This window comes from Astatotilapia calliptera, chromosome 22 (genome assembly GCF_964374335.1).
Source record: "Astatotilapia calliptera chromosome 22, fAstCal68.1, whole genome shotgun sequence".
NCBI lineage: Eukaryota > Metazoa > Chordata > Actinopteri > Cichliformes > Cichlidae > Astatotilapia > Astatotilapia calliptera.
In genome coordinates, this window is record NC_137442.1 from 29,734,771 (window position 1) to 29,856,666 (window position 121,896).

The 121,896-nt window shown below is 40.2% G+C and overlaps 2 protein-coding genes and 3 long non-coding RNA genes across 8 annotated transcripts; 3 read left to right on the top strand and 2 right to left on the bottom strand.

Annotated features, from left to right (window-relative positions):
- Window positions 1–18,219: 18,219 nt before the first annotated feature.
- On the bottom strand, window positions 18,220–23,462 carry LOC113014766 (CMP-N-acetylneuraminate-beta-galactosamide-alpha-2,3-sialyltransferase 1-like). The gene is made up of 6 exons (XM_080296293.1): window positions 22,810–23,462; window positions 22,522–22,718; window positions 22,163–22,342; window positions 21,089–21,134; window positions 20,880–20,999; window positions 18,220–20,330 (listed from the first exon to the last, which is right to left on the bottom strand). Exons 1-6 carry the CDS (start codon window positions 23,062–23,064, stop codon window positions 20,151–20,153), a joined length of 978 nt encoding a protein of 325 aa, XP_080152419.1. The 5' UTR covers window positions 23,065–23,462; the 3' UTR covers window positions 18,220–20,150.
- A 45,066-nt stretch (window positions 23,463–68,528) lies between these two features.
- LOC145423421 (uncharacterized) lies at window positions 68,529–70,932 on the top strand. The gene is made up of 3 exons (XR_013904464.1): window positions 68,529–68,642; window positions 69,746–69,774; window positions 70,202–70,932. It is a non-coding gene; the product is annotated as an uncharacterized LOC145423421 (long non-coding RNA).
- Window positions 70,933–79,702: 8,770 nt separating this feature from the next.
- Window positions 79,703–80,347, top strand: LOC145423422 (uncharacterized). Its single transcript, XR_013904465.1, has 3 exons — window positions 79,703–79,843; window positions 79,960–80,063; window positions 80,168–80,347. It is a non-coding gene; the product is annotated as an uncharacterized LOC145423422 (long non-coding RNA).
- Window positions 80,348–84,303: 3,956 nt separating this feature from the next.
- Window positions 84,304–97,565, top strand: LOC145423423 (uncharacterized). Of its 4 annotated transcripts, XR_013904468.1 has the most exons (3): window positions 85,813–95,939; window positions 96,056–96,159; window positions 96,264–97,565. XR_013904468.1 is itself a non-coding variant. In XM_080295847.1 (2 exons), exon 2 carries the CDS (start codon window positions 87,039–87,041, stop codon window positions 94,551–94,553), a length of 7,515 nt encoding a protein of 2,504 aa, XP_080151973.1. In that variant the 5' UTR covers window positions 84,304–85,799; window positions 86,230–87,038; the 3' UTR covers window positions 94,554–97,565. The 4 variants fall into 4 exon arrangements, 1 of the variants encoding a protein (XP_080151973.1); XM_080295847.1 differs by adding an exon at window positions 84,304–85,799 and having other exon boundaries at window positions 86,230–97,565; XR_013904467.1 differs by having other exon boundaries at window positions 85,813–96,159.
- An 18,411-nt stretch (window positions 97,566–115,976) lies between these two features.
- Window positions 115,977–117,370, bottom strand: LOC145423627 (uncharacterized). The gene is made up of 2 exons (XR_013904685.1): window positions 117,223–117,370; window positions 115,977–117,140 (listed from the first exon to the last, which is right to left on the bottom strand). It is a non-coding gene; the product is annotated as an uncharacterized LOC145423627 (long non-coding RNA).
- Between the last annotated feature and the right edge of the window lie 4,526 nt (window positions 117,371–121,896).

Genomic DNA, 121,896 nt, shown 5'->3' on the forward strand with positions numbered 1-121,896 from the left:
GTAGTATGGTGTGTACCCTGTCGAATCATGGCGGGTGCAGTTGTAGGCGTGTGTCATTGCATCCACATATTCGTGCCACCGGGGTTTCAGGTGAGGTTCTAGCGTCCCCAGCATGTTCATGAGGGTGCGGTTAAACCGTTCAGTTGTCCCGTTGCCCTGTGGGTGATAGGGCGTGGTGTGGGTCTTAGTGATGCCGGTGCATTTACACAGCTCCTTCACCACAGCACTTTCAAAATTGCGCCCTTGGTCTGCATGCAGTTTTGCTGGGAAGCCAAACCGACAGAAAAAGTTTCTATACAGCACCCTAGCCACTGTGCTGGCTTTTTGGTCTTTAGTGGGGTATGCTTGCGCATAGCGTGAGAAATGGTCAGTGACCACGAGGACATTTTCGATACCACCTTTTGATTTCTCAAGAGTCAAAAAATCCACACAAACTAGCTCCAAGGGGGCACTGCTGTGGATACTGACCAGGGGGAGCACGGAGCTCCTGTTTGGTCATGGTGGGCAGGGATTCCATCCCCACATCCCTGTAAGGCTCAGTGGATGTAGGTGGCCCGAGTTCCAGTTCCTCCCCTGCAGGCGTGCCATGGCCAGTGAGGCTTTGAGTATCCTGGGTAGCCTGTGTCACACCATGCCCCTGTTCGTCGACACCCACCCACTGAGGGCATGTCTGTAGGATGTGCATGACCTCCTGGTTAGACATGCGAGAGAGGGCGTCAGCGTTTGTGTTGCTCTGTCCCCTCCGATACTGGACATCGAAATCGAAAGCAGCCAGCCTAGACACCCATCGCTGGCCTGTGGCATCCAGCTGCGCTGATGACATAACATACTTGAGAGGGTTGTTGTCTGTCTGGACAGAGAATCTATGCCCATAGAGGTGGTCATAGAATTTGTCGGTGACCGCCCATTTAAGAGCAAGGAACTCGAGTTTGTGTGCAGGATACCTTGTCTCTGCTGGGCTCAAACCTCTACTGGCGAAGGCTATGACCCTCTCAGCTCCACCTTGGATCTGAGCTAGAACGGCGCCCAGACCCTCCCCTGAGGCGTCCGTCTGCAGAACGAAGGGCAAGCTATAGTCAGGATATTCAATTTCATTGTTCTTGACAATGACAATAAATAAATAAATACAAATACAAATACAAAATCCCAGCACTGGAGCGCTTGTCAGCCTTTCTTTTAGGGTCTTAAATGCCTTCTCGCATTCATCTGTCCACAAAAAGGGTGGGTCGGTAGCCAGACTTTTCTTTCCCCCTCTCCTTTTCTTTCTGGGGTCACCAGCAGTTAGGCGGTACAGGGGAGCAGCTAGGGTAGAGTACCCACTTACATACCGCCTATAGTATCCAGCTAATCCCAGGAATTGCAACACTTCTTTGCGATTTGTGGGCCTCACCCAGTTTTTCACCTTGCTGATCTTCTCTGGGTCTGTCCGGATCCCCTCAGCAGACACTAAGTGACCCAAATACTGAACCTCCTTTCTCACTAGGTGGCATTTAGAAGGCTTTAACTTCAAGCCATGCTCCCGAAGCCGATCGAACACCAGCTGCAGTCTTTCCAGATGCTCATCAAAGGTTTTGGAGAATATGATGAGATCATCAAGATAGATTAGGAGGTGGGTGAAGTTCAAGTCGCCAAAGCAGCAGGTCATGAGTCTCTGAAAGGTGGAGGGAGCATTCTGCAGTCCAAAGGGCATACGATTTGCTTCAAACAGCCCCATAGGGGTGCTGAATGCCGTCTTGTGTTTGTCATGCTCCGCCACCTCCACCTGCCAATAACCAGAGGTGAGGTCAAGGGTGGAGAAGTATCTTGCCTGCCCTAGAGCCTCCAGGGCTTCCTCTATTCTGGGGAGAGGGAAAGCATCTGTCGTGCTACAGGAGTTCAGTTTCCTGTAGTCAATACACAGCCTTAGTGATCCATCTTTCTTGGTTACGATCACGACTGGTGAAGCATATGGACTTTTGCTGGGCCTGATAACTCCTGCTACCTCCATTTCTGTCAGCAACCTTCTCACATCCTGCCACTGTGATGGGGGGATCTTACGGTAAGGCAGTCGAAATGGCTTAGAGTCGACCAGAGGGATTTCATGTTGCACAGTCTTTGTATGGCCATAATCCAGGGGGTGCTGTGAGAACACACCCATGTTCCTTTCCACAAGCTCTTTAAGAAGGGAACGCTGGTGCTCGTTTTCGACATCTGCTCCACTTAAATCCACTTCCTGGCTTGCCACAACGTGGTCCATACCCAGGCATGCTTCTCTGCCTCCGCTAATGTGATGGCTGCCCCGCACCCTGTCTGAAAAGTCCACAATACTTTCCACCAGAGATGTCCTGGCCAGATGCGTGTGAGGCTTGATAGTGATAGCATGCTGGGAGAGGTTCATCATCCTTTCTTTACATCAGCAAGAACTCTGGCGACCAGGATGTCTTGGCTGAGCCGCAGGGAGGGGTGGCCTTCAATTAGGGCTGTATAAGTCTTTCTTTGTGGTCCAGCTTTTATTTTGCACATTAAATCCATCTCTTTCCCTGCTTGAATGTGCACCTTGCGACCAGTATAAACAACAGGGCCCACTGTGTCATCCATATCACACTGATCAGTGCTCTCAATCTCTAGCAGGGAGGCGGCATGCTCCGGATGAGTCTCCTTGACCTGGAGGAGGAACTGCTGGCCGTAGGTTGCCTGGAGGTGACTTCTGGAGGCACGAAGGACATTAGTTCCCACAAGCAGAGGAACAGAGGAGCGGTACTCTGTGTTAGTGACAACAAAAGCAGGCACACCCTTAAACTCTCTCCCCAACAATTTTAGGTTGATGCGTAGCACACCATGGTAGGTGACACTCTGGCCCCCTGCACCTTCTATGGGTATCTTAGAAGGCTGCAGTTTTTGTTTATGGAGGGTGGGGTGGCTGCGCCAGTACTGATGCGTAATACTGGTTATCTGGGAGCCAGAGTCGATGAGTGCCCTGCACTTCATTCCGTTGACTTCCACCTCCCCCTCATTCCTGGGACCAACTAGGGGAGTGTTCTCTCCTCCGTCACCTTTGTTCACCTGCAGTGTGGGGACTTGCTGCTCACCCATGGTTGCCCCGGGGACCATGGGCTTTATCTGTTTAAAGGCTGAGCTGAGTAAGTGTTTCCCTCCATGGGGGTCACAGGCTGAGGATCGTGTGCCCACGTCTGTTCAGGCCCCGGGAGCACTGCTCTGCAAACCCGGGCTATATGTCCTTGCTTCCCACACCGGTAGCATGTGACCACTGACATTGGGGTTGTAGCCCCAGGGGGTGGTCGGACTCTCAGTGGAGTGGCAGAGGATGGAGCATAAATTCTCGATTCAAGGTGGGTCAACTTGGCCATCTGCTCCTCCTGGCTCAATGCTAATTTCTTGACCATCTCTGCTAGCTCTGACCACTCTGAAGAATGTTTAGCCTTTTCTGCCTTCACATTCACACTACACTCTGATGCCACTTGTACCTGGGCATAAGTTTTCTTTGATTTGTTTTGAGGCTGGAATCTCTTTGTTTCTTTTGCTAAATTTCGGAGCTCAGCCTGCAGCTCACGGAAACTCAAAAGCCGGGGCTTCATTGGCGAGATCCTCGCATACACATCCTCATCATTAATCCCCCGTATGAACTGCCGGGTGAGTTTACTGTCACGGTCAGGAAAAGGCTTGCCTCCTCTTTGGTTTTCTTCCACAGCTCGCAGTGTTGCCTCCAGTGCTATAGCATATGAACAGGCAGACTCCCCAGACCTCTGAACACGCTCATAGAAGTCCGCTAGTAGATCTGAGGAGCTCTGTGTGTCGCCGTACTCTGCTCTCAGTTCTTCGAATGCCCTTTCAGGTGTTTGGTCATGGAGAGGTAGATTCAGGACCAGCTTTCGGGCTTCACCAGTTAGGTGACGCACCACCGTGGAAAAGCGGAGGTGAATGGGGAGCTCTATTGCCTCAAGAAGATACTGCATGTCACGAATCCAGTCCTCTACAAGCACCTTGCTGTCAGCACTGCCAGTGAAGACTTGGACATTTTTCACTTGATGAGTCTGTATAAAACCACCGTAGGCAGCTAATGGGGGGTTAGCGTTGGCTGCAGCCCCGCCCGGAGCGCTTAAAGATGTATGCACCTGCTGGGGGGGTATGCCAGGGTGTCCACTAACTTGGGGGTCTAAAGCAGAGGTTGGTACGTGCATTGAGGCATGGGTGCCGGGTGGGGCTATAAAACCTCCATGGGTCATATTCACGATAGGGGGCATGACAGTGTTGGGGCTTATAGCAGATGAGTGGAGGGGGGCTCGAGAGTCGTGGACAGCAGCTAGTGGCATGTGGGGCAAACGGGGCGTCAGCCCATGCTTTGAACTTTCAAGGGTCTGCTCGGCTGCAGAGGGATTATTCATTATGCCCACTCCCTGCACTGTTAGGGGGCTTGGCATGGCGGCTTGGGGGGCAGGTGTGGAATACAGATGGCTGGTGTATGCTTGGGGGCTGAATGGAACGTTCATCGTTGGGTAAGGAGTGTTAAGTGATTGGTTCAGGGTGGGATGCTGGGTACTGTGCACCGCTGGGTAGTTGGGATATGAGGCAACATGGGGTGCCGGTGTAGCAGTGGGCCCATGGACACTGGCCTGAGGGGAAAAAGCAGGGGGCATAGTTATCTGTACATCTGGCCGAAACACTGGAGAGGCTGTAGTTAGAGGGCTGTGGTTGGACTGGCTTGTCTGGTTGGTTGGCACTGACCTTGGGCAAATTTCAGATAGGTGTGAGGGCACCTGCATTTGGCCTCCATAGGGTGGCAGTGGTGGGGCATGAGCTGGAGCCACGCCAAGATCAGTCTGGGGTGAAAGCATGGTTGGTGGTGGGGTCTGTTGTGTGCCCAGCCCAGAGTCGGTGAGGTCCCTGATTGGGGTGTGATACTGTAACCGCTGGCCAGTGAAGCTGGGGAACTGGGTGACCAGCTTCGACTTCACTGATGACTGTTGGTCCACTGTACTGGCGCTAGCTGTAGCCCCTTCATTCAAAAGGTGAGGCTGTGCCCTCTTTGGAGTGTCTGCAAAGTCTCTCAACATTTTCACTGTCCTGTATCTCTAATTTAGCTGCACCAGAAAATGTGTGTGGGCTACTTGTAGTATGCTTAACTGTGAGTAAGTACAATATATTTCTAGTAAAATAGAACACAACACAGATGTGTGACAACTATCATTCTATAACGCAGAAAAAAAAAAGAATTCACAAAAAAACAGCATTAAGTTACTGTCTTTTTATGTTCTCTGAGGTCTTTACAGTTTGCTGTTTAAATTTGACTTTATTATGTGTGGGTTTTTTTGTATTTTCTGAAATTACCAGTTTTCGCTCTTTAATATCTTGTGTTTTCCTTTTGTAAAGTTCACCCATGTTTAGTACATCAGATGTGGTTATAATTCATTTCCTGTTTTGTTTTATTGGTAAGTTGTCTCCTGTGTCTTGGGTCCTGTTTACCTTCCCCTGCCTTTTGAGTTTTTGCTTTAAGCAATCAGGCTCTGAGGATGATGGTACCCTGTTTTCACCACAGAGAAAGAAATCAGTCAGATTAAGTGGCTAATTCTTTTTTCTTGTGGATTTCTGCATGATTTTCTGAAAGACTATTGAATTCACATTCTCACTGCTACTGGCCAGCCCTTTGTTCCTGCGGCACCCGGTCAGCTCCTATTAAAAATGGTTCTTTTAGATTCTTAGGGCCAAAAAGACACAAGGCTCAAAGTGGTCAAACTCAAAAAATGATCTTTATTTTACATATCTGGATATGGAGACCTTTCTCATAACACACAACCCAAGGTCTGAAGCACAAAACAGGAAGGCTAGTCATTTATATAGACGTCACACACACTTTAAGTTTCGATCAAACACTCTTCTTAGTTTCACTTTTCACCTGCAAAAGCATGCTCTGCAAAAGCATGTAATTTCCTGTCAGTCCTGTCGGAACAAACTGTACTAAGAGTTGGCCCTCTCTTATCCAGAAAACAATATAATAGCAGATAAGCTTTCAGATTATATTTTTAAATTCCAACACTCCTCACCACGACAGTAACCCGGCCCTCACAGTAGTCCTCATCTAATCGCTTGTCAAGATCCCACGTTTTCTCCACACTGCCCTAAATTTTCCGGCATCACTGCTCAGTTTACCTTAATTTGACCAAGGTTGTGGTGCCTAGCCGAGTATCCGTTAGTCCCTCCACATAAAATGAGAGTCTTCAGATCTATTCCAGCCCCTCTGCCTGAGTCCCGTAGCGGCAGACCAAATCTGTCCCTGCTCCAAGAGTAAAGGTGCCTAATTCTCAGCCTGTCCCAAGTCTGAAGAGAAAGGGTGCTAGACTCCAGCCTGTCCATGCAGCCAGGACCAGGACCCTCCAGCCCTCCACTGCTTTGCCTGAACTCATTGTGTCTCCTGTAACAGTCCCCTAAGACACTGTTGCTCTGTCTGGTTTGCCACCAGAGCAATCAGAGCCAGCTGTCCCAGTGAGTTTTCTGTTCCTGCTTTTAGCTCTCCTGGAGCCTTCAACTAACCTAAACTGGCTAGCTAATTCTGTTCAGTCCCAGCAATAAGAGCAACCAGAGAGGCACAAAAGGAGCATTTAGGTGCCAAGCAGCTAAAGCCTGAACTTGAGTCTTGGGTGCCATATTCCCTGAGCCTGATCTTGTGAGTTATTGTCTCAGCTGCTTAGTTTTCTCTCCTGTTACTGTTTGTGTATTTATCGCCTCATTCTCTCCTTAGTTATTTGTCTTGTCATACTGTTTCCTGAGTGTGCTTATACTCTGTGTTACGTCCTAGTGTATCTGGTTTCACTTAAGTTTATAACATGTGTTACTAAATATTTTTAATACTCCTTGAGTGTTTTTTGTTGTTGTTGTTTTGCTTGTTTTACTATCTTGCTTCTCTTTTGAAACTGAATTTACCTTTCAGAGTCTTGTCTTGTCTTGCTGCTCAAACAACTCATCTGTCAGGCAGGCACTGCCACACTTTCATTTATTGGAAGGTTTCTGTAGAAGAGGGAGTATTTCTCAATCACAACAAAACTATAACATCAAGTTAAATATTAATACAGACGATTTTACATATGAACCAGGGTCAGGACACTGTTCCAACTTGCCGTTTTTCACATTCAGAAACATACATTCACATAAGACGAGATAATCTGCTTCAGATGCATTCTTACTGCTCAAAATGTTCTAAGTAATTGAGGAAAGCAGGAGGAAGATTACAAGACCACTCAAAAGCTGGGAATTCAGCACTCTTACCATGAACAATTCTCACACCAGCGCATTTGTTAATGGAAGTTTAAAGATCATTTAATGCCCAATTTTACTGTGTCTGGTATTTGTAATCTCACACGCAACTCGGTTGAGTATTGTCTAAAGCTCAGAGCTACAGTGAATATGTTAAAAAGGCTTAATTAATGACCACAAAATCAAAATGAGCACATCTGAACCAGTAAACGAGACCATGAATACAGAGATGGATGCTCTACACCAAGTGTGCCAGAATGAAATATTCATAGTTGACAGTGGGGATGAATAGCAAATAGGAGATATATATACAAACACGATACAAACATATGAACAAAAATAAGAGAAAGCCACACATTAGAGGACAGCTTGCAAAGTGCTTGAAAGTAGTGCAAAAAAAAGACTTTGGTCTGAATAGAGTTCGTGTGTGAGTGGCCTAAATAAGGGGGTTACTCAGTGGGATGTGGATGGATAGTGTTTATTGACAGTCCAAATAGCCCAGAGGAAGAAGATGCTTGTGAGTCTGGAGGTGTGGGACCCGATTGACCTGAGGAGCCGACTGGAGGGCATCAAGTCATGTGGTTAGCAGGATGCGAAGGGGGTGACCCTGTGATGGCCGTGGGTTTCTTGAGACAGGAGAATTTGGCAATGGCCTGATTGAGGCCAGTTGGTGAGGAAGTCTTTGATCCAGAAGCAGGTGGCAGGGGGGATCTGAAGGTGGTCCAGTATGGTTGTGAGGATATCCGGTATTTTGGTGTTGGACAGCATCCTTACCTAGCTCTACCTGTTTTCCACATTTCGCACCGCTCTGTAATGGGCGATGGTGCTAACATCCCCCGTGGACTGATACGCTCTGTAAGCAAACTGGTGGAAGTTGAGGGAGGGGGGTAGACAGTCTCTGATGTTCTGAGAACCTAATCGCTCAAAACACTTCATGAAAAAGTCTAAGATGGCGCCGGTGAGGTCGGCTGCCGTGCTGGATGCTCTGCCCCAACTTTTCCACTTTTTTTCTTTTTTCGTCACTTTTTGCTATATCTGCCATAATCTTGCATGGGCATCATGCAAAACACACAAATTCGCTACAGTAGAGACACTCTGGTTTCTATTGGTCTACAATACACAAACATTTCACCATGTTTAACTCCGGACCCAACCTGGCCAAAGGAGATCCTGAGAGAGAACAAAGGACGCGACCCTAAGCAACGGCCTCGAGGGAAACGAGCCGGCATCAGGAACAGGCTACGGGCTCGCGCACACCGCGCACACCGCGCACCCATGCCCAGTATCCTGCTAGCCAATTTTCAATCCATCGAGAACAAGCTTGATGACCTCAGAGCCAGAACTAAGTTGCAGAGAGACATTCGGGACTGCAACCTCCTCTGCTTCACCGAGACTTGGCTGAACCCAGCGATACCAGACCACACCGTGTAGGCGGCGGGGTTCTTTTCGGTTTACCGCATGGACAGGACAATGGAGTCGGGGAAGAAAAGAGGTGGTGGAGTGTGTTTGATGGTGAACAACAGATGGTGCGACAGCACAAACATCTCCCCACTCACACGCTCTTGCTCGCCCAATCTGGAACTTTTAATCGTTAAATGTCATCCTTTCTATGTCCCTCGGGAATTCACTGCGGTCATTGCCTGCACTGTTTACATTCCGCCTCACGCGGACTCGGACACTGCCTTATGTGAGCTACATGAGGCTCTCACACATCAACAAATACTTCACCAAGATGCCGCACTCATTGTTATGGGAGATTTTAACAGAGTAAATCTCAAACTCACATTTCACAACCTTCGCTAGCACATCAACTGCCCCCACCCGGGGCACTAGGACATTAGACCACTGCTACACCCCGTTCAAGAACTGTTAACTGTTAAGAAACTGGAAAATCGGACCATGCCACCATCTTCCTCATGCCTGCTTACAAACAAAGGCTAAAGCAGCAACCACCAATTAGTAGGGAGGTTGCTCGCTGAACGGACCAATCAGTGACCGCGCTGCAGGACGCACTGGATGACGCACTGGATGATGCAGACTGGGACATGTTTCGGCGCAGCTCTGATGACATCAACATGTTTACGGAAGCGGTTGTGGGATTCATCGGGAAACTAGCGGACGACACAGCAGAAAGATCTATCAACCGAACGTTTCCCAACCAGAAACCGTGGGTGGATAAAAACATCCGCGACGCTCTGAGATCTGCTGCCTACAATGAAGGGCTCGTCTCCGGTAATATGGACCTATACAAGGCTGCGTCTTACAACGTGCGCAGTGCGTCAGAAAGGCAAAGCGGAGCTACGGGGAAAAACTAGAGTCACAGCTACAACAGTGCGACTCTAGGAGCCTGTGGAAAGGACTGCAGACAATAAAGGACTATAAACGACCAGCCTCGTCAATGATGAATGCCGACGCTTCACTGGCTGATGAGCTGAACACGTTTTATGCTCGCTTCGACGCTGCGGCAATTAAAACAACAAATGGCTGCGCGCGCTCGGAGTGCACCAGTGAAGACAATGCATTCATCATCACAGAGCATGCCTTGAGGAACACCTTCAGGAGGGTGAACACCAGGAAGGCAGCAGGACCAGATGCAACCCCTGGCCGGGTCCTGAGAGCCTGCGCTGACCAGCTAGCACCGGTGTTCACGGAGATCTTCAACCTCTCCCTGGCTCTCCCTCCAACGTGCTTCAAACAGTCCATCACTGTCTCCCCCTCCATCTCACTCAGCACTGGAGCGCCTCAGGGCTGTGTTTTAAGCCCCCTGCTGTACTCACTGTACACTTATGACTGTGTAGCCACATCAGACACCACCTCCATTGTCAAGTTTGCTGACGACACTGTTGTTGTGGGCCTGATCTCCGACAATATCGAGACGGCCTACCTGGAGGAGATTAGGAACCTGGAGACCTGGTGCCAGGAGAATAACCTCCTCCTAAACGTCAGCAAGACTAAGAAGCTGATCGTGGACTTCACTACAAAGCAGCCGAGGAATTACAAGCCCCTCATCATCAGTGGCACGCCAGTGGAGAGAGTGGACAGTTTCCGATACCTGGATGTCCACATCACTCAGGACCTGTCATGGTCCTGTCACATCAACACCCTGGTTAAGAAAGCCCATCAGCGTCTTTTCTTCCTCAGAAGACTTAGAGACTTCCATCTGCCACTGAAGGTGCTCAAGAACTTTTACTCCTGCAAAATCGAGAGCATCCTGACGGGGAACATCTGCACCTGGTTTGGGAACAGCACCAAGCAGGACAGACGAGATCTGCAAAGAGTGGTGCGCTCAGCCGAACGCATCATTCAATCAGAGCTCCCTGACCTGCTGTCCATCTACACCAAGCGGTGCAAGACCAAAGCTAGGAAGATTATGATGGACCTCTCCCATCCCAACAATGGACTCTTCTCACTGTTGAAGTCTGGGAAGCGCTTCCGCTCCCTTAAGGCCAAAACAGAGAGAATGAGGAGGAGCTTCTTCCCCCAGGCTATTCGGGCCCTGAACCAGGTGTAGGACTGGACTCTCACACACATCACATCACCACACGCACTCTGGTTTTTCTTCATGCACACTTCCTATAATTTATAATCTCTTTCTGCTATTTGCACATTTTTTTACTGTAAATTTCTAAGTTAAATCTGTAAATTTTGTATAACCTGTAAATTTGTAAATACTGTAAAACCACTGTCATTTAATGGTCGGGCACTACATTGCACAGCTACAAGCATTTCACCTCATGTCATACTGTGTATGGTTGTGTGTGTGACAAATAAAATTTGAATTTGAATTTGAATTTGACTATAGGTGTGAGGGCTATGGGTCTTTAGTCATTGAGGCTGTCTATTCCAGTCTTTTGGGGGATGGGAATAATGGTGGAGGCCTTCAGACAAGTGGGAATAGTGAAGGGAATACCATGTTTACATACATACATACATTAGGGACCAAGTGAACATTTTATCCTCCACTGATTTGTTAAAAGCAGGAAAAATGGGCAAGTGTAAGGATTTGAGTGTGTGTGATAATGGCCAATGAATATGCTGGACAAGCAAGTCAGATCCATGAAACCCCCAGCTCACACCTCACAGGACCTACTATCTATCTGTTACTAACATCTTTGTGTCAGATACTGCAGCACTCTTTCAGGGGTCTAGTGGAGTCCATGCTTTGATAAGTAAAGGCTGTTCTTGCATATCAATATCAGCAATTTGATTCCCTATTGATTATCTTTATCGATTCTCATTTGATTATCATTGGCTTATGGAATCACTGGCCATTGGAAATATTTGTTTGCTAAGTGAAGATCATCCTTTTTATATCCTTTTTACAGTCATGTGCAGTAGCGATTGCCCGGGGCGGCATCGTGGTGGGGGGCGGCATCACGGACATCGGCAAAAAAAAAAAATGCTCATACTCATGCTGCCCCGACGTCATGCCAGCGCATATTGGGAATGGCATAGGCCCCGATCGGTTTTCTATCGCCCATTTGCTGGGAGTAAGGGCTCCCTTCGTTTGCAAGGTGCGCCTGCTGCTTGCGGCGCAGAGAGGAGAGGGCGTGGCGACGGGGGATTCTCTGACCGGCTGGAGCGGCATCTAAAAACCAACTCGCAAAATAAAACAAAATAAAAACAAACCAACAAAAACGAAAACACCAGACATTATGATACAGACTTATAATTTGCACCAATGTTTTTTCGAAATTCTATACACGAAAAGTGAGCGCGAGAGCCCTCGGTGCACCTGCTCGCTGCTGAAGTCAAAGTAAACTTTATTGTCATCTCCGCTACATACAGTCCAGTATATAGAGACACGAGACGACGAGGCTCCAGTTACAGCAGTGCAAGTAAACAAACAATATATATAAGAAGAGTAAGAAAATAAATATACACTTTAGGACTAGGGGTAAAGGGATCAATAACAATTTAAAATTTACAGTTTGATGATTTAAAGCAGGGGTCGGCAACACTGGGCACCCGTGCCACAGTTGGCACGCGAAGGGTTAAGTGATGGCACGACCATAGCTGGACTGGCCATTGGGCATTATTTTGGTCGGTGGCCGATGATTTTTTTTTTTTTTTTTTTTTTTTTTTGTAATAGTATATAATGAAAGTGGTGGATTGGCCAGATGCTGGTCGGTGTGTAAAAAACGAACTCAGTTGTTTGGTGGTGGCTAAGCTTCCACAGATTCAGTAATATTAATAAGTGGTGGATGCCAGCAGGTGGATGAGAGAAAGGGGAGGCAAGAGGAGAGACCCGAGGCAGCCGCCGTTCCGAGTGTCAGGTGAACTGAACTTCAGGTAAGAAGTTATGACCTGCAGTCTATCTGGGTCAGATATAATGGATTGGATTTATATAGCGCTTTTCAAGGCAGCCAAAGCGCTTTACAATGCCACTATTCATTTACTCTCGCATTCACACACTGGTGGAGGCAAGCTACGATTGTAGCCACAGCTGCCCTGGGGCAGACTGACAGAAGTGAGGCTGCCATATCGCGCCATCGGCCCCTCTGGCCAACACCAGTAGGCGGTAGGTGAAGTGTCTTGCCCAAGGACACAAGACCAGGACAGAGAGTACGGGTATCGAACCGGCGACCTTCCGGATCGAACCATCTGTAACCTTTCGGTTACAGATGCGCTTCCCAACACCCTGCGTGTAACTGTTCATATAGAGCGTTATTAGATTTATTGCTAATGCAATCATATGGCACAGTGACTTCTGAGGAAATTTTAAATGGCACTCGTCATCAGAAAGGTTGCCTACCCCTGATTTAAAGTCTCGCACACAACCCGTCAAAAGGGGAGGGGGGGCCTGCTGCTTCCAAGTAGAGCACATTTCATTTATAATGTTGTAAATCCAATACCATTATGTATTCATGATTTGAATCCTGGGTTGTGTGAAATCTCAGAAATGCACCCTAGACAAAGTGAATCTATGAACTAAGGTGTAGATTATGGTGTTAGATCAGCGGTCCCCAACCCCCGGGCCTCGGACCGGTACCGGTCCGTGAATCGTTTGAGAAAGTTGAGGCTCAGGTGTGAAATGTATGGTTTTCAGGGTTGTTATCGGTTTTCAGCGTTATTTTGTCATCATTTTTATCGTTAACTCAGTTTTCCTGGGTCTTTTCATGTGTGTTATGAATAAATCTTATTTTTTTCGATACCGGTACTAGTTTTATTTTGTAGTATTTATCCGCGACACCTTAAAGGCCGGTCCATGAAAATATTGTCGGGCATAAACCGGTCCGTGGCGCAAAAAAGGTTGGAGACCGCTGTGTTAGATTATGTTGTGGTGATCCTCGGGTTGAGGGATGGGTACTGGAGTGCAAAATTAAAACCAATGGAAGATGGACAAGAAAAGTTCAAAGCCATCAGGTACTCAGTTTAGAAAAATACGGAGCCCCGCAAGGGACATGGGAGGGGAAAAAAATTAAGAAAAGAATTAAGAAGGACTTTTGCGAGATCTCGCAAAACAAACTCGGGATCTCGCATAACTTTTGCCACAGGGAGTGTTCGCCCAGGGCGCCAAACAGGCTAGGACCGCCACTGTTCATGTGTCTTCATTGTTTGACTCTAAGGGCGTGTTCGGAATGTTTGTCATTCCGTAATGCGTTTCTACTTGCTCTGAGTCAACTAACGAAATGATAGTTTTACTTCCTCCGAATCGTTTAACCTAAGGTTTCTCAGATCAAATTTTATTAAGGTGCAGTTTTTTCAGATCATTTAATTACAAACAATACAAATATAATGACTCAATATATTTGGTCATTTCAAAAGTAATATCAGTTTTATCTTTCCATAGCGCCTTTCACAAGTATCTGTGACAGAGTGGTGACCTGAGTGTTTTGACCTGTGACCGCTGAGATAGGCTCCAGTTCAAACGCAACAAAAGAGAATGGATGGAAGATGAAGGACGTCTGACTTCAAACAGCATTGATGATTCTGTCTAAGTGGGAAAACTGGATTATCTGTTGGCACACAGATGATTTTACTTATTTGCTCACGTGAAGAACAGATTTTTTTAAAGAGCTTTGTAAAGTGTAATATATCTTGTTATGTGGTGTGAAATATTTTCACTGTCTCTGGTGACTGTTTATGCATCTGTGTCTCAGTGAGTGCTTTTCATTAAGCTAATGCTGCTTCATCTTAGCTTCTCCTGAGTAAGGGATGAGTGAGTGTTAGGAGAAAGGATATAATTGTTTTTCACCATACACTCCTTCAACAGCCTCTTCTTTTCTTCTTGAGATCCATCAAGAGGTACGGATATAAATGTACGCCGGGCTGGATGTGGCTTGCGGGCCATGAGTTTGACACATGTGCTCTACCTAATCACATGAGCCAAGGTGTGAAGTTTCAGGTGAGCTCGTCATTGCTGGATATTCAGTGTTGAGAGTGTTATGGAAAATATTGAATAAAACTGCAAACAACAGGCATGCGTGGCTTTTGAAGTGAGGTTTATTAAAAAAAGAAAAGAAAAACACTGCAGTGGAGAAAAATGTTCAGATCACACACCTAACCCGTTATACTTCCCAAACAAAGAACGTTTCACAGCAGATCAATTATTAACAGATCCTTATCTCTTCAGTCTAGGAACAGTTCCGACCAACCGTCATCTCATCTGCAACAGGATGTCCAGAGCCCTCAAGAGGAAAATGAGTCTGCTGTGAAGGTGCAATAAAACTTGGACCCCACTTTTGATCACATTCCACATGCATACAACTGATGCCAAGAGTGAGCTTTCTATACTGAGTACAAAAGTGTTACTACTATTACTAAAGTAAATCAATTAATACATAAACTAAAGAAATTTACAGTACAAGAGTCTGCAGCCTCCAAAACAAAACCATCTTCAACCGATCCAAGGGCTGTGTGGTGCTCCAGCAAAAAAAAAAAAAAAAAAACTAACAGCAGTGATTAATCAACACTTATTCAGATGTTACAAATGCAATCACACAAAAATGTCTCAACCATTAATCAGTTAAATGACTAATTGGTTGTCTGGTTTTAAGCCTAATCCTTTTTATTTGTTCTAGATGTGAATCTCTTGAGTTTCGTGAACCTTGGTTGGATGAAGGATGAGCTCAAAAGAGGCTGTCCAGTGTTTGCCAATGTCCCATAAAAAGGGAAAAACTGTAGCCTGCTCTTTCAGGCCAGCAGTCTTTGGTCAGACATTAGTTTGCCTCTTCTGACTCAGACTTTTTACTGTTATGTATTATGTTGTTGTTATCTGGCCAAGAACTTCCATGAAAAAGCCAAATACAAGCACTTCTTCAAAAGGCAAATGGCAAGTCTAAATATTACCAGTTTACCTCACAAATGCCCTTATTGTGGTTTTTGAGTTCATACTGGGGAGACATTTGCAAAAATCATTTCACTTTATTGTTGTGAAAATATTGAATGACTGATGAATTGGTAGATACATTCATTTATTGATTCATAAATCCATTCCTTGTTTAATTTCTGAGCTCTGCTTGAAATACTGCATTTGAAAATGCCTGTCACAACAGAAAACATAATCAACTTCATGTGCTCTGTTTGGTTCTATTCTGTAACTTGATAATGATCACTTACATAATGAGCAAGTTTTAAATATAATAGGTATGGCATCGACTGGGGAGCAGGACCATGGAGTTTTTTGTTTTTGTTTCCATTTTATCTTATTTTTACATTTTATTTTCTCTGTGGAATTGGCTTGAGGAACTGTCCAGTTTCATTTGTACACAAACCTTTTTTTTATTCATTTAATTATTTATTTATTTATTTATTTATTCATATGTAGCTAACAGAAAGAAAATGTTAAAACCTTTATAGATTTTCAGAAAATTAAGAACTGTCAAGTTAGTCTAAAGAATGACTCAACAAACTATATTATATATATATATGTTAAAACACACTTTTTTTGCTTAAGAGCATTTTATTTACCCTTGTTATTCTGTTTGAGTAGATTTGAATGGGTGATCCTTTTCACACTGATAAGTGGTTAATGAGTTCTTAAGGCCACTTAAGAGATTATTTTTGTAAAAGTTGTAATATTTAAATATTTGGTGACTAAACAAATAAATGGAACATATTGGTGGGTCATTAATTTGACAAGAGGTCTACAGATCATTTAAAAAGTTGGGTAATCTTTGTTACATTGCAAACAATTATATACTTAAATGCGAGCATGCTGCTGCTCACTGTAAAGTACATTGCCAAATTCAGTGATCCCACACCAAACTGATAAAATTACCATTTGCTGTGTGTGCTTCTAGAATACAAAAAATACAAAGCCAAAAAAGTCTTAATACTTTATACAATATATATATATATATATATATATATATATATATATATATATATATATATATATATATATATATATATATATATACAGTGGGGCAAAAAAGTATTTAGTCAGCCACCGATTGTGCAAGTTCCCCCACCTAAAATGATGACAGAGGTCAGTAATTTGCACCAGAGGTACACTTCAACTGTGAGAGACAGAATGTGAAAAAAAAAATCCATGAATCCACATGGTAGGATTTGTAAAGAATTTATTCGTAAATCAGGGTGGAAAATAAGTATTTGGTCAATAACAAAAATACAACTCAATACTTTGTAACATAACCTTTGTTGGCAATAACAGAGGTCAAACGTTTACTATAGGTCTTTACCAGGTTTGCACACACAGTAGCTGGTATTTTGGCCCATTCCTCCATGCAGATCTTCTCGAGAGCAGTGATGTTTTGGGGCTGTCGCCGAGCAACACGGACTTTCAACTCCCGCCACAGATTTTCTATGGGGTTGAGGTCTGGAGACTGGCTAGGCCACTCCAGGACTTTCAAATGCTTCTTACGGAGCCACTCCTTTGTTGCCCGGGCGGTGTGTTTTGGATCATTGTCATGTTGGGAGACCCAGCCTCGTTTCATCTTCAAAGTTCTCACTGATGGAAGGAGGTTTTGGCTCAAAATCTCACGATACATGGCCCCATTCATTCTGTCCTTAACACGGATCAGTCGTCCTGTCCCCTTGGCAGAAAAACAGCCCCATAGCATGATGTTTCCACCCCCATGCTTCACAGTAGGTATGGTGTTCTTGGGATGCAACTCAGTATTCTTCTTCCTCCAAACACGACGAGTTGAGTTTATACCAAAAAGTTCTACTTTGGTTTCATCTGACCACATGACATTCTCCCAATCCTCTGCTGTATCATCCATGTGCTCTCTGGCAAACTTCAGACGGGCCTGGACATGCACTGGCTTCAGCAGCGGAACACGTCTGGCACTGCGGGATTTGATTCCCTGCCGTTGTAGTGTGTTACTGATGGTGACCTTTGTTACTTTGGTCCCAGCTCTCTGCAGGTCATTCACCAGGTCCCCCCGTGTGGTTCTGGGATCTTTGCTCACCGTTCTCATGATCATTTTGACCCCACGGGATGAGATCTTGCGTGGAGCCCCAGATGGAGGGAGATTATCAGTGGTCTTGTATGTCTTCCATTTTCTGATGATTGCTCCCACAGTTGATTTCTTCACACCAAGCTGCTTGCCTATTGTAGATTCACTCTTCCCAGTCTGGTGCAGGTCTACAATACTTTTCCTGGTGTCCTTCGAAAGCTCTTTGGTCTTGGCCATGGCGGAGTTTGGAGTCTGACTGTTTGAGGCTGTGGACAGGTGTCTTTTATACAGATGATGAGTTCAAACAGGTGCCATTCATACAGGTAACGAGTGGGGGACAGAAAAGCGTCTTACAGAAGACGTTACAGGTCTGTGAGAGCCAGAGATTTTCCTTGTTTGAGGTGACCAAATACTTATTTTCCACCCTAATTTACGAATAAATTCTTTACAAATCCTACCATGTGAATTCATGGATTTTTTTTTCACATTCTGTCTCTCACAGTTGAAGTGTACCTCTGGTGCAAATTACTGACCTCTGTCATCATTTTAAGTGGGGGAACTTGCACAATCGGTGGCTGACTAAATACTTTTTTGCCCCACTGTATATATACATACACATATATATAGCAGGAATGCACTCCAGGTGCAAGAGCAAAACACAAATTCACCAATAAGTGCTCTTTGGTTTGACAAACCATGCTTCTCTGTCTGGAAATTTGATAGATGAGTCAGATCAGATGAGCTAATACTTTTGGCAATGTAGTGCACATTTCTGCTGACCAGCTGTTTATGTCCTACATAATTTTCAAATATTTTTTTAACATAGTTACAAATATCTGATTTCTAAATGCTCAATGTTCAAATGTTAGATCATAAAAGGTAAGCATTTTTTTCAAATGCTATAATATATTATTTCTCCCATAATCATTAAAAAAAGCAATAAAGTTAAATTATTACAACCCTATATAAAATGTGGATCTGAAAGGATGCAAATGCCCATTTTTAGATATGAGAAAGAGGTGATGAATGATGAATGGAAAAAATGCATTTCAGAAATATTCAAAACATCACTTTTAAAATCAAACTCGAAACCAAAGGTGGCAACTTCAACATGAAATGAACTGTTAAGCTGCTTAGGAAAGCAAATTGTCCCTGGGTTATCTGGATACAGTTTACCTTTCTTCCTTTCTCTCTCTCTCCTCTACCAGTGTGAGTGTGTGTTTGTGTGTGTTGTACTGCCTGAGGACAGTAACCTTTGTGTTAGTAACCTGCAGCTTGCAAGCCAAGGGTTAGAATTGAGGCTTAACTGTAACCATATTAATACACATACTATATGTGTTATTTTGTCCTCTCCCAAAAATACATAAAACTACAACAACAACAACAAAAAAACACTGTTTACAATGGATAGTCAGGAATGCACTCCAGGTGTCCAGCAAAACATACATTCACTAATAAGTGCTACGTGGTGTACCCTTTTACATTTTATTTGATGTGGTGGTTATGGCAGCAGTAGTAGGAACAAAATTAGGTTGTCAGAAAAATGCTGATATATCCATACTATCCTTACTAGAAATCATGATCATGTCTAACCACAATGCTTTTGTGACAATAATTAATATTTGATTGGAACATCTGCCCACATGTGAGTGATAGATGTAGTGGTTTTGAATGACAGCAACATCAGGAAGAAGGAAAACGAGAAGCTTGAGAAATACCAAGGGCTCAGAGAAGAGCCCGAGAAGATGTGGAGAGTGAAGGTAACAGTGGTCCCAGTAGTAATTGGAGCACTCGGTGCGGTGACTCCCAGGCCAGGCGAGTGGCTCCAGCAAATCCGAGGAATAACATCGGAGATCTCTGTCCAGAAGAGCGCACTCCTAGGAACAGCTAAGATACTGCGCAGGACCCTCAAACTCCCAGGCCTCTGGTAGAGGACCCGAGCTTGAACGAAAAGACTGCCTGCCTCTGTTTGTGTTTGTGTGTTTGAGTCCTTCCTACTCTGAGAGTATGACAGCTCTCCACTTGCATAATAACAATAACACAAGTTTAAGGAGATCAACCCTGTAAAATTCTACAAATCTAAATATTTGCTGACTGTATTAGAAAATGCTGACAATATTCATTACATGAATTAAACACCCTCTATGTTATAAGTTACTTTACTGCACCATTTTCCTTTTCATGCAACCAGCTTACTTTAACTAAGAATAATAATGCTGTTGTCTGTCTTCTTGTAATTCTGCCAACTCGTAAGAAAATACTTCATTTCTTAAGAACCATAGATGTTAGAAACTACTAAAGAGTATAACCCCTGGGTACATTTTTTACATGGTTAATTTAAGCTATGGTTTAGGGGGGGAAACTACCAAAATGTCACATATCCAAAGACTTCTTTAACGTAACCCCTTTCATGATTACTAGTCCTTCCTAAAGATTCCCAATATCAGTTTCAGTTAGGAGGGTTAGGAAATTACTATAGTTGTAGATACACATCCATTTGGCTTTCAGTTCTTTCCCCACTGAGTGTATGGCATTCAATCACATTTTTTTCATTAGGCCTTCATAGAACTTAATTTTTTGTTGCTGAGCTAGTTGCTGGATGATGTTATACTCATAATTTCCAGGATGTACTCCAGTTCTTAACCTTTTGTTTGTGAGTATTTCCCAGTAGTGACTCCAGTTTCCATCACTGTCAGCGCCATAACCAAACACATTAACCTAGGAAGACAAAAAATGAACATATGAATGAATGGGAAACAAATGCATGAACAAAATGTCCCTTTTTTAACTAAAATCCAAACAATGGCTGCTGAAAAATGAAATGAACAGTTGGACAGCGACCTGAGCACTAAATGGAAACACTATGATTATACCATGAGTATACAATGACAAAACCTCTTATTGAGAGGTTTAGCTAAAAAGCTTTCCATGAAGGAATGTCTTCTAGATTGTAGTCTAGTCAATTTAAGAAGGGGACACATCAGAAATACTTGCAACAGCTTTCACTTTCATAGGGCATGTGAACTGAAATTTAACCATTCACAGATTAAACCAGAGTTTTTTAATCAAGTGGTACTGGTGGGTAAACCTGCTCTGATCTTCACCAAAGACATTTTGAACTTTTGAAATGCACATCTATTTAGGAGAGCAATATAAGAACAAAAGAACAAATTAGCAAAGACTCAAATGGACCAGCTTGTATGACAATAAAAATCATATTTTATTTTGTACGTCTGGCACTTCGGAGACTGAAAACTTTGTACTTACCTCATCACAAATGTGAAGTGCAAGAATCAAAGCCATAAAGCCAGTGGATGGATAACGTCTCTTATTTCCAAGCCAAACCTCATGTACATATTTCATAAAAGCTGGATTTACCACCATGACCTGTTAGAAATTAGAATGAGCCTTTAAACATCTTTTATTTTTAAATATTACCATTGCCACCAGGAAGCTTTGCCATTGACGCTACTCACCAAATCCTTGTTAGTTTTGATCTTTGATTTCACTGGCATATATGACCTGTTGGAAACAGCATGACATTGAAAAATATGAAGTAGGTGTTTAACAAAAACAAAGCTAAAAAAGGCATGGTCCGTCTTGAACATGGAGAAGGATCAGAGTAATGGTTTGATACAGAAATTCACCTTATATCACCTCACACTACATCCATCAGCCAAATACTTTTAATCTGCGTACATGTTGAATTCATGCAGTGGCATTCTATTTTTGCATTTGATGTAAATTCTGTGCTGCAAGACAATCTAGGGGAAATCTTTTGAGATACTTTGCTTAGTAGCAGGTGTCGGTAATTTTAGCAGCTGGGAGAGAAGAAGGTAGTGTATGCTGACTGTAACATCTAAACCTAAGAGTGTTATTTTTTCTTTTAATGGGGTGGCATTGGTGGGACCAAGAAGAAAGCTGGGCAAGCTCAGATGAAATCAGAATATTTTATCTGAAACAAAATAAAGTACAAAATGATTGAATGATTGAATGTATGATTTTCATGTGCCCAAATTAGTGGCTGCACAACTGCCTAAAAATGGTTCACATAAAATAACTTTTCAACAAGCATTAAGAGTCTTTATTTAATTTTTTTATTTTTAATTTATATATAGTCACAATCCTAAGAACAGTACAAAAGCATACTTAAATGAACTACAGTAAGATGAGTTGTTATGAGGACACTTCATCTGTCTGCATGTTGCATAAAAATGTAGTCATAGTATGATTTCAGGATAATCAGTTTGTAGTGAGCTTATTAAGAAGGTGCCATCATTTGAAGTCTGTCTTCGTGGAATACATTACAGAAAGACTTTGAGCTCTCTCGCTTAACTGATTTTGCTTGTAGATTTAAAAGACGTCCCAGTGCTGATTTTCATCACTGGGAACTTGATCTTAATGAGGCAGATTTTGCTATTTTATTTTTTCTATTTTATTATTTTCATTTAATTATGTTGTCTAAAACAGGTCTCTTGTAAATGAGACACTGAGTCTCGTTAAATAAATGTCAAATACATGTGCATGTAGCCCTGAAAAAGAGAACTCACCTTCCAGTAAACCCTGTTGTAGAGGCATTAATGAGCCACTCAAAGTCCTGTATCTTAAAGGGAAACAGTACAAAATGGGTGTTGTCATCCAAATCCACAGCACTCTCTGGATACATGACACGATGAGTTGTCTTGTTTCCAACGTCTTTTTCAAAGCCTCTGGTAATACCAGTGTTCATTCTAAACAGCACAAAGGGATATATTTCACATCAGTTTGGATCTTTTGTGTAGGAGGGGATATTTCACTGCATTTCACTGCATATCTAAGCATTTCACTGCATATCGTACTGTGTACGTGACAAATAAAATTTGAATTTGAATTTAATGGTAAAGAAAAATTGCTTTAGCTTAGAAAGTACCTTATGACAACTTCATGTAAATCTATCAGCGGTCCATAATGCGATCTCCTTAAATTACCAGAATTACCCACCACAGCACAAGTCCTGCAGTGGTCATATTTGGGTTGTATAACATCTGGATTCTGTGGGAAGATCTGAAACAAGTTGGCCACTGTTGTTTCATAAACTCTGAAGCTACGGCTTTCAGCCTGCAAATCCTGTCAGACATTTCAAATAAACTTTGTTGTTAGACCAAATGAGCTGGAGGGGTGTGTGTAAAAATGTCATCCTTTCCTGGTGACTACTTACCTTCCACCAGTTGAATTCATTCTGTGAGAGGTTTAAGTTTGCAGTCAAAAATGGTTGAACACTTCTATTCGATCGATCCAGAAGCAACTGCTTATCCTCTGATAAACATTTTATGCAAGCACACAGCTTTTGGTTCACAGCATAATGAGTCAATTGGTAGCCCGTTTTGAAATACACACCAATACCAGTGAAAAACAGCAGGAAAACAAGTACCTTAAATTTTGAAATCATTCTAGATGTGCGACCAGGAAACATTACCAATCTGCAGACAGAGTGTGTGGAGATACACACAAGTTATGCTCACAACAAGAAAAGACGTCATATAATGCTTATATAATATATATCCATATTGTGCAAAACGAACGATATAGTCCTGCAAGGATAAGTCTTAACTTAATTGCCACTTATACAAACCCATTAAAAACTAAACAAATAAATAAAGAAGTCATGTTTATTTTCAGGAAAGTAAACATTTGGCTACATACAACGTCATCTGTTTTATGTGATATTTGTATTCACTCATAAGAAAATAAAGAAAATAACATCAGCAAAAATTAAGCTTTTTTTACCGCATCATTTGTAATAATATGATACTTACCCGGTCTGCGAGGAAATCCCTTTCTGGTCTAGTTTTATGAAATACAAGTACAAAAGTCGCGTAGACTCACTATCGGTGACAACCTTTTCACCGTGTCACTCACAGGTAACTAACATGACATCAATACACGTTTGCTACCCGAGAACGCGATGCCTTCGTCTCTGACAAAGGTGTGGAGAGGTGTGGTTTGTGCGGATTTCCTCACGTTCCCATGTTCGCGTTTGGAAACCGACCTGCAGACTATCAAGTCCTCCACAAAACCTTACTTTGTTCAACTTTGTCCTAATGTGACTGTTTTCGCTTATAGAGAATCCTAACGGCTTTAAAGGTGTAAATAATCACAATATGAGCTCTGTTTATATCCAGTTTATTCACTGAGACAACACACAGCGATTAATAAACAATTATACAGTATCAATTTTCATTTTAAAAAGCCGAAGCAGACCGCGCGCGCGCATGCTCTCCATTTCACTCTTCGCTGGGGGAAAAAACAAAAACAACAACATGTTAAATATGAATCCACATGGTTAGGATCTCTGCAACTTAGCTATGCTTCTGTCACGTAATAAATGTGGACAAAGTTTGTGTTTTTTCCCAATTATGAAGCGTATTCGTATATATTACTTACCTTAACATTTGAATGAGAGTTGCTGTTGTCTCTCCTCAGAAAAAGGTAGATTAGAATAGGGCTGGGTGCCACATGAGTTGGTTGCCACATGCTTGTTACTGCCACATTAGAGCACACAGTCAAATTCTGTTGACATCACACATTTAAATATAAAGAAAACAAAATTGATTATTTTTGGCACTAGACAAATGAAAAATGTATCTAAAATCAGGGTTAATGGAATTGAAATTGAAAGAGTGAATGAAAATAAATTTCTTGGAGTGATAATTGATGATAAGCTGAGTTGGAAGTCTCATATAAACCATGTGAAAACAAAAATGTCAAAAACCATTGCTATTCTCTATAAAACAAAGCATGTCCTGAACAAAAAATCATTATACACACTTTATTGTACTCTGTTGCTTCCATATATGACTTACTGTCTGGAGATATGGGGTAATGCATATAAAACAAATACTCTTCCTATTTTCAAGTTACAAAAAAGAGCTATAAGAATTATAAATCAATCAAACTATATAGAACCAACTAACATTTTGTTTATTAATCTGAATACCCTGAAATTTTATGATTTAGTTGAATATAAAATGGCACAGATAATGTATAAAGCACAAAATAACTTGCTTTGCCACAGTACTCAGAAGCTGTTTAAAGTCAGAGAGAGTCAATAAGACTTAAGGGGAACAGATTTCTTTAAAAAAAACAAGATGAGGACAAATATAAAGCAGAGATGTGTTTCTGTTAGAGGAGTTAACCTGTGGAATAGTTATGACAGTGATTTAAAAAGGTGTAGTTCATTTTCCTTGTTTAAAAGTATGTTTAAAAATAGAGTATTAGAAAAATATATATATCAAGAATGAAAAGAGCAAAAAAAAAAAAACCCTCTTGATTCTTTTGCTTTGCTGTAGTTACTTATCTAAGGTGGAAAGTTTTTTTTTCTTGTTTGTTTGTTTGTTTGTTTTGTTTTTGCTTTGTTTTATTATTTGCTTCGAGCCCTGTGTACAGGAGCGGCATACAAAAAGATCTTTTGTTAAAAGGGTTGGCGTAATAAGCAAATGCTTCAGCCAATACCTTTTGATTAGCCTTGTCTCATGCTTTCTTGCTTTGTGGTAGATCTTTGTTCTGTATTCACTGAGATATTTGAATGCTAATCAATAAAATCAAAATCAAATCAAATCATAAATCATTTGATCTATCAATCTGTCCATTTTGCAGACACACACAAAACTTTGCGGTGAGGAAGTATTTTGCCATTCCCATGAGTCAGAGTAATTTTTTGTCCCATTGTTCTTTTTGTATTAAAATCTCACACAATATTATTCATTTAAACAAATGAATGGTGGTCCTGTGTTGTTGTTGTTGTTGTTGTTGCAGACAACAACAGCACATACATTTACATACATTTGTCATAATTTGTGACTTGTATGACTCTGAGTCAGGGTTGCTACATCAAGACTAGAGACCTTAAAATGGAGATCCCCAAAATTTTCTATATCTTGGTCATAGTCAAGACTAAAAATGTTCTGAGTCAGGCTGATATTAATGTAGTACAGTTAATGTAGTACAGTTTTTTCTGGGGTTTTTTTTGTTTTGTTTTTTTTTGTTCATTTGTTGTTCCATGTTTACACTGACTGGCTCACTATTGCTCAAGTTAAAAAAGAAACCTTACAGAGAAAAACTTAAATACGGGGGCCTTCTTGGTATATGTTGGCATTAGTAGTGATAATCCCAAATAATGACATCTGCATTGTTTTCATGGATTATTTACACTGATGTCAGCACTGGTAATATGGAAATCTATTACTTCTGTCTGTGTCACAGTGAAGTCATAGAATGTTGTATTGCAAAGAAACAATGTTTTAAAGAGCTCAAGCAAATTAAGTGCTTATGTCAATGACTAATACATAGCTTTAACATTTGTAGTCGATCCAGTAGAAACTAAAACTTTTTCATAATTCCTGTGACCCTGACCTTTGACCAATGACCATGAAGCAATACATAATAATGTGGTGTATTTTATTATGTTTACCATTATGATTGGAGCAGAAATGACTAAAATCTTTGGTTGTAAGACATTTTAAGACATATTCATGCAGTGTGTGATTTTGTGATACTTCATGTTATCATTGTGTCATGGTCCTGGGTCGTTGACCCAGCGTTTTGTGTTTATTCTGATTTTGTATTAGTTTAGGGGGTACCTGAAGTTTGGTGTATATTCAGCCCTACCTGTGTCTGTCCTTGGTGCTCTGTTCATGTCCCCGTGTTGTGTTGTAAATCAGTCTGTGTGTTTCCTGCTTTACTTTGAAGGCTCGTGTCCTAGAGTTCCTGTTTTGTTCTGAAAGTCTGTGTCTGTTGTCATTGTGTTCAGCTTGTCTCCTCCGGTCCTCATGTGTATTAGGTTCAGCTGTTCTTCCCTCCTGTGTGTGATTACCTGATTACCTTGTGTGTGTGTGTATATTTAGTGGGTGTCGGTCTGTGTTCGTTGTCGGCTCATCTGCGTTCTATGGTGTTCTGTTCCTGTCGCTGCGTCTCTCTGCCCCGCACCCCTTTTGTATGGTCTCAGGTTTGTCATTTAGTTCTCCCAGTTTAGGTTTCTTCAGTTGTTTTGTCATGCCTCACTGCCTGTTTTTGCCACTCCACCACTTGTAAATAAACACTCGAATCATCAGTCACTGCCGCATTTTGGGTCCTCCTTTTCCCCCACACCTCACGGCTCACCCCGCCAGCCGTGACACATTGTGACGTTGTAGGGCATTGTATTGGGAAAAAAATCCATCATGCCCCAGTATTTCCTGATAGGACAATATGTTTACCAATGATGTTATATATCTGGACAAGTCATTTTTACAGAAGTACACTCAGTCCGCTATGATGATCCCTATGTATTCAAAAAGAAAAAAAAAACACACTTAAGTTTTGTGTCAATGGCACCTAACTGTGTACAATACAACACAATTTTTTATTTGTCACATACACAGTACAACATATAGTGAACTGCTTGTGTTCTGAACTGTGGACAGGACACATAGCCACGCCATTCCAGGGCTGGTTTTTAGCATGTGGTGCCTAGCCAGGACCCTTACCGGATACCAGGTGGGAATCGAACGTGCAATCCCCAGATATGTGTAGTCCTACCACTACACTATCCAGCTGTGTACTGTTTCCACTGACACTTTTGTCTATCGTGTCATCTCCTTTTGGCTTTGAGACTTTGAGTCTTCCTAGATGAGAAGTCAATTTATTCAGCTACATGTGGAGTTTGTATGTTCATATGAGGTTAGAATTGTCAGTGCATAAATCCTCATATTACAGTACAAATATTGAGGCAAAGATGTGTCCATTCTTCACTGATGGCTAATTCAAACAAGACTTTAACTCAATTAAAGGTTTGACAACTTCACAAGGCTTTTCCCCTCTTATCCACAAGTGAACTGTTGGTCAATAATGGCCTTTTCTTCTTGCATCCAATTCATTTCCAGCACCATCCTGCATTTGTGTTTTTGCTCACATCATTCATGTTTTTTATTACCTGTGGTTCTGATTTTCTCTTCTAAGTCGCTCAAGTCTTAAACTCATCTCAAGTCTACATGGTGGTGGTAGCTTTACTCACATTTCTGGTCCCATTTACAAGTGTTTCATTGGGTGAGCTTCAGTAGACTCCAATCTTTGCTGTAGTTTTTCCATTTACTATCCCAACACACATCACCCTTTCTGCCTGAATGCAAGCTGTTTCTCTCTTCTCTCCCCTGACCAACTCTCAGCCTTATCACACACTCTGTGCTCTCCTGGCCATCAGCAGCCTTGAGTCTTAATGCAGGCTCTCTCTTGCCTCCTGTATTTTGCAACTCTCAGCTTCAGCGCAGGCTCTGTACTTTCTGCTGGTCATCAGCAGCATTGAGTCTTAATGCAGGCTCTCTGTTGTCTCTCTTCTCCTTCACCTCATCAACTTTTCCATGGTGTCTCTCCTGGTGTACATTGGCAATGAGCCTTTTTCACAGGCTCTCCTTCTCTCTCTTAACTTCAATCTAATCTCATTCCTTACCTCAAACATGGCACTCTCCTGGGGTCTGTTTCAGAAAGCGGGTTTAGAAAACTCAGAGTTAAAAATGATACACAGGGTTGAGTAACCCCGAACTGTCCAACTCGGAATATTCGGTTTTAGAAAGGCTGATAACAATTAGTTCAATCAACGCGGAGTTGCTTTAACCCCAAGTTAAGCGCGGATACAGATTAAGCGAGTCACCATGGAGACGGAGGGAAAGAAGGCGCGGTCAATGTATTTTACAGCACTTGAGGCCGAAATTCTGATGGCAGCATATGCCGATAACATGCAAATTTTGCGGAAAAAAACTAACACAGCCTCAGCTGCAAAACAAAGGGAGCATACATGGCAAAACATAGCCGACAGAGTCAATGCGTGAGTGTTAATTTAAACATTGATCTAGGGATTTCCACCCATTTAACACGTTATTTTATCATATGTTATTTTATTTGTTATTTTATACATTTTATTTTGTGATGTGATGTGAGCGCAGGTGCAACCCAACAGGCCCCAAACGTTCCTGGCAGCAAGTAAAAATGAAATATAAAAATATAGTCCAAACAGGTAAGGTGTAATTGTATTATGAGCCATAGTGCTTGGTCTGTTTGTCCGATGTAAATCAATTGCAGTTAGAGGCTACATTAATTTTCTTTCTGTAAGCACTTATTGAAATTATCTGAGCACATTACAAGTACATATTTGCTTACTCTGTATGCTCAAATGTGACCCGTTATAGCCAACAGAAAAAAAAGCGGAGGCCCGAAAAACAGGTGGGGGTCCTCCACCACCACCACTCACAGAGGCTGAGCAGTTGGCTTCCACATTTGTGATAATGTTGGCAGCATCACATATGATCTTCACAGTGCAGAGAACACAAATTGGCATCCATTACTATAATGAAATAATTTGTTAGTTTGAAATGCTACAGGGAACCATGTACCTGTACATTAATGCTGTGGAAAGACTTCCTGTTGGAATGTGAGTGCCATCTATACAGCCAATCACGCCTGGGAACCGTGAAAATAAATGTAAAATTTAAGTAGTAGTTCAAATATCACCACATCATGAATTAAGTTTTGTTCATCCTGATACCTGCAATTTTGTGGAATCCCTCTTTGATAAATCTTGTGGGTCTATGACCGGGGAACACCACAAACGAGTACAGGAGACGTTTCAGTGCAACTGTAACATTCCTGACTTCCCGACAGACTTGGAAACGTGCTCAGCGTCACCAATATTATACAGAAAGCTTCCGTTTGCAAAAAACCGAAGTACAATACAAATAATATGTACAGAACTGAGAGGATGTCCGCGATGTGTCACATGAGCAATATTAGGCCTGAGGATGTTATTCAAATAAATTATAGATTGTGCTGAAAAACGGTAACGTTCACACAGGAAATCATCAGGAAATGATAAAATGTCCGAACGCGCTCTAATCACTCTCTCCCGGCGGAGAGCTCTGCGGAGAATTTGGGCTTCAACATCTACTGGCTCTTCAAGGAAGGGACACGCCATGTCTGACACTTCCTACAGTCAGGTTTCCGACAAAGAGGCGGAGAAAGTCAGGGTTAGTTGAAGTAAACCTGCTAGGGGGCAGGTTAGCTTCACGGAGTGTGTTGTCATAGTAACTCGCTCAGAATTAATCTAAACTCGCTTTGTGAAACCGAAAACCCAGAGTTTTCGTTAACTCAGGGTATACTTACTCAGATTTTGCTCTAAACCGGCTTCCTGAAATAGGGCCCAGTTTTCACTTACACCTGTTAACCTTCTGCAGTCTGCATTTGGATACACGTTACTCCACATCGTCACAGCATGCTCTGACCAATAATGGACCCAGTAGCCTCTATGATGAGGAAAAGGAGACCATTATTGATATTGTGGAGAGGGTGTGTAATAAGATAAGCTGAGACAAAAATAAACCTTTATTAGTCACACATGTGGGAAATTTGTTTGGTAATGAGTGGTTGACTGAGCCCTGTAAAAAGTAAAATGAAGAGGTAGTTCTTAAACTACACAGGCTGGTTTCTAGCTTTCGTTGGCTGCTAGACTCCCTACCTGAGTTGGTAAAGAACTTTCTAGTCACCACTCTTCACCTTCTTTCACCCACTGCCATTCTCAAAACCTCCATAGCCGCAGCAACTCAGTGCCCAAGGAAGTGCCCAAGAAAATAAATAAATAAATTGACTGAGAAGACAAAGAGAGGGAAATAGAGAATGGGAGAGAGCAAAAAGAAACAGATTGGCCATGTAAAGTCAGTTAAAAGTTAATGCAACTTCTGTTTTCACTGATGATGATTTCGCATTACCAAGATTGGCAATCCACATTTGATAACATTACTGTTAAGAAATGTGGATTCCTAGCCTCCTCTTTTAAATATGATTATATTGCTGTTACTCTCTTGTTGAATAGTGCTTGTGTGTGATTATCAGAGCAACCAAGTGGTGACAAGGATGAAGAGAGGACAGTAAACGTGGCTTGCACAGGACATCTGCCACTACATTCATGTGACAGACTATAAATCTATTCTCCACTCTTAGAAGTAGGGTACATGATGTTCTGTGGTGAGTTTACACCATAAAGGAAGGATTTGTATGAATGGAAAAACTTGAAACTTTAATTCTGTATTGAATCTCACTGCTCTTGTGGTGAACTGCAGCAGGGGTTTATTGTCTTTTCTAACTTTGTTTTTCAGGGCGTTGGCAAGACGGGCTTTTGGCCATTTATTACAAGCATGTGTTGTAATAAAGGCTCATTTTATTGTTAATTGTTTTAACCATCCACTTCATAGTGAGTTTGACTTGCCTACATTTGAACAAGAAATTTACAATTGCATGCTAATAGTACACGTTCGGTGAGCTGGAACACAAATTTTCCTTTACACCTGCATGTTTGCACACTGTATCATGAAGCAATTAGGACCATATGTCTGGTTCTAAGTTAAATAACTGGCTTATCTGGATTATTTACACTACTCTGACACACATACATTTTGGTTATGCTGGGGAGCATTCAGAATAGATACAAGGACAGTAAGGGGAAGGAAAAAATAGTGATTGTAAAGTCACTATTGTTAGTGAAAAAGTATTGGCTTTTTAATCCTCTATGCGCATCACTGTGTTTCAGTGAAGTAATGCATTATGGGATCTGGGCCATTTTACTGCATGTGATCACCATTCTCTCTTGCTACTCCCCTGTCATACAGTTACCTTTTGTCAAATAAAAGTAAAAGGCCAAAATTTTAAATTTTAAAAAGTCTAGATATAATTTATGCTATTCCTGAGCATGTTTTGTAAGAGGACACATGCTTGTGATCACCATTAAACACAGTTGTGTGTCTTTGTTGTCTGACTCTAAGGGTGTGTTTGAGAGGTGTGTGATTGTCATTCTGTGTTGCAATGCTTCTGTCTCCAAAATAACAAATACATAGCTTTACTTCATACAGTCTGCTGTCATGAACTGATTTTTTTTTCTCTTTAGGCAATAGTAGAGCTTTTTCAGATCAAATTGCTTGAGGTGCAGTTTTGTGATACAGTATCACATTAAGTCAAAATCTAAATGTAATTAATCAGTATTTGTGATTTTACCATTCAATCGTTCCTAAAGTCTGGTATATGATTTTTCTATCCAGTGTATTATGTTGTAAATGGATGATATTTAAAAGATCCTTTGGATGATTTCAAAATGTAATGATTGTCAACAAATCTGCAGGAAGCAGAAAGTCGGTTTGGAATGTCAGGACAGTGGAAGCATCATGGGAAGTGTCTATAAGTGCGTGTGTGTGTGTGTGTGTGTGTGTGTGTGTGTGTGTGTGTGTGTGTGTGTGTGTGTGTGTGTGTGTGCGTGCGTGCGTGCGCCCGTGTATGGAAAGACATGTCTCCACTTTCTACTCCATATACAAACAGATCAGATGACCTGAAATATGATTTTGGTTTTTCTTTCTTCTTCACTGTTTAACTGTTTTGTGTATGTGCTTATTAAAAAAGCAGATGGTAGTGTTACACTTTCACAGCTCACATTTGTATATAGGATATCAATGTAATATATATTACATGTAAATATAATAACTAGCTAGAAAATCGTATCCAGTATATTTGTATGAATTAATGAATGTGGAAGGAAAACTTGGAAAGAGAGATATTAGTGATTAAATCACTCTATGAGGCACATAAATTTCAGACCATACATTTCTTTATTTCATTACATGAAAAATATGGTCTATCATAATGACTCAGATTTGATCTGAAATTCCTTGTTTTGATAATCGTATTTCTTGCTTTTCAACAAGATTATTTCTAAACTTCAACTCACAACTCAACCTCAGAATTTGAATAGATTTATATTAGTTTTCATTGCCTTCATAGCAACAAAAACAACTTTGAGCTGTTGTGTGTAAGAACTGGGACACCTGTATATGTTGCATTTGTTTTTAACCGTTGCCTTTATTACTCTTATGCATTGCAAGTGAATCAACATGAAAAATGTATTTCTGCAAATTGTCCTGATATTCATTAAAAAGAAAGCCTGAGGTTTTCCAAAAGACAAATTGATTTGGACTAGTGAGTATTTTATTGAGAGAATGGGAATTATTCTTTTAGCAGTTTAAAAAAAACTGTTAAAATATAAAAATATAAAATTAAAAACAGTGTTATATTCAATGCTTCCAGTGCTCCCTGGTGGTGGTTGTGGCACACAACAACAAAGCCCCCTTGTCTTAAACGCATCTCAAGCTTTGTTACGCTCACAGCATCACCTACACTTTTATAGATATTTTTAGACTAAATTGTAACCTTCTTTTCTGTGTGCTCTGAGTAGGCAATTAATTATAAAATGTTTCCAGTGATGGCATTTAGAATGTTCTTTTTTTTTCTCTCTCAGTTTAGATTTGACATCTTTAATCATCTTTCACATTTCACAAATGAGCTTGGATGGAAGATTTATGACATTTGACAGGATATTTACCTTCTAAATGTCACCCAGTCGTTGCAGTTTGTGTCTGGAGTGGGTATGTGCAATTGAGCATAGTTCAGAAAAAGAGACTCCAGGAAATGCTTCACATTTTCTCACTCCAACATAAACCACATTTATTTATCTGTTGCCAGCGCATAATCTCTGTCTCAATACATCCTAATTATACCCACAATGCTAATAAAGAATGAGTGAAATTACAAAAGAAACTAGCTCACACACACACACACACACACACACACACACACACACACACACACACACCTTTTACACTTCAGTCCCTTAATTGTTATGAAATATTGTAAACATACACGTAGATTTTTTTTTTTTCATATTTTTACTTTTTTTTAGGCAGCATCACACAAACTGGGGCTTCAAAGCATGACTGTACAGTATTTCACAGTACATGAACACTGCTTATCAAGGAGTCTTTGTTTACGTCTATTCTAAGCAGGCAGTGTTCATTTAGGATACAGAAGCATGATGTCTACATAAACTGGTGGACAGCCTTTGGCATATGAAGAGTTAAATTTCCAATTAAAATAGTTTGAGGCAGCTCTGATAGAGTTGTCTGAGAATTACAAAGCACCGGAACTCTAACTACTGCCATTTAAAGTGTTGGGTTAAACCCTGGATGTGTTTAATTAAGTAGCAGTCAGGAAGTCATCACTGTGTTTGCTTTTTTCTCTTTCCTTTTTGTAGTTAAGGTGATGACAGGCAGAAATGAAAAAAAAGAAAGACATGAAAACAATTAGAGGGGCTTCTCCTGCCTCCTCCTTCCTGTTTTATTAAGAAACAATCAAGTGAACAATCGAGGGAATTTGTGATGTATGGAGGTGTTTGTTTAATTCAACCTGTGTGTACGGCGCCGATTTTATTGTTCTGATTGAAAATGTGCCTGATTTAATTTCATTTAACTGAAAGTTCCTAGTGAGGCTAATCGCAGTCGCTTTATCTAAGCAGACATTCAAACATTCACGTTGGGCACTCATTTACTGCAGCAATAGGTATTTTATGTATGGCGGGCATTTTTCATTTATATGGGCCTCAAACTGTGTTCTAATTAAAACTGAGCTGAAAAGATTATGTTGTTGTAGATTTTGTTGTAGTTGAGGATATTTTTCTTGCTGCTACAGTTTATTACTTTATTATCAGTCAGGAAAAGCAAATGACTTTCACAAACTGCCCGGGGACTACAAAGTTTCCGGGTTCAGTAGACGGAAATTAGAATGTGGTAATTAATTTTCTATTAGTCGCATTAGTCGGGGAATATATACAACCAAGACATGATATTAGCTGAAATGATAAGACGCTAGCTTTTTTCTCCCCCTCTCCCTTTTATTTACTTACTCACTTACTTACTTATTCTACCGATACCATGCTATACCATTTTACTGTAGAGAAACTAGTGATGGTCTGCTGTCAGCTGCTTATTGTGCCAATTTGATCCAGACTTATTAACACAGCACAGCTCTAGTTCCTTTCAAATGAGCCTGGCTCATTCAAGTAGGATTTTTTTTTTTAACTTTTATTAACCTGTTCTCAGATTTTTGGGATCACGAGGCTCATAATGAATCTCATGTTAATGTATGAAATGGTTTTATGCCATGCAAATAAACAGTAGGACTTTTTAACATCAAGTTTAGACTTCTATAGATTAGTTTTGCTTTTATAACAATTGTACAGTGTGTAAAACCAGCAGGTGTAGCTTTTATCTGTCTGCTAGGCCTCACCTCTGCTAACATCAGTGAATCAAAGCATAGGATCACAAAGCAAAATTCATGTAGTAAAGACAGAAATCAAAGACTGAACAATAACAAGAGAAATCAGGTTCTTTGTAACAATAGTAAATAAACTAAAACAGGAATCCAAAACTAAAATTACCACATATACGAATCTAAACTTTTAAGCACTAGAGGAAGTGAAAAATTTAAACTGAAACGCTTTAAAACGTCACAAAAGCCACAGATCATGACTCTCCTGGCTCCAAAACACCAGCATGGCAGTGATGAAAAATGCTAACATGAAATCTTTTATTTACAGTCTGTGCTTTACAATTGTGACTAATATCCAGCACTTCAAGTTCAGCGATTTTAAACTCAGGGTGGACATGCAGGGAAATGACTCGGAGTCAACTCTGATTGCATGCTGTGCGGTCTGTACTTTATGCTCCTGTGAAGGTTGCCAAGGACGAGAAGGCAAAGAGAGCCAAGATTTAAATAACTGTAGAGCTGAGGAGTTGAGAGACACTTGGTGCAAGGTCAAAGCCGGGAGCACTGCGACTGTTACATCAGCAGCTGCACAGAAAAAGAACAAATTCAGAGTTTCAACATTTTCCAGTCAGAAGTGATTAATCTGAAGATCGCTTGGACAAAAATCAAATATGTGATATTTGCAAGCTAAAAAAATTCTCAGTTTCTGTATGAATTCTTTTCCACCTTTATGGTTATGTGTTGTTGTCATAATCAGCTGTGTGCAGGCAGGAATTGGACCCAAACACAAACTCACCAGAATGGGGACTCAACTCAAAATATAGCTTTATTTACAGAACGGGAAAGAGGCTATACAGAAACCAGTACAAAGCTAAACTGGGAAAACTAAACTCACTGGGAAAGTCACACAGCTAAGAGGGAGAACGCGACAAAGAACTGAGGGAGACGTGGACATAAATACACAGACGGATAACGAGGGACATGGGAACACACGGGGAACACAGCTGACACAGATAATCATAATGAGACAGGGCAGGTGCAAACAACATGACGTATAGTGACGAGAGACTGTCAAAGTAAAACAGGAAGTGCATAGAGGCGCAGACAGGAGGGGGAGAGAGAACACGGGGAGAGCACAGACATAACGGGCTGGGGAAAACATAGAATAAAACATGAGGAGGAGAAACGAGGCATGGGGACTCACAGATACGTGGAGGGGGACACGGGGTACAGACACAAGGGGAAATCTAGTAAACTAAACTGAACAACCTAGGAACCATGGAATGAATAAAGAACAAAATACAAAAACATAAGAAAACTAAGAACGCTGGGTCAAAATGACACCAGGACCATGACAGTTGTTCCTCTCACCTTTTAATATTCAGTCCACTTTGGATGCCAAATAAAAATTAAATTAAAAAACCGTCCTAAATCCAGTGACTGTTTCATGTTCTGTTAGGATACATTAATGAAGATTAAAGCCTTTATGTGTCTCTCTTCACTGAAAAGCACACCCACGTGCACAGCTGCAAAGATGTAACAAAGTGTAAATACCGTATTCACAGTAATAAATATTGAAAACAAAATCTTTTATACATTGATCTTTTATAATTTGATCAGACAAAGACCAACCAGGAAGACGACAAGAGGAGCAGGTGACACAGAAGCAGAGAAAAGCCCTCGACTTAAAAACAAAATTCAGCTCATGTTTCTCTGCAGGAAACATAAAGTGACAGGAAGACCTTTAGTCTTTCACAAACAGTTTTGACACACTGCTCCATGGTCCATCACAAATGATCATTTCAGTTGTGATGAGGCTGGCACAAGTCATAAATCAGTATTTATGAGTGTGCCATGTAGCTGTGAGCAGTCTGCAGCCAGACTTTATGAATGTGTTAATCATCAGGTTATTAAGAGAGCAAGTTTAATTCCAGGCTCAAGAGACTCTTAAAGCAGTCCTGTCATATTTATGACTCTGCTCTTAGAATTAGTAATTGCATTATCAGATAACATTTTAAGGGTGACTTTCCACTTTGGGGCTGGATCTTCATTTTTCATTAAGCTCACCCTGATGTGACATGGAAATATTCTCACCCAGAGGGCGAATATCTCTCACCGCAGTCAGCATTTTTGTTTCCACAGTGGTCAAAAAGGGGGAAAAAATTGCACCCACTGTATTTTGTGCACAGATGTGAACAAATAACTAGCATACACTTTAAAATGCAGCATGTTTTCTACTGCACTCACTTTCATTTTACCAAAGCTCAGCAGTACCTGAAGAAAATATCCAGCCATCTCTGTTGCAAATTATCGTCCTTATGGCAAATTCTCAAACAATAAATTATGAAATCCTCCAGACTGTGAAGTGTTTAATTGAACATTTGCTCCAGCAGAGGTAAGCAGCTAATCTTTCTCTTCAGTGAAAGCATTTGTCATGTTAGTTGGAAATTATGAAGAGTGTTACAGCTGCACAGCATGTCAGCATAAGACTATCAAACAGCTCCAGGAGCATCAAACAGCATCGTGATCACATTATAGAAAAAATATTACTAGGCTCAGTCCCAATGCTTCTTATAGGCTTTCTGAAAACCCGAATGCTCTGATGAAATGAAATGGTTCGTTTCCTCCTTTAGCCATTTAGGACTGCATTGGTTTGGCTGCATTTTTATAACCTTATATACCAGCCAAGTCCTCTATGATAGATGATAAATGATCCACTGACTTGCTTTGCCAGAATGGGGGCATCTACATAGTGACTCCATCACTTAAGACAGTGAAGGGCAAAGCCCAATAATATAGATTGCTGTATCAGTGCAACAGGATTTCTTGCCAAGTGTGCGCATGAGGATTTACTTGACATCATGAATTATGTGTATGTGGGAAAGTAGCAACATGAATCTGATAAGTCTTTAACCCTTAAAAAATAATTCAAGTTTCCACAAAAGGTCAAATGGATCTGCAGTTCTTCTCATTTTTGAGGTGTATTTCTGATGGGTTACTACCTTTTTTATCTAACTGTTTTAATTTAGAAAACACTAATTCACAAACTTCATTTCCCCCACATTATACGAAACCTTCCAGTAAAAGACATGCAGCAGAGCTTCTCTCCTAAGTTAGTTGAGACCATAGACTATATTAAACATGGAAATAACTACCGGTACTGTGGCATCACCTAATCATTCTGGACTCTACATTTTGAAAAATCAACATTAGTGTCCTCTGCAAGGTTGGTTATCAGGAGTCAAATGTGTCTAGAAATGAATGAGGAGGTGGATTACTTGGTCAGCAAGCTGCATTCATAAGTCCTCAGTCACACAGGCCTAGAGAGTGGATGGCAGTCATAAACTGCAGTTTGTGGCCTTTCCATGCTGGCTTAATTTTTCATTGTCGAATGTTGTTGCTTGTTCAGCAGTCACACAGTTTTAAGAGGTTGTGTGTATTGCTTACCAAGTACACCAGCATATTATTGTTTCCTAACTAGCACTTAATGTACCACTGAAGCACCAGTACAAGTGTACCCTTACACACACAATGAGAACTGCATAAACATGTTCTGCAGCTCCATATGGCCCGAGGTTTACTCAAACACAATAGCAGGGATTACGTTTTCCTAAGATGAATTTTGAACAGAGCAACAATAAGTCATACATACAGAAGAATGGGTATTCACTGATCCATTAAAACCAGACTCATATTACACCTGTGCCTATTTTTCATTGATTCTTCACAAGCTTTTCACATTCTGAGGAGTGCCTTAACTCCAAAATGGCTACAAAGCATATCATAAAGTATATTTCTGGGAGATTCAGCATGAAATGATATGAAATGACCTGTGTCCATAGCGTGCCTCAAAAAGTGCCGCAGTAGTTGGTTTTGTCTTCAGAAGGCATTCTCCTTACTTCATCTTTATGAATTACATGCAGCTTGTGCTGACGCTTCCTGCCACTCCATTGTATTCTCAGGTGAACGAATGAGTTATTAACTCCGGTAAACATAAAACACCTCCACCCAGACAGGGGAGATTTTAAAAGTGATGCATGACAAAGGAAACTGAAAATGAACAAACACTGATGGGGAAGAATACAGCATTTGCAGGGGGGGAACGGGGTGCGTGCTTAACAATGTTTGTTTCATTTATGGAAAGCATTTAAAGCAACCACGCAACACTAGGGGGAAAAAACGGGGTTGCCAAATGGTTGGAGAGCGTTGCTGGCAGTTACAAATTGAAACTGGTGGTAAAGATGTTGGAAGCATGCAGTTTATTTTTGTAAAGTTGAACATTGTAACCTTTTGAGCCTGTGGAGTTGAACTCGTGTTTTAGGCTAGCTTCAGGAGGATACTTGAGGAACTGCAGTTTGTGGCCTGATAGGTTTGTAGCATAAACCTATTCGCTGGAACGTTAAGACAATATAATTACACTGCAAGCAAGACGCAAGTAGGCAAACTTCTTCATGTTACTCGTGCACGGGAGAGAACCGGACAACCGCTTGACTCCAGTTGGTCTCGTCCGTTCTCCCATACACTGTCCTTTTATTGAGGTTACATGAATATGCATAGGTTCATTAACATACGACGTCTACATACAAACAAAGAGTACCTTGCCTGTGTGTGTGTGTGTGTGTGTGTGTGTGTGTGTGTGTGTGTGTGTGTGTGGGGGGGTTGCTGATCAAAGGGTCAAACATCCTTGGTCAGGAAGAGGGTAGCCTCCCCCTCACCCTAGATGGTTCATCCTAGATAACACGGTGAGGAAGTCCTGCAGTTCATCTAAACAAAGAGCACCTAGACTAGAACAGACGTAGCTACGTTAATCCTACCATAAAACAATAAGACACGGTATGACCTCTCATGCTCCCAAAGTGCTGTCTAATAGACACAAAGTTTGCAGACTATCAAGGATCAAAACCTCTACCAATCTACAACTAATTACAAAACTCTAAGCATATATAAGTAAATATTTCTAAGCATAAATGACAATCAACAATACAAATCTAACATGGCCTTTCCATGCTGGCTTAATTTTTCATTGTTGAAGGTTGTTGCTTGTTCACCAGTCACACAGTTTTAAGAGGTTGTTTGTATTGCTTACCAAGCAGACAAGCATGCTATTATCTCCTAGGTAGCACTGAATGTACCACTGAAGCACCAGTACAAGTATAGCTGTGACATTTACAGAAATGTTGTTATAAATCAACACGGATAAACTGAACTTCTGAAATTTAAGAGATAAAACATAAAAGTCAACAACCCCAAAAGGTTGATTCTGTTCATCTGGATGTAACTTTTTCAGTGGGAGAAACGTTTCGTTGTTCATTCAAGTGACTTCCTCAGTCTCAGCTGACTGCAGGATTCCCCAACAATATAAACCTTTTGGGATTTACTTACCTGGATGATTGGACATGCATCAAAACAAAAGTCAACAACCTGTGAAAAAAGCTGTGGTTCCACTGATGATCAGAATAATTTTTATTTTCTTGGGACAACACTAGTAAACAAAATTATGGTACAAGTGTTTGTGATATTAAGTGCCAAAAACGTTGGTCAGCCAAGCAACTGATATTCCCTGCCCTACAGTCACCCAGGCTAAATGCGCTGCTATTCGCTTCCTCCCAAATGAAAAAGTCTGGCTATTCACTCCATCCTGAACAAGCTCTGATTAGGCAATACCCTTGGATATTGGTGAATTCCAGTTGGTGAGTGTGAGCAGGGATTACAGCTGTTCCGTCAGTCACAGACGTTGCGTTACAGGTAGGACACTTGTCGTCTTACAGTGCAGTGAGAAGCAACATGGCACCGGCTGCTTTTGATCACGATGACTGTGAAATAAATTGTACACACACTACACATCAGTTATGCCTCTTGTCTTTCCAACCTGTTGTATTGTAGGATTTTCAAGTTAGAAAAGAAAAAACCTGTAAATAAGTTTGCAGGATGTCAGCCATGCTCGTCAGCTGTAACACAGTGCCAAGGACAGAAACACATCTGCCAGCCCCAAACTGCAAACTTCTTTCACTTGTCAACTGAAACTATTTTTCACTCCTGACATCTGTGTTGGCTTTCCATCTTGCCCGTAAATTGAATCTCAGATCCTCCTCCCTCCAAGTTTTTTCTCTCTGTAGAAAAAAAATGGAATACACACATTGAATCCACAAACAAGCCTGAACCCACAGCACCCAAGGATGAATTTCTTGTCCTGTGGTGCAGCAAATTGTATTTTTCCCCCCTCCCAGCTTGGGGATATATCCCTATAATTAATAAACATGAAGCAGAGCAATTTCTCTACGACATCTAGAAGCATCTTGTGAAAGGATTTCTTCATTAGAACTTCCAAATGCACTTGTGTGCCATAAAACGCAGATAAATATATGTCCGTGTGAGAGTATCTCATTTACAGGAAGCATGGAGTCTGCCCATCTTAATACGTAGCTGGAATTATACATTTCATTCACACCGGCAAACACTATATATCAAACTGGACATGCTGACAGTTCTCATTGTCTGGCTCACCTGTGCCTCCGGAATCGGATATGCATTTACTCCATTGCCGACACTGAATCACTGCAGACTTAAAACTCAAAGACAGTTAGTGATGCACCTTGGCACTCTCCATCTGTGAAACACATTTCAGAAGCGAGAAATGGGAAGAAAATGCAGCGAAAGCCGCAGATGAACTCGGACAGGATTAGGTTTCACATTGTTTAGCAAGTGTTTTTATGGCTAATGGGATTTTATCAGGTGGTAAGGTGAGAGAGGCCGAGGGCTCACGGTAGCCAAATGTCAGCTCTGGGTGCTGACATTTGACATTAGAGTGCTCTTTGTTGAAACTAATAACAAATGGACTTGTTTTTCAATTCAAGAAATCAGTTTTTTAGCTGCTGCACCCTTCGTTAGTACACCTTTATCATTTTAACTGAGTACATATTCATTTGTGTTTATTATTAAACTGTCCCCCTGCAACCTTGATTAGCAGCCAACAGTTTAATGTAAAACATGATTTTATATGACTTTCATAATGTGTACAAGAACATTTGAGTTATGTATTATAGTACAACTCTTTGTCCAGGGTAATTTTGGTTCCTACTTGTCACTGTTTATGTTGGGACTGTTTAGGTTGTTACATTCTCTGGGTAATACGTGCACTAGTGATGTGCGATACCACTGATTTCCTTTCCGATCCGATACCAAGTAAAATTCAGGGTGGTATCGACGATACTGATCCGATACTGATACTTTGTACAAAAACTTTTTTTAGTTTTTGTATCTCAAATTATAGCGTCATAATGATTACAGGACATCAGATTACTTGTTCTTATCACTTAATAATGCAGAGTTCATCATATAGAAATAAAAAAACTGAAGTTGTGCGCTATTTGAACACCTTGCCTGCCTGCAGCACTAAAGGACTCAGTGAGAGACGTCTGTCTCGCCCTAGCAGCACCTGTCCCTCTCCTCCTCTTCAGTTCGCCTCAACATACGCTCGTCATATTCTGTGATATGGTTTCCTCTGAGGTGTTTGACAAGGTCAGTGGTGTTGCGGCAACACCTCACTTTTTTGCCACATGTATCACAAACCACATCTCAGCTGTTTGTGGAGGTAAAATACGTCCACACATGACTCCAATTACGTTCAGCCATTGTTATGAGTGCCCACGCCAGGGGCTGCCACACATTTATACAGCCGTATTTCACACATGACTATGAAAGGCGGCAGAGGAAGTAGTTCCTTCGAATGTAGACAATCCAAATGTTATAGTTCCTTTCCACTGTGTTCCTGTTAATGATAAACTACAAATTTACCCTAAATTACTAAAATATCGATATTTTAATGTGAGAATCGATTCTAGAACATAAATGACTGGTATCGGAGGAATCGATATTTCAGGATCGATCCACACATCACTAACGTGCACTGGAGAACAGAATGAGTGCTCGCTGCCCTTCTGTGTTGGTTTTAATTAAAAAAGATAAATCTATCAGACTGTAGCCCACCTTCTACCTATGAGACCTGAAATTAAGGTAACTTTGTCAAATAAGTATATAAATAATATAAACTGGGTGATTTCAAGTTTCTGTCAGTTGCTAAGAAGTGCTACTTCACATTTTGAAGAAGCACCTAGTACAGCTCCACAACACAGGTTGTGAAGCTCACTGACTAGCCTCACAACCAGTCCCTATCCTGCAGAAAAACACAATGGTTAGCATTTAGAACATTTAACCAGCTCGTTGTTTTTCAGTGAACATGACTTTGTGTGTGTACAAATACTGAACCATGAACCCACAGATTGCATGTTATTTTTACAGACAATGGTGGTCAGCATTCAAAGTGGGTGGATCATATTAATTGTTGCCTTGCTTGCTGAAGTTTATTGTCAGAGCTTCCTGATGATGTCTTTCTATCCCTACCCAGCCCTATAAACCTTTGTTGGCATTTATGTTGGACAAAGCAAGAGATTAGCATTGTACGAGCTTCTTACTCTTTCCACAAGCCAGAATTTTTTATTTTGTTTAACAGTATAAAAGGATAATAGAAAACAATACTTGTCGGAAAATTCACCTTGCCACAGAGAAGAAGCAAGCAAGAGTGGCACTGAGCAGATTTCAAGGTTATCTCAGTTAGCTAAAGTCAGCACAGAGTAGGTTTATCGAAAAAGTGATACTAAAAATGTAAGCCAACTGTTAGGGTAGTGGCTACTACATACATTATTGTTGGAGCTAGGGGAAAATGTCATCGGTCCTAGCCATGTGTAATGTTAATAGGCAGTGTTAATTTAACTGCAGAACATATTGATTTGTGTCTAAAAAGTGTTGTTTCTCAGATTGAAGTTAACAAAAGTCTTCTAGCAACCAAACAGGCAGTCTAGCTTATCAACTCTTTTTGATCAGCAACAAACTACAGTATGGTCCAGTAGGGCTGGGTCATATCATACCGCTCATGGTAATACCAGTATAATATTGGGCAACGATAAGAAAATGAAATATCGCGATAGAATATGGGTAAAACGCGCATGCGCAGTGCCTTTTTTTCATTTGCACATGCTTTCGTCTGACAGTTACACAACAAAGCACTATTTTTAATAGCGCATGCTAGCGGGCCGTCGTTATTACCGTGTTTTTTGGAAAATACGGCACACTTAAAATCAAATCCTTTGATTTTTCTGAAAGTCGACAGCGCCCCTTATAATCCCGTGTGCCTTATGTATGAATTCTGGTTGTGTTTACTGACCTCAAAACGATTTTATGTCGTACACGGCGCTCAAAAATCTGTCAAATGTTTTAGTACGACTTTGCTAAGCTACGAAGCCGCACCGCTTGATGGATTGTTGGAGCATTACGGCTATCGTAGGCAGGAGCCTCGCGGAGTGATACATACTGTGCTTCAACATAATGTTACCGCATTGTGTGTGTATAACCTCTTTTGAAGTTTTGTGGATATTATACATGGTTATCCTCAGGATATGTTGGCCAATTTCCACTGGAAATGCCTTTTGGTTAAACTGTCAGCAAGGAATTTGCATTTGCACTGTTAAATTTTTATATAACTTTAATGCACATAAAAAACAGCTGCTTGTTTAAGTGAAAATACATTTATGGGTTTTTTTGCACTAATAAAGTTGTGGAGTTGTAAAGTATTTTGTCTAGTGTCAATTACATCGTCAGTTATATCGTTATCGCAAATTTTCAAATGTATATTGTGATAAATATTTTTGGTCATATCGCCCTGCTTTATGGTCCAGCACTACCTCAGAAAACCTAAAAATATCTGCCACCTTATACTTTGTTAGTGTATTTTTGCACTATGTCATTCAATGCAAAAGGAAAAAAAAGTGTTATTCTTTTAGTCATTCTTGCAGAGGTAAATGTACCTCATTTGGCATTGGCAATGATTGATTGTATCACTGCCAGGCACCAGAGGAGCATACCATTATGGCAGCGCTATCCACTGTGTGTAACGTAAAAATGTGTGCCACAACGAAAGCACACAGGTGAGAGAGAAACACACTTACTTGGCATTAATTTTCCACTTCCAGACATATTTTACACTTACATAATACTGACTTTAGCCAATCATTAAATGGCTGGATATCAGCTGACCAGCTATAACATTAAGTCATGACATTTGCTGGCTGAGTTTAACTTTTAAACTCAAGACCTATAGTTTAACCAACTCATCCAGTTTGTTTTTTTTCTGTGTAAAAAGTGTAAAGTGTTCAGTAAACAGAGTCCATCTGTTCCAACCTTTTTGAAATAAAGGGAAAGAGAAGACAGAAAAAAGAGAGAGGACAAGAGACACATTGTGGGAGAGAGAGTGAAGGATACAAAAAAAACAACAACAGCAATAGAATAATATTAAACACAAAGTGAACCCGTCTTCCTTCATTAAATAGGTTCTTTTAGATGTTAAGGAGGAATTGACTTAACCAGGCTGGCGGAGAATGAAGACAACCGGACACCTGCGGCAGATGGGGAATCAGTGAACTTTTATTGAGACAGAGACAACCTCTCAACACAGCTCACATCAGGAGATTCCGAAGATTTGCTGTGAGGATGGGTATATATTCTCTAAAACTTACAGGAGGGGGTTGTGAGGAAAGTGCTGCATTAGCAGAAAAACAACTCCATAAAAGGAAATCGGCCTTGGGTGTTCTAGTCTCTTCGCTTGCAGATATCTTGCACCTGCAGGATGAGGCGATCGCTTCTTATCGCTCTCAAGGCCAAAGTCGTGAGCACATTTTTATTACACAGTTGCACAGTAACTTTAAAGCTGAACAATATTTAAAGCTGAATAATGTTTGATCAGATTATATTTTCTTCAAATCCCCCTTTTGACCCATCTTAAATGGGTCAACACACAAAAATAAGTAACATTCAAAGGAACACAGAGACGTGTCGAAGCCTGGCTCGAAAAACTCCTCGGGTCTTATCATTTGTCTTTATCTGTCATTGCAGATGAGGAGAAAAGAGTCCAGGCACCACCCTGCCCAGGGGTCGGCTGCAAGCAGTCTCGGTTCCCGACGAAAGCAGTAATAGCTGTCCTGCACACAAGGATACAACGAGTCAGTGCAACCAGGGTAGTGACACAAAATTAACAGTTCCTGTAACCCAGCAACCAAAAAGCATAAGTAATGATAAAAATGTGGAGAGTACAGAGTATACTATAATAATGAGAGATATAAACGTGAAAATGTGAAAGAATAAATCAACCGTAAAATAAACCCAGAACGGTAACTGCTAAGGACATTCAAAAGTGAATATGGTAAAACGTGAGGAAGGGGTGTGGAAAAAAAACAATTTATATCCAGTGGTGGGAGTACACATTCGCTCAGGCTTAAGTCCGGAGACCCTGAGAACATCGCTTAACCCTCACAACCCGACCAGACACAGTTCAACCAGATATATCCTTCAAGAGGAAGTGGGTGAGGGAAACAATTAATAACAAGCCTAATACAAAACACCACAGAGAAACAACCATTCTAGAAGCATTTAAACAAGAGAAAGACGATAATGTTCGTCACCCTCACGATCAGAGTTTTCATCATCCGTTGGCGAGGAGGTAACCGTGTCTCGTTTCTTTCTAAATGGATCGGGCGTGGGCAAAACTGGAGAGGAAGTGGTGGGCAAGACCCTAGGGGCTACATTTGTCAGATTGGGACTGTCAGAAGGGGGCGAAGCTTTTGAACTTGAAGGTGTCAGAAGTTTCGGGGGCCCTTCACAGATCAGGATTATGCCAATGGGAATGAGACCCAGGGCCAGGAAGCAAACAAAGACGCAACATCTTTGCCTGCCTGTCATTTCAGGGGGAAAGGGCCAAGACATGTTTACTTAGCTTGGATGTCTTCTAATAGAGGATGATGGGGCACAGAAAGGTGGTCCAGTTCCCCCCACCTCGCCAAGGGCGTGTTCTAGGAGTTAAAGAGCAACAAAAAGTATCAGTGACACAACTTTAAATGAGCTTTCAGCGGTTAAAACTATTGCAATGTAAAATGTAAATCTTAAAAACTCAAGCCAATATAAAAGCAAAGTCATAAAAGATGTTAAAAATAGAAAAATAAAAATGTTTAGTTCAGTATGAAGAACACCCCCTTTTGTAACCAGCCGGCTTGTAGGTTGAGTTTTGGCTCCCTCAAGTGGTTGGTGATGCTGTTGCAGCTCCTTCTGACAGGTCCTTCTGCACCTCTCTCAAGGTTCTTCCTGGTTCGGTGGCAGCAGCGCACTGTGTGTAATGAAACCAGGTGTCACCTTTCCCTTCGAGCCTGACAGCGTGGGAGGTCCGCTCTGTTATGCGGTAAGGGCCTGTCCAGCGAGGCTCAGCCCACTTTCTCTTTGTGACTTTCAGGAGGACGTAGTCCATTCCAGGTGTAGCCGCCTCTTTCAGCTCTTGCTGGTTTCTTTCAGCGACCTGTGAGGAATACTGGGCAACAAAACTGCGGAGCATGTTATAATATGTCCTCGGATCGAGGTCTGAATCAGCTTCATCCGACATTAACAGGCGAGAGGAGGGGCCAGGAAAAGGCCTGCCATGCTCCAACTCAAATGGAGTGTAACCAGAGGTTTGATTTACTGAGCATCTTATGGACATTAATGCAAGAGGCAATGCCTTAACCCAATCTAATTTGGTCTGTGCACAGATTTTAGCCAATTTAGTTTTTAGAGTTTGATTCATCCTTTCCACTTTCCCCTGGGATTGGGGGTGGTAAACTGAGCCAAACTTATGTTTCAAACCTAATGCGGCTTCAACCCTCTGCAGATCGTGGTTCCTGAAATGTGAACCATTGTCCGACCTTATGACCTCGGGAAACCCATGCTGTGGTATATAATGATTAATCAGACACTTCACCACAGTTCCACTGTTTTCACTTGCTGTCGGCCAGGCTTCTGGCCAACCTGAAAATGCATCCACAGCCACCAGCAGGTACCTGTAACTACCTACTCTGTCCACCATGTCTGTGTAATCAATGATTATTTCTTTCCCTGGGCAAAGTGGGATGGGGAAGTACCCTGCTATTGGCTTGAAGGCGGGCTTGATTCCAAATTGGTTGCACTCCTTACAGGTTTTAACCATGTATTTTGTCATGTCTTTTAGATAAGGGTGCCACCAGGCGGCTAAGTTCCTCATCATTTGTGCAGGTCCCACATGCCCCACTCCATGTGCCTCTTCCATTGCTGTCTGTCTGACCCCTGGCGGTAGAATGGGCCTTCCATCTGGGCCACGCCAAACATCTGTGTTTGTGGCCCCTCTTGTTACCCATAATGATTTTTCCTGGGGGCTGGCTTTGTCCTGTAACTCTCTGATTGTGGCTAGGCCTAGTTGTATGGGTGGTCTTTCTGGAGGGGGTGTGGCTTCTGGGTCCATTACCATAATCAGGGAGGGTAAGTAACCAGCTGTCTGCTTAGCTACTAAGTCGGCCTGTTTGTTACCTAATGCCACTAAGTCCAATCCGGCACTGTGTCCTTTGCATTTTACCACTGCCACCTTAACAGGTAACAACAGTGCTTCCGCTAATTCCCTCATTTCTATCTCATGTTTAATAGGCTTTCCGCTGGCTGTCAAAAAACCAGCTCTTAGCCACTGCTTGAGCTCCACATGCACTGCTCCCACAGCATAAGCTGAATCACTGTATATATTCACTTTCTGTCCCTTTCCCATCCTTAAGGCTTCAATCACCGCTCTCAGTTCAGCTCTCTGTGCAGACTGTTGTCCTGTCAACTGCTCTGCTTTCACTGTTTTCCATCTCATGTCTGTCTGTTCCACTATTGCCCATGCAGCCTTCAACATTCCACTTTCAGTTCTGAAACAACATCCATCTGTGAACCAATCTTTTTCTGCATCCATTAGAGGTTCTGCCTGCAAATCTGGCCTGATTTTCTCCTGTACCTGCACAACCTCTTCACACATATGTGGTTCCCCTGATCCCATGTGATCAGCCATGTTTATGCCTTCATGTGAGTAGGAGATGTGTGGTGCTTCCAAAATGGTACTGAGGCGTCTCTGCCTGAGTGAAGTGAGTGTGAAGGCCTGTGAGGAGACGTAGGCCACCACACTGTGTGATGTCAAAATTTTTAGTGGGTGGTTCATCACTATGTGTGCTGTTTTCTGAATGATTTTTGCAAGTCCAGAAACGTGTTGTGTGCACGGTGGGTGGCGTTTTTCAGTGTTGTCAAGCATTACGCTTACATATGTCAACACTTTTCTCTCTCCCCCTTTTTTCTGGAACAGGATACCATTGATATGGGTTCCAGTTCCAGAAACATCAAGATGAAAAGGCAAAGCATAATCTGGCACAGCAAGGTCAGAGGCGACAGAAAGCTGTTGTTTTAACTTTATAAACGCCTGTTCTGTTTCTGTAGTCCATGAGAGGGGAGCAGAGAGGTTTCTCATGCCTTGTTCATTTACCAAAACGCGCAAAGGGGAAGTAAGGCCAACATAGTCTGGGACATAGGTCCTGCTGTAACCAGTCAGGCCCAAAAATGACAACATGTCTTTTACAGTTAGAGGTTTTGGATGGTGCAAAATGGAGTTCCTGTGTTCTGGGGACAAGGAAATACCGGACTGTGAGACCATGCGGCCTAGAAAAGAAACCTGTTTTCTTGCAATCTGTAGTTTGTTTTTGCTCACTTTAAAACCTGTGTTGGCCAGGTGGTGAAGTACCACTCTGGTGGCCTCCAAACAGATGTCAGCCGTGGGGGCAGACAGCAAAAGGTCATCCACATATTGTATTAACATACAGTCAGATGGTAGTGGGCTGGTTTGTAAAAGTTCTTTCAAACACTGATTAAACAGTCCTGGGGAGAGGGCAAATCCCTGTGGTAAGCGAGTGTAACGCCATTGTCGGCCTCTAAATGTAAATGAGAAAATGTCACGCAGTGACTCACGAAGTGGGAGGCAGAAAAAGGCATTAGCCAAGTCAATGCAGGTGAACCAGGCATGAGATGGTGGGAGGTTGGTCAAGGCAACATAAGGATTAGGCACAGGCAAAGTAGGAGTGCCAAGTAAGGCATTAATCCTTCTCAAATCATGTGCCATTCTGAACTTCCCCGTGCCTTTTTTCTCAACGGGTAGGATGGGCGTGTTCCACTTAGAGCAGGAGGGCTCCAAGACACCGGCAGTGACCAAACCAGAAATTGTTTCTGCAATCCCAGCCTCAGCCTCCGGTCTGTGTGGGTACTGAGGCTGCCACAAAGGGGTAGCAGATGACAGTTGAAAAGAGACTGGCTCCACATCAACTAAACCTACATCTGTGGGTCCAAGGGACCACAAACAATCAGGAAGAGAGTCGAGTAAAGGCGCAGCATCACAGTGGTCTGTGTGTTCTCTTCCATGTGACCCGCTGACCACTCCATGTTGCAGTGTTGAGGAATTAAAGCAATCATTTAAAATTTGGTATGTCTTGGTAGATGGAGAAAACAAAACCTGTGGGAGTTTTGTAGGTGTCCAGTCAGTGGCCGCAAGGGAACGTTTAACCATTCCACCCAGCTCCTTAGCCTGGTGTCCAGGATGTAAGGCCAGTGACACATGGGGAGCTGCCTCATCAGACATCATGTACCACTGTAATTGATCTGTTGTAAAAGTAACCGCTGCTGCCACTCCCTCCGGTGCCGCAAAAATGCACGACATGTTCAGAGACCAAGCCCGCCCCTCACACTGCTCTTGGAACATGTGCTGGTACCAGGTGGTGTCATGCCTGTCATAAAACAGTGTAACATGAGGTGGGTCAGGGGGAGGGACATAAGGATGTAGGAGTGAGAGCCACGGCCGCCATTGCTGAAAAGCAGTCCAAACTCCTGGTTCAGCAGGTGTTTCAACTTCCAATAATGCCCAGTAGATGTCAGCAGAGTCCGCCAAACAGGAGGAGGGTTGCAGCAGAAACTGACCACCTCCCTCTGGCCCATCAGAGCAGGGAAGTACAACCCCAGTAGGGAGAGTCACAGTTAGGCCTTGTGAAGAGCAGAGTATTGTGGCTCCTAATTTAATCAACAAGTCTCTTCCCAGTAAATTCACAGGCGCCTGTTTTGAACAAACATAGCTGTGTAACAAGGTCTGATCTCCAACCGTTGTGGGGAGGGGCACGGTGTAAGGCAGAGTTTTAGGTTCCCCAGATATGCCCACCACTGTAATCACTCTGTCAGTAAGTCTTTCACGAGCAACATCCTTAATGGTGGAGTACGTAGCTCCAGTGTCCACTAAAAAGCTGCTTCTTCTTCTATCTACAGTTATGGACAGCATAGGGTCCGCCGTTGTCCCTTCACCGTCCTGGGCAGTCTGTGGGGTGTCCTATAGCTGGGGACCACCCTCGTAGTACTCCCACCCCATCACAGGCATCTGTGGGGCCGGGGGCACTTCAACTAAAGCACCACGAGGTCCACCTCTGTGGCCAGGATGCTGATAGGGCCCACCACGGGCTCCCCTGCCTCTTCCAGCAGCCGGGTTCAAAGGGCACGCTTTAGCCCAGTGTCCAGGTTGTCCACACCGGAAACAAACATACATCTGGCCTCCCCTACCACCTCCCATCTGACCCCTTCCCCTGAAACCACCTCTGTTTCCTCCAAATGGGGAACCTCTCTGCCCATAAGGGGCCGGGGAGTGATAAGCACCATACTGGGGGGGCTGTGGATCAGTTGGCCATGGGTTCGGATACAAATCAGGGGCAACTGGACCAGGAGGGGGAGCCGCAGCGGCCACAAGCTGCTTTTTAGGCTTGTCACCTTTTCCACCCAGGTCGTTTTTAGCTTTCTGCAGCTGAACCTTCAACAGTTGCAACTGTAAATCTTCGACGCTCTCCGCTTTATCATCAGACTTAATCTGCACTTTGTTAAGATTAAAAATCAAATGTTTCTTCCAGATTGCAAAGTCACAGTCCTGCAAATCAGGATTATCCTCCATTTTCTGGCTTACTGACTCCGGAATGCCCCTCAGCACCGCCCTTCTAAACCACATGCTCTGTGAACAAGTCCTACTGGGGTGATGACCTGTATGGTTCACCCAGTCTTCAACAGCCTGATTTAGATAATGGGTGGGATTTTGCTTTCCCTCCCATTTAAATTTCTGTAAGGTGCCTTGATTTTTGGGTGGGAATTGTTTGCGCAGGGCCGGTCCAATAAACCTCAAGGCCTGCATTAGTGGCACCTCGTTCTCATGCATGGTAGTACCCGCATTTTGTTCCAGGTCCGCTGCCTGAGATCGGGATGTGCACCTAGTTATAATAGCTCTAAAATCTCCCAGTGCGAGGTCCTGTCCAGCTGTGTATTTATCCAAACCAGCCAACCAGGCATTCCCTCCCTCCGTTATGTCAGGGAGTTTGTCCACTAGGGCCTGGACATCTCCGAATGAATAAGGTTGATACACTGGTCTACGTTGCGCTTTAGTCTGGACCAGGGGAAATATGCCTGGAGGCTGAGGCACAGGGCCCTTAGATCTAGTCTGATATCCTAAACTGGGAGGGGTAGAGGGGGGTGTATTGTTAAGGTCACTGAGTTCATCATCAGTATCCTCAGTTTCTTCCCCGCCTGGTGGGGTAGCAGTGTCAGCAAAAACGTGGGCTAAACTCATCTGTGTTTCCGGATCCTGACGGCCCACCAAAGACATGGTAACTGTGACATTTGGTGAAGTGCCAGGCTCAGTTTTTGCAGTAGCGGTCAGATCTCCTTTAACAGCGACAGGAGTGCTGGCAAAGGGGTTGGACCGGGAAAGAGGGGCTGACGCAACACGATCATTCACCTGGACCACTGACCTATGTTCATTTAAGCAGCGGCGTAATGCTGCTTCTTGATCAGTTAATTGTTGTTCAGTGGGTTCCTGTCTGTTCATTCGAACCGCAAATGGTGCGCTCGCAGGGGGGTCAGTTAGGCCCTCAGATCCGGTTCCAAAACAATGGGACATAGAAGAGGGGGCTCTACTACTAGCTGAGGATGTCGCCGACAGAGAGGAGCTTCCTGGGCAAAAATGCTTGGTATCTATGGGAGTTGGAGCTACGGGCGGTTCTTCTCCAATAGTCATTATTCCACCAGAGATATTAAGTACCGGATATATGCCTGCTGAGGGAGGAGTTGAGGCAGAATAGGGAGGTGGCTGAGACCTATTTTTCTTCATGTGTGGTTTTGCAGTTTCCCATAAACACACCCAGTGATTAAATTTAGCTTTGCGGCCTGCGTGCTTATCTGCTTCCTTTCTGTGTCTCACCCCGCTCATCACACCTGCACCTGCTGCTGCTGAGTTGGCTTCTTCCTCTTTCTCTTTTGCCTGCATAGCCTTATTCTGCCAAATTATTCCCCAGTTACCACTACTCCCCTCGTCCTTTCCCTTTTCTTTCATTAACCTTTCAGCTGTTTTCCTCAATGACTCTTTCTGCTTTTTTGCTTCTTTAGGCTGGTGTGTGGAGTTGATGACTGTCTCAACACATGTTAATTGTTCTCCCAATGTGCTAAGAATAACACCGGGACCCCAACCATCATCATTAGTTTCTCGATCTAATTCTCCATCCATTTTACTGTTAATGGAGGAGTGTTCTTTTATTGATTTTAAAGGAGAATTTGGGCCAGCTGGGTTTCTGCCTCTGTTAGGCACTAACAGCTGGGGCGCTGCTTTAAAGGTGAGTCAGCACTGAAATATCCCTTCAGGTGTTACCAAGCTTCTACCAAACCGGAGTCTGGCGGGTAACCTTGCCTAGAGCTTCCTGATAGGGGTGCTAGTTGGTTGTCACCTTGTTCACACGTCTCATTCACACTTCATACATTACCTGCAGTCACTCATTACCCTCCTTATGTATGTAATAAATGTGTAAAAAAAAAAAAATTCTATGTGTGGTGTATTATTTTAACCAAAAGAGGAACCTAGTTCCTTTAATTGTGTAATCTGTGAACAACGGAGAACCAAACTGTCCTGCCCAGTGTTCCACAGCAAGCATTCAGCGTGTATTTATGTGTGTCCAATATCAAACAGAACATCAAAACATTTAAAACACTAAAATCATCGGGGTTTTAAGAAGAGATCCGTTTTCTCCTATTGATCAAAGGGACCCCTCCTTTGGACTCCAACCAGTACTTCTCCTTTTTAAGTTTTAGAGGATCTTTTCTAATAAAGTCCTCTGGGCCTTCCTAACCCTTCTGTAGTTTAGAGAATATTACTAAAAAATATTCTCAAGGCCTTTAACCTTTTAATTTGTTTAGAAAGGCGTTACTAATAAACCCTTTCAAGGTCCCAGACCTGCACTGAGGTATGTATCCGACACCGGAGAGCAACCCGTCGGCTGCAACCGTGGTCAGACCTCAGTTCACTCTTATCTTTATTCACTTATTCACTTATTTCTTATTCACTTATCTCTTATTCACTTATTTCTTATTCACTTGTCTGATTCTCAACAAGCCTTAAGTAAGCCAGACAATTTTGGTTATGAATTACTAGGAGTTTGGACACTAAGTATTTTTATAATGTTCAATATAGCAGAAATAAAAGGTCTGCTTACCTTGTTTTTTGTGTGCACACAGCTTTTGTCCAAACTCCGTTCACTCAGACCACGGCCGAAGTCCTCCCATCCGTTCCAGTTGACCTGGAGCGGATCCTGTTCTGTGACGCCAATTGAAGGATACAAAAAAAACAACAACAGCAATAGAATAATATTAAACACAAAGTGAACCCGTCTTCCTTCATTAAATAGGTTCTTTTAGATGTTAAGGAGGAATTGACTTAACCAGGCTGGCGGAGAATGAAGACAACCGGACACCTGCGGCAGATGGGGAATCAGTGAACTTTTATTGAGACAGAGACAACCTCTCAACACAGCTCACATCAGGAGATTCCGAAGATTTGCTGTGAGGATGGGTATATATTCTCTAAAACTTACAGGAGGGGGTTGTGAGGAAAGTGCTGCATTAGCAGAAAAACAACTCCATAAAAGGAAATCGGCCTTGGGTGTTCTAGTCTCTTCGCTTGCAGATATCTTGCACCTGCAGGATGAGGCGATCGCTTCTTATCGCTCTCAAGGCCAAAGTCGTGAGCACATTTTTATTACACAGTTGCACAGTAACTTTAAAGCTGAACAATATTTAAAGCTGAATAATGTTTGATCAGATTATATTTTCTTCAAGAGAGAGAGAGAGAGTTTAATAATTCGAATTTCTGAGGCACCTTCCACCTAATATGCAGCCAGCAGTGGTGAATGAGGTGATGAACGTCAGAGACAAAGAAGACCCCTTGGAGGCCAGTGTCAGCAGAGGCAATAGGGCAATTCTGGTTTGGCTGGGGGTTATTGATGACAGAGGAGGTGGAACCCTTCTGGAAGAATGACACTTGGCCAAGATGAGGCTGAGACCTTTGAACTTGATAGAAACGTACAGTCCATTGGTTCAGCCTTAGGCGGCACAAGATCCACTGCCTGGGTCTCTGCAGGTTCTGTAGGTTCCGATTTTGTCTGTCTTGAATATCCAGGACACTCAGTGGTGCAGGATATTCAGGTAGCTCTAAAAGCTGGGACTGCTCAGCAGAGCAGTCTCCTCTGATAGCTGGAGCTCTAGGAGCTCTAGCTCGAACTCAGGATGCTCAGCATTAAAAAACTCATTTTCTATACTATCAGGCTCAGAAAAAGAAAATTCAGTCTTAATGGTGCCATTTTATTACTGGCCAACTCACTATTACAATTTACCAGCACTGGAGATATTTTCAGAGCCACAGGAATTAGCAAACATGGGCAAAGAAGCTGTCTCTGGCTGGGAAAAAGAGACAAAGGCTCATCCTTTTGGATGAGAGACCAGCCAGAGCAACAGCTACAGGCTTATAGTCCTCTGCCCACAGCCTAGCCAGGGAAGCGGCTGGAAAGCTGGGCAGCACTGCAAGAAGACACTCAGACAGCAAGAAGGATGAAAGCTGAGGTAATTGTGACTCCAGGCTCACATTCATGAATCCACCGCTGTGAGCCTTGGCTTCTCTTGCTGACTCCTGGTGATGTGGCTTGAGTGCTGGGCTGCTGCTCCAAGAGAGAAGAATTAGCTAAATGTAATGGCAACAAGTGGATTGTGATGGGAATGGAGAAAAAATTTGAACAACTCCCTATACAGAAAAATGAGAGTTAACTTGAAACACCTCAGCTGCTCTTCCAAAACAAACCCAGAGTCTGCCTGGTTTATGTTGTTGTCAGAGCCTTCTATCAAGGATTGTATGAAAAAGGACCCAAATGTGGACTTATGAGGGAGAACTTGATTTTAAAAATAAATAAATAAATAAATGTCCATTGGTCCATTAAAAACAGAGACAGCAACTATTCATACACAGAAAGGTGATTAGCGCAAAGGGGAGACACCTGGGACAAACCACAGCTGAAATAAATCAGAAGACAAGAAAGGGGAAGTAAAACTAAAAGCAAGGCACAAGGAACAAATAACTGACAAAATAAAGCAGGAAGTGAAGTACAATAACTAAACAGGGACACAATTTAATATAAGGAGACCTGACAAGAGAGGATGGAAGAAAAACAAATCGGGGAAAGAACTAATACGAGTACAGACAGGGACTGAGAAAACTCCACCATTAAGCCTGCAGTCTGAGGCTACATCCACACGTACACGTGTATTTTTGTAAACAAAGATTTTCCGTTTTCGTTTATAAAAAAAATCCTGTCCACACTTAAAAGCCAAAAACGAAGGAAAACTCTGCTAGGAACATGCCAAAGCAGCAGGCGCTATATTCCTATCTGTGTAGAAATAGGAAACAAGGAAACAATGAAGTGGTTTCAATAAGCCTGGGTGGGAAAGAGTAAACAAAGATGGCGCACAGAAGCAGAACTGAGTCGTATGTGTGGAGGGACAGTAACTGTGTGTGTATATGTAAGCATTTACAGTTTTTTCTGATTGCTTAAGCACATTTTTTGTAACTATTTGCTAATTTTGCAAAACTCTTCACACAAATAAGAAAACCTGTCACCCAATCATCAAAACATTGTAGTTCTCTTGCAAAAGCAAACACAGCTACATTAACTCTTCACACCTTCGTAAAAATGGTGTTTCCATATCAAACAGTACACACAAGCCATCATCTACTAAGCACACAATGCACCAACTGCACACTGATGGTATGAATACAAAACACATCTGGCTTTTGCTTCCTCTGCGCACAAGGTAGGCTATGTCAGTTTGGGCTCATACTTCTGTCATAGATCCATAAGCATAGAGGGATCCAAACTTCAAGTACTGGTGTTTATTCAAACACATCAAAACAAACACAAGTGTTTATTTCCAAGTATAGGATTATTTGCAATCGCCATAATGACTATATGGGTTACTTGGTCTGCAGTGAACATGCTTCCTCTGCCCCCAGCATCTGGTCATCTAGCAATTCTGTAAAGTAACAATTTCAGTATTTTTACATCAATGGTATTGGTGTGTTTCTCATTGGCATACGGCAGTGCTACAAATCTTTGTGCGAAGTGACTGTACTAACCGATTCTCATTTCAAGATGTCCTTATGGTACTTGCTACAGTGTAGCGGCTCGAGTTAGGCTGGACCCGTTGGCCAGCTACCCTCAGGGTCATTCCACGGTTGATTACATGGTCCACTATTGTAGCTCTGATGTCATCAGCAATTCTATTTCTTACTCTTCCTACCCTTCCTATCCCCCCTCCTCATCTTCCTCTCCCCCCTCCTCGTCTTCCTCTTGCTCCTCCTTGTCCTTGTCGTCCTCTTCATCCTACTTCTTCACCTCCACGTCCTCTTCCTCGGCCTCCTCTACTTCTCACTCTTTCTGCTCCCTCCATTGTACTCCACATAGACAGCTTACCTGTATTATAGTGCTTAGGCTGATTACAAAGTGAACTAATTATCTAAAAAAGTTTTCACATGTGAAAGTGTGCCAGACAGTTGGCAAATTAGTGTTAATGATAGCCATACATGTGTATACTTTTGCTAGGAGTGTGTTGGAAATTTGATAATTGAGTGTTGTGCAGTGAATTGTGCCTACAGTTTTGCAAAGTGTGTGTTACAAAATTGCAAACTGAGTGCAAAGCAGTTTTTGTGCTTTTAGTTTTGCAAACTCAGTAAGTAGTTTTGCTATAAGTCTGAATAGTTTTAGGAATTGTGCTACAGGAATCACAGTTAGGGTTTAAGCATTCAGAAAAAACTGTAAACACTGCAGAGAGAAAAATTAACCGTAACAGTATTTTGTCTACGTCCGCCATTGTAGAAATTCATTTCACCGAAACAATAACGTGGCGCACAGTGTGACGTCAAAAAATGCGCACACCTTTGACGCTGCGTTTTCTCCGTTTACCTCGTCCACACGTAAACGCAAAAACTGAGTTTTTGAAAATATCCACCCTGGCAGGAGTTTTTAAAAATCTCTGTTTTCAGTGACTGAAAACGCCGTTTACGTGTGGATGAAAGGTGCAAACGCATAGAAAAATCTGCGTTTTCAAAAATACCCGGGTACGTGTGGACGTAGCCTGAGAGTGAAGTGTTCATAAGATACTATGAGGTCTTTAAGATATTGCCTCAGTATTCAAGATTTTGTATTTGAGGAGAAGGAATATCAGTAGAAGGTCCACATTTAATTGATTTATTCTCAGGTGAAGTTGAAGGTGTTATATCAGTCTTTCTTTGTTCATTTGTATACTTTTGGGGGGCTTGTCTTTTGATGATACAAGAGCAGACACAATGTCTATGGGGATGACAGGAGGACAGAAGCTGCAGAGAGTCCGCTTCCTCATCCTAACTCTGGATAGTCACATTTTGGGGGGTTTAATAAATTTGGCCAGATTTCTGGAATTGAGAGCTGTTCCATCTAAAGTGGGATGGATGCCATCTCTCCTAATAAGACCAGGTTTTCCCCAGAAGGATCCCAAATTATCTATGAGGTTTTCATCAACAAAAAGGCCTGATGGAAAAAGCAAAGGAGATGAGAGAAACCAGTGTCTCGGCAGATGCCGTCACATTAAGCCCTGACTCAAAAATCAATCAGGTAGTCAGAAATAACCTCCTGTTTTCTCTCACTTTATGATGATGTAATCATGTAGTCACTCCACACACACACACACACACACACACACACACACACACACACACACACACACACACACACACACACACACACACACATTAACTTCAGTTAAACTGTGAGCAGAAGCCCAGACATGAACTTGACTTTAAAACAGAACGATTCTTTGAAAAACCCAGATTTCCCCCAATAAACACAACCAGACATGTTTGTATGGGTTGTATATGGAAGTGTAATATGAAACTGTGACTTTGGATAAGTAATTTGTTTTGAATCTCAGCACAAAGAGAATATTAATATAACACATCAGTGGGGAAATTAGATTGCCTTGATTGGGAACCTATCATTATTAGTGTGAATGCTTGAAAAGCATTCACAGTATTGTTGTTGTAATCTTTATTATTATATTTTATTATTAGTGTGAATGCTTGAAAAGCATTCACAGTATTGTTATTCGAATCTTTATTAGTGTGAATGCTTGAAAAGCATTCACAGTATTGTTCTTCTAATCTTTATTATTAGTGTGAATGCTTGAAAAGCATTCACAGTATTGTTCTTCTAATCTTTATTATTATTTTCTATTCCGTACGTTTTTCGCCGACTATCTCCTTCAAAACCGTTCAACTTAGAAAAACCATTCAAACACCATTAGATTCCTCTTCTTTTGGAATGGTGTGCTTCTACTTTTCTCATTTTTAACATTTATATTTTTAATTTTATTCAACTTTATTCAACAAAAATTTCCCATGTATTTCAATGGGGAGACCCTTCAAATTCTCATTCAACTTACTCATTTTTAAACTCTTACTACTTCAACATACGTTCACATAGAGCCACCATTCAAACTTTAAAACGAAGACAAGACATTCAACTATTCAACTTGTATTTATCTTTTCAATATCTATTATACTTTTTCTTCAGTTCCAGTTTAAGTTTCATGATGTTTTTTCACCCGTTTCAGAGTTTATAATGGGTGTGTATGGGACGGAATGTTGGGGCTAGAGTGAGACAGCTCAACTGCTAGAGTGAGAGGAGCAAAAAAATTAATCTTAAAATCTTTTTTAAAACTGCTGCTGTGTCCGCAGCGTTTGCTCTACAGGTATGATTTTACCCTCAAAACGTAGCCATCGCTGTCCTCTTTCATCCAATGTGTTTACTATTGTACTAGGTCTTATGGTTCTTTCATAAATGTCACCAATGCACAGCCTCCTCCCTCCAACTCTTCCATAGACTCTAATGTTAAAATGGCTCAGAAGGTTCGTTTGAAAATCAGAAGAGCATGGTGTCTTTCCACTGTCACCACGTCCATATAATAAACTCCACAGGCATGAAAACTGAGAATTCAGTAGACTAGAAGCTGCTGTCGCTCACGGTGAAAGAATTTTGTCAATACGACTTTTACTTTTCATTTGGGAACGATTTGTTTCGGCCTGACTTTTCTGTTCATTTTAAGCAGCAAAAGTGAGGTGCATGTCTGTGTACGTGTGTATGGAGCCATTGGGTGCGGTCACTATAGCAACCAGGCTCACACCTGCCTGCTTAACGAGCTCTGCCTGCCACTGTCCAAGATTCATCTTAAGCACTTCTCTTTCAACTGCTGCTGTGTCCACAGTGTTACAGCCATCATTTTACCCTCAAATTGTCGCCATTATTGTTCTCTTTCCAACATCTTGTCTTTCAAAGCTCAGAGATGTAAACTTTTTAAACTGTGTGGATCCAAGCGGAGGGATCACATTTGAGTCATTCAGTGATTCAAAGAATATGACCTTTTAATATTCATTCAGATGTTTTCTGACTCTAAATGTTCTTTTCTCATTTCTTAGGGTTTTCTAATTTACATTTAAAACATTTTCAGTTTTTTTCCAACTCCTTCTTCTGTGTAACCTTCAGCTTTTAGCAGTTCAGCACTTTTGTTTTCAGGTTAAATTCGGGGTTTTTTTTGGTTTTTTTTTAATCTCATTCAATATTTTTAACTCAAAATTCAGCAATTAATTCATTTCAGTGCATACATTCAGATTCAAGCATTCACACTGCAGTTTCTTCAGAAAATGCACTTTCTAGTTATATTTTATTCTGTATTCCGTACGTTTTTTGAAAGCCTACTCCTTCAAAACCGTTCAACTTAGAAAAACCATTCAAACATCGTTAGATTCCTATTATTTTGGACAACATTGCTTCTATTTTTCTCATTTTTAACATTTATATTTTTAATTTTATTCAACTTTATTCAACAAAAATTTCCCATGTATTTCAATGGGGAGACCCTTCAAATTCTCATTCAACTTACTCATTTTTAAACTCTTACTACTTCAACATACGTTGACATAGAGCCACCATTCAAACTTTAAAACGAAGACAAGACATTCAACTATTCAACTTGTATTTATCTTTTCAATATCTATTATACTTTTTCTTCAGTTCCAGTTTAAGTTTCATGATGTTTTTTCACCCGTTTCAGAGTTTATAATGGGTGTGTATGGGACGGAATGTTGGGGCTAGAGTGAGGCAGCTCAACTGCTAGAGTGAGAGGAGCAAAAAAATTTATCTTAAAATATTTTTTAAAACTGCTGCTGTGTCCGCAGCGTTTGCTCTACAGGTATGATTTTACCCTCAAAACGTAGCCATGGCTGTCCTCTTTCATCCAATGTGTTTACTATTGTCCTAGGTGTTATGGTTCTTTCGTAAATGTCACCAATGCACAGCCTCCTCCCTCCAACTCTTCCATAGACTCTAATGTTAAAATGGCTCAGAAGGTTCGTTTGAAAATCAGAAGAGCATGGTGTCTTTCCACTGTCACCACGTCCATATAATAAACTCCACAGGCATGAAAACTGAGAATTCAGTAGACTAGAAGCTGCTGTCGCTCACGGTGAAAGAATTTTGTCAATACGACTTTTACTTTTCATTTGGGAACGATTTGTTTCGGCCTGACTTTTCTGTTCATTTTAAGCAGCAAAAGTGAGGCGCATGTCTGTGTACGTGTGTATGGAGCCATTGGGTGCGGTCACTATAGCAACCAGGCTCACACCTGCCTGCTTAACGAGCTCTGCCTGCCACTCTGCCAAGATTAATCTTAAACACTTCTCTTTCAACTGCTGCTGTGTCCACAGTGTTAAAGCCATCATTTTACTCTCAAAACGTCGCCATCGTTGTTCTCTTTCCAACATCTTGTCTTTCAAAGCTCAGACATTTAAACTTTTTAAACTGTGTGGGTCCAAGTGGAGGGATCACATTTTAGTCATTCAGTGATTCAAAGAATATGACCTTTTAATATTCTTTCAGATGTTTTCTGACTCTGAATGTTCTTTTCTCATTTCTTAGGGTTTTCTAATTTACATTTAAAACATTTTCAGTTTTTTTCCAACTCCTTCTTCTGTGTAACCTTCAGCTTTTAGCAGTTCAGGACCTTTGTTTTCAGGTTAAATTCGTTTTTTTTTTGTTTTTTTTTAATCTCATTCAATATTTTTAACTCAAAATTCAGCAATTAATTCATTTCAGTGCATACATTCAGATTCAAGCATTCACACTGCAGTTTCTTCAGAAAATGCACTTTCTAGTTATTATTATTAGTGTGAATGCTTGAAAAGCATTCACAGTATTGTTCTTCTAATCTTTATTATTATATTTTATTATTATTATCTATTCCGTACGTTTTTTGAAAGCCAACTCCTTCAAAACCGTTCAACTTAGAAAAACCATTCAAACACCGTTAGATTCCTATTCTTTTGGACAACATTGCTTCTATTTTTCTCATTTTTAACATTTATATTTTTAATTTTATTCAACTTTTTTCAACAAAAATTTATAATGTATTTCAATGGGGAGACCCTTCAAATTCTCATTCAACTTCATCCTCTTTAAACTGTATCTACTTCCACATACATTGACATAGAGCCACCATTCAAACTTTAAAACGAAGACAAGACATTCAACTATTCAACTTGTATTTATCTTTTCAATATCTATTATACTTTTTCTTCAGTTCCAGTTTAAGTTTCATGATGTTTTTTCACCCGTTTCAGAGTTTATAATGGGTGTGTATGGGACGGAATGTTGGGGCTAGAGTGAGGCAGCTCAACTGCTAGAGTGAGAGGAGCAAAAAAATTTATCTTAAAATATTTTTTAAAACTGCTGCTGTGTCCGCAGCGTTTGCTCTACAGGTATGATTTTACCCTCAAAATGTAGCCATCGCTGTCCTCTTTCATCCAATGTGTTTACTATTGTACTAGGTGTTATGGTTCTTTCATAAATGTCACCAATGCACAGCCTCCTCCCTCCAACTCTTCCATAGACTCTAATGTTAAAATCGCTCAGAAGGTTGGTTTGAAAATCAGAAGAGCATGGTGTCTTTCCACTGTCACCATGTCCATATAATAAACTCCACAGGCATGAAAACTGAGAATTCAGTAGACTAGAAGCTGCTGTCGCTCACGGTGAAAGAATTTTGTCAATACGACTTTTACTTTTCATTTGGGAACGATTTGTTTCGGCCTGACTTTTCTGTTCATTTTAAGCAGCAAAAGTGAGGCGCATGTCTGTGTACGTGTGTATGGAGCCATTGGGTGCGGTCACTATAGCAACCAGGCTCACACCTGCCTGCTTAACGAGCTCTGCCTGCCACTGTACCAAGATTCATCTTAAGCACTTCTCTTTCAACTGTTGCTGTGTCCACAGTGTTACAGCCATCATTTTACCCTCAAAACGTCGCCATTATTGTTCTCTTTCCAACACCGTGTCTTTCAAAGCTCAGGCATTTAAACTTTTTAAACCGTGTGGATCAAAGTGGAGGGATCACATTTTCTTCATTCAGTGATTCAAAGAATATGACCTTTTAATATTCATTCAGATGTTTTCTGACTCTAAATGTTCTTTTCTCATTTCTTAGGGTTTTCTAATTTACATTTAAAGCATTTTCAGCTTTTTTCCAACTTCTTCTTCTGTGTAACCTTCAGCTTTTAGCAGTTCAGCACCTTTGTTTTCAGGTTAAATTTGATTTTTTGATTTTTTTTTTAATTTCATTCAATATTTTTAACTCAAAATTCAGCAATTAATTCATTTCAGTGCATACATTCAGATTCAAGCATTCACACTGCAGTTTCTTCAGAAAATGCACTTTCTAGTTAGTGTGAATGCTTGAAAAGCATTCACAGTATTGTTCTTCTAATCTTTATTATTAGTGTGAATGCTTGAAAAGCATTCACAGTATTGTTGTTGTAATCTTTATTATTATATTTTATTTTTCCGTACGTTTTTTGAAAGCCTACTCCTTCAAAACCGTTCAACTTAGAAAAACCATTCAAACATCGTTAGATTCCTATTATTTTGGACAACATTGCTTCTATTTTTCTCATTTTTAACATTTATATTTTTAATTTTATTCAACTTTATTCAACAAAAATTTCCCATGTATTTCAATGGGGAGACCCTTCAAATTCTCATTCAACTTACTCATTTTTAAACTCTTACTACTTCAACATACGTTGACATAGAGCCACCATTCAAACTTTAAAACGAAGACAAGACATTCAACTATTCAACTTGTATTTATCTTTTCAATATCTATTATACTTTTTCTTCAGTTCCAGTTTAAGTTTCATGATGTTTTTTCACCCGTTTCAGAGTTTATAATGGGTGTGTATGGGACGGAATGTTGGGGCTAGAGTGAGGCAGCTCAACTGCTAGAGTGAGAGGAGCAAAAAAATTAATCTTAAAATATTTTTTAAAACTGCTGCTGTGTCTGCAGCGTTTGCTCTACAGGTATGATTTTACCCTCAAAACGTAGCCATGGCTGTCCTCTTTCATCCAATGTGTTTACTATTGTACTAGGTGTTATGGTTCTTTCATAAATGTCACCAATGCACAGCCTCCTCCCTCCAACTCTTCCATAGACTCTAATGTTAAAATGGCTCAGAAGGTTCGTTTGAAAATCAGAAGAGCATGGTGTCTTTCCACTGTCACCACGTCCATATAATAAACTCCACAGGCATGAAAACTGAGAATTCAGTAGACTAGAAGCTGCTGTCGCTCACGGTGAAAGAATTTTGTCAATACGACTTTTACTTTTCATTTGGGAACGATTTGTTTCGGCCTGACTTTTCTGTTCATTTTAAGCAGCAAAAGTGAGGCGCATGTCTGTGTACGTGTGTATGGAGCCATTGGGTGCGGTCACTATAGCAACCAGGCTCACACCTGCCTGCTTAACGAGCTCTGCCTGCCACTGTACCAAGATTCATCTTAAGCACTTCTCTTTCAACTGCTGCTGTGTCCACAGTGTTACAGCCATCATTTTACCCTCAAATTGTCGCCATTATTGTTCTCTTTCCAACACCGTATCTTTCAAAGCTCAGGCATTTAAACTTTTTAAACTGTGTGTATCAAAGTGGAGGGATCACATTTGAGTCATTCAGTGATTCAAAGAATATGACCTTTTAATATTCATTCAGATGTTTTCTGACTCTAAATGTTCTTTTCTCATTTCTTAGGGTTTTCTAATTTACATTTAAAACATTTTCAGTTTTTTTCCAACTCCTTCTTCTGTGTAACCTTCAGCTTTTAGCAGTTCAGCACCTTTGTTTTCAGGTTAAATTCGTTTTTTTTTTGTTTTTTTTTAATCTCATTCAATATTTTTAACTCAAAATTCAGCAATTAATTCATTTCAGTGCATACATTCAGATTCAAGCATTCACACTGCAGTTTCTTCAGAAAATGCACTTTCTAGTTCTTATATTTTATTATCTATTCCGTACGTTTTTTGAAAGCCTACTCCTTCAAAACCGTTCAACTTAGAAAAACCATTCAAACACCATTAGATTCCTATTATTTTGGACATGGTTGCTTGTATTTTTCTCATTTTTAACATTTATATTTTTAATTTTATTCAACTTTATTCAACAAAAATTTCCCATGTATTTCAATGGGGAGACCCTTCAAATTCTCATTCAACTTACTCATTTTTAAACTCTTACTACTTCAACATACGTTCACATAGAGCCACCATTCAAACTTTAAAACGAAGACAAGACATTCAACTATTCAACTTGTATTTATCTTTTCAATATCTATTATACTTTTTCTTCAGTTCCAGTTTAAGTTTCATGATGTTTTTTCACCCGTTTCAGAGTTTATAATGGGTGTGTATGGGACGGAATGTTGGGGCTAGAGTGAGGCAGCTCAACTGCTAGAGTGAGAGGAGCAAAAAAAATAATCTTAAAATCTTTTTTAAAACTGCTGCTGTGTCCGCAGCGTTTGCTCTACAGGTATGATTTTACCCTCAAAACGTAGCCATGGCTGTCCTCTTTCATCCAATGTGTTTACTATTGTACTAGGTGTTATGGTTCTTTCATAAATGTCACCAATGCACAGCCTCCTCCCTCCAACTCTTCCATAGACTCCAATGTTAAAATGTCTCAGAAGGTTCGTTTGAAAATCAGAAGAGCATGGTGTCTTTCCACTGTCACCACGTCCATATAATAAACTCCACAGACATGAAAACTGAGAATTTGGTAGACTAGACATTGCTGTCGCTCACAGTGAAAGAATTTTGTCAATACGACTTTTACTTTTCATTTGGGAACGATTTGTTTCGGCCTGACTTTTCTGTTCATTTTAAGCAGCAAAAGTGAGGTGCATGTCTGTGTGCGTGTGTATGGAGCCATTGGGTGCGGTCACTATAGCAACCAGGCTCACACCTGCCTGCTTAACGAGCTCTGCCTGCCACTGTACCAAGATTCATCTGAAACACTTCTCTTTCAACTGCTGCTGTGTCCACAGTGTTACAGCCATCATTTTACCCTCAAATTGTCGCCATTATTGTTCTCTTTCCAACACCGTATCTTTCAAAGCTCAGGCATTTAAACTTTTTAAACTGTGTGGATCAAAGTGGAGGGATCACATTTGAGTCATTCAGTGATTCAAAGAATATGACCTTTTAATATTCATTCAGATGTTTTCTGACTCTAAATGTTCTTTTCTCATTTCTTAGGGTTTTCTAATTTACATTTAAAACATTTTCAGTTTTTTTCCAACTCCTTCTTCTGTGTAACTTTCAGCTTTTAGCAGTTCAGCACCTTTGTTTTCAGGTTAAATTCGTTTTTTTTTTGTTTTTTTTTAATCTCATTCAAGATTTTTAACTCAAAATTCAGCAATTAATTCATTTCAGTGCATACATTCAGATTCAAGCATTCACACTGCAGTTTCTTCAGAAAATGCACTTTCTAGTTATTATTATATTTTATTATTTTTCCGTACGTTTTTTGAAAGCCTACTCCTTCAAAACCGTTCAACTTAGAAAAACCATTCAAACATCGTTAGATTCCTATTATTTTGGACAACATTGCTTCTATTTTTCTCATTTTTAACATTTATATTTTTAATTTTATTCAACTTTATTCAACAAAAATTTCCCATGTATTTCAATGGGGAGACCCTTCAAATTCTCATTCAACTTACTCATTTTTAAACTCTTACTACTTCCACATACATTGACATAGAGCCACCATTCAAACTTTAAAACGAAGACAAGACATTCAACTATTCAACTTGTATTTATCTTTTCAATATCTATTATACTTTTTCTTCAGTTCCAGTTTAAGTTTCATGATGTTTTTTCACCCGTTTCAAAATTTATAATGGGTGTGTATGGGACGGAATGTTGGGGCTAGAGTGAGACAGCTCAACTGCTAGAGTGAGAGGAGCAAAAAAATTAATCTTAAAATCTTTTTTAAAACTGCTGCTGTGTCCACAGCGTTTGCTCTACAGGTATGATTTTACCCTCAAAACGTAGCCATCGCTGTCCTCTTTCATCCAATGTGTTTACTATTGTACTAGGTGTTATGGTTCTTTCATAAATGTCACCAATGCACAGCCTCCTCCCTCCAACTCTTCCATAGACTCTAATGTTAAAATGGCTCAGAAGGTTCGTTTGAAAATCAGAAGAGCATGGTGTCTTTCCACTGTCACCACGTCCATATAATAAACTCCACAGGCATGAAAACTGAGAATTCAGTAGACTAGACATTGCTGTCACTCACGGTGAAAGAATTTTGTCAATACGACTTTTACTTTTCATTTGGGAGCGATTTGTTTCGGCCTGACTTTTCTGTTCATTTTAAGCAGCAAAAGTGAGGTGCATGTCTGTGTACGTGTGTATGGAGCCCTTGGGTGCAGTCACTATAGCAACCAGGCTCACACCTGCCTGCTTAACGAGCTCTGTCTCTCACTCTGCCAAGATTAAATCAAAAATGTGTGTTACATCTAAGCAGTTGTAGTAAGATTAACTTTTTCAATAGGTACAATAAGACAGGTTTGACAGGCTTTTGCCACAGATTAACAGTATGTCAGTAGTTAATATAGGCTAACTGAATAGAGACCTGAATTATTGCCCTGTTAAATTCAAGTTGATTGTGTATTGGTGGACTTGTCTTCTCCACACAGGTTTTTCATACCTCGGCAGTTTTAGTCAGTTGATGACTTTAAAATAATCTTTTCTGACTGGATAATTAAAGCTCACAGCATCTACCTGTCTGTAGTGTATTTTCCCACATTTTAAATAATCGAATCTCATTTAATGTCTCTGTTTTTAGTCTGTATAGTTTATCTCCCCACGAATACGCTCAAAGTAGTCTTAAAATAAAATCCATAAAACAGTTCAAGATGACATACTTTTTATTTGCTAATTTAATGCCAGTTGCCCTCTTTCCTGAGTATAAGCGAATGAGTGACATAAAGAGAAAAAGTACCAATTTGTATGCTGGTGAGTCTTGTGTATTTTTTTCTCTGTCTCTCTATGACAGAGAAATATATATGCTCATTATTGATGTTCAAACTGATGCTCAAATTTCCAAGCACCACCTGAACGCCTCATCAGTCTTTAACTAATCACTGCACCAACTGCCGTCATTCCGCTTTGCTCTCTGCTGTGGTAAGTACAATACACTCAGTACAGCACTGTTTTAATTTTATGATGGTAAAAATACATGTTTGACATTTAAACTCACATATCAAGTCTTTTTAAAGTTCAACAGAGTTCAAAGAATAAAGAAAGCAAAAAAAGAACCTTTGCTACCATTTATATAGGTTTATGACTTTTGCTGTTAGCAGCAGTGCTAACGCTAGCTTCAATGCTAATGCTAGCTATAGTGCTAACACTAGCCTTAGCAGTTGTTAACTGACAAAAAGAATATTCTTGTGATATTCCTGTGATATTTATTGGCGGTCAGTGAGACAAAAGTAACAAATGAGATTTATTATTGCCATTGTGGCTCAGTTTTAACAGTAAGAGTACTTCATGACTTTTGCTGTTAGTAGCAGGAATGCTAACGCTAGCTTCAATGCTAACGCTAGCTTCAATGCTAATGCTAGCTATAGTGCTAACACTAGCCTTAGCAGTTGTTAACTGACAAAAAGAATATTCCTGTGATATTCCTGTGATATTTATTGGCGGTCAGTGAGACAAAAGTAACAAATGAGATTTATTATTGCCATTGTGCCTCAGTTTTAACAGTAAGAGTACTTCATGACTTTTGCTGTTAGTAGCAGTGCTAATGCTAGCTTCGATGCTAATGCTAGCATCAATGCTAACGCTAGCTATAGTGCCAACACTAGCCTTAGCAGTTTTTAACTGACAAAAAGAATATTCCTGTGATATTCCTGTGATATTTATTGGCGGTCAGTGAGACAAAAGTAACAAATGAGCTTTATTATTGCCATTGTGCCTCAGTTTTAACAGTAAGAGTGCTAGTTCTACCAGCAGTGCTAACACTAACTGAAGTTAGTGTTAGCACTTAGCGATGCTAAGGGTAGTAACAGTCTAACAGTAGCCTTATATAAGTACTTAAATAAATACTTCAGTTAATTAGTTTGAATTATAAAATGGCTGCTGTATCAGCTGGTGTGCTATATTACTCTATAATTACCCTGCTGACTATAAGTTCAGTGTATCATGTCGTGTGGGCTTTGTTTTTTTGTTAGTCTGATAAAACTGTACAGACAACTAACATGTTATTTCTTGTCTTACACTTTCAGGAACTTGACTCACATCTGTGCTTTGCCTGGTAGGTGTGCACATACTGTTAGAGAAGTACACCAAAATTTTAAAAAAATAATCTGACTAATATAAGCTTTAAAGTGATGGGTTCAAACTTTGTGCTAGACCTTTTAAACACATTTTTATAATAAAGACACATAAGTTCAGCTTAACAATTGGGCTAAAATATTTTTTTCGTACATTTTTGCACATTACATGTGATTAGTTAACAATTCACTCAGTCATATTTGTATTTAAAAATATTATTGCTGAATTTAATTAAATATTTATTCTTTTAAAAAGTGCCAAATTGCTCAACTTTTTGCACATGGCAGCCGACAACAGTTTAGCTTGAATATTTGTTTTGTCCTTTTTCAGTAGTCACAATTAGTTCATACAATTACCATGTGATATAATTTTATTAAAAAATTTTTTTTCTTGTTTTTTGTTCACAGTGTGCAGAAGAAGAACAAGGACCAGATCTCCAGTCTTCTATCTCACATCCCAACCCCCCAACCCCTCTATCTTCTGTCCTACTCCACCTGTTGTCTCTGCCTTCTTTCCATCTGTATTTCACCCTGTGGTTTGTGAGAAATTTTGCCAAACCAAGAATCTTATTGCGGTTTGATTTAAAGCCGTGTCTCTCCTGCTCTGTCTGTTCTCTCTGCTAAATTTTCTCTCTACCTGTTTTTCACTCTTTGGCTTGCTGCTGAAAAATGCACAAGCCAATAAAACAATAAAGAGTGCATATTTTGCCTCAACCTGAGAACAAACTGAACAAACAAAGAAAACTCTGCGGTTTGATTTAAAGCCGTGTCTCTCCTGCTCTGTCTGTTCTCTCTGCTAAATTTTCTCTCTACCTGTTTTTCACTCTTGGCTTGCTGCTGAAAAACGCCAAGCCATTAAAGCAATAAAGAGTGCATATTGCCTCTACCTGAGAACAAACTGAACAAATAAAGAAAACTCTAATTCACGGTTTGATTGTGATTTCCCAGCCGTGTTTCTCCTGCTCTGTCTGTTCTCTCTTCTAAATTTTCTCTCTAGCTGTTTTTCACTTTGCGCTTGCTGCTAAGTTGTGCCAAGCCAATAAAGAGAGTGCATATTATTCTCTTGACTGACAAACTGTCAAACAAACAAAGACATCTGTTTCTGAGAAATAAAAACTGAAATATAAAGACAAAGAAAACATCTCCTGCTCTGTGCCACTCTTATTTTATAAACATATTTTCTAAAGACTAAGAGAAACACTTGTGTAAAAATGCCAAGGAAGCAGAAAAAGTCACAAGCTGCAAAACAACGCTGGAAGAAGTTCCATGAGTTTTATGAAGTACCAACATGTGAACAAGCTGAGTGTGATTTTCCTCAGAGCTCTGCAGAAGACTTTGTGTCTGCAAAGACCAATGCTGATGGTGTCAAACAGGCAGGTCAACATGTTCCTGCACATGTACAACAGGTATCCTATGCAGATGCTGTAAAGATTGGATTGCAGCATGAATTTAATGATCATCAGGTAAACCATAGAGACCAACCTGAGGTGTCAAGTGCCCCACAGGTGGGTTATGCTGATATTGTAAAAAGAGGCCGTCACAGTGATGTGGCAGGACCATCTCATGCAGAAAGAGTGAACTTTGAAAACCAGCCCTCTGTTACACATATCTGTGCATCTCACAGCCAGGCTCATCCCAAATATGGAGACTCCAGAAACAAGCAGTGCACATGTAACTCACTCACATTTCTTGCTTTCCTTCATGAGAATGATAACATGACTACAGCTGACCTTAATCTGGTCTTGGATAAAGGTGATGTGATGTACAAAGAGGCCAAGAAAAGATTTCCTAAAAATATTCATTTGGCAACCGATGAGCTGCCAGACAAAGTTGATGCTCGCTGGTCTATGTATGATGTCGACATGACACAGCCTTCCCGGTATGGGACATTTGAAGAACCTCCAGAGGAGGCAGTAGATACCTTTCTCAGCTTAGAAGCAGGACTGAGCTGCCTGTTGTCAGATGTGCAGTATGCCTTATTGATTATGAGTGGATTGTGTATCGCAGTGTTCCGATCCACATCAGGCAAATATGGTTTCTTTGATCCACACTCCAGAACACCCAGTGGTCTTCCTCTACTACTACAGTCACGTAATCGTGGTACAGCAGTGATGCTGAAATTCACTCTCCTCAGTGACATGATTAAGAGGATCCAAGATTCTTATGAAATGATGGAGATATCACCCTCTTGTAACTATGAACTGAAGCCTGTGCAGTTCTACAGTATGAGCACAGTGAACCTGAGTGATACTATCACAGACACAGTCTGCAGACCAACAGCTGCCACTGCTGTGGCATCTACTCACTCTGATACAACTGTTGATGAAGCAAACTCCTCTACTCCAAGGAGAAACACAACGACTGATCTGACTGAGAACATCTTTTGTCAAATGTCCATTTGTACGCCACCGGTGAAACAAAAAGAAGTCCACGTGACTCAGTTCACATCATATGAAGATCAGAATGAACCTCCTAATATACCAACTGAAGAACTATGCAGTGAATTAAGTTTCCTTCCATCAAGGGATGCTTTTTTATGTCAATCAAATGCTGCAATAACAAATGTTGCTTCCTGTGATCTTTCTGATATAGTTTTACAAAAACTGAAAAAAGTTAATAAACAACAAAGGCAAAAAATGAGAAGAAGATTAATGGCATCAGAGAAACCCAGAAATCAGAGAAAAGAAAACCAAAAAAGGAAAGAACGACAAAAGTATGCTTCAAACAAAGAGTACAAAGAAAAGAAAAAGTCTTGCACAAGCGAGGCATATAAAAACAATCCTGAAGTCAGACAGAAAAAACAACAGTATATTAGAAGACGTTACTGTGAAAATGATGAATTCAGACAGAAACAACAGCAATATATTAGAAGACGTTACTGTGAAAATGATGAATTCAGAAAGAAACAAAAACAATATGTTAAAAAACGTTTTTCTGAGAATGCTACAGTTAGAAAGAAACAACAACAATATATTAAAAGACGCTACTGTGAGAACGATGAATTCAGAAAGAAACAACAACAATATATTAAAAGACGCTACTGTGAGAACGATGAATTCAGAAAGAAACAACAACAATATATTAAAAGACGCTACTGTGACAATGCTGAATTTAGACAAAAACAAAAAAACTATATAACTAAAAGGTATCAAGAAAACCCTGAATTCAGAGAGAGACAGAGATCTCGAGTGACTCAGCGTTATGCACGTGACAATGCATTCAGAGTAAGACACAGACAACTAATGAAACAACTAATGCGAGACAGGTATCAAAGTAATCTTGCCTTCAGGATTATGCACAACATGAGATGTGCAATGAAAATAAAAAGGAAATACAGATGGGTGAACAGACAAACCCAAGAGAGTGACAACAGTGTGATCAACGAGGCCATATCTGTGTTCAAATCACAAATCAAAGCTGGACCATCATACCCATGTACTGTATGCTTCAAGGCTTCATTTCCAAACCAAGTGCGACCCTGCACAAGGTCAAAGTATGTCAAAAACCCACATGTAGTTGCAACATGTTTGACAGGAAAGTTTGTTCATGTTTGTGATGAAAACTGCAGAAATGAGCAGTGCAAAGTGCCTGATGAGAGAAAGAGAGAGTGGATATGTCACACCTGCCACGATCATCTTAAAAATGGATCCATGCCAGCACTTGCTGTTGCCAATAAGTTGGATCTTGCTGATATTCCAGCTGAACTTTCTGATCTCAACATACTGGAGAGACATCTCATAGCCAAGTGCATACCATTTGCCAAGATCATTCCTCTTCCCAAAGGCAGACAAAGAGCAATTAGAGGAAATGTGGTCTGTGTCCCATCAGAGGTACAGGAAACTGTTGAAACACTACCTCGATTGAGAATTAATTCTCAGGTCTTGAGAGTAAAATTGAAGAGACGCTTGTCTTACAAAGGTCATCAGCTGTTTCAGACTGTAAGCTGGTCTAAACTTGTGCAAGCACTGCATAAACTCAAGCAGATTCATCCACAGTATAAGGATGTGAGCATCAGAGATGATGCTGAGCTGTGTGATCCAACTCTTCCTGATGAAGATGATGAGGATGATGATGAAAACATGAATGAGGACGATTATGATGAGGCTGATTTAATGGAAATTGACAGCTGTGAGAAAAATGCACTGAGTGAAGCACAAAATATAAATGAACAGGACATTGACATGTTACCCTGTGATGGTGAACAATCGCATGAACAGATGAGAGATGATTCAGAGCAAGCAGATGGACTGACTAATGGTGGTTTTGCACTCGAGTCCTGTTTGCAGCCCCCTGATGTGGCTGAGGAGATATTATGTTTCAGTGAAGGAATCTACTCTGTTGCTCCTGCAGAGAGAAACAATCCAATAAGTTTTTTCAAAACACCTAAACTGGAGGCCATGGCCTTCCCTGTGCAGTTTCCTACAGGCCAAAACACACTTGATGAAAGAAGGCTGATCAAAGTATCCCCCAGTGGGTATTTCAAATCAAGACTTTTCTGCATTGATGATCGTTTTGCCAAAGACACAAACTATTTATTCTTTGCACAGTTTGTGACTGAAATACACTTGGCTACATCCAGCATGACAGTACAGTTAAGGAAGGCAAAGCCTCTGACCAGAGATGGTAGAAAAATAACCTCAGGCATGTTACAAGATAAACATGAGGTGGAGAAACTGGTGCGAAATAAAGATGCAGTGAGATTCATGCAGCCTCTGAGAGGAACCCCAGCCTATTGGGAGAAAACAACAAGAGATCTTTTTGCCATGATCAGACAGTTGGGAACTCCCACGTTCTTTTGCACATTTTCAGCTGCTGAAATGCGCTGGCCTGAAGTGATCGAGGCAATAACAAGGCAGCAAGGTGAACAAGTGAATTTTGAAGGACTCGACTGGTCAGCAAAGTGTGACATCCTGAGAAGCAATCCTGTCACAACAATGCGCATGTTTGACAAGAGAGTTGAAGCATTATTCAGAGATTTACTCTTATCTCCCGCAGAGCCACTTGGCAAAGTCATTGACTACTTTTACAGAGTTGAGTTTCAGCACAGAGGAAGCCCACACATACACTGCCTCCTGTGGGTAGAAGGTGCTCCTGTGTTTGAGGAGGATGATGAGCAAACTGTTCTTGATTTTATAAACAAATACATCACAGCTCAGCTGCCTGATCCACATAAACAACCTGAACTGTACAAAAAAGTAACAGAAGTGCAAAAACACAGTAAGAACCACACAAAGACGTGCTTTAGGAGTTTAAGCTCCGGGTGCCGTTTTGGTTTTCCCAAACCACCCTGCAATGAGACAATGATCACAAGACCCAGTGAGGATGATGCACTGGAAGTAGAAACGGCAAAGAACAAGCTCAGACCACTGAACCAGCTGCTGAATGAACCTGAAACTGCTTCCATGAGTTTAGAGCAGCTCTTGGAAAGATGCAAGTTGACACATGCAGAATATCAGAGATACCTGAATAAAATGAACATGAGGAGTACGATCATACTAAAGCGTGATCCAAAAGACTCTTGGATAAACGGCTATAATCCACATCTGCTTGAAGCCTGGAACAGTAATATCGACATAAGCTTTGTTTTAGATGCTTTTGGTGCTGCAAATTATTTAATGAAATATATATCAAAAAAAGAGGGCGGGCTATCTGAGTACCTGAAAACTGTCATTGAGAACTCCCATAAGGACAGTGTAAATGAGTGCGATGAAATGAGAGCCGTCATGCAGGCATATTCAAAGAAGCGAGAGATCAGTGCACAGGAGTGTGTTGCTCGTGCATGTGGTCTTCACATGAAGCAATGCTCACGTGCTGTAATATTCATTCCAACTGATGATAATCCTGTGAAAATGAGTCGTCCCCTGTCAGTTCTGGACAACACAACACCTGAGTCTTCCAATGTTTGGATGACATCTTTGAATGACAAATACAAAGCCAGACCTGAAACACCAGAGTATGAGGAGATGTGCATGGCAGACTTTGCTGCTACTTGCAGGATTGTCTATGGCCAACAGAAAAAAGGTAAAGATGTTTTGCCCCTTCTCAATGAGATGGGGTTTGTGCAAAGGCGCAAAAACAATAAGCCTGCTATCATCAGATTTCACCGCTGCTCACAAGAAAAACATCCAGAGCAATATTACGGAAGACTGCTTAAACTGTACCTTCCTCATCGTTCAGACCACGAACTGAAAACACCATCGTTGCCATCCTATCAGGCTTTCTATGGTGCTGGCTGTGTACAGCTACCAGGTACTGACCGTCTTGAGTACGTGCAACACATTGTCAAAAGAAACAGAGAAAAATATGAGAAAAACAGTGAGGAGATCGAGAGCGCTGTTGAGGAATATGAGCAGAACAGAGGTGTGACTGACGAATGGTGTAATCTGGCACCTGAATCAGATCTCGTAAGGTTGCCACTTGTCGAACAAGAAAGAGAGCGAGACAATGAAAATGAACAGGAAGATGTGCCCGACTACAGCCGTCAGGCTGATGCTTCAACAGAAGTCAGAGCCATCAGGGAACCCCCTGCTATTGATCCCACATTGTTACGTCAGATGTTTCAGAATCTGAACAAGAAGCAAGCCTGCATATTTTATGCAGTTAGAGACTGGTGCATTAAAAGAGTCTGTGCTCTAAATCCAGAGCAGTTTTTCTTTTATATTAATGGTGGTGCTGGAACAGGAAAATCACATCTTATCAAATGCATCTACTCAGAAGCATCTAAGATACTGAGCAAAGTGCCCAGATATGCAGACGACGTTGACATATCAAAACCCACTGTCCTGTTAACTGCTTTCACTGGGACTGCAGCTTTTAACATTTCTGGAACAACACTGCATTCTCTTCTCAAGCTGCCTAGAAGCTTAAAACCTCCCATTCAGGGACTTGGCAATCAGCTGGATGAAGTCAGATCAGAACTTTTGAATGCTGAAATAATCGTCATTGACGAAGTGTCTATGGTGTCAAGACATCTCTTTGCATATGTAGATGCAAGACTCAAACAGATCAAAGGGACTCGGAGACCCTTTGGAGGCATGTCAGTCATTGCTGTCGGAGACTTCTATCAGCTACCCCCAGTGCGACAGTCTAAACCTCTCTGTGTGCACGACCCGTCCGAGATCGACCTGTGGCGGGAGCATTTTCAGATGATCACTCTGACTGAGATTATGCGTCAGAAAGATGATGTTGTCTTTGCTGAGATGCTGAACAGAATTCGTGTAAAAGGAAAGTTGGATGAGCTTTGCGAAGCAGATAGAGATTTGTTGTTACAGGCCATAACTGAACCAGCCCATTGTCCGACTGATGCATTGCACATTTTTGCAACTAATAAAGAAGTGGATGCACACAACTCTTCAACACTGGCTCTGCTCCACACTCATATCATTGACATCCATGCAGATGATTATAGAAAAGATCCTAGAACTGGCAGAATGGCACTTCAAGACAGACCATTGAAAGGAGGTAAAAACGAGTTACCAGACACACTGAAAGTTGCAGAAGGAGCTCGTGTCATGCTCACCAGAAACATTGACATACAAAATGGTTTGGTTAATGGAGCTTTTGGAAAACTACTTAGAGTAGTTCACTCTGAAAACGACCAACACATCATCAAACTTGGACTTAAAATGGATAATGAGACATCTGGAAAGAATAACCGCACACCAGCAGACGACATGGTGTACATTGAGAGAGCAGAGGAGAATCTGAAGCAGAAAGGAGTGGTACGAAGACAGTTCCCAGTGAAGCTGGCCTTTGCATGTACAATACATAAGGTACAGGGTATGACAACTACATCAGCTGTTGTCTCTCTTAAGAGCATTTTTGAGCCCGGCATGGCCTACGTAGCTGTCAGTAGAGTGACGTCTCTCAGTGGACTGTATCTTCTTGATATGGAGGAGAAAAAAATATTCACCAACCCAGAAATCACTGCAGCACTTGAGAACATGAGACAAGCCAACCTTGATGACATGATGCCTCTTCTACACGTGAGACAAACCCTCAGCAGGTCAGAGGTTTTCACCATTGTTCATCATAATACAGAGGGACTGCCAGCTCACATTAATGACATCAAAAGTCACCATGAATTGTGTCTAGCAGATGTTTTGTGCCTAACAGAAACACACCTGCGGGGCTCTTTTGTCGCAGAGAGTCTCCACTTGGAAAATTACAATTTGTTCAAACGCAACAGACACCTGTCCTACACAAACTTTCCCCAAATGGCAAACAGAAGTGGTGGTGGAGTTGCTGTTTATGTGAAAAGTGACATTCAAGTGCATGAAAAACAGTACATCCATAATGTAACTGACCTTGAATTTCTGGCTTTAAAGGTTGAAGCACCAGTCAGTGCTCTGATTGCAGTTGTATACAGACCTCCAGACTACACTCTGAGGCAATTCCTGAAAAACCTGGTAAGCCTATTAGACTCATTGGAGATCATGGACTGTCATCCCATCATAGTTTGTGGTGATTTTAATGAGAATGTTTTATCCAGTGCAAACAAACCAATCATGGAGTTGTTTGAGTCTAGGGGATACGCACAGGTCATCACTGCCCCTACCACAGAGAAGAACACACTGCTTGACCTAATTTTCATTTCTCAGCCAGATCGATGTCTCCATTCTGGAGTCTTGAAGACCTACCATAGTTACCATGACCCAGTATACTGTGTATTGTCCTGTGATGATTCATGATCTAGATCTTTGAATACAGTAAGTAATTTCTATATTTTTGAATGACTTAAGAAAGTAGAGCGATATTTAAAAGTTGACGCTCTGCATTGCAGTATAATGGTTGAATTGTTTACATAAAATACAATTACATGAATTAAGTAATGATCAGTAAAAGATGACAATTTTATTTATCACAGAAAATCTAAAATTCACTAACAGTAACCTATAAATGTCAGAAAAATCAAATATAGCAGTTTAAAATGAATAGTGTAGGCATATCCTCTCTGCAGCCAGGCTTCAACATCCTGCCAGGCTGCCCCAGTCTCACCGTGGCTGGGAGGGAGGGAGGGTGGACCAGAGGATTGCCTACACAACACATAAATGTTCAACAGCTTCTTCATTGTTTCTGAGAGAACAATAATGACTAAAGGTTGCTTTTTAAAAAAACAAACACAAACAAACAAACAAACCTAATTACAGCAATAATGACAGTTAAGCCACTTTATGTGTGCCTCTATTTTGAAATACTATTTACAAAAATGTTATTATTTTGGTTTGTTATAAACTTTAAACTTTTTCAAAAGTATACGATTATATTTTTGGACAAATATTTCGATGAAACATACATTTTTATGAGCTTTTATCATGTTTCGGCCAGTGCAATCATCAGGGTGGGTCTGGGTTGATAACTGCACATTTCTGGCCAGAAATGTTTCAGCAGTGTTACATAAGTAGTACATATGTAACACTTGCTTTCTGTTACCAGCTGATACCCTACATTTGTATAGACATTGGATGGTGTGAGGTTGGGGAGTTGAGGGGGGGGTTTACGGTGGGAGCTGAGGGGGGGGGGGGGGTGTTAGGTTTCCCTTTTTCTTTTTTAAGAGAGACACAGTCCTCCTGTGTCTTCTCCAAGCTTCACATGTAAGATCCAACAGTGTGAAGCACATAGCAGCTAGAAACTGTAATGCCACAGATCAGAGAGGCTTCATCATCACCATCTTCATCGCCGTACGATCAGAGCGTGAGACTTCACATCTGGAGCACAGGAGACATTCTGTGATAAGTCCTCCTTCTAGCTTGTCCCACAAGCAGTCGGTGAGATTTACTCACAACAAAAAGGGTTAATGACATTATTTCCATGAAAACATGTATTCATTCTTTGTAAAGTGTTTAAATTGTGTTTTCACTTGACCTTAGGAGTGTTAGAGTGTATTGTAATGTCTGTACTCAGGTGTTTCCCTCTGTGATCCATCCCCATCAGAGCTGAGACACTCAGGACTGAACAGACTGCACAGTTTCTGTGACCGAGCCTCCAAAACACCTTCTTTGAAACCACTCATGATAGAAGGGCTTCATATTTGCAGCAGCACTACTACAGGTATTCAGTTTATTACAGGATGTGTTTGTTTCTTAGGACCAGCTCTGAGTGCACACTACCTAACATATACACCTTTCTGTTCATTACAAACCAACTACTCTGGATCATATGGCCAGTTGGCAGGAATGTTGCTGCAGGAAAACATCCCTGGAGATCACCATCATTGTCAGACTGACTGTGCCTCCTCTGTGCAGTGTCAAGATCCTCTCTAAATGAGTGTGTAAGTTAACATTTTCATTATTTTATTCCCTTTGACAAGACAAGTATCACTGATATTTACATTTACAACTACATATGTTCCCGTTTTCTGCTCTTCTTTTAAAGTCCTCAGCTATCCTGCTTCTGTGCTGCTTGCCACACATCAAACACTGGCCGGATGACAGGGAGGATCCACTCTGAAGTCACTGGACGTGATGAGGATCATATGGGACTTCATAGTTTCACAGAAACATTGTGCTCTGTGATTACAGGTTTTAAATGGACATAATGACTGCCTCTCTCTGATCAACAGGCTAAAGGATTGTTTTCATTGTTAGTGCTCTGTACAATGTATGCTTATTTAATATTTCATCACAGAGCAAACCTTTATTTATTTAACATTTTTTTATTTTGTTTTAATGTTGAATTAACTGTAGGGATTTTTTTAAGTGGGCACTTGGGATGTCATATGACCAGAAATGTGGTAACTGGAATTCAACGTTATGGAAGAAAAAATCTGCTGAGAACGAAACACACACAAAACCCCCCAAGAAAATTCAAATTCATTCCATGTAATCCAATCTAAAACATTTTAAACTGCTGAACAGCAACACAAACAGCGTTAAAAAACAGTGTTAACAGAATGATTATGATGATTTTGTACCAAAGTTTCAGGTCACATGGCACACCTAGTGTGTAGTGTGGGGTATCAGCTGGTAAGTATAGGTTTTTTCATATTTGTGTCCTTAGAGTTTAGATAGATAAAGCCTTGTGTATAATAATTAGTCATAACCACAACTCAAAGTCAGGGACTAACTAAATTTGGGACTTTGTGTCTGAGCCCAGGTTAAAACAATGTGTAAAAAAGCCTTTAGTGGCATGGCTGAACAATGCTGTATTGATACTTATTTATCCATGTTCACAAAAAGGACTAATGTGTTTATTTGATTATTTGCATGTGTTAAACTGTGTCACCACCTTAGGCTTTCATTTGAGTTTACTCACAAATCTCTATACAGTTCTCTTTTACCACTGTGTGGACTCTGTTTACATTAAAACATAAAAAAGAATGAGTAATAAAAAGATGTGTAGACAGATCAGAAGATTAAGTAGACCGATAGAAACAGCTGTTCAGCCATGTTCTAAGAAACCAACACAATTTAAAGGTTCAGGATTGTGGTTTTAAAAGTTGAATTTTCATGTATTTCATATGTTGCTCATTATTTTTTATTTAGTTATTTAATTTAGTTATTTTTCTTTATTCTACCAGTCCTTTTCAGAAAGAAGCTGTAAAATATGACTTAAGATTTTTATGTTATTTTCTATGACATACAAAACAAATTGATGTATGTAATACTATTAAACATGATATACACATGTGTATATGTCTGAAAAACATCATGCTGTATATTAAAGTTTGTATTTTCTGCAGAATGTTTGTTCATCTTTTAAGTTCATTTCAATTAGAAGAATATGAACTTTTAATATTCATTCAGAGGTTTTCTGACTCTAAATTTTCTTTTGTCATTACTCATCTTTTTATTATTTACATTTTAAACATGCTTAGCTTTTTCCAACTTCTTCTGTGTGAACATCAGCTTTCAAAAGTTCTGCACTTTTATTTTCAGGTTAAAAATTCTGTATTTTCCAGCTCATTCAGATTTTTAACTTAACATTCAGCAATTAATTCATTTCAGTGCATACATTCAGATTCAAGCATTCACACTGCAGTTTCTTCAGAAAATGCACTTTCTAGTTCTATTTTATTATTATCTATTCCGTACGTTTTTTGAAAGCCTACTCCTTCAAAACCGTTCAACTTAGAAAAACCATTCAAACACCGTTAGATTCCTATTCTTTTGGACAACATTGCTTCTATTTTTCTCATTTTTAACATTTATATTTTTAATTTTATTCAACTTTTTTCAACAAAAATTTATAATGTATTTCAATGGGGAGACCCTTCAAATTCTCATTCAACTTCCTCCTCTTTAAACTGTATCTACTTCCACATACATTGACATAGAGCCACCATTCAAACTTTAAAACGAAGACAAGACATTCAACTATTCAACTTGTATTTATCTTTTCAATATCTATTATACTTTTTCTTCAGTTCCAGTTTAAGTTTCATGATGTTTTTTCACCCGTTTCAGAGTTTATAATGGGTGTGTATGGGACGGAATGTTGGGGCTAGAGTGAGGCAGCTCAACTGCTAGAGTGAGAGGAGCAACAAAATTAATCTTAAAATCTTTTTTAAAACTGCTGCTGTGTCCGCAGCGTTTGCTCTACAGGTATGATTTTACCCTCAAAACGTAGCCATGGCTGTCCTCTTTCATCCAATGTGTTTACTATTGTACTAGGTGTTATGGTTCTTTCATAAATGTCACCAATGCACAGCCTCCTCCCTCCAACTCTTCCATAGACTCTAATGTTAAAATGGCTCAGAAGGTTCGTTTGAAAATCAGAAGAGCATGGTGTCTTTACACTGTCACCACGTCCATATAATAAGCTCCACAGGCATGAAAACTGAGAATTAGGTAGACTAGACATTGCTGTCGCTCACGGTGAAAGAATTTTGTCAATACGACTTTTACTTTTCATTTGGGAGCGATTTGTTTCGGCCTGACTTTTCTGTTCATTTTAAGCAGCAAAAGTGAGGCGCATGTCTGTGTACGTGTGTATGGAGCCATTGGGTGCGGTCACTATAGCAACCAGGCTCACACCTGCCTGCTTAACGAGCTCTGCCTGCCACTCTGCCAAAATTCATCTTAAACACTTCTCTTTCAACTGCTGCTGTGTCCACAGTGTTACAGCCATCATTTTACCCTCAAATTGTCGCCATTATTGTTCTCTTTCCAACACAGTGTCTTTCAAAGCTCAGGCATTTAAATTTTTTAAACTGTGTGGATCAAAGTGGAGGGATCACATTTTAGTCATTCAGTGATTCAAAGAATATGACCTTTTAATATTCATTCAGATGTTTTCTGACTCTAAATGTTCTTTTCTCATTTCTTAGGGTTTTCTAATTTACATTTAAAACATTTTCAGTTTTTTTCCAACTCCTTCTTCTGTGTAACCTTCAGCTTTTAGCAGTTCAGCACCTTTGTTTTCAGGTTAAATTCGTTTTTTTTTTTTGGTTTTTTTTTTATCTCATTCAATATTTTTAACTCAAAATTCAGCAATTAATTCATTTCAGTGCATACATTCAGATTCAAGCATTCACACTGCAGTTTCTTCAGAAAATGCACTTTCTAGTTATTATTAGTGTGAATGCTTGAAAAGCATTCACAGTATTGTTCTTCTAATCTTTATTATTATTATTATTATATTTTATTCTGTATTCCGTACGTTTTTTGTAATCCTACTCCTTCAAAACCGTTCAACTTAGAAAAACCATTCAAACACCGTTAGATTCCTATTCTTTTGAACAACACTGCTTCTATTTTTCATATTTTTAACATTTATATTTTTAATTTTATTCAACTTTATTCAACAAAAATTTCCCAAAATTTCCCATGTATTTCAATGGGGAGACCCTTCAAATTCTCATTCAACTTATTCATTTTTAAACTCTTACTACTTCCACATACATTGACATAGAGCGACCATTCAAACTTTAAAACGAAGACAAGACATTCAACTATTCAACTTGTATTTATCTTTTCAATATCTATTATACTTTTTCTTCAGTTCCAGTTTAAGTTTCATGATGTTTTTTCACCCGTTTCAAAATTTATAATGGGTGTGTATGGGACGGAATGTTGGGGCTAGAGTGAGACAGCTCAACTGCTAGAGTGAGAGGAGCAAAAAAATTAATCTTAAAATCTTTTTTAAAACTGCTGCTGTGTCTGCAGCGTTTGCTCTACAGGTATGATTTTACCCTCAAAACGTAGCCATCGCTGTCCTCTTTCATCCAATGTGTTTACTATTGTCCTAGGTGTTATGGTTCTTTCATAAATGTCACCAATGCGCAGCCTCCTCCCTCCAACTCTTCCATAGACTCTAATGTTAAAATGGCTCAGAAGGTTCGTTTGAAAATCAGAAGAGCATGGTGTCTTTCCACTGTCACCACGTCCATATAATAAACTCCACAGGCATGAAAACTGAGAATTCAGTAGACTAGAAGCTGCTGTCGCTCACGGTGAAAGAATTTCGTCAATACGACTTGTACTTTTCATATGGGAACGATTTGTTTCGGCCTGACTTTTCTGTTCATTTTAAGCAGCAAAAGTGAGGTGCATGTCTGTGTCGTGTGTATGGAGCCATTGTCACTATAGCAACCAGGCTCACACCTGCCTGCTTAACGAGCTCTCTCTCACTCTGCCAAGGTTAAACCTAAAAATGTTAGATTGTAGTAAGATTAACTTTTTCAAAAGTACAATAAGACAGATTTGACAGGGTTTTGCCACAGATTAATAGTTTGTCACTAGTTAGTATATGCCAACTAAGTAGAGCATTGTGATTGGCACAAAGGTTTTTCAGATCTGGGCAGTTGGAGTCAGTTGATGACTTCAAAATCATCCTTTCTGACTGGATAATTAAAGCTCTCAGCATCTATCGGTCTGTAGTTAATTTCCCCACCTTTTAACTAACGTTTAACTAACCTAATCTCATTTAATGTCTCTGTTTATAGTCTGTATAGTTTATCTCCCCACGAATACACTCAAAGTAGTCTTAAAATAAAACCCACAAAACAGTTCAAGATTTAATACTTTTTATTTGCTCATTTAATGCCAGTTGCCCTGTTTTTCTGTATGTCACTCATTCGCTTATACTTGGGCAAAAAGGACCAATTTGTACACTAGTATAGTGTATTTTTTCCCTCTATCTCTCTATGTCTGTCACACACAGAGACCAACACACAGACATGTATATGCTCATTATTGCTGTTCAAACTGATGGTCAAATTTCCAAGCACCACCTGAACGCCTCATCTGTTTTTAACCTATCACTGGACCAACTGTCGTCATTCCGCTTTGCTCTCTGCTGTGGTAAGTACAGTACACTCAGTACTGCAGTGTTTTATTTTTATGATGGAAAAAATACATGTTTGACATTTAAACTCACATATCAAGTCCAACAGAGTTAAAAACAATTCAAAGAAGAAAGAAAGAAAAAAGAATAACCTTCGCTATCATTTATATACGTTTATTACGTTTTGCTGTTAGCAGCAGTGCTAACGCTAGCTTCAATGCTAATGCTAGCAACAATGCTAACGCTAGCTATAGTGCTAACACTAGCCTTAGCAGTTGTTAACTGACAAAAATAATATTCCTGTGATATTTCTTGCCGGTCAGTGAGACAAAAGTAAGAAATTAGCTTTATTATTGCCATTGTGGCTCAGTTTTAACAGTAAGAGTGCTAGCGCTAGCAGCATTGCTAGCGCTAGCAGCATTGCTAACGCTAGCTGCAATGCTAACGCTAGCTTCAATGCTAACGCTAGCTGCAATGCTAACACTAACTGAAGTGCTAATGCTAGCCGGAATGCTAGCGCTAGCAGCAATGCTAAGGCTAGTAACAGTCTAACAGTAGCCTTACATAAGTGGCAATACTTCAGTTAACTAGTTTGAATTGTAAAATGACTGCTGTATCAGTTGGTGTGCTATATTACTCTATAATTACCCTGCTGACTAGAAGTTCAGTGTATCATGTCGTGTGGGCTTTGTATTTCTGTTAGTCTGATAACACTGTACAGACAACTAACGTATTATTTCTCGTTTCTTTCAGGAACCTGACTGACACTGTGCTTTGCCTGGTAGGTGTGCACATACTGTAAGAGAAGTAGACCAAAATAAAAAAATAATATGACTAATATAAGCTGTAAAGTGATGGGTTCAAACTTTGTGCTAGACCTTTTAAACACAATTTTATAATAAATACACATAAGTGCAGCTTAACAATTGGGCTAAAATATTTTTTTCGTACATTTTTGTAGTCACACTACATGTGATTAATTAATGATTCACTCAATCATATTTGTATTTAAAAATATTATTGCTGAATTTAATTAAATATTTATTCTTTTAAAAAGTGCCCAATTATGCAACTTTTTGCACATGGCAGCCGACAACAGTTTAGCTTGAATATTTGTTTTGTCCTTTTGCAGTAGTCACATTTAGTTCATACAATTACCATGTGATATAATTTTAATAAAATTATTTTTTTTTCTTGTTTTTTGTTCACAGTGTGTAGAAGAAGAAGAACAAGGACCAGATCTCCAGTCTTCTCTCTCACATCCCAACCCCCCAACCCCTCTATCCTCTGTCCTGCTCCACCTATTGTCTCTGCCTTCTTTCCATCTGTATTTCACTCTGTGGTTTGTGAGAAATTTTGCCAAACCAACAATCCTTTTGCGGTTTGATTTAAAGCCGTGTCTCTCCTGCTCTGTCTGTTCTCTCTGCTAAATTTTCTCTCTACCTGTTTTTCACTCTTGGCTTGCTGCTGAAAAACGCCAAGCCAACAAAGCAATAAAGAGTGCATATTTTGCCTCAACCTATGAACAAACTGAACAAACAAAGAAAAATCTGCGGTTTGATTTAAAGCCGTGTCTCTCCTGCTCTGTCTGTTCTCACTGCTAAATTTTCTCTCTACCTGTTTTTCACTCTTGGCTTGCTGCTGAAAAACGCCAAGCCATTAAAGCAATAAAGAGTGCATATATTGCCTCTACCTGAGAACAAACTGAACAAACAAAGAAAACTAATTCACGGTTTGATTGTGATTTCCCAGCCGTGTCTCTCCTTCTCTGCCTGTTCTCTCTTCTAAATTTTCTCTCTACCTGTTTTTCACTCTTGGCTTGCTGCTGAAAAATGCCAAGCCAATAAAGAGAGTGCATAATATTCTCTCAACTGAAGAACAAACTGTCAAACGAAAGACAACTGTTTAAGACAAATAAAAACTGAAATATAAAAACAAAGACAACATCTCCTGGTGTGTGCCACTCTTATCTTGTGAACATATTTTCTAAAGACTAAGAAACACTTGCAGGTGTGTGAAAATGCCAAGGAAGCAGAAAAAGTCACAAGCTGCAAAACAACGCTGGAAAAAGTTTCATGAGTTTCACAAAGTACCAACATGTGAACAAGCTGAGTTTGATTTTCCTCAGAGCTCTGCAGAAGACAGTGTGTCTACAAAGACCAATTCTGACAGTGTCAAACAGGCAGGTCAACATGTTCCTGCACATGTACAACAGGTATCTTATGCTGATGCTGTAAAGAGTGGACTGCAGCATAAAGTTAATGAACAACATGAGGTGTCAAGTGCCCCACAGGTGGGTTATGCTGACTTTTTGAAAAGAGGCTGTCACAGTGATGTGGCAGGACCATCTCATGCAGAAAGAGTGAACCTTGAAAACCAGCCCTCTATTACACTTGTCTGTGCATCTCACAGCCAGGCACATCCTAAATATGGAGACTCCAGAAACAAGCAGTGCACATGCAACTCACTCACATTTCTTGCATTCCTTCATGAGAATGAAAACATGACTACAGCTGACCTTAATCTGGTCTTGGATAAAGGTGATGTGATGTACAAAGAGGCCAAGAAAAGATTTCCTAAAAATATTCATTTGGCAACCGATGAGCTGCCAGACAAAGTTGATGCTCGCTGGTCTATGTATGATGTCGACATGACACAGCCTTCCCGGTATGGGACATTTGAAGAACCTCCAGAGGAAGCAGTAGATACCTTTCTCAGCTTAGAAGCAGGACTGAGCTGCCTGTTGTCAGATGTGCAGTATGCCTTATTGATTATGAGTGGATTGTGTATCGCAGTGTTCAGATCCACATCAGGCAAATATGGTTTCTTTGATCCACACTCCAGAACACCCAGTGGTCTTCCTCTATTACTACAGTCACGTAATCGTGGTACAGCAGTGATGCTGAAATTCACACTCCTCAGTGACATGATTAAGAGGATCCAAGATTCTTATGAAATGATGGAGATATCACCCTCTTGTAACTATGAACTGAAGCCTGTGCAGTTCTACAGTATGAGCACAGTCAACCTGAGTGATACTATCACAGACACAGTCTGCAGACCAACAGCTGCCACTGCTGTGGCATCTACTCACTCTGATACAACTGTTGATGAAGCAAACTCCTCTACTCCAAGGAGAAACACAACGACTGATCTGACTGAGAACATCTTTTGTCAAATGTCCATTTGTACACCACCGGTGAAACAAAAAGAAGTTCACGTGACTCAGTTCACATCATATGAAGATCAGAATGAACCTCCTAATATACCAACTGAAGAACTATGCAGTGAATTAAGTTTCCTTCCATCAAGGGATGCTTTTTTATGTCAATCAAATGCTGCAATAACAAATGTTGCTTCCTGTGATCTTTCTGATATAGTTTTACAAAAACTGAAAAAAGTTAATAAACAACAAAGGCACAAAATGAAAAGAAGATTAATGGTATCAGAGAAACCCAGAAATCAGAGAAAAGAAAACCAAAAAAGGAAAGAACGACAAAAGTATGCTTCAAACAAAGAGTACAAAGAAAAGAAAAAGTCTTGCACAAGCGAGGCATATAAAAACAATCCTGAAGTCAGACAGAAAAAACAACAGTATATGAAAAGACGTTATTGTGAGAATGATGAATTGAGACAGAAACAACAGAGATATATTAGAAGACGTTACTGTGAAAATGATGAATTCAGAAAGAAACAAAAACAATATGTTAAAAAACGTTTTTCTGAGAATGCTACAGTTAGAAAGAAACAACAACAATATATTAAAAGACGCTACTGTGAGAACGATGAATTCAGAAAGAAACAACAACAATATATTAAAAGACGCTACTGTGAGAACGATGAATTCAGAAAGAAACAACAACAATATATTAAAAGACGCTACTGTGAGAACGATGAATTCAGAAAGAAACAACAACAATATATTAAAAGACGCTACTGTGACAATGCTGAATTTAGACAAAAACAAAAAAACTATATAACTAAAAGGTATCAAGAAAACCCTGAATTCAGAGAGAGACAGAGATCTCGAGTGACTCAGCGTTATGCACGTGACAATGCATTCAGAGTAAGACACAGACAACTAATGAAACAACTAATGCGAGACAGGTATCAAAGTAATCTTGCATTCAGGATTATGCACAACATGAGATGTGCAATGAAAATAAAAAGGAAATACAGATGGGTGAACAGACAAACCCAAGAGAGTGACAACAGTGTGATCAACGAGGCCATATCTGTGTTCAAATCACAAATCAAAGCTGGACCATCATACCCATGTACTGTATGCTTCAAGGCTTCATTTCCAAACCAAGTGCGACCCTGCACAAGGTCAAAGTATGTCAAAAACCCACATGTGGCTGCAACATGTTTGACAGGAAAGTTTGTTCATGTTTGTGATGAAAACTGCAGAAATGAGCAGTGCAAAGTGCCTGATGAGAGAAAGAGAGAGTGGATATGTCACACCTGCCACGATCATCTTAAAAATGGATCCATGCCAGCACTTGCTGTTGCCAATAAGTTGGATCTTGCTGATATTCCAGCTGAACTTTCTGATCTCAACATACTGGAGAGACATCTCATAGCCAAGTGCATACCATTTGCCAAGATCATTCCTCTTCCCAAAGGCAGACAAAGAGCAATTAGAGGAAATGTGGTCTGTGTCCCATCAGAGGTACAGGAAACTGTTGAAACACTACCTCGATTGAGAATTAATTCTCAGGTCATGAGAGTAAAATTGAAGAGACGCTTGTCTTATAAAGGTCATCAGCTGTTTCAGACTGTAAGCTGGTCTAAACTTGTGCAAGCACTGCATAAACTCAAGCAGATTCATCCACAGTATAAGGATGTGAGCATCAGAGATGATGCTGAGCTGTGTGATCCAACACTTCCTGATGAAGATGATGAGGATGATGATGATGAAAACATGAATGAGGACGATTATGATGAGGCTGATTTAATGGAAATTGACAGCTGTGAGAAAAATGCACTGAGTGAAGCACAAAATATAAATGAACAGGACATTGACATGTTACCCTGTGATGGTGAACAATCGCATGAACAGATGAGAGATGATTCAGAGCAAGCAGATGGACTGACTAATGGTGGTTTTGCACTCGAGTCCTGTTTGCAGCCCCCTGATGTGGCTGAGGAGATATTATGTTTCAGTGAAGGAATCTACTCTGTTGCTCCTGCAGAGAGAAACAATCCAATAAGTTTTTTCAAAACACCTAAACTGGAGGCCATGGCCTTCCCTGTGCAGTTTCCTACAGGCCAAAACACACTTGATGAAAGAAGGCTGATCAAAGTATCCCCCAGTGGGTATTTCAAATCAAGACTTTTCTGCATTGATGATCGTTTTGCCAAAGACACAAACTATTTATTCTTTGCACAGTTTGTGACTGAGATACACTTGGCTACATCCAGCATGACAGTACAGTTAAGGAAGGCAAAGCCTCTGACCAGAGATGGTAGAAAAATAACCTCAGGCATGTTACAAGATAAACATGAGGTGGAGAAACTGGTGCGAAATAAAGATGCAGTGAGATTCATGCAGCCTCTGAGAGGAACCCCAGCCTATTGGGAGAAAACAACAAGAGATCTTTTTGCCATGATCAGACAGTTGGGAACTCCCACGTTCTTTTGCACATTTTCAGCTGCTGAAATGCGCTGGCCTGAAGTGATCGAGGCAATAACAAGGCAGCAAGGTGAACAAGTGAATTTTGAAGGACTCGACTGGTCAGCAAAGTGTGACATCCTGAGAAGCAATCCTGTCACAACAATGCGCATGTTTGACAAGAGAGTTGAAGCATTATTCAGAGATTTACTCTTATCTCCCGCAGAGCCACTTGGCAAAGTCATTGACTACTTTTACAGAGTTGAGTTTCAGCACAGAGGAAGCCCACACATACACTGCCTCCTGTGGGTAGAAGGTGCTCCTGTGTTTGAGGAGGATGATGAGCAAACTGTTCTTGATTTTATAAACAAATACATCACAGCTCAGCTGCCTGATCCACATAAACAACCTGAACTGTACAAAAAAGTAACAGAAGTGCAAAAACACAGTAAGAACCACACAAAGACGTGCTTTAGGAGTTTAAGCTCCGGGTGCCGTTTTGGTTTTCCCAAACCACCCTGCAATGAGACAATGATCACAAGACCCAGTGAGGATGATGCACTGGAAGTAGAAACGGCAAAGAACAAGCTCAGACCACTGAACCAGCTGCTGAATGAACCTGAAACTGCTTCCATGAGTTTAGAGCAGCTCTTGGAAAGATGCAAGTTGACACATGCAGAATATGAGAGATACCTGAATAAAATGAACATGAGGAGTACGATCATACTAAAGCGTGATCCAAAAGACTCTTGGATAAACGGCTATAATCCACATCTGCTTGAAGCCTGGAACAGTAATATCGACATAAGCTTTGTTTTAGATGCTTTTGGTGCTGCAAATTATTTAATGAAATATATATCAAAAAAAGAGGGCGGGCTATCTGAGTACCTGAAAACTGTCATTGAGAACTCCCATAAGGACAGTGTAAATGAGTGCGATGAAATGAGAGCCGTCATGCAGGCATATTCAAAGAAGCGAGAGATCAGTGCACAGGAGTGTGTTGCTCGTGCATGTGGTCTTCACATGAAGCAATGCTCACGTGCTGTAATATTCATTCCAACTGATGATAATCCTGTGAAAATGAGTCGTCCCCTGTCAGTTCTGGACAACACAACACCTGAGTCTTCCAATGTTTGGATGACATCTTTGAATGACAAATACAAAGCCAGACCTGAAACACCAGAGTATGAGGAGATGTGCATGGCAGACTTTGCTGCTACTTGCAGGATTGTCTATGGCCAACAGAAAAAAGGTAAAGATGTTTTGCCCCTTCTCAATGAGATGGGGTTTGTGCAAAGGCGCAAAAACAATAAGCCTGCTATCATCAGATTTCACCGCTGCTCACAAGAAAAACATCCAGAGCAATATTACGGAAGACTGCTTAAACTGTACCTTCCTCATCGTTCAGACCACGAACTGAAAACACCATCGTTGCCAACCTATCAGGCTTTCTATGGTGCTGGCTGTGTACAGCTACCAGGTACTGACCATCTTGAGTACGTGCAACACATTGTCAAAAGAAACAGAGAAAAATATGAGAAAAACAGTGAGGAGATCGAGAGCGCTGTTGAGGAATATGAACAGAACAGAGGTGTGACTGACGAATGGTGTAATCTGGCACCTGAATCAGATCTCGTAAGGTTGCCACTTGTTGAACAAGAAAGAGAGCGAGACAATGAAAATGAACAGGAAGATGTGCCCGACTACAGCCGTCAGGCTGATGCTTCAACAGAAGTCAGAGCCATCAGGGAACCCCCTGCTATTGATCCCACATTGTTACGTCAGATGTTTCAAAATCTGAATAAGAAGCAAGCCTGCATATTTTATGCAGTTAGAGACTGGTGCATTAAAAGAGTCTGTGCTCTAAATCCAGAGCAGTTTTTCTTTTATATTAATGGTGGTGCTGGAACAGGAAAATCACATCTAATCAAATGCATCTACTCAGAAGCATCTAAGATACTGAGCAAAGTGCCCAGATATGCAGACGACGTTGACATATCAAAACCCACCGTCCTGTTAACTGCTTTCACTGGGACTGCAGCTTTTAACATTTCTGGAACAACACTGCATTCTCTTCTCAAGCTGCCTAGAAGCTTAAAACCTCCCATTCAGGGACTTGGCAATCAGCTGGATGAAGTCAGATCAGAACTTTTGAATGCTGAAATAATCGTCATTGACGAAGTGTCTATGGTGTCAAGACATCTGTTTGCATATGTAGATGCAAGACTCAAACAGATCAAAGGGACTCGGAGACCCTTTGGAGGCATGTCAGTCATTGCTGTCGGAGACTTCTATCAGCTACCCCCAGTGCGACAGTCTAAACCTCTCTGTGTGCACGACCCGTCTGAGATCGACCTGTGGCGGGAGCATTTTCAGATGATCACTCTGACTGAGATTATGCGTCAGAAAGATGATGTTGTCTTTGCTGAGATGCTGAACAGAATTCGTGTAAAAGGAAAGTTGGATGAGCTTTGCGAAGCAGATAGAAATTTGTTGTTACAGGCCATAACTGAACCAGCCCATTGTCCGACTGATGCATTGCACATTTTTGCAACTAATAAAGAAGTGGATGCACACAACTCTTCAACACTGGCTCTGCTCCACACTCATATCATTGACATCCATGCAGATGATTATAGAAAAGATCCTAGAACTGGCAGAATGGCACTTCAAGACAGACCATTGAAAGGAGGTAAAAACGAGTTACCAGACACACTGAAAGTTGCAGAAGGAGCTCGTGTCATGCTCACCAGAAACATTGACATACAAAATGGTTTGGTTAATGGAGCTTTTGGAATACTACTTAGAGTAGTTTACTCTGAAAATGACCAACACATCATCAAGCTTGGACTTAAAATGGATAATGAGACATCTGGAAAGAATAACCGCACACCAGCAGACGATATGGTGTACATTGAGAGAGCAGAGGAGAATCTGAAGCAGAAAGGAGTGGTACGAAGACAGTTCCCAGTGAAGCTGGCCTTTGCATGTACAATACATAAGGTACAGGGTATGACAACTACATCAGCTGTTGTCTCTCTTAAGAGCATTTTTGAGCCCGGCATGGCCTACGTAGCTGTCAGTAGAGTGACGTCTCTCAGTGGACTGTATCTTCTTGATATGGAGGAGAAAAAAATATTCACCAACCCAGAAATCACTGCAGCGCTTGAGAACATGAGACAAGCCAACCTTGATGACATGATGCCTCTTCTACACGTGAGGCAAACACTGAGCAGGTCAGAGGTTTTCACCATTGTTCATCATAATACAGAGGGACTGCCAGCTCACATTAATGACATCAAAAGTCACCATGAATTGTGTCTAGCAGATGTTTTGTGCCTAACAGAAACACACCTGCGGGGCTCTTTTGTCGCAGAGAGTCTCCACTTGGAAAATTACAATTTGTTCAAACGCAACAGACACCTGTCCTACACAAACTTTCCCCAGATGGCAAACAGAAGTGGTGGTGGAGTTGCTGTTTATGTGAAAAGTGACATTCAAGTGCATGAAAAACAGTACATCCATAATGTAACTGACCTTGAATTTCTGGCTTTAAAGGTTGAAGCACCAGTCAGTGCTCTGATTGCAGTTGTATACAGACCTCCAGACTACACTCTGAGGCCATTCCTGAAAAACCTGGTAAGCCTATTAGACTCATTGGAGATCATGGACTGTCATCCCATCATAGTTTGTGGTGATTTTAATGAGAATGTTTTATCCAGTGCGAACAAACCAATCCTGGAGCTGTTTGAGTCTAGGGGATACGCACAGGTCATCACTGCCCCTACCACAGAGAAGAACACACTGCTTGACCTAATTTTCATTTCTCAGTCAGATCGATGTCTCCATTCTGGAGTCTTGAAGACCTACCATAGTTACCATGACCCAGTATACTGTGTATTGTCCTGTGATGATTCATGATCTAGATCTTTGAATACAGTAAGTAATATCTATATTTTTGAATGACTTAAGAAAGTAGAGCGATATTTAAAAGTTGACGCTCTGCATTGCAGTATAATGGTTGAATTGTTTACATAAAATACAATTACATGAATTAAGTAATGATATCAGTAAAAGATGACAATTTTATTTATCACAGAAAATCTAAAATTCACTAACAGTAACCTATAAATGTCAGAAAAATCAAATATAGCAGTTTAAAATGAATAGTGTAGGCATATCCTCTCTGCAGCCAGGCTTCAACATCCTGCCAGGCTGCCCCAGTCTCACTGTGGCTGGGAGGGAGGGAGGGTGGACCAGAGGATTGCCTACACAACACATAAATGTTCAACAGCTTCTTCATTGTTTCTGAGAGAACAATAATGACTAAAGGTTGCTTTTCAAACAAACAAACAAACAAACAAACAAACAAACAAACCTAATTACAGCAATAATGACAGTTAAGCCACTTTATGTGTGCCTCTATTTTGAAATACTATTTACAAAAATGTTATTATTTTGGTTTGTTATAAACTTTAAACTTTTTCAAAAGTATACGATTATATTTTTGGACCAATTTTACTATGAAACATAAATTTTTATGAGCTTTTATCATGTTTCTGGCCAGTGCAATCATCAGGGTGGGTCTGGGTTGATAACTGCACATTTCTGGCCAGAAATGTTTCAGCAGTGTTACATATGTAGTGCATATGTTACACTTGCTTTCTGTTACCAGCTGATACCCTACATTTGTATAGACATTGGATGGTGTGAGGTTGGGGAGTTGAGTGGGGGGGGGGGGGGGGGGGGGGTTTACGGTGGGAGCTGAGGGGGGGGGTGTTAGGTTTCCTTTTTTCTTTTTCTTTTTTAAGAGAGACACAGTCCTCCTGTGTCTTCTCCAAGCTTCACATGTAAGATCCAACAGTGTGAAGCACATAGCAGCTAGAAACTGTAATGCCACAGATCAGAGAGGCTTCATCATCACCATCTTCATCGCCGTACGATCAGAGCGTGAGACTTCACATCTGGAGCACAGGAGACATTCTGTGATAAGTCCTCCTTCTAGCTTGTCCCACAAGCAGTCGGTGAGATTTACTCACAACAAAAAGGGTTAATGACATAATTTCCATGAAAACATGTATTCATTCTTTGTAAAGTGTTTAAATTGTGTTTTCACTTGACCTTAGGAGTGTTAGAGTGTATTGTAATGTCTGTACTCAGGTGTTTCCCTCTGTGATCCATCCCCATCAGAGCTGAGACACTCAGGACTGAACAGACTGCACAGTTTCTGTGACTGAGCCTCCAAAACACCTTCTTTGAAACCACTCATGATAGAAGGGCTTCATATTTGCAGCAGCACTACTACAGGTATTCAGTTTATTACAGGATGTGTTTGTTTCTTAGGACCAGCTCTGAGTGCACACTACCTAACATATACACCTTTCTGTTCATTACAAACCAACTACTCTGGATCATATGGCCAGTTGGCAGGAATGTTGCTGCAGGAAAACATCCCTGGAGATCACCATCATTGTCAGACTGACTGTGCCTCCTCTGTGCAGTGTCAAGATCCTCTCTAAATGAGTGTGTAAGTTAACATTTTCATTATTTTATTCCCTTTGACAAGACAAGTATCACTGATATTTACATTTACAACTACATATGTTCCCGTTTTCTGCTCTTCTTTTAAAGTCCTCAGCTATCCTGCTTCTGTGCTGCTTGCCACACATCAAACACTGGCCGGATGACAGGGAGGATCCACTCTGAAGTCACTGGACGTGATGAGGATCATATGGGACTTCATAGTTTCACAGAAACATTGTGCTCTGTGATTACAGGTTTTAAATGGACATAATGACTGCCTCTCTCTGATCAACAGGCTAAAGGATTGTTTTCATTGTTAGTGCTCTGTACAATGTATGCTTATTTAATATTTCATCACAGAGCAAACCTTTATTTATTTAACATTTTTTTTATTTTGTTTTAATGTTGAATTAACTGTGGGGATTTTTTTAAGTGGGCACTTGGGATGTCATATGACCAGAAATGTGGTAACTGGAATTCAACAGTATGGAAGAAAAAATCTGCTGAGAACGAAACACATACAAAAACCCCCAAGAAAATTCAAATTCATTCCATGTAATCCAATCTAAAACATTTTAAACTGCTGAACAGCAACACAAACAGTGTTAAAAAACAGTGTTAACAGAATGATTATGATGATTTTGTACCAAAGTTTCAGGTCACATGGCACACCTAGTGTGTAGTGTGGGGTATCAGCTGGTAAGTATAGGTTTTTCATATTTGTGTCCTTAGAGTTTAGATAGATAAAGACTTGTGTATAATAATTAGTCATAACCACAACTCAAAGTCAGGGACTAACTAAATTTGGGACTTTGTGTCTGAGCCCAGGTTAAAACAATGTGTAAAAAAGCATTTAGTGGCATGGCTGAACAATGCTGTATTGATACTTATTTATCCATGTTCACAAAAAGGACTAATGTGTTTATTTGATTATTTGCATGTGTTAAACTGTGTCACCACCTTGGGCTTTCATTTGAGTTTACTCACAAATCTCTCTACAGTTCTCTTTTACCACTGTGTGGACTCTGTTTACATTAAAACATAAAAAAGAATGAGTAATAAAAAGATGTGTAGACAGATTAAGTAGACCGATAGAAACAGCTGTTCAGCCATGTTCTAAGAAACCAACACAATTTAAAGGTTCAGGATTGTGGTTTTAAAAGTTGAATTTTCATGTATTTCATATGTTGCTCATTATTTTTTATTTAGTTATTTAATTTAGTTATTTTTCTTTATTCTACCAGTCCTTTTCAGAAAGAAGCTATAAAATATGACTTAAGATTTTTATGTTATTTTCTATGACATACAAAACAAATTGATGTATGTAATACTATTAAACATGATATACACATGTGTATATGTCTGAAAAACATCATGCTGTATATTAAAGTTTGTATTTTCTGCAGAATGTTTGTTCATCTTTTAAGTTCATTTCAATTAGAAGAATATGAACTTTTAATATTCATTCAGAGGTTTTCTGACTCTAAATTTTCTTTTGTCATTACTCATCTTTTTATTATTTACATTTTAAACATGCTTAGCTTTTTCCAACTTCTTCTGTGTGAACATCAGCTTTCAAAAGTTCTGCACTTTTATTTTCAGGTTAAAAATTCTGTATTTTCCAGCTCATTCAGATTTTTAACTTAACATTCAGCAATTAATTCATTTCAGTGCATACATTCAGATTCAAGCATTCACACTGCAGTTTCTTCAGAAAATGCACTTTCTAGTTATCTATTCCGTACGTTTTTTGAAAGCCTACTCCTTCAAAACCGTTCAACTTAGAAAAACCATTCAAACACCATTAGATTCCTATTCTTTTGGACAACATTGCTTCTATTTTTCTCATTTTTAACATTTATATTTTTAATTTTATTCAACTTTTTTCAACAAAAATTTATAATGTATTTCAATGGGGAGACCCTTCAAATTCTCATTCAACTTCCTCCTCTTTAAACTGTATCTACTTCCACATACATTGACATAGAGCCACCATTCAAACTTTAAAACGAAGACAAGACATTCAACTATTCAACTTGTATTTATCTTTTCAATATCTATTATACTTTTTCTTCAGTTCCAGTTTAAGTTTCATGATGTTTTTTCACCCGTTTCAGAGTTTATAATGGGTGTGTATGGGACGGAATGTTGGGGCTAGAGTGAGGCAGCTCAACTGCTAGAGTGAGAGGAGCAAAAAAATTAATCTTAAAATCTTTTTTAAAACTGCTGCTGTGTCCACAGCGTTTGCTCTACAGGTATGATTTTACCCTCAAAACGTAGCCATGGCTGTCCTCTTTCATCCAATGTGTTTACTATTGTCCTAGGTGTTACGGTTCTTTCATAAATGTCACCAATGCACAGCCTCCTCCCTCCAACTCTTCCATAGACTCTAATGTTAAAACGGCTCAGAAGGTTGGTTTGAAAATCAGAAGAGCATGGTGTTTTTACACTGTCACCACGTCCATATAATAAACTCCACAGGCATGAAAACTGAGAATTAGGTAGACTAGACATTGCTGCCGCTCACGGTGAAAGAATTTCGTCAATACGACCTATACTTTTCATTTGGGAGCGATTTGTTTCGGCCTGACTTTTCTGTTCATTTTAAGCAGCAAAAGTGAGGCGCATGTCTGTGTACGTGTGTATGGAACCATTGGGTGCAGTCACTATAGCAACCAGGCTCACACCTGCCTGCTTAACGAGCTCTGCCTGCCACTGTACCAAGATTCATCTTAAGCACTTCTCTTTCAACTGCTGCTGTGTCCACAGTGTCACAGCCATCATTTTACCCTCAAATTGTCGCCATTATTGTTCTCTTTCCAACACCGTATCTTTCAAAGCTCAGGCATTTAAACTTTTTAAACTGTGTGGATCAAAGTGGAGGGATCACATTTGAGTCATTCAGTGATTCAAAGAATATGACCTTTTAATATTCTTTCAGATGTTTTCTGACTCTAAATGTTCTTTTCTCATTTCTTAGGTTTTTCTAATTTACAATTAAAACATTTTCAGCTTTTTTCCAACTTCTTCTTCTGTGTAACCTTCAGCTTTTAGCAGTTCAGCACTTTTGTTTTCAGGTTAAATTCGGGTTTTTTTTTTTTTTATCTCATTCAAAATTTTTAACTTAAATTCAGTAATTATTTCATTTCAATGCATACATTCAGATTCAAGCATTCACACTGCAGTTTCTTCAGAAAATGCACTTTCTAGTTAACTTTGATATTATCATCTACTGGCACAACCCTAGAGTCCACACCTCCTGACTCTAAAGTTAGCAAGCTAATTGCAAAAGCTTTTTATTTTTGGCAACACAAAAGTTAACTAGATAGTAGGTGACTTTATAGAGTAACAGATTACTTTAAAATGGCAGTAATCATTAGTTTTGGTTTCGTTATTCCAAAAAGAAAAGTAATGTATAACACATTACTCATTACTCTTCTTAAAAGTAATGCAGTGCATTGTTTAATTATTCACCAAAGAAAGTAATTTCTTACCAAACTACACCTGAAACACAATGTCATATAATTTCCAGTTAACAATATAAACCTGAGGCTACAGTTCAACACACCAACACAAATCCCCTATATGGAAAAGATATATATATAAATCTTATAAAGTTTGTATCTGTCTTGTGTGAAACTTGTATGAAAAGCATACAAGAGTGTATGCTTTAAAAGAAAATTATATAATTGAAACTTGTATGTTTTGGATACTTACTAAAGCAATATATGAAAGTAATGAGAAAGTGGCCACTTTCATGAGTAAATCATATAGGCCTTATATGATTCACTATATGAAGTAGGCCACATCTTATGCAAGTCTTTCGGAAGTTTTTACTATTTCTTTTCCATATGGGCCTATTCACAGAAAAATGATCTTTCTTTTAGTTTTTACGTATCAACAAAATGATTTTTCTTTTTTTAAAAAACACTTCAAAGAGACTTCAAAGTTATCACCACAGTGATCAAACTTTAGAAACATGAACAGGTAGAAAATAAGGCTGCAGCCTAACTGCTCATCAGTTTGTTATCTCTTGAAGATCTGGCTCTGGCTGCTGGGCTAGGGTCAGCATGCAATCAGCTTTACAATCTCTCTGGGTTCTTGGCTAGCTTAGCATTAGCATGCTGGCTGCACAGATGTTTGCAAAGAGCTGAAGTTCTATGCAGGATCCAGTTTGCACTTTACCGTTGGCTTGTCATCTTTTTGTAGAATAAAATTAAAAGTAATGCTCATATCAACACACCTGAAAAGTTGTAGACTGCTCTGCCATTTTCGTTCTCCCACACACCAACTGAAATCAACTTAATGCAAGTCTGAAAAAGCAAGGATGGCCCCTTCCTCACAGAGCGAGGAAGGGGCCAGATGTGGTCGCCGCAGGACAGACCTGGCAAATGCTTAGGCAGATCGCTGCTGCAACAGAGACAAAGGGAGAAAATAGATGCCCCTCTTCTCAGCTGTGTAAACCAGGGCAATGCAAATGACTTTATTACTCCAGAGACTGTAATTCATACAATCAGTTGACTCGTGAAGCGGTGAAGATGCCATTCATAATAAGCGAGAATGGCTGTACAGCGTAGGGTTGAGCGCTTTCTCACTGAGGTGCCTGGTGAATCTGTGCTCATACTGTGATATTATTTAAAATAACCGCTTTATTTTTCCTTGTCGTAAATTCAAAAAACTCCATAAAAATGGAATTCGATTTTCCCTTGAAGAAACAATGTGTGTCCTGCACTTTTATTGCGACACTCAAGGCTTTACATTGCTATGCAAAAAAAAGTATCTTGGAGAACAAATGCCACCCACTTCCACATCTCTTTGAGATTGTCATCCCAAACCAAAGACTATTTTCTAGCTGCCAGTCATGCAGGCATAGCACTTCAAGGTCTGCCAAGGTTGAAAGCGAAGTATGTAGCAGATGTAAGCAGCCTCTCCCGCGCTTCTTTGTTGCTCTCGAAATGTGTATAACCTTGCAATCTCCTTTATTTCACTATTATAAATGGGCAGATCAGCAACAGCACACAGAAATCGCACAGCCTTATATCTGCCAGAAAAAGGTCAACGGAGCAGACTGTGATGTGCACAGAAGTGACAATGACATCAAGCTAAATAATGAATTTTATGGAAGGAAGAGGCTGCGACGGTGGGGTAAAGGGGGGTTTGGAGAGGGTGGCAGACTGACTACTGTTTATGTCACGGTTGTGTAAAAAGTCCTGTTGTGTGTAAGTTGTGTAGGGAATTTGCAGCGAGCCCGGAAGCTCGTTTTTTCCTTCTGGCAGTGCTGCTCCTGCTGCTGCAGCTGCTGCTACAGTCTCTCAGCACATAACACCCAGGATTGATTTTAATGTAAGAACAGATTTTAGAGTATAATTATTTTTGCAGGCTTCAAATAGAAAGAAACAATCCCAGCAAGAAAAAAAAATGTAGGTCGCACAATGCATAATTAATCAGCGGCATTGAAGCTCTGGAGAAATTTTCAACTAATGAGAGACAAAGAATGTATAAGCAGTATTGAAATCAAATAGTGGGGAGGCAAAGAAGAAGGAGAGGTGAATGTCACTCTTGCGGAGTGCACTGATCCTTTTTTTGCAGAGAAATTTATTTGCAAGCCAAGGTCTTGCTTCACAGTTTTCTCCGCAGTGGGAAAGAAAGTCAGGTAGCGTGACCAGATTACATGGTTCGAGGGGTTTACTTTTCACCCTCGTGAAGCCGTAGGTACACAAAAATCCAACTCATGAGGAAGAGAGAAGAAAGAGAAAGCTAATTTTCTCTTTCATCAGGTCTGCCGCCTAAACATATGCATCAGAAAGAAAAAAAATAAAATGACAGATTTTCTTTTCCACTTTTAGCTTGTCACATTGATGTAATTCTGAGAAAAATCAATGGGCTTGTACTATGTATTCATCTGCTGCCACAAATTAAAATTTCTGGTTAGATTGGAAGGTAATCATGTCTGGTACCGTGTGCGTTGTGTCACAAGGATCAAACAGTCACATTAAAGCATGAAGTTGTCCCTCCTTTGCAGTGTGTAATGGAGGATGGATAAGCCCTTGTCTTCCCTCGTCTAGGTTCTAATATCACATGTTCAGGCTTCGTCCCCTGGAGACCGACGGGAAGGGATGAAATCCCACTGTGGAAATGCTCCCCTGGTGCTTCTCCTTTTTCCAGGCTACCCCAACCTCCCTACACTACAGATGCGGAGAATTAAGAGATAAACAGAGTAGAAATAATCCAATTACCTCTAATGGGCATGCTCACGATAGAAGTATCTGAGGAGGAAATACCTTAATTCCATTCAAAGACTGCTCTAATTAGTTTACTGTAGAGCTGTAGCTGTGTTTACAAGAAGACATTCTCAAGGTGAGTTACAAAGTAAAGCATGCAAAGTTTTGTGGAGAAAGAAAGCAGTTTTGAATGATAGCTCATCTGTGGTGCAAAAGCATAGTTTTATCTTTATAAAATACGTTGAAAAGCCCTGGCTGCTTCATTTTGCATTAATATCAGACACAGTGCTCACCATTTGAAAATATTATTTTTATATCTATGTACACATGTCTGTGTGTTGTGTCCAATTATCGGACAAAGGAAAAAAAAGTTTGATCATTTAAAAACAACGTCGCTGGAATTCATTTTTATCTTTAAGGCTATATAACTCGTAATTTGTGTTATCCTTATTGCACACAAATAAGTATTGTTTTGGATTCAGACTGTTACACTCAGCCATAACAGATATGAACAGGGAGAAGCCCCTTCTCTGAGGAATTTGAGGGGGATGGTCTGCCTAGACTGGCGATGGCACCAGAAGGTGCAAAACTTTAACCTCCTAGGACCTGGCGTCCACATATGTGGACATCACATTTTGGGTTATTTAGACCAAAATACTCAATTTTGCTCTACAAGGGCCTGATATCCACTTACGAGGACATTATACTGCTACTGTTCTATCAAAATTTTAAATATCCTCATATGTGGCTCTTATTTTTCTTAAAAACAAAAATAAGGTAAAAAAAAAAAATCTGGTAATTCTTTGTTTTTACATTCATCGGGCCCCAATATGTCCAAATATCAAAGAGAAATTAAAAATGCATGCTGTGGAAGAGTTCGGGTCCCAGGAGGTTAAGGCTGACTCTGCAAGAGAAAAACAGGGATATAAAAAATTTTGGTGTTAGGGATTCCTCTATTTGTCCCCTTCTCTACCTCTGCAGGCCGGACACCAACCTACAGATGGTTGCCATGGTGAAGAGGAAAGAGTCATCTACTACAGGAGGATGTCAAGAAGGTGCATAAGATGAAACACGAGCCAGATATCGGACCTAAGACCACCCTCAGCTGTTGCAACTAATCATGTTAACATTCTGTTTCTGTGACCTGCAATAAAAGTGTTTACTGCCTGGGCGTGGTGCTCTTTTGTTCGTTTTTAACTTGAACCTTTAACTGCTTAATAAATTTAAGAAAATGCACTTTGAGCATATTTGTCTTCTCTCTCATAACATGAACCTGACTCTAGGGCCTAACAGGTTTCTGTAACTTCATCATTTGGGCACGCCCTGGGCAGGCTGCCAGGTGAAGCATTTATTGGCAACGTCATAGCCTGTGAATAACTGCAAATGATATGCGTGCTTGTTTTGTCAGCTTCAGATGGTTTGGAAATTAGCAATGAAAGTGAAATTCAAACTGGGACATGATCTGAAATCATGGTTAAAATCTATATTCAAGTTTGCGTGTGCTACCTCCATTTAGTTTGTTACTGTTTCTCTGTCTAATTTAAAAGGTTCTGTTTTAAAATGGAACACTCCTTGGGTCATAACATGAAACCAGTAACACATTAGTTTGGAAAATGTTACACTCAAGAATGGTAATGACATGATCTAAAGTTATGTTTAAAGTTAATTTTGTGTTTAAAGTTAACTTTAAACATAACTTTAGAGTCCGGAGCGGATCCTGGTGCAGACTCGGACTTTTGAAAGAGAGTTCACAAATATATTTTCAGTCCACAGTGCAATATTTATGTAAGGTGTGTGGCAAAGGGTCCAGGGCCCCAGTGAAGGAAGAGGGGAAAACAGTCCACATTCTTGGTCCTCTCCAGCCACTCACGCTCCGTCACACTCCATGCAAACAGGTATCCAGGAAGGTTAAGGGACAGGTCCAGGGAAACTATGTACAGGAGACACTAGGTCAGAAAAATAGTAAGCAAACACAAGGAGGAGAACTAGGAATATGCCAGAAACACAAACTCAGATAGCTCAACAATCCAGGGATGAGAAGCTCTGAGCCACTGCCTTAAGTAGTGGCAGGAAAACTGGGTCAATGAGCAACAGCAGGTGGATAATCAGGCCAGGTGCGTGGGCCGATGACAGGAGTCCACAATATGCTCCACCCAGGCAGACAGGAGAATGAGGAGAGAGCGAGAAAGATAGAGAGAGGAAAACAATAACAACGTGGCCAGGAGTGAGCCGGCCAGATAGACACAGGGACCATGACATATGTTCTTTAATCCAAGAAGAAAGTAAAAACTGCAAGAGTCTACAGCACAGACTGTATATAAAAGATAAATAGCAACCATTACACATCACCACTGGTTTCTGGACTCCCTATTCCAAAGTCTCAACATGAGGGTTTTGACCATCACCATCTTGGTTTTTTGATGTCAAAAGTGTGTGAAAGGTTCAACCACAAGATGCATTTTGGCATCTTGACATGGAAGTCTCTGTGGACTGATTCACTTTTTGCGCCACTCTCAGGGTGACTCGAGTATGATGTTTTTTAGCACGTAACATGTTTAATTCAATTCAATTTTATAAATTTTATACAGCGCCAAATCACAACAACAGTCGCCTCAAGATGCTTTATATTGCAAGGTAGACCCTACAATGATGCATACAGAGAAAAACCCAACAATCATGTGACCCCCTATGAGCAAGCACTTTGGCAACACCTTCTGTGGAACCAGCTTCCAGTTTGGATTCGGGAGTCAGACGCTATCTCTACTTTTAAGATTAAGACTTTCCTTTTTGTTAAAGCATATAGTTAGGGCTGGATCAGATTCCCATGATGCACTGAGTATTTCTTCTTCAGTCACCTTTCTCACTCATTATGTGTTAATTGTCCTCTCTGCATTGAATCATACTTGTTATTAATCTCTGTCTCTCTTCCACAGCATGTCTTTTATCCTGTCTTCCTTCTCTCACCCCAACCGGTCGCAGCAGATGGCCCCGGAGGTTTCTTCCTGTTAAAAGGCAGTTTTTCCTTCCCACTGTCACCAAAGTGCTCATAAGGGGCCATATGATTGTTGGGTCTTTAACTAACAATATAAAGCACCTTGAGGTGGTTTTTGTTGTCATTTGGTGCTGTATGAATAAAATTGAATGAATTGAAATCGAATTAATATTTTGCATTGAAGGACACATCCTGGTGAAAAATGACTCCTAGGGTCATCACAGTGTTACTGGAGGCCAAGGTAATGCCATCCAGACTAAGTATCTGGTTTTAAACCATGTTTAAACGATTTTCTGCACAATAACCTCAGTTTTATCTGAATTTAGAAGCAGAAAATTCAAGGTCATCTAGGTCTCTGTGTCTTTAAGACATTCCTGCAGTTTAACTAATTGGTGTGTGTTTTCTGGCTTCATGGACAGATAGAGCTGGGTGTCATCTGCAAAGCTGTGAAATTGTGTACTATGTCTTCTGATGATACTGCATGTATAATGTAAACAGAATTGGTCCTAGCACTGAACCCTGTGGAAGTCCATAATTAACCTTAGTGTGTGAAGAGGACTCTCCATTTACATGAACAAACTGGAGTCTGTTAGATAGATATGAGACAAATCACTGCTTAGCACTAAAGCCACATACAATTTAGGCTGGTACACGTATCTGATGATGGATAAAAGCATCAGAAACAATGAAGCACTGAATTGTTAGAATAATAAAACATAGAAGTCAAGAATAAAGCAGTGAATATGAATTGCACGGATGGATGCACCAGTGGAAAATCGGTGTATTCCAAGTCTAAGGCACTGCAGGCGAAAGCGCATCAAATCTGACTTTTTTGACCCTATGCGACCCATATCCGATCATGGTATGACAGTGTGAACGGCACAAATCAGATATTTTCAAATCTGATCTGGGTCACTTTCGTATGTGGTACTGAATCCGATACATATCCGATGTTTTAGAAAGTGACTGCTGTTTGAACGGTCGCCAATTATCAGCGCCAGAGACGGAGCGAGTCAATGGACAGTCAGTGAAGCCTCTCACATCCCAATCCCACCACTCTTGGTTCCGACTCAGTGTCCATATATACCTCTGCACGGAGGTAGCAGCCACTACTCCAAACAAGGCCATTGTTAAAGCACGGGCTCTCCTTTTCACAGTGTCCTTCTTTCTCTAACTAATTTGTCAAAATTCTGTTGGTTACTGAATTGTGACTGAATCGACTGTGCAGAAATTGATAGACTGCTGCAACAACACCTACTAGCTCGGTAGCCGCCATTTATACTTCCGCAAACAGTGCGCGTCATGTGTGACGTCATCTTTTGCGAATGTGGGCCACTTTGAGGGCCTTGAACCATTCACACTAGAGCACGTTTGCTGTCACATTTTATTTGTAGTGTGAACAACCAGACGAAAAAAGAAAAAAAAATCGGATTTGATCAAAAAAACTCGGCATTGAGCATTAAGACCTGCAGTGTGAGCGTAGCCTAAGATAGTTTTGGCAGCACCAAAAAGGCTGATCAATCAATTCAGTGATATTACCTGTCATTTCTGTCAGGACGCTGTGGTATATGTAAAATAGAGGTAGGTTACAGTGTTGTGGTAGTGAAGGAACATGGTGTTATGAGTGGCTGTGTGCAGACAGGAATAGGACCCAAAGTGCAGACTCCGGAGACAGTCGGGAACTCAAAATGGCTTTAATGTGATACTCAAAATATATCATAACTGAAAAAACTCAAAATAAACTTAAACTGGAGGAATGACAGAACACACAGCAAGGTAAACGGTAGATCACGACACGGACACAGAGAAACACAGGGCTTAAATACACAGAAGGAGCAATCAGGGAATGAATAACAGGAGGAAAACACAGCTGGGACAAATCAGAACTGACGAGACCAAAGAAGCATAAACTGAACACACTGAGATAAGACAGAGACCTTCAAAGTAAAACAGGAAACACATAACACAGACTCACATGCAGGCACTACAGAGGGAACAGAGACGTGGGACCAGGGCAGACACAAACACTGACTGAACACGGGGATATAGGAACTAAGGATACACAGAGACGCGAACTAGACAAGGGGATACAGGTGATAGGGGAGACAGAGCAACTAAAGAAGACAGAGACATAAACCATAAGACAGAACTCAAAGAAACCAAAGACTAGAAAGTATACATAATATAATAAACTCAAAAACCCTGGGTCAACGACCCAGGCATCCTAACACATGGCAGTCTATTCACCGCTATGACTCACTGATGTTTTATTAATAGTTTTGTAACAACAATGGACCTCTTCAGCACAGAGGATAAAAGCAGGCTGTGGATACTGGCAATACTTCTTTTATGATCTTGTTTTTGTGGAATGGCAGAACAAAATGTGAATAAACTGCCAGCTTTCTGCTTTAAATCATTTCATTAATCCCCATAGACGCATAATGAAAATATATGTGCAATATAGAAGATTTCCTTGTGAAATCCCCACATACTAAATGGCCCTGTGCATTTCCTCCCACTGATTTCTCAAATCTTATTAGCTGAGAGGTGATCATGTTGACATACCTGTCCAAACACATTATGTCCTGCAGTCCAATCCCCTTGGTAATGCTATTAGGATAGCATGAGACACACAGGGTGTGCACATCATTAGCTGCCATGGAAATCTCATCCTGCAGAAAGGTAAGCAAAGAGCAGGCAGGCTCTCCTTACTAACCCCTGCACTTTTGACGTGGAAGATTTTCCTCACATGACCTGTTTAGCTGCAAGAAAGCTTTTCTTCTGATTCAATGTTTGCAATGAGTAATTTGCAAGGGGAATCATAAAGAACACAGAAACTGTTTTCACAACAGTTTTCACAAAGACTGAAATCCTGTAAAAGTAAAACAATGTCAGTTAAGATCAGCCATGTCAGGTGCTGCCAAATAAAAAGATGGATGTTGTCTGCTGCTATCTGCAGCAACACAACATCATCCTTTTTTTTTGTTTGTCCTCCAAAGAGAGATGAGAAAAAAGCAGCCACAGACAAGGAATGAAGAGATTCCCCCTGTTCTCAGGAACATGCTTGCAAAACAAATTAACATCATCATCGTCATCACAGTTTTTTTCATTAGTTATTTAATACGTAACACATGTAAAACAGAACATTAGTCTATTTTATAGAGACACATTAGATTGGTCTTCCACCCCTATACCCAGGTCAGATGAGAGCATGTCAGTACCACTATAAAACTCCCATTTCAGATACTGGAATATATGACACAGAGGAACTGGAACAAGTGACTGCGTCCTCAAGTTAAGATCAGCTAAAAGCAACTGACAGTCTAGACCTCAGGTTAGTGAAGGCCCACAGTGTTGGGAAGGTTACTTTTAAAATGTATTCCATTACAGAATACAGAATACATGCCCCAAAATGTATTCTGTAACGTATTCCGTTACGTTACTTAATGACAGTAACATATTCTGAATACTTTGGATTACTTAATATATTATCGTGCTTTTTACGACAACGTGAATGTACTATTGCTGTGTGATTTATTACTATTACTGAAGGTCCGTGACTCCGAACTGTAGTAAAGGGACCTCTGACTAATACGTCGGGGTCCCTGTCGGCTTGTAGCCGAAAAATAGCTTTACTTTGTTGTGTGGGTCAACTTTTCTTGCGAGAGACAGAGAGAGGTGTTGAAAGGCTGCTCCAACGGAACTTATTGTTTTCGGAGGAAAACACGAACAAAGTGTACAGTCGAGTCTTAATAGCTTACTTACAACTGGGCTCGTCAGGCACTCTTCTTGGCTGAAGTGGTTATTATTATATTTACATGCTTCCAGCTCCCGTTTTTCCTCGATGACAACAGACACATAACGTGTATGGCAGTCCATTCTCCCTGCAACACGGACTACACTGCCCATGATGCTACATTCTTTAGAGCTATGCTTGTAGCATTCTGCCTGTTAGCTTAGCACAACAACAACAACAACGAAAAGGCGCTCTCTCACCCAGGAAACACACAGTCGCAGAGAGAGAGAGAGCGTCGCCCTGTAACCATGGCAACCGTAACGCTGCCGCCTGGAACAACAGAACGTAGCTGTCAAACAAAACCCAAACAGTCCTGACCCGCGACAATATGAAACAGGAAAGTACCGCAGTGTAATCCATTTATTTCAACAAAGTAACTGTATTCTGAATACCACCTTTTTAAACGGTAACTGTAACGGAATACAGTTACTCATATTTTGTATTTTAAATACGTAACGTCGGTACATGTATTCCGTTACTCCCCAACACTGAAGGCCCAATTCAGAGCAAATCCAGAACATAGATGTGAAAGTAGTCAAAAGACACTGGCTAACCACTTTCACGTCACAGCTGTTTAGCCATTAGTGTGTCCCCAAAAACACTTCTGTAGTGTTTTGCGCTTCTTTGTGAGCTTTTGTGTTGTTTCTGTTAGTTTGTTTTTTCTATTTCTGCTGTGTTTTATTCAACTTCTATTAAAGTGTGCTTCTGAAGCAATTTTTGTTTGCTGGTGTTTGCTTGATCCTGTAACAGCAAGTGTATCATGTTGGTTCATGGGTTTTTGAGACTTCTGCAACATCCTTGTAATTATTTCCCCCCAAAGAACCTATATAAATAAATAAAGGGCATAAAAATGTTGGATGTAGAAAAGATCATACAAATTGAAACTTAAGTATGCAAAAAAATCTAAACTGGCAGAAGGGACAATAAACACTTCATTTTCAACAAATTAGAATTTTCTGGTAATTATTTCATGGTTCATCTTTTTCAGGGTCAAGCTGCAGTGTATTTGAGCTCTCACGGCCATCGTATGTTCATTATTTTTAAAACATCTGAAATGTCATTATCTACACACACAAACACACACACACACACACACATATATATACTGAACTAAAGTATATAGAAAAAATGCTATAAAGAAAGAATGCTTTCAAAAATTGAAGTTTTAATCATTTATTTTTGTCAATCAACAAAATGCAGAGAATGAACAAAAGAGAAATCTATCAAATCAGATCAGTATTTGGTGTGACCACCCTATGCCTTCGAAACAGCATCAATTCTTCTAGGTACACTTGCACACAGTTTTTGAAATAGCTCGGCTGGGTTGTTCCAAACATCTTGGAGAACTAACTACAGATCTTCTGTGGATGTAGGCTTCTTCACATCCTTCTGTCTCTTCATTTAATCCCAGACACACTTGATGATGTTGAGATCAGGGCTCTGTGGGGGCCAAACCATCACTTCCAGCACTTCTTGTTCTTCTTTATGCTGAAGATAGCTCTTAATGACTTTGGCTGTATGTTTGGGGTCATTGTCCTGCTGCAGAATACATTTGGGGCCAACAAACAGTCATTTATATTTCTGAAAGCATTCTTTGTTTACAGCATTTTCACACCTGCCTAAAACCTTTGCACAGTACTATATATAACAATTAGCCCCACTAAAAAAGCAAAACATTATAAGTAAATGCCAATCTCTCATTTGAACTAAGGCTAACATTTTAGAATGTGTAGCAGTATATGTGTATGATAATTATGGTAGTAATAAAGCTGCATTAAGGATTTTTCAGTATTTTTTACAGCATGCAGCTTTGGTGTTTTTGTTCGCTCATAGTTTTCACCAACCTCATTTCAAGATGCAGATGGTTGCTGTTTCCACCTAATGAAAAGACAACCTTGATGAACACACTGCACATTCCCGACCAGTGTCAAATGGTAAAGTGGCAATCATAGAGACCAGCTAAAGGACACAACCGAGTATTTAAAATTGAAGCTAAAGCTGGACTTTCTCAGAAGCTGACTTTGAATGATGATTAATATTCCCGACAATTTGGGTGGCGTAAAATTGTAAAAACTTTTCTCTACCAGCCTGTCACTCCAACCAACAATAACTTATTCTATTCATGATAACTATTTACGAAGGTGATTTAAGAATTTTAAATATGACATTCTTGTGCTTATATCTTCTTTCAGTGCCCCAAGTAGCCAGAAACTCAAATATGGATTATTGTTCATCACGAACGATAATAGTAAAGTTTTGTCTGACATCCAGAAATAAATTAGATATATAACATGTCCATTATAAAGGTGCGAAGGCAATCTTCCCAGGTCTACCCTGATGTGATTAACAAATCACTTTCAATATTGTTTGAAGTCTAAACTTACTTTACTTTATAGATTTATATTGCACTCTTCACAGGATAAAAACCACAAAGTGCTTCACAATGATATAAAACAGATAAACATAAAACAGTACAATCAAACATACAGCACAAATCTGATTAAAAACTAGTCTAAATAAATGAGTCTTAAGATGATGTTTAAAAGAATAAATACAATCCAGGCAACGTAGAGATGGAGGGAGAGAATTCCACAACCTTGGGCCCACCGCTCTAAAAGATCTATCACCTGTGGCTTTAAAACTTGTTCAGGGAACTACCAACCAGTGTTGGTCAAGTTACTTGAAAAACATAATCAGTAACTAATGACTGATTACTTCCCGAAAAAAGTAATCCCGTTACATTACTGATTACTTATTTTCAAAAGTAATTAGTTACTTAGTTAATTTTTAAAACATGATTTATTCCCTAAATAGGTGATAAAGCGATAGATCTTTCAGCCCAATTCTACTTTTTCTGCATAATCCATCATATAAAATGTAATCAAATGGAAAAGTCTCTTTTTAAAACTTGTTTTATTAGTTTTAATCTTTTAACTTTACGCATGAAGCAAATATTAAATTATATGCAACATTCTCTGACTGGAAGAAATTAGTTTAACATTTAAACCTATTTTCTGCACATTCCAGCACATAAAATAAAATAGTTTTTTGTGTTTACACTCACTCTTTCAAATAGATGTAAGTAAAACACAGCAGAAAATAAATAAAATCAAAGACTCAGCGGTCCTGTTGCTCTATTTTCACCTGTATAGCAGGTGTGGGGCAGGCGGAGGTTTGCCCTGGTGCAGGTGTGCTGCAGCGGTCAGTGGAAGGATCTGGGAGTTTCTCTGTGAATTGCCCATTCCGTGGCAGCGTACTCGTTGTTTTCGTCACTTTTTACGGAATCAAACTCAAAGTAAGGTCAGTACTTCCACGCTTTAAACGCTGCACGCTCATACTCTCTCCTGCACTCGTTATATTATCCATTGTTGATCTGCACACAGCTGTTGTCACGAACGTCGCACTCGCTTACGTCATTGTCATGAGACACTCTGGCAAAAAAATCACAGTTTTAGTAACGCAGTAACGCAGCATGCTTACGGGAAAGTAACAGTAATCTAATTACCTTTTTTGCAATAGTTATCCCTTACTTTACGCATTACTCGAACCAACAGCCTTTGATTAGATGATCTCAGGCTGCAAGAGTGAGTGTGAGGTTCTAAGAGATCAGAAATATAGACAGGAGCGTCATGATTCAAAGCTAAGATTTTAAAATGAATTCTAAAATGTACTGGAAGCCAGTGTAATGAGCGTAAAACTGGTGTAATGTGCTCTCTTTTTTGTGTCTTTATTAAAAGCCTTGCTGTAGCATTCTAGACTGACTGGAGGTCAAGACCCTTTTTGCTCAAACAAAGAAAAAGACTGTTACAGTAATCTAAGCGAGAAGAAATAAAAGCATGAATAATCATTTCTAACTCAGATTTAGACAAAAAAACACCTTGAGCAGCATCCTCTGACTCACAGGGTTATGGCTATGCATGTCTTTATTTCTTTTCTGCTTTTGTTTCCAGCTTTGCAGTTTAATAAAAACATATCCTTCTATGAAGTATTTTCGAAAGCTTTCTCTTTGAGTCCATGTGCAAAGGGCGGTGGAGCTGCAACACAATGAAGAAACAAAGAAAACAAAACATTTTACACTTCACATCATTTATGACAAGGTCTGAATGAAGCTGTGACGAACAATAACACAACAGTGACTGACATCTGAATGACAGAAGTCATCACTTTAACAGATTGATGAAGCCAGAAATGCCGAGTGTACCTCCCCAAGCAAATGTGTCTAAAACAAATACCATGTTCATTGTTTCAGTCGATATTTTCTGTCTTTGTCTTCTTCGTATCTTTACAGCCCATCCCTGATTGCCGAGGTTTCATGGTATAAAACAATCTTTTCCTGAACATTCACACAATGAAAGCTCATTTATGTTGTGAAAAATTCTGGATAGTAGAGGATTGTTTCTCTTTCTTCTGCACCCCCTTTTTTTAGTGCACGTGCAGTATGAACAAAATTTTAATGACAGGAACATTATTTCAATTCAATTCTACCCTAGTGTTTACTGAATTCATTACTCATTCATGCTTTCTCTTGCTTTAAATCAATTTCTCTGCACTTTTCAGATTTTAAAGTCCACTTGAGGATTGTCGTAAATTGAGTGTTGTCACTGGTGAGCACAGAGGCTGCAAAGATAAAAAGACAAGACAGGAAAACCCTGGCGTATCATAATGAAATGAAAAGATTTCAAGTGCACTGAGAGGATTGAAAGCTTTTTGTATGCAGACTTGTCCTGTTCTGTGGAAGAAGTGCTGAATTAAATACGGAAAAGCTATTCCCCTTTAAAACATTCACCGTGGAGAAGAATTAACAGTTGTTTACCCAAATAGGAAGTTTCATCATATTAAACAAGGACATACACAAATGTGGTAGCCAGGACAATAAAGTCAAATGACAAACAAAAAGCTGGAAAGAGTCATTTAATTGCTATCTAGGCCATAAAACGTGGGTCTCTTCACTCCTTATCAGTCACACACAGCAGTATAACCTGCAGTACATTACTGTTGCTGCTATAAACAAATATGACACACACTTAATTCAAAGGCGCTATGTGAGAGTCAGCTAAGTGCAAGTCTCTTTGAATGTTAATAGTATATATACATATACATATATATATATATATATATATATATATATATATATATACACGTGGTGCTTTTAAGGCCTCTTCTAAGGTCTCAGCATGAGCCACTCTCGCTCCCAGTGTGTGCCTCCCAAGTGTACATGTCAAACACACTTTGAAGTTCTTAGCAATCTGGCAAAATGTCTGTTAGTACCTCGGCAACAGCGCTGCTGCACTCCTGCTGCTAAGAAGCTGAGAGTGTGAAAGGAAAACAGGCACAAAAGGCAAGAAAAGACATGGGTGGAAGGGATGGGACATTTGGTCCCAGAATCCCCATGAAGCTATTTTGATCATCTGGTATAGTTGAGGGTATAGGATGTGTTTGTTTGTGTGTGGGGACAAAATGTCCATCCCCACGAATTAGAGTTTGTGTGTGTGTGTGTGTGTGTGTGTGTGTGTGTGTGTGTGTGTGTGTGTGTGTGTGTGTGTGTGTGTGTGTGTGTGTGTGTAGGAGTGTGTGTGTAGGTGTTAGAGTCCAGGGATTACTTATGTTATGGGAATCTAAATCACATCATGATGTATGATCCTCTTTTTTTTTCTTTTTTTTTTGGGGGGGGGGGCGCAACAAGTGGGCCTGATTGTGTAATAAAAAAAATTTAAATGCCATATTTAGTTTGGTTTAAGGGTTTGGGTGCAGTTAGTTCGGTTTGGTTTCATTGGTTCCAGCTGGGCAAACTTCCAGGAAACAGCTGCCGTGTTTTTCGGACCATAAGGCGCACAGTATTATAAGGCGAACTGTAGTGGTGGGCGGATCAATCCAAATATCGACTGTATCGATACCAAGTAGGCATTGGTATCATATACTAGCCTGGTGAGATCGATTCTTTACTTTAAGTTTTGCTCTTGTTTGCAGTGCCGTGTTTCGGCAAAGATGAAACAGCCAGGTCGCCGGACTCGCCGCTCCTGTGTCAGCGCAGAGCAGGCACACTTTGCTCCCCCTCCCCCCTCTTGTGTTTAGGTGTTGCGCTGTCATGTTACGTGACTTAGACGCTTCGGGGGTTGTTAAGTTGTTTACATATTAATTATATTTTCACCAGTTGTTTTTGTTGTTGAGAATTTGAATTGTAATTTTTTGGATTATAGTTTCTCAGCAGTACTTGTTTGAATTTGTTTACTGGTTTGCGTGCACTTTAAGAAAAAAACTTGATAACTAAACCACCACGACAGACCTGATGGCATTTTCATGCTTCGCAGCATCATTTATTCTTACAATAATCACACGGTTGCTGTAACAGTACATTCAACAGGCTGCAGCTCTCCCGCTGCCAACTGTACACATCACCACCAACAACAACAACACAAGTAAAGCACAGGTTCAGGTGAGATGAACAAACATTGGAATTGTACGTGATAATATGACAGATGATAAATTCAATAGATTTTAAGTAGATGCCTGTGCATTCTTAAAGTCTTATATGTTGAATTGAACTATGTGATCTGTTCAAAGCCTCCCAGTCCGTGCTGTTCTCCATGCCTGTCTGACTGTACATGATGTTATTAGCACAAACACTTTAAAGGTGATCATTTAGGACTTCAGCAATAATACAGACAGCAATGTAAGTTAGCAATAAAACAGTTTTATTGGGAATTAACGTAAAAAACAAACAAACATCTGTCTCCTATTTTCTGTCACACAGGAAAGAAGCATCAATATCTGATGAGAAGACTTATTTATTTCTTTTTGGGGGGGGGGGGGGGGGGGGGGGGGGTTTCAACAGGAGAAGAATATCTAACAAGTTGATTTGTTCACATCTTAATTTTTAAGTGAAATGTGCATTTTGAGTTTATACACTATGTATATAAGGCGACCGTCCTTTTGCAGTATTTTTGTGTGGTGTGTTTTTCTGTCTTAACAAAAGGGGAACAAAGGTATTTAAGTTCACCTAGGATGATTTGTTTTAATTTTCACATGGTCTTACAGAGGTGATGCGAATTGAAACATGACATGCACTTTTTTTTTTTTTTTTGCTGGAAAAAAGCTTGAAAATGGACCTTGAAAGTGCTTAAAAAGTACTTGAATTTCACCCTGAAAAAGGTGTATGAACCCTGAATTAGGGATGTTGTTTATTTTTTTGCAAACTGATACTTGGTGTGCATCACACTTACTAGCTGGAAATCTTACTGGCTTCAAATGCTCTCTTGAGGGATTTTATTCTTTTCTGAGAAAACAGTCCATTTGTTGTTTCCATTCTTTGTCACTTTCCCCTTGAACAAGTTTCCATAAATATTGGCAAGATGGTCTTGAAGTTGTAGCTCTTCATCATGATATTTTTGCTGACCTTCTGATTTTTACTGTGTGTGTGCCAAAAATTTCCTTTATATTTCATAAATATATTTTATATTTTATATTTCAAAATTTCAGGCTTTCATATTAACTGAGGTCATGAGTGCATGTTCTCTGATTTGGAACCAACCATAAAGAAGGGATTTTTGCTCTCCCAAACTGCGATTTGTTTCAGGGCCTTTGGAGCATTTTGTGTCACATCTTGGAATCTAATAAAAAACAAACAACCACCAGAAGTATTCCTAATGTGTAAAATGTGTGTACTTGTAGAAATAAAACCGATTCAGTATTACATTCAGTTGAAACTGTCAGACTCACAATAGACGGGAAATTGTCACGGTGTACAAGGTGGACTCACGCGCTGGACTCCGGGGATTGAGCCACACAAGAGAATTTATTAATGAACAATGTCCAATGAATACAAAAGGTGCGGGGCAGTGCTATCTACAAAGGGTGAGAGGGGCAGGGCTCTGGGGGAAATCCAGCTGAACACTCTCGTCTCTCTCCAAACAATCCAAACACAAATCCACTCGAACACTCGTCACTCAGGGAACACCAGGGAAAACAGTCCAGAGGGTCTGCATACAAAGAAACGCTCGTTAGATTCCAAACACACAACTACATGGAAAAACACTTGCTAGACGCTTGACTTTCACTGACGCAATTCTCACAACGATCCAGCGAAGAACAGCCGTTGCTTCCTGGCTTAAATGCCATCCACACTGATGAGGCACAGGTGTTTCCTCCTCCGAGGGTGTGGGCCAAGGGCGTGAACCCATAATGAGTTCTGCCCTGGCGAGAGAGAGAGCGAACTAGGGAGATAGAGAGAAACAGCTGATCAGCAACCAGCTGAACCTCCAGGCCGTGACAGAAATTAAAAAAACAACAACATTAAAATCAATGCAGCAGAGTCAGAAAGCTGACTTGAAATTAGGGCTGCCACAAATGATTATTTTGATAGTCGACCAGTCACCGATTATTTTTGCGATTAGTCGACTAATCAGATCCTGCATCCATTGGACGTACAGTGTACAACTTATTGCACCAGCATCTGCTCTTATATAACTATCATTAGCTTACAGCTTTAAGTGTTTAAGGTATGTGCTAACTAAAAATAAAGACAAGATGATAGTTTATTACATTTTAATGAAATTTGCAGATTGTTTCGGTGGAGTTTAATAAATGCAGCCGTCTGCTCGTTGCTATCTAAAATATAACAGGACACCGGAGTATATTCTCGAGCATCTCACACTTCTGATAATCAGTTGTCTGTTTGACGTTTATTCAGCTGTGTAAAAACTATAACTTTAATCTCAGCCAAACCGATTTACTCAGGAACAAATAAAATACTGAAAAAAGCCAAACGATAACATTTGTAAGTTATCTAAGTGACTTATTTATCATGTTTAACCTGAGTAGCAAAAGACGGTGGTGGGTTTGAAAACGATTGGCCGGGAGTCCGGTGTTCTCACCGGCTCTAATGAGCCTTGAACCCCGGCTAGCTATCGAGCTAGTGGGTAACAGACGCCTCCGAAAACATCGGAGCGCTTTTACAAATATGCGGTGTCTTGATAAACTGAGCAGATATTTAAGGTTTACACAGTTACATTCTCGCCTGAAAATACGTTAAACGTTTATTTTGTGACCCAGAAAGAATAATAAGAGTTAATATTAAAACTAACTAGCTGCCGCCATTGTTGGAAACTGAGCAGTGTCACTACCCGATCCATACCGGAAACCCGATTGGTACCCCGCATGCGCGAAAGGTGTCTACTTCCGGTCGAAGCATTTTACGATAGTTACAGGTCAGAGTATCTGTTAAGATGTTAAGAATAACAAGTATCTCTTAAAATGTTTCAGATAATGAAACATTTAATATAATGTAGACAAAAACAAAAAAATAAAAAGATAGTGACAGATCGGGACTCCCGATCCTTACTGCGCATGTGCAAAGTCGGACCATACAAATCGGGTCTACCCGATCCGTACCGCGCATGTGCAAGGGTTTTCTTCTTCTTCTGTTCGTTTAATGGCAGTGTACTCCCCAGTGTACGAGGATACCGCCACCTGCTGACTGAGCGAATGAACCCTATTGTAAACTGAATTAGCGTCATTACAAACATGTGTTAAATTTGATTTAGTGATAATCGAGTGTGTTTATGCTTGTCTGTGTGGAGAGGATTGTTGGAATAGTGATGATAATGTCCGCTATCACTGTCAATTGCCAGTAAACACTTCATCTGGCTGCTGAATCTTCACGTGACATATTATGAAGTCTGTATTATTAACTCTGTCATTAGGCACCATTCTTCTTATTTTACGGCGCTGTTGTTCAATCGGGGAACACTCTCTGTTGAGGAGAAAAGCAAAAATTTGTTGCGGATACGGATTATCCATTGTTTAAATGTCCTGATAGTCGAAAAGGAGGCAGAGCTTCTGAGAAATGCTAGGAGCTAACTGGGCGCTAACCGTGTCATTCAAATATATTGAATGTCGCAATGTTGGCAAAGAGAGGAAGTGGCGTAAGATTTGCGCATGCGGGGTACCGATCGGGTTTCCGGTAGTGACAAGCAGGGCCGCGCTATGAATTCTGGGACACTGATTCTTCTTCGGGGTTTAACGGCACCTGGCATCCTTGTACATGCAGTGCTGCCATTTTCTGTTTCAGTCTGTTATTACACTCTTAAATCCTACTACTTATTCCTGCGTCTTTTGGGATCTTAGAAAGCTTCAAACGACGCGTCGACTATTAAATTAGTCGTCAACGATTTTGATAGTCGACATAATCGTGACTAGTCGACTTATCGTGGCAGGGTTGTTTTTGGCTTTTGTTTTATTTTATTTCATTTCATTTTTGTTGACCAATCTCAAAAACATTCTTGTTCATAAAATGTTTTTTTTCTGCAACTGTAAATCAAATTTTCCAAAGCCCTGTTTTTGAAACAGGAGTAGTGGTAGTGCTTCATATGGTTTCCATAAACTTGTTTATCGCTCTCACCAGAGGTGTGGACTCGAGTCACATGACTTGGACTCGAGTCAGACTCGAGTCATTAATTTTATGACTTTAGACTTGACTTGAAAAAATGTTCTAAGACTTGTGACTTGACTTGGACTTTTACACCAATGACTTGGGACTTGAATTGGACTTGAACCGGTTTACTTGAAAAGACTTGATATTTTACCCCAAATATAAAATTTAACATGCATATTATAGAGATTGAAAATGTGACGTCATTCACGGGTAGAACCGCAAAGGATTCTGGGAACTCGTGGCAAGTGGTACTAGCGCACGCAGGCTTTCAATTAAAATCAGTCACACAGCGATAAAAAGAAACACAAAAATGGGAAGCCGACGGGTAAAGAGATCGGTTGTTATCGGATTAGTCGTTGAAGAGAAATTGTTCGAGCCATGTTTCCGAAGTAACAAAGAGGCGACTGGATTGCAGCCATTCAAAGACCAAATATAACGTCCCAGAACACTCCAGCTCACAGGTTAGTCTGCTCCAAGCATTTACACGAAGGTCAGTGTTTTTTAGTAGTTAATACGTCACTTTCATAACATAACTGGTGATATAGGTTACAAGCAAGTCTGGCGCTGAACAGAAATTGTCGCGCTATGCTCCTTTATTTATTGTGCATAAATAGTGAATTGTCCTGACACAATATTGCGTTTCGCTTCTGTTATTATGGTACATTGACAAAAACATATACTTTTATTCACAGGATAAAACAATTGTTTTGTATCACTAATTGTCCAGTACGATTACAGCATACAGTATTATTGTCACTGCTACATTTCTGTGATGGGTACCAGAAATTATTTCCACTACTAATTAATTACCGTTGAGCTCAAAGGTCCTATTAATAAACTGTTAAGGAATGTGTATTTATGACGACAATTTGTGAGACTGGTAAACTTATGATACGTACGATGGTCTTTCGTTCTACACGGTGCATTTCAAGGTCCTGTACCCATCCGTCGGTAAACTGTACCTGGGCTTGTTGCAGTGACCTGAAGTTACTAAACTTCATGAGTGTATGCACTCACTCCAAGAACCGTATGATTATAAATATGCTACAATGAGATAGCTGACTTCATCTAACTAGCAAATGTTGTCCAGGCTACGTTGGTGATACAGTTTTTTTTAATGTGTATGATATTTTTGTCATGCGATTTTAAAGCCGGTCCTACAACCGCATCCAAGAATAACATGCAGCTTATCTCAGAACTGTCGGTGAAAATTATCCTTGGAGCTAGGTTTAATTGAGCTGCATTTTAAAGAGGTGCAATTTCACAATTTGTGTATATTTTCTAAGTTCACTATTTTGTCATGTGTTGAGAAAAACACAGATTTTAAAATTACATGGTCTAATATTTACATTTAGCATAACTGCAACATTCTTTTTTCTTTTTTTTCTTTTTTTTTAAAGACTCGAAAGGACTTGAAATTCAAAGTTTCAGACTTGTGACTTGACTCGGACTTTTACACCAGTGACTTGAGACTCGACTCTGACTTGCCTGACATTACTTGAGACTTGACTTGACACTTGAGGATAAAGACTTGAGACTTACTTGAGACTTGCAAAACAATGACTTGGTCCCACCTCTGGCTCTCACATTCCACTGATGCCTGCTGCCAGCTCCCACCAAGTCAGTGATAAAACGGAAAGTGAACATCAGTGGGTCTTTGAGGATGAATGCTGTCTTTAGTGATCCCTTTAGTGCCACCAACAGGTCAAAGTTCTTATTTTTGAAGAAAAACAGAATGATAGAAGACTAGAGTGGAGATGAAATATGAATTACAATAACTATGGACTCCTAGAAATGTTTATTTCTCCAATAGTTTAGGTATCACAGTTTGATAAAGCTGGTAAAGTTCGTAAGAAGAGCCATTTAGAAAAACGCATAAAAGAGCCTGAAGGCAGGTTGTTAAATGAATTAAATATTGTAAAAATAAAATAAAATAAAAAAACATTAAAAGTTAAAATAACTTAAAAATTAAAAATTAATCTATTCTTTTTTTTATAAATAACTGATGAAATAAATCATTTTCATGCTTAAAATGTACGTGACCAAACAAAAGGTGCTGCAGAAGGTGGCAGGTATTCCAGTTTAAAAAGGGAAGAGAAGATGACAAGAGAAGCTAGCCGGAGAAACAAACAGTTGAAACACAAAAAGTGCACGGACAAAGAAAAATGTTCATGAAGGTAAGACGAGCAAGAAAGTCAACTGGGTCATGATTCAGCACAATTCTCAGGTTATTGTCAGTGTGCCCCAGGGCAGCTGTGGCTACAATGTAGCTTACCATCACCAGTGTGTGAATGGGTGGATGA

Bases quoted from the DNA above. Each gene is read 5' to 3' on its own strand.
- LOC113014766 (XM_080296293.1), bottom strand. From the start codon at position 23,064: ATGTTTCCTGGTCGCACATCTAGAATGATTTCAAAATTTAAGGTACTT. The intron at 22,343-22,521 runs GTACTTTCTAAG...TGTGCTGTTTAG, and splicing joins TTACATGAAGTTGTCATAAG to AATGAACACTGGTATTACCA. The intron at 20,331-20,879 runs GTAAGTACAAAG...TTGTCTTCCTAG, and splicing joins CACTTCACATTTGTGATGAG to GTTAATGTGTTTGGTTATGG.
- LOC145423423 (XM_080295847.1), top strand. From the start codon at position 87,039: ATGCCAAGGAAGCAGAAAAAGTCACAAGCTGCAAAACAACGCTGGAAA.